Source organism: Agelaius tricolor, unplaced genomic scaffold (genome assembly GCF_023055355.1).
Source record: "Agelaius tricolor isolate 1412-34295 unplaced genomic scaffold, bAgeTri1.0.p SCAF_1, whole genome shotgun sequence".
NCBI classification, from domain to species: domain Eukaryota; kingdom Metazoa; phylum Chordata; class Aves; order Passeriformes; family Icteridae; genus Agelaius; species Agelaius tricolor.
The window spans coordinates 15549265-15663512 of record NW_027269261.1 but is presented as its reverse complement, the minus strand read 5'-3'; the positions used below and the strand labels follow the sequence as shown (position 1 = coordinate 15663512).

General features: G+C 43.5%; 3 protein-coding genes and 1 long non-coding RNA gene across 11 annotated transcripts in view; 2 read left to right on the top strand and 2 right to left on the bottom strand.

The window, feature by feature from the left end:
- Positions 1-17765: 17765 nt before the first annotated feature.
- On the bottom strand, positions 17766-60377 carry AFTPH (aftiphilin). 5 transcript variants are annotated; one of them, XM_071424717.1, is made up of 9 exons: positions 60161-60376; positions 49545-51324; positions 39667-39818; positions 39036-39162; positions 38664-38720; positions 36957-37079; positions 30466-30526; positions 24695-24818; positions 17766-18974 (listed from the first exon to the last, which is right to left on the bottom strand). In XM_071424717.1, the coding sequence occupies exons 2-9, from the start codon at positions 51291-51293 to the stop codon at positions 18830-18832; spliced, it is 2538 nt and encodes an 845-aa protein (XP_071280818.1). In that variant the 5' UTR covers positions 51294-51324; positions 60161-60376; the 3' UTR covers positions 17766-18829. The 5 variants fall into 5 exon arrangements, 3 of the variants coding, with proteins under 3 accessions (XP_071280818.1, XP_071280809.1, XP_071280826.1); XM_071424708.1 differs by lacking the exon at positions 60161-60376 and adding an exon at positions 28739-28822 and having other exon boundaries at positions 49545-51314; XR_011678856.1 differs by lacking the exon at positions 17766-18974 and adding an exon at positions 28739-28910 and having other exon boundaries at positions 24754-24818; positions 60161-60377.
- A 2499-nt stretch (positions 60378-62876) lies between these two features.
- On the top strand, positions 62877-78705 carry LOC139588438 (uncharacterized). 4 transcript variants are annotated; one of them, XR_011678693.1, is made up of 5 exons: positions 63541-63577; positions 66635-66850; positions 67077-67166; positions 67266-67376; positions 78374-78705. It is a non-coding gene; the product is annotated as an uncharacterized lncRNA (long non-coding RNA). The 4 variants fall into 4 exon arrangements; XR_011678701.1 differs by lacking the exons at positions 63541-63577; positions 66635-66850 and adding an exon at positions 62877-62982; XR_011678680.1 differs by lacking the exon at positions 63541-63577 and having other exon boundaries at positions 66292-66850.
- Positions 78706-80009: 1304 nt separating this feature from the next.
- LGALSL (galectin like) lies at positions 80010-90270 on the bottom strand. Its single transcript, XM_071424696.1, has 5 exons — positions 89539-90270; positions 89339-89410; positions 89082-89170; positions 88437-88614; positions 80010-85728 (listed from the first exon to the last, which is right to left on the bottom strand). Exons 1-5 carry the CDS (start codon positions 89569-89571, stop codon positions 85585-85587), a joined length of 516 nt encoding a protein of 171 aa, XP_071280797.1. The 5' UTR covers positions 89572-90270; the 3' UTR covers positions 80010-85584.
- A 21516-nt stretch (positions 90271-111786) lies between these two features.
- Positions 111787-114248, top strand: part of LOC139588897 (uncharacterized) — a 12389-nt gene continuing 9927 nt past the window's right edge. The window contains exons 1-2 of the mRNA XM_071424682.1: positions 111787-111938; positions 113639-113713. The gene's annotated coding sequence lies outside the window, so the exon portion shown is untranslated. The remainder of the gene's footprint in view (positions 111939-113638; positions 113714-114248) is intronic.

The following is a 114248-nucleotide window of genomic DNA, read 5'->3' as shown; positions in this document are numbered from 1 at the left end:
CCTCCCCGGCACAGAGTGGTGCCCGTGGTGGCCGTTCCTGGCCTGCGTGTGCCGAGGGATGCTCGGGGCTGGGGCGGCTTCCCAGGGAGCGGGACTTGCCCGCTGCCAATGCACGGAATGCCCCGTCCTTCAGGCCATCAAATCCCAGCAGGAAACATCTGATACCTTAATCCGCCGCTTCGTTTATCAGTGCCCTCCTCCCCTCCCCACTCCTCCAGGTGCCTGGTGTTTGCTTTCAGGGCCAGCCGGGAGGGAGATCTCGCCCCTGCCTTTGGCTCCCTCCAGCCTCTTGCGGCCCCGGAGCGCCCTGGGCTGGCCCCGGCAGCGGGCTCAGCTCATGAGTCACCCCCTGCGCACGCCTCGCCCGCCTCCCACACCCGCGGGAGCACGCCTGCTCCATTTTGGATTTCCAGAGACCCGAGAGCCAGCGGGAGGAGCAGCGAGCTGTGCCCGTCCCGCCCGCAGCATCGCGGCTGCGAGGAGCTGGCTCGGATTACGGCGCAGCGCCCCGGGCCCGGCACCCGCTGCCGCCCGGGGACAATGGCTGCGGGGACACGGGGCGCAAAGAAAGGAGAAGTGGAAGAATTAAAGCCGGCCCCGGGGCTGGATTTCTGTCTGCTCAGCAAGCGCTGCTCTCGCTTGTGAAGCGCAGCCGGCGCGAACCCTTCCCCGGGGGCTCGGCTCCAGTACGGGCACGGCCGGGTCCTGGTGCGCTGATCCGGGGCAGGGCCGGCGGAGATGCCGCTGTTGCACTCGTGAAGCCCCCCCGGTTTTGTTGCCACCTACCTTTTGAGAGTTTTTTCCCTCACTTGTGACTTGCCAGTGAGAGCTGCCTCCAGCGCAGAACACCGGGCTGCGCACAGGGCCCTTCTTCCCCCTCCTGAGGTGGGCAGCTTCCCACCCACTCCAACCCTCCAACTTCCCACCTCAGCGAGGGCAGACCATTGCTCTGGGCTTTCAAGCTGCATCTCCCCGCAGTGTCTGCCCCGACCCGAGGGCAGCTCCAGGCATCTGCCCACAGGCAGCCCTTGCTCCGAGCCGCCGTGCGGGCAGCAGAAGGAAGGGGCACCAGGCTGGAGTTCGGCACAGGCTGCATGAGGCTCGGGTCCGAGGTATCTCACACCAACACCACAGTGGAGGGGTGAGGCAATCACCTTGTTTCTCGAGGTGACAGGGTTCTGTCACCTGGGAACCGAAGGACACTCCCTCCCTCCCTCGGGAGGTGCCACTGTGCCCCAGGAGTGGCATTTCCACAGCACAGGGCAGTGGCTCGTTTCAGCAGCACTGACCCAGGTCTGCATCCAGCTCTGCAGATGCTCAGTATCACGAGTGAGGGCAGTGGCTCCGTGGCTATCGAGAGCCACACCAAGCTCCTCTCTGGGCCCGAGTGGAAGATCAGAGAGCTGAGGCCACCAGCTTTCAGGGACCTCGCTCAAGTATACGCTGTGTGGGCAGAAAGACACCCAAACACTGAGGCAAGGAGGGGATGCAAAAGCGCCCTTGTACACCACGCTGCAGGTGGCCTCAGCCAGGAGGGGTAACGCTCCCTGCCTCCAACCTGCACATCCATGTGGGACACGTGTTCCTCCAGCACTGGCATTAGCAGCCAGCCCTGCTCATGCAGCACAGCCAGCTTCCCTGGACCACACGCATCTCGTACTCACCAGAGGAAACCCAGCAGGGAAAAATCGTTGGAGAATGAAATCCCCTCCTGCCACAGGCAGCGCTCCATAGAGCTGCTGTGAACCACAGCAAACTCATCAGCTGAGACAGGTCTGCTGGCTCCATGGCTGAGCTGTGCAAGGAGCTGCTTCTCCTGGCTCCCCCTGCCCCTTTCCACCTCACCCCTCTCCTCTGGGCTCCTTGCCCCCAGCTCCCATTTGTCTTCATCACCGGTGGCTCCAGGCTCCTCTCTGCCTGGTCCTTGCATGCATCATCTGCCTCCTCTCCAGGCAGCTCCCTCCTTCCACAGCTCCCCTCCCTTTTGAAGAAACTGCCTTAGCAACTGGCAGCAGGCCAGCAAGATCATGGGTTTTCCCTCCCACCCTTCCTTCTCTTCCAAAGAACAAGGTGGCCAGGGAGGGGGAAGGAGCCATGAGGCCTCATGTGCAGCAGCCACAGGGGTTCTGCGTGCGGCAGGGGGCTGGGCACACCCACATCCTCATCCTCCAGCACTCCAGGTGTGCCAGGTGCTCTGGGGTCAGCAGCAGGGAAGGTTCCTTTTAGTCCTCTGTCTCTGTTCCTTTTTCAACCAACATGTTTTCCCCAAAAACCAGCTGATTCCCCCACAACCATCTCCAGATCTAGAGATCTGCCAGGGGAAGGCACAGAAGGAGCAGCTTCCAAATAGCCCATTTCTGCCAGGATTTCCTTCCATTCTTTAGGCCCTGCCTTCCCCACCTCATGCTACTCTCCCTGGACGATTTCCTCTCCTGTTTCCTCTCCTTTTCCCCCTGTTCACTGGGCTTCCTTCCCCTTACCCTGTTCCTCCCTTTGCTTTCTCTCCTTCACACAGTTTGGCCTTCAGTACTTGCCCCTTTCCTGATGTGAGCAGGGATGTCATGGATTGTGTGCTTGTGCCAAGTTCTGCATTTACTAGAGAAGGTGAGGAAAAAGAGAAAAGAAAACGCCTCAAACCCCTGGAAGCTTGCTAGAAGACAATACTCAGGTAGGGTAACACTGCTCTTGCTTTCCTCGCACTCTGCTTTACTGTTTGCATGGAGAAAGGATTATTTGGGCTCCTCCAAAGGGACTTTACTGCCTAGCTGGCAGTAAACCCTAACCCTAACCCTTTGGCACAGCTAATCTGGCCAGCCTGCTCCTTCCTGGGGTGGGGGGGGTCTGCTGGGGCAGGAGGCACAGAGGGATAAACCCACCTCCCCCCAGCCCTGATGGCAGAAAAAAGCAGCTGCCACCACCCTTTCCCTGCCTGCCAGGGGTTAATATCGTGGCAGCCAAAGTGGCACCTTAGTTCAGCCAAAGGTTTCCACCTAAATCCTTCAAAAGTGTCACATGAAGTGGTCTGCATTGCTTGCCCTCCCTGCTGTTTGGTGGGAAAACCTGGTGAAGCACATCTGCCTAGTATAACCTTAATTAAGGGACGTGAGGGAGAAAGGAGACCCCACTGGGAAAATCCAGAGGCACCACAAACCCAGGGGCTGTAGATGAGGGGGGCTTTGAGTGTTGACTGGTTTAGCAGCAGCATTTCCATGTCATGCCTGGCAGCTGGCTCAGGACACAAATGGAAGGGGGGCTCCATTTCCAGCCAGTTTAAAGCCCAGCCCTCTGCTCCTGCACCTCTTTCTCCAGCCAGAAGTGCAAAGAAGCTGCTTCTGCCACCCTGAATGGGACTGAGGGTCACCTCAGCCACTGTCTTCTCTAGCCTCAAGCTAACACTCCAGTTCCAGGGATGAGGAACACCTCTTCTCAGTTTGGAGAACATCCCTCCTGAATGTAACTCCATTTTTGAAGCACCAGAGCATCCTGCCTCCCTTTGGTGGCTGTGGGGACACAGCTTCAGGCTACACCACGGTTTGAGGAGGGTCTGGTGAGCTGAGCTGCCAGACTTTGGCTTTCACTGGATGAAAGCAAGAGCAGGGTCTGGGCCCAGATCATGTTCCCCAGGAGGAAATGTGTACAATTGGAAGCAGCAGTGATGCTCAAAAACCACATGGGCTGGCCAGTGCAGCCCAGAGGCAATCCAGCTCCAGCAGCAGGACTTGGTCCCAGCTGTGGAGCTTACATCCAAGGAAAGGCTGGGGGGGGTCAGGAGAGGAGTAGCTCAGCTCCAGGGTGAGAAAAGCCTTTCAGGGCTACCTGTGGATCCACATGGCCTCTGCAGACAGCAGCTGCTCTGTCTCCAACCCTTGGATGCTGTGACACAGGGGCACCAGGGGCACAGCCCCGAGCTGGCTGTGTTCCAACAGTGTCACCTCACATTCCTTGGAGCAGCCCCTCTCACTGAGGACCCTTGGAGCACTCAGATAGGGAGGGAGAACTGCACTGTGCTGCTCTGGGAACCAGGCTGCTCGTGCCTTGGAAAGGAAAAGAATTCAGGGAAACAACAGGGCAGGGGGGCTGGGGAAGAGCTGAGCTTGCAGTTTGCTCTTTTTGCCCTCTCAGATGCAGCTCTGCCAGATCAGCAAAGCCACCCCCATTTGGGTGACAGCCCTGTTTGGATGATACCCCAAAGACACACAGCAACAGCAACAAACAGAGCAGAATTTCTAAGCAGAGTTCAGGACACCCCCTCCATCCCTCTCCTGCTACAGATGACCCCAAACATGGTGTGGCCTCACCGGTCTCATGGCTTATTACTGACTACAAACTGAATTCTGGATGGCTTCCTTTATCCAGCCCAAGTGAAGAACTCCGATGCAACAACAACAACAACAAAAAAAATAAATCACCTCATCACCTCTACCACCTAATTTGGGTTATTAAAAAGCCTTGACTTAGTGGGTTAGGGATCACCAGCATACCCAGAATCACTTGCAGAGAGGAGCACAACCATGATTTGTACACACATGGTGTGTCACAGGGGCTCTGGGGATGGCAGCGATGCAGACGGCAGCCACAGCACGGCCCCAAAACCAGACACTGCAGCAGCAAAGCAAGGGCCCAAAGGTGCCTGGTGAACCATCCACTAGGAATTGGTTCAACCAGTCTGGAGTCCCACACATGAAAGCAAGGACAACCCAGGACTGTGTCATCCCAGGCAAAGCCGTGGGGGAAAAAGGGAGAGAAACATGCTGGGCAGGAGGGATGACTCTTCGATGTGGCCCTGGGGATGAGCTTGGAAAGGTGGCAAGTCCCAGCTTGTTCCCTCCTGCCAGAAACTCCTATTCCTGCCTGCCCTCCCACGCCCTGTGCTCCTGATGTGACCTTCCTCCCAGCTCAGCCACCGCGCAGCCGCTCCCAGGCAGTTGCCCGTGGGGAGCAGAGGGGCAGGGGATGGATGAGGTGAGCAAGGCTGGGGAAGGAGAAGGGCTCCAGGGGCTCAGGACTTGCCAAACAGAAGCATCCCTTAGAAGGGATGGGAGGAAAACCAACCTTCCCACAGTTGATGGGCTGCTCCTGGGGGACAGCAAATCCACATGGCTCTGACTTCATTTCACACCCGGACCTGGGGCAGGGGAAGTGCTCTCCAAAGTTATGGATGAAAAAAATGTAATTTAAAAACAAAGCGTAGTCCTCTCCAAGGCATCCTAGCCTGGCTGGTGCTCGCCAGGCTCAGAGCAGGCACGGTGTCTCCAGCCTGCCCAGCACCCCTGCCCAGGCAAGTCCAGCTTTGGCACCAGCTCTGGGTGCCAGAACGTGCCCAGCTGGCTGGGAAGGGCTCCCTGGGACAGTGGCACCGAGGGAAAACTGCAGCCTCAGGAACACACACACACTGAGCCTGCTCTCTTGTGCTGCTCTAAATGCTTCACTGCTTCAAGGGAGAGGCATCAAGATTTAAGCCTAAATTAAGATTTAAGATAAACAGCAGGGACAAACCCATTTGGCCCGGCTCCTTCCTCTCCAGCAGACCTGCAATCTGTACCAGGTGAGCAGGGCCCAACCATTTCTGGTTATGGTGCCTGTTCTAAAGCAACTGATCTAAACCTCGGTGAAACAGGCAAATTTGGCTCTGCTGTTCCAGAACACCCTGTGCTATCTGCAGATGATTCTTTACTCAGAGAGAATGTGCCCTGATGAACAGAGTTAAACAACCCAATAGCTTAGTGTAATATATAATTTATCACCCAGAGTAACCGTAAGAAAAGCACATTTTAAATGTGGGGTTTGACTGTGGTTAACCCTGAAATTAGGGACTTTTCTTGATTACTGCACTCCTCTTTTTGAAGCACAGCTACCCCCCAAAGCCAAGCTCAACTCTGCTGCTTTAAACCCAGCTCCTAACCCCTGCTCCTCACACAGCCTTTAGCAGGAAACAGGTCCTGCAGCAGTACCTTTGGGCCAGCAAAGGCAACACCTGCCATGGAGAAGAAGAGTTAAAAACACTTTGTAAAATTCTGCCTCCTTGTTAAGCCAAGGGAGCAAATCCAGGCACTCCTGGTTTAGTGTCTCACAGCACCCCGAGCAGCAGAATAATTTACCAACATATGAACGGAGGGCTTAGGGGCAGCTGCACCACATAAACAGTCACGGTGGGGCTCTGAAGTTTCTGTCAGGATATGGGATATAAAGCTGGGTGAATAACTGATTTTTCGGTTCACTGGCAACCCTGAAAAAAGTTTCAAAAGAAAAAAAAAATTCATTTGGGGTCGACTGAAACAAATGTTTTGCTTTGACTTTTCAGCCCCTTTAACAAAAGTTAGCTCCAAAGATCATTCCAAATGAAAAGTTGCTTCAAATAGGAAAATCTCAACGCCTTTTACTCAGAAAAGGCTGAAACAAAATAGGTTTGTTTCTTTTCTAGCTAGGAAAAAAAAAATGTGGCAAATCAAAACAACTCATTTTCATTTTGCCAAAATTTGCCTTTTTTGCTCAAGATTTTACCCAGCTCCAGCACAACCAATTTACACATGCAATAACTTAGAGACACTACTAATCCTGATGGAATACAAGTTTGGTTTGTTTAAAAAAAAAAAAAAAACAAACAAACAACAACACTGCACAAATGTCCTGAAACTGAAACCCAACAGAAAGTAAGCTCAAAACCACTAAGCTTTTCTTGGCTCGGCTAGAGAATCTTATTAAGTCTCTGAATCATAGAGCCACAGATTTGGGATGTTGTGAAAATTAAATTAGTCTTACTTATTATTAGCAAGGCAAGAAAGGAACCAGGAGATTAGGATGCAGCAAGTGGCATTGTGAGCCAACTTTTCCGCGTGTCCCTGCCTTTCTCCTGCAAACCCACAATTAGCTCCGTGGTGGTTTTAATCTCGGGCTGCAGGTTCCTGACTCTCCCCTCAACCTAATGCAAATCCAGGATTTAATGCCACGCCACAGTGAGATTCTCATTTCACTCCCTGCCTTGTTTCATTTGGAGCCTCTGCTTGTCTGTGCTCTGTAGGTGCATCCTGCCCCACGGCTGCAAACATTTAAAATCCAGGGAAAGCAGGAGTTAAAGCCTTGGGATAGAGGAGGAAAGGCACCCATCCATATGGACTTCCAGAGAGCACAAGTGGGATGACCTCACCCCTCTCCTGTTTGGCCTTTTTCATTGGGAGTTAAATATTGGAGTTTGCTGGCTGCTGGATGGCTCTGATGCCTTGGGGGACAGAGGCTGGCCAGCTGGGACAGGAACACTATGGGACCAGAAACAGAGATGGGATTTATCCAGATTTATTCATGCTTTCATTCAGGATTCAATTGCTTCACGTGCCAGGGAAGAAGTGGGAGCAAGGCACTTTGTTTTTCTAACTGCTGTACTTTTAAATTAAGGCAGGCCATAGCACAGCTCGCCTTCGTAATTCACAGCTTCCAGACATCCCACCACACTCCTCAGTGGAAAGAAAGCAAAGAGCAGATATTCCAAATGCCTCACCCAAGCCTGGGTTTTAAACAGTAGGAAAAAAAAATAAACCTGGTTTTCATATGTCATAAAGAGACAAAGACAGGCAGTGACAGTTTGCTGGAAATTGTTTTAACAGATCACAACTCAAAGTGGCTTTAAACCCACAGAAATCCTTGGAAGGTAAAAAAACCCATCCAAAGAAGAATGTGGACCGTCTCAAATCACCACTACAGTATGAAACCATAGCCTTCCTGCTTTGGCAAACACCAAAGCAATATTTAATGAGCCAATACTTCCATTTATCATGAGCTCATTTGAATACCAGAGTCCCTACATAATAAATCAGACCTGCCTGCAGTTTATTATTATTGTTTTGTTTTAACAGCCCCTTTAATCCCCAAACAGCTGGCTATCAGCACAGCAGGGCTGGGGGTGAGCAGCTGGGCAGCACAGCACCTCTGGTCCCTCAGGCCAGGGGCTTGCAGCAGGTGAGGTGGGAAGGGCTGTCCTGCTTTCCCAGCCTCAGCTCTCCCAGGACACAGTACTCACACCAGAGAGGAACCAGACATCTCCAACCCTGCTCAGAGCAAAAAGGAGCTGAAAGCCCTCCTGGCTGGAGGTGGGTTTTAGCCCTGCACACTGGGAGTGGGAGCCCAGGGAGTTCCAGCACTGACTGCACAGCTCCAGCCACCACTTCTGTCCTTCAGCCAAGGACAGCAGCTCCTCATCCCTTCCCTCTCCAGGGCACAGCACCCCACAAAACAGGCAGGCTTTGCACAGGGGCTTCCCAGCCTGACTTAAAGAATAAGCAAGGTTGGTTCTGTGCAGAAGAGCATGGAAAGCTGGAGTTCCTGCAGCCTCTGCAGTCCTAGGCCACACCTCTGGAAGAGACAAGCTGCAGGGAACTCCCAGCACACACATTCCTGTCCCTTGCACTTACTCCTGGTTTCACATCTCCTCTGGTGTGCCAGGTGAACAGAAGGATGAACCAGATTTGCTCCAAATCTCCCCTCAGAGCCTTTTGGGAGAGAGCTTTTCCCTTGTCAGAGGTCTCCAGCCCAAGGTGAGCAGATGCAGCCTGCCAAGATGGAGCAGAGCCCAGAGACTCACTCATTCCTTGGAAAACTGCAGGCCCTCAGAGCACCAGGGACCCAATACCACCAGGTGAAGCCTACAGGAGATGGGATGTGGTGCCACTTCCAGCAGAGAACAAGGAGCTGGGGCTCTGTAAGCACCCTGATCACTGCTGCAGCACTGAAGATGAGCAGCTCCCATGTGCACTGTGCTCATGAGACACAGCTGGATCAGCCCAAACAACACCCAGCACCTCTCAGGATAATTCCAACTGCAGGAAAGGCCTCCCTGTATCAATCATGTGTGTGTATAATCATATATAACTGTGTACGGTAATTATCCAAAATCAGCTCCTCACAGCAAACTCTAGACAGGGAAAATGGTCTGGGCTGCATAAATGACACAAAAAAGCAAATGTAAATCCCTATTATGTGACACTTGAGTTGAAGTGTTTGGCTAGAGAGTGCAGCCTTGAGTTCATCAGCCCCTCCTGTGAGCAGCTCCAAACAGGCAGCAAACATCACATTGAGACTTGCAGCATCTTTCCTGACCCTGGCATCTCCCTCTGCAGGGAAAAGACACCTCTAACTCTGGGGCTGCACTTCTGCAGCTACAACAGCAACTGCAGCCTTAAAATTCACTTTTGTGAGTTACTTCCTTTCCCACGTGCCAGTTTGTTTTGCAGGAGAAGAGCAAGGCCTCCCTCTGTCTCGCTTTCCTCTTTTCCAGGGGCAGCTCTGTTTTTGGGGAGCTCAGGGCAGCAGTGGGGGCTGCAGTGCTCTGTCAGGCAGGAGGGAGAGCCAAGCCCTGTTGAACGTGGAGCAGGATCTCCCTTGTGGTCCTGCCAGCGTTCCCTGCCCGCCTCCACCTGTTTGGGTTGCCGAGAAGAAACCAGAGTCGATTATCAGGCCGGCTGCTTTGTCAGGTGCTGCTTTGATGTAAACTCAGCCACGATCAGATGTGCTGATGGCAGCAAACAGCCAAAGAGAACCGAACTGCCCTGCACAGTGACCTGCAGAGATTAGAGCCAGCGGGGCTGTGGACAAATCACGGAGATTAAACGTGAACGAGCTGAGAAGTCTTGGGAGAAGCACCCAGGGAGGCAAAAATAAGCAATGCAGAGAGAAAGCAGGAAAACGAGGTAGACCAAGGATTGACTAGACCCTACTAATGCATAAATCAAAGCCCTTCCCCACCCCTTGATACTTCAGCCTTGTCCAAATGCTCCTGCTCCCCTTGCTGCAGGCTAGCTGGCTGACAGAAACCCTGAGTGCACCTTTGGTGCATTCTGCCTGTCACAGGCATCACTGCAGAAACAACTCAGCCCTCACAGGGGGGAAAAAACAGGCTTCCCCCACCCACCCCTTTCTTTTATCCTTTTTTCCTTTTTCAAAAATTTGTGGAGAGCTGGTGACCTTTTGCCAGGGTAGAGGACAAGGCCAGAAAGTCCCATGCCCACATCTAAGGTGAAGCAATGCAGCTTCCCTTCCTGCAAATCTGTCCCTGCCTGCAGCTCAGCTGCATTTTGCAAGGTTTCTTTAAAATTTGTAGAGTAGGACTCTGCTTTTGAAGGTGGAAACATTTAATTTGGGGCAGTATAGCACATCATTGCATTAAATATTTTTTTTTCATTTTTTATCTGTTGCTCGTGGCGATGTTCTGCCACTGCAAGCTCTCAGATTTGAGGACCATTTCCCATTTAGAGACCACTCAGCAATGTGTCAGATGGCAGATATGGGTATTGAGACACCCAAATTCATGGGGAAAACCAGAGAGCACCAAAGAAAAGCATTTTTTTCACTGATCAACCTTTCTGCAGCTAAATGAGGCCTGATGCCTTATTACAGGCACATCTACCCTTGGAATCCAAGTTGCAGACAGCAATCTCTGTGTCCATCAAAAAGGGAATTTCTCCAGCAACAGCAGCAGAACTGTAAAATTCCTCCTGCAAACACACTGAAATTCCCCTTGCCACTGCACACCATGGCTCTTCTCACCACCACGTGCAAACCAGGGCAGCCACATGGTGCTTACACTTGCAAACACGAGGGGGAATTTTCAGCCCTGCTGGCCAGAAGTGGCAGAGTAAGAGCAAGATGTCATGGAGGCAGATTTCTGCACACCAGGCCTATTATTTGCTAATGAGATTTCAGCTGTGATCCTCCCAACTCAAAGCAAACCCCAGGGATCAGTAGAGTCAGGAATTTGTTGTCAGCATGTCCTGGACTCTCTCCCCTCATGCTGTGGTGCCAGGCTGGCCTGGGCAGTGCTGCCCTCACCAGGGATCTCTCTCTACCTGCTCCCAGCCTCACGGGAAAGTGGCTTTCAGGAAGAGATGGAAATTGAAATGCACACACTGCAACATTCCAGCAGTGTCCTGAGACAGCTTCACCTCCACAGTGCCAGCCTGGTCCTCCAGTGCACTGCACAAACACAGGGAATGAACAGGAGCCTGTGCCAGCTGCAATGGTCCCACAAGCTGGGAAGGACCAAACTCCCCACCTCCTCAGCCATGGACTCAGGAGAATTGGCTCAGGCTGCCTCCTGAATGAAAGAACAGCTTTCCTAAGGACTCAGCTCACACTGCCAGCCTGCTAAGGAGCTGCACTGACTGGAAACCTAAAGGACAGCTGTTTGTTCCTCCCTTTCCACCCTGCTTCCTCCTCCCCAGCCAAAGGAGGGGGAAAGTTGCCAGAAGAGACTTCATCTAGGTGCCATGGATAGAGAGAAAGAGATAGGACACCCCTTCAAACTGGAAAAGGGGAGAAAATGTTCCTGTAGGAGCACAAAGCAGCCACACAACTGCTCCTTTTGCCATTGTCAGAGGGAGGCAGCTCAGTCCAAGGGAGAGCGGAGTAACCTGCAAGAGTCTGAACAGCTGCAGAACACCCCACCAGCTGCACTTGGATTCTTAACTCGCTTCACCATCAACTCAGTGACAAAAGGCTTTAGTGCTCCTAATGAAAATACAGTCCCTGCACCAGTAAAATCACACAGCCCTGAAAAAAAGCCCTTTTGGTAGTAGAATTCATGTGCAAACAGGTTTCAGGTCCAAGTTGCTGAGACTGGGACAAAATGTTTGATACCTGGGGCTGGAGACAGAGAGGAAAGGGAGGATTTGAAGGTGTTTGGGGGACACTTCATGACTGCTTTTGATTTGTTTCCAAAATATCCATGTTTTCTACTTGTGCTAATGCTCCCTGTAGTTTAAAAGGCAAAATGTGATCCAAAAATGCCTTATGGGTCCTGAGCCAGCCTTTGCATTTTTGAAAGTGCCTGTCAGGTACTTTCTGCTCTGAATTCCTGTGGAAGGTGGCCCCACATCCTTCTCCAAGACTGTTGTGAGCAACTGAAGTGCTTTAGGAAGAGATTCAGCAAATCTTGTTGCTTTGTCTTCTGTAAACTTCTTGGACTGGTGAGCATAAAGGAGTAAAAAAAACCCCAAACCAGTGGTCCAGCTACTCATGGAGTGTCTGCACACAGCTGCCAGTGTTGACTTGCTCTTTCCAGTCAGTCTCCTCACACACTTCTTTTCCTCAGCTGAAGAAGACATGAAAAACCAGCTCCAACCACAGCAAAAATTACAATTCAGACAGTATCACAGCCCTGCAGACATGAGTGACAGCCCAGAGGACACTAGAACATTGAGCATTAGACAGAGAACATAGAACACAGAACTAGAACATTAGACAGAGACAGTTCTGCCATGACCACACACATGCCTTCTGCACATCCCACTGTACCTCAATCTGCTCCTCTGATCACAGAGCTGTCCACCGGCTTTGGAAAGACATGTTGGGATAAAGTTGTGTGGCACGAGCAGCAGGACTGCCCTCCTTTCCCCTGTGTTGCTGTGGCCAAGACTAGTTGCTCCCTCAAGAAATAGGGGAGACCCTTACTAGGGGTTCTTTGGGCTACTTACACCAACAGACTGCAGCTGACAATTAGCAATGTGGATCTAGCATGGGAGAGGCCAATTTGTCTGCCCATTTATCACTGGAGCTGGAGTCTGTAACAGACAAACCCCCCAGTGGGGCACAAGGCGCTGTATCCATGCCAGCAAACGTGCTTGGGGTGGGATGGGCTCTTCCCCCCAAGGGACAAGTCCAGAGGGTTCAGTCCTGTGCAGAGCCAGGCCAGCCCAGTGTGGGTCATGAGGACGGAGCTGAACACCACTGAGGTCTTTGGGGTTGGAACTGCAGCAAGGTTTGGGGTGCCCACAGACCATGGCATGGGACCCCAGCTCCCCTGACAGCTGCTTTTCCTACAAGGTGTCCTGCTCAGCAGCTGGAAGCCAGCCAACACTGTGAGGTCTGATCCGAAGAACTTGCTTTTCTCCCCTTGTGCAGTGCCTCCTGAAGACCAGCTCAGATAAGGCAACACTTTCTGCTGTTTGTAAGATAAAGACAGTCTTGAAAACCATACCTGGCCTCAGTAAACTGCCTTCACTGCAATTCTGTGCTGAGGGAAACAAACACCGAGTGTTTAATCACTTAAAGAGTCTAAAACCAACTGAGACACGTTTCACTGGAAAAGCAAAACTGAAAGCACACATGTGGCTGCTGAGCTGAGCCTGCCCCTTGGCTTCCCCTCCCTCTCCAGGTAACTTCATTGCTTTAAATATGGAAGGTGAGGCTCACACCATGGCCGCAATCCCAGCAGGGAACCTTCTCCTATTTTGGGGGTTTGCTTGCTGGAGCTGGTGTGAACCATGCAAACACCACGACCTTCCCATGCACCAGCACTAAGAAACCCTGATGAGCAAAGTGAGCAAAGATCACTCACAGCAGCTCCATGACAGTAGGTGGAGCAAATGCCACCTGGGCACACAACCAGTGAGGGCACAGGTGACAGCCCAGCAGAATCCCTCAGGGAACACAGCCCAACCTGATGCCTCAGATCAGCATATTGCACACACAGGGTACGTATTCTAAACATACAAAACTATGCCAAAAGGATCATTAAGCATATGGAAAGAAAGCCAGAAGAATCATTAAGGATGTTTAGACAAACATTAAAAATATGTACAATACCCTAGTTTGACTCTCCTTTGAATTATTTTGTTTCCCACGGGACCTCAGTGTCTTTTATTTCAAGGAGAAATATTTTTTTGCCCCTTCATATTCTAGAAGTAGTCCCAAGCCTTACTTGAGGTCCACAATCCAATTACTATATGGGGCACAGCACAAGGAACCTCTGCAGGTATGTGCCAGGTCAGCAGGGTCCTGACAGAATCACTGGACCTGCAGAGGAAGACTCAGAGACCCTAAACTAGGAAAAATACTTTTCCTTGGTGAGAATATAGTGAATCCAGACATGAGACAGTCAGAATCCCCCTCTGCCTTTGAGATGTGAGACCTGTGCCAGCTGAGTCCTTCTCAGGTATTGCTGACAGAGTTGCTCTTTGTAACCTGTCTGTAACACAGGGTTAACAATATAGATTACATTTTAAAGTACAGGTTGACAAGGTGAAAACAAGAGCTCCATCAGTTTTGGATGCATCACATGTGAACCTGACTCCCAGTGCCACAGAGCCATGACTGAGTATCAAACAAGCAAAGCTCCTAACTGCTTCAATACATCCCAGAGAAATTAGCATTTCTGCACATTCCAGTCAGGCAACCCATACTGGGTACCAAATGACAGAAGTGCACAAGTGACCTCCTGCAAAAAAAGCTGGCATGGCCAGCTGCTTCCAGCCAGGAGAGCATCACACTCCACTGTGCCTTCTCTGCAATTTCCACCCAGGCCACCCCTTCCCTTCAGCCACAGGAAGCAGGGGCCCTTCAGTGAAGTTTCACTGCACCCTGCTGATTCAATCTGCACAGGGCACAAGGCAAGGATCAGGTGAGGACAGGAGGATAAGTAAGCAACAACTGTCACATTGCAGACACATGACAGGACTGAAGCTGCAGCTGCAAATCCACAGCAGAGTTTTGCTTTGGAGGATTTGATTTTATACCTACAATGAGGAACTATAATGTACCTCCTTATCTAAAAATAACTTTTGAAAAAGGTCTTCTCACATCTGGACTTGTATCAATGCTACGACAGGCACCAGCAGCTGCATTTACACCCTCAGTCTGCAGTCCAGCTCTCTACCAACAATAACTGACAGCAACGGGGGGGCTGTGGCAATGCAGCTCCCACGCACCCCATGGCTGTGACACATTTCTTCTGCAGAACAGGAACTCAGACCCTTGCAGCTCCAAGGCTCACTTCCAGATTTTGGAGGAAAGCAGCCAGTGGGCACAGTGTGTGCACCTGTAATCCAGCCCAGGCATTCCCTTCTCTCCAAATGCTCCTGCTCTCCTCATGCTTGTATCCCACTTTCTCCACCATCTGCTCTTCCTACAGCTATCCCAGCTGCCTATACTCTAGTACTGCTTCACCTTCCTATTTCTTCTTCTGCTGAGCTCTTGCTTTGTGTTTTCTTCCAGCTCCTTCTCCAACTGTTTGTAGGCCTCTGAATTTAAATGTGTTTCTTCCCATCTCCTTTCACATTCCAGGCTCTCTGGAAGGAGCAGACCAGGCTGCTGCTGCCTTTAATGGCTATGCTCTTTGGTAGAGGCCAGAAGACAAAAAACTTCTCCGATTTTGTAGCAGACACTTCTAGCAGGTACTATGCAATTATTAGATGACCTATGCTTTTATAAATTATATTCAAGTGTATTTTGCAACTATCCTGTATTTTCAAAATGCTCTGAAATTTACAAGATAAATATGCAGAGTTGCAGAACTGGCACAAAATGTAAATGGCTGGACCAAGTGTGATTCATCTCACATGCACTGAGCTACATCTCCCTCACATCCTAAAAGGCCACCAGATATTCAGCTCAAGGGCAGCAGTCCAACAACCCAACTTTACACATGATGATTTCATTACCAGGTAAAATTCTGTACAACAACTCAATGTGATAAGAGTTAACTTCAGTACACACTCACTGCATTTGAGGACACATACACATGCTTATTTGCAAGCTTTACTTTTGGCATCTCAAAATGAATTTGCTGAGCTAATGATATTCTGAGAAGGTGTCTACATTCCGGGTGCTGTGGGCAGTCCAGCACTGCCAGCACCTGCAGCAGGTGGTGGTGCTCTGGGTAAGGCAGAGCTGAACCCCCAGGTGTCACAGCACAGGCTTTCAGATAACACTGAGCAGAGCCCAGCCCTTCTTAGCAGTCATTCAGGAGCCTGCAGCTCACTTCACAGTGGGATCTTTGGACTTTGCTTCCTGGCCATGTGCCAACATAGGGAATTGCATCTGAACCAGGTGTCCTCCGCTGCTTGGGCTGGATTGGCACATAGGCACCTGCTCCTCAGTGACACCAGTTCTGGGCTCAAAGTGATGCACCCTGACATGTCTGGTGACAATGCACAGCAACACAAATGTGCACAAAGCATCGACTGCCATCCTGCCCATGAGGCTGCTGTCAGGATTAAACCAGACCCTGCATGTTGTGTCAATGGGAACAGCATGGAAGGACGGCCCCGATGCAGCTGAATCTGTTAGCCAAAACTTTCTGCATATGAACAAAGCTGCCTGTACAAGACAGAGGAGATAAGCAAGAGGATGCTGTCCATCCCACAATCAATAACAAAAAAGGAAGCTTGAGCTAGGAGACAAAAAGCAGTCCTACATCTTAAGGCAGGCAGCATCTACCGCAAAAGGCTGAATTTGGATGTAAACTTTACATCTTTCAGCAGCGTGAAGGTCTGTGGGACGCAGAAAGAACATAAAAACCCCATAAACACATTCTGGATAGTACCAGGTTTCACAAAGTTTCAGATTGGTACATCAGTCACAATAGAAATCTCCTTTTTCCCCTCCCCCATCCACGGCACGCCACCAGAACTGCACTCAGAGACTGGAAGACAAATGGGCAGCTGCCTCTGGAGGCAATTGTGAGGAGACTAAAGATCAACTTGCAGCTGGCACTTCCACCCCCACCTCTCCTTAATACTTCAGTCCACTCGCTGCCAGACAAGGATCATGAGTCAGCTCCTAAACATATTCTCCTTGGAACAATAGCTATAGCTCTGTGCTGCAGCTATCCCACTGCTCCAGCTCCCAGGGACATGCCACAGTCACGGAAACAAAGGCACCAATTTTAACCTAGGGCAGCCCAAGACCAGAACTGAAGGATACAAAAAGCATGCACTAAAGAATACTGTGCTAAACCTGGGAGATTAGCAAAGCTCATTTTGACATGTAACGGGCATGAAGTCAGTGCTGCAATGAAAATCTGCAGAAACAGCAAACAGAAGTGGGTTTGGGGCTACATGGTAAAGCAGATGGCTTTTGCTTAAACCTTTTCTGCTACATCAGGGTGCAGTTTGATACCACATCATTGTATACTGCAGTACTAATTAGAGGGCAAAGGAGACAATTTAGCCTTTACAAACTAACTTTACCATAACCACAGGAGCAGAATCTCCTGCACTCACAAAGATGGAACCCCAGCACTGGTCTCTCAAGGAGAGTAAAAAGCTTCCTTTTGCAAGGACAACCTTTCAGCTTACCCAGCTGATGACATCAAACTCAGGCTTTTCTGACCCAAGTGCTGTCAGACAATAAAGAATTCAAATAGATAAAAAAAAACACACTAGAGATTTCTCAGAACAAGATGTTAGGTGATGAACTGGTGGTGACTACTGAGCACTTAAAGAGTTGTGCACATAATAAAGACATGGAAGAGTTTATGTCCATGCACTATCAAGAAACAGCAGCACCCAGAACATGCCTTACCTGCAGCAGTAGAGACCCTGAGAGCTCCCAGCCTTACCTCCACTGAGACCCTCTGATGAGATGTTTACACAGGTACAGTGCAAGCTAACATGAGAGGAGAAATCTGTGACTGCTGTGTTTCTGGTTTTCTCTAGCTAAGAAATCAGCAAACCCAGTTGTCCTTTCTCACCTCACCATAGCTGGTGTTTCTTACAGCTGAATCTTGTCAATTGCTTTGAAGAAGTCTCTAACCCTAAATATCATGAGCCACATTGCCCTATAAGCCATAAGGGAAATTGGAGACAGAAGTAAAAGACTGACTCCCAACACGATAAAGAGATGGGAGAATTGAAGGAAAATCTGCAGGACCCTGCCAGGTGTGGTTTGTGGGACTGAGCAGCACAAATCAGAAGGTCCTACAGCACATCAATTTTACCACAAACAGAAAAGTGAGCAATGCACACATTCTGTAAAAAAAGACAGCAAGCTGTATACATATGTATCTTTTAAATTATTTTATTTTGTGTAAGCTAAAAGGAAATTTACACACTTAAATCTCAAAAGACCTTGGGCATGCATATTGACCTTTTTAGAGGTTCTTCGACATAGCTCTCTTTTTTCCATAGGAATTTCCCCAGACATTTACAACCCATAGTTTTTTACTGTATATACAGCCTAAAACCATAGCAATCTATGATTATGTCATTTTACACTGTGCAAAATCAAACAGGAATAGTGGTACAATAGAACATAAAAATTTTTAACAGGTAAATTTCATTGTAAGACATTCATATTGTTTTGGTCCTTCATTTCCAAATCAAACTGATTAAGAGCAGACAACCTTCTAATGACCAAAAAAAAAATAAATCAAGTGTTTAGACAGTAATCCATAACTGGAACAAGAAATTACTGACAGCATACCTTTCAAAAGGCTATATAGTGACAGAGCCATACTACTGAAGTTCAAGAACATAAAAACTGATCAGCCAACCAATCAACAGGGGATGGGGGAAAAGAAAAGGAAGAACACATCTTAAGCTTGTTAAAACACAAAAGAAAGTACTGGGTTTTAAAGAAACGATAACTGAAAAACCCACAAAAGGGACAACATTACCTTTTGATTTTTTTTTTCCAGCAAGAAGTATTTTAATATATGCAGGAAAGAAAAAGTTGCTCAATACAATCTGAAAGTCTTAAGGGGCAACTTCACAGATCGTGAAGATTGAAGTTTTCATTATGTGTTTATAGGATTTTTTTAAACTTTTAGAAGTTTTTTAAGAAGGACACCACCAGTGTATTTCACAAAGACATAAATGTATACAGCCCAGCACAACAAAAAGAATAGATCTTCAAAAAGATTTACCCCCAATTATTTACATTTTTCTCTAATATAAATTTAGGACTCCAGTATGTAAATAAATATACATTACTATGTATACCTTTCTAGTGCTGCTTACCAACAAATCATCTGAACTTGATATTTTTTTAATTAAAGCAAGATTGCTTTTTACGACCCGCAGAGGGAAGAAAAAAAATCAATAGAAAACGTCCAATTCACATCACTTTAGTCTACCTTTTCTTGGCAGCTTGTTGAAGGTGTTAATGTGGCTGGGAACATCAACACCTTGGCATGCATGAAAGTTAAGTCAGGAAGGCTAGAAATCACCTTGGCAGCCTCTTCACTAAGATGTTCTTCCTTTTTAGGCTTCCTGTTGGGAAGAAGAGAACAAAGTGCATTAATCCAGTACCTAATATCCCTGGGATCACTGAAACAATCACTGATTGAAGCAATGTTCTGTCAGCTTGTCTCCCACTGACAGGCACTTCTGCAAGCTACTTGAAGGTAGTCTAATGTTATAATACCTACCTGCCTACCAATAATGTGTTAACAGAGAGAGTCAGCAAAATGTTCCTGTGTATATTGTTGCAATAAGGAAAAAATGTCTTATTCAAATGATAATTTTTACAGATTTTTTTTTTTTAGCAGCTTCAAGAGTCAAGGGACTCAGTTGAAGAGATAACCATGCCCATATTCTAGAGATAAAACAGTTGGAGCATTAGTTCTAAACTACCTAAATTTGGTACAATTCTTCAAAAATACAAAAGATCTTAAAACGACATTAAGAAACGTCTAAGTTACTTCTCAGTAATTTTAAAATAAAAAAAGCACTTATGCTGTGTTTTCAACATGACTGTTCTCACACTGCCCATCATGCCACTCTACACTGTGATTCCAAAACCTTTTTTCCCCTCAGGATTCAGCAGCAGCAGAAGGTGCCTCACAAATAAGTGTATCTACTTGCTTTGAAGTACAGGAGTATGAGCAGCCATGATGCATACAGCAGTTTGGGAATCACTAGGGTTTACTTTGCCTTTTGCATTATTCACAAGAATTACTGAGCACAAATGAATAAAGAAGTCTGAATCCCATGTCACTTGATTCTCACTATTATGCAAAAAATTCACACTTCCCAAGTAAAATGAAGCCTGGCTCAGACTGCTATAGACCCCCCTCCTTTGCCCAAACATCCATACTTTACACATATCTGGCTTATCTTTGAAGAACACTGCCTACCACTAGAAATACTCAGTTTTCCATCAAACATTATTCCAGTTTCAAAAAGGCACCTGCTAAATCCTGTAATGATGTAAGAAATTGCAACTGCATAAGCTCCCTCACCTTCATGGGAAAAAAAGCTGAGACAAAATGCTTGAACCAAAGAAACTGCTTTCCCTAGAGCACTTCAGAAATCTCCTTTCTCTATCTGGTCTTATTTATAAGCTGTAAACCAATCCCATGAGAGGGCAATGTCCACTCCAATCATGAAGCAGCATGTACTTTTTGTCAGCCCCCACGAGGATTGTTTCCTCAGCTGAGCAGAGACCAGTGGAAAGCAAGGGGCCACATGTTTGCTTCCACAGAAGCTCAGAATTCCTTAGCTAGAAGAAAAAAAGAGCTGGAGTCAAATGCATCCTTGACATCTGATGATTGTGGTGACCATCACCACTGATCATGGTGCTGACACTGAACTATCACTTCTGTTTGCCACTGAAATCCCCACTCGATGAAAGTTCTCCAGATGAGGCAGCCTAAACAATAAATCTGACTTACCTTCACAGAACAGCAATATTTTTTTTTTCTCTGCTACAGTGGAATTTCACGAGCTACTGACTAGGCAGATTACCAAATTCTGGAGGATAAACAAAGCTGTGTGCTGGTTTTACTGAAGGAAGAAGCAGAGAGCCAATATGTGCCTCCTCTAACAACTTCACAGTCAGCTCTGTTTGCACTCAAAGGACTATCTCTGAGCTGTTGAAATGTGGTTCCCACCCACCCTGTGTTATCAGTATCTGGTGCCGCTATTAATAATCACTTACCACAAGCCCCTTAAAGGTACCAACTCCTGATGATCAAGGACTTAGAGCTAACAAAGGAGTGTTTGGCAGAGGAAGCCAAGGGAAGAGGGCTGCATTGGAGATGTTCCTGTAATTGTTCATCAGGCTAGATGGAGCTCACACACTCCTTGCTATTTATATTCCTCTTCCTCCTCTGCTCAACTGCAGCATGCTAAGAAATGGCACTGCTGGGTCCCAGAGGCAGCGCTGCCTTTCACTCCGTGGTCACATGCAGCACCTTTGTCACAGGACAGTGCCATCACTCCTGCTTTGCAGAACAGGCACACCAGTGAGGGGTCAATCCCACCCAGTTACCCACTGCTCCCCTACTGGCTGGAATATTCCCCTTTGCAATACTTTATCTACTCCAATGCAATGTAAAAAGTATTTCTAAAGCAGGAGAAGCTAATGCACTAACACAGCAACCACTGCTTAACTGTGACCAAGACAGAACTATAGATACAATCACCAGGTAATGAGACTCAAACCCTTTTCTGAAATCATCTCAGTGCAGAAAGGGATGAGATGGCCAAAATTCTCCATTCCTCAGTGGAGAGAGGCAGGTTCCTCTGCAATACAACAAAACTGGACACTACAAGTACTCTTTCTGGGTAACAACCACCACTTCTGGTAGCATATATCACCAGGACAACCCTAAAGAGTTACTCATTAACTCTAATTTTAAAAGACAAAGTAGCATCATCACTGCAGACAGGTTTTACCTTTTAAAGGTAGCAAACTGCCCACTAACTGTGATGTCCATTAATAGAGGCAAGAGAAGTGACTGTGCATTAACTTCAGGCACCACTTTTGCTGAAGATTTGCCATTGCCAAGAGATTCTTTTGCTGAGCCCTGATCAGTGGAGAGGAGTCTTGCAGAGCTTTTCCTGCTCAAGCACTCCTCATTTCTAGGTGCCATGGCTTAAAGAACAGATGCCTGAGTGAGTGGACTGTCAGTGGCAGCTGTCCTATTTCTGTCTGCTTTGGAATCAGAACTTTTGATTACAAAACCATGAAAGGACCCATCCCTGGATCAAAACAAAGTCTCTGCCTCATTGAGGTTTCAAAATAATCCTCTACAGCACACTTTGCCCCTACCCATCTCTTTTCTTACACTAGGTTATATTCCCTCCCAAGAAGGACAGGAAGGATATACCCCTACCCAAGCATTTGTACCAGCCCCTCTGTCTGTAGGCACTAAATTTCCTTTTCAAAGGCATGTTAACACTAAGCCACAAGAAATGAACCAGACTTACAGGCAGGAAAGTTGCTGGAAGAAAATCAGGCAAGAAAGAGGGAATGCTTTGTCCATCCATCACTTGCATGTCACTGTTCTGTTTTGCATTCCAACCCCTTCCTGCAGCATTCAAGTCTTTCAGGGCTTCAGTCACCTCTCATGTTTGCAAAGGGTTTTTAGGATAGCACCAGCAAGGCCAGGCTTTATCAGCAACAATGAGCTGATTAGAGAAATGCACTTTAAAAACACTCTGTAATTAAGAGTTAGCCTGCTCCATCCAACACCATCCCCAAGGAGTATTTCCAGTTTAAATGAAGGTTTTGGCCATTTCTTGGAAAGGTATCAGTGCTCTGCTTTCCTTCAAAAAGACAGCAGATAAACTTTTGATCTCTGCCAATTCTATGGAACTAGGCAAGGCTGGAGACTCTGTGGAATGCTGCTCTGGATCCCTGACCTTCAACACTTATTGCTGCTGTCAAAGTTTCAGGCTCAAGCTGAGGACAAAGTTTCCCTCCTCTCCCAATACTTTCCTGCTGAGAAACAGACTTTCTGGTTCAAGAGATGGCTTTGCAACAAAAGACAGGGCTACTTTAGACAAAGACAACTCTTCACACGGCATCCCACAGCTGAACAGTGTTTTTTTCACTCTAAACTTTACCCTAAAGATCCTGAGTTCAGCCAACAAACATGGGATAGCCTCAGCACTACTGAAGTTGCCATCAAAGTGATCCTAAATCCACTGATTTTGTCTTCCTCAGTCAGTTATCACTGATGTCTAATAGTTAACATTTCCAGGCTGGTGCATGAACCTCATTCTCACTGACCTGGCTGTACCCAGCCACTCCTATTTTAAAGACTCCAGTTCATTACAAAAGAATTTATAAAACTGAAAAGAAAAACAAATTTATTACAAAAAGCTAACATTGTACCACACTAGTTGGCATACTACTGAGGCTATACCTTCTTATTTTTCAGAAGGCTTCTGGCCTGAAAAAACATACTGCTTTTCTTTTGGGGAGCATGAAATCAAGAAGAAAAAGCACATGAATTTTTTTTTTTTAACTCAGAGTTGATAAGAACATACAAAATGTATTAAACCATGAAAACAGCAAATCCTTGTGTGTGTCTGAACTTAGCCTCCAAGTCTGAGGTCCCAGCCTGGTACAATGCTACATCACAGATCTAGAACCAGTTCCTGCTGGTAAGCAATGCTCTCCAGAACAGGGGAAGAGCTCTGACATCTGGATAAAGAGCTTTAAGAGCACAGGTAAGAGCTTTCAAGTGCATTGTGGAAGCACTCAGGAAAAAACCAAACCCGTCATATCAAAAAAAAACAGCACAGAAAAATGAGGGTCAACACTTACTTAAGCAAAGTTCCTTTGTAAACAAAAAGCTAAGACATCTTAAAGCAAGGTACAAATCTAAGAGTGCAGATATAACAAAGATACATTTAGAGCTTGCATGTCCTGCTGTGGTTACTTTTAAATTAAGCTTAGAATATAATACAAAAGTATTTCAACTGTAACTATGTTTTCTAATTCCTGAAAGCCAAACTTCCACTACAGTATCTCCAGGAAGAGCATGTGCACTCCATGGATAGAAAAAGAAGCAATCCAGAAGACCCAAAAATCAGCATCGAAGTGGGGAGTTCCCTCTACTGGCTCTCCCTTGAAATTTCATGGCTTGTTGATTTCATGCTCACTTTCAAAATTATCACTGCAGGAAAACTGGGAAGATAGTTTTCTTAGTAAAAGAGCATGTTTGACAAGAACTCTTGAAAATTACAAATCAGTCATTTTAAGCAAGCCAGCTCCACCCCACCATTACTGTGCCTCCTCCTAAGGGCTGTTGCATGAAAACACATCTACTTTAAGAGTGCTGAATAAACCCTAAGGCTCACTTGGGAGTGAAGATATGTTATCATGCACTTGTTGCATGTTGAGGCACACATTTCCAAAAAACCAATGTTTTACTTGGTAAAGATTCCTCAGCATTTCTTTTGAAGGGCACAAACATTAATTATATGTTAAGACAGTCTAGGATCCTACTGCTAAGACACATATAAATAAATAAACCCAAAGAATACAAGCTTATAAATGGAGAGATGATTCTGGACCAAATCCAAGCCCAGACTTCAAGCAAGTCATTTGATGTCTAAAGCCTTTCTACAGATGCTGCCTATAAAAAAAAAGCACAAAACTACTTTATATGTGCTCCACTGAGGCAGAAGTGACATCCTAAACCAACTACACATTCAATTCTTAACGTGCAACAGCAAAATTAAACTGATTTTTGCTCACTGAAGTTTTGACAGGTGTTAGGAATATTTGTCAAGGGACAAATATAGTCATAATTATTAGTCTGTTATCATTTTACTTGTGCAACATTCTGTATTTATAAATTACACAGAGACAAAGGAGAGTCTCCTGCCTCAGCCCTAGGTCACTGAGCTGATTCAGTTTACCCTGCCACTGTCAGGAGCCACTGTCAGGAGCCACTCTCAGCCCTGATGTTCAGAAAGTTGCTTCCTACAGTTCAGTCATTGGCTCTACCTTTTCAGCATAAGTCCTGGTGATCTTTTTCCTTCAGCTCATAAACTCTTACCCATCTCATTTTAGACTTCTGAGATAATTTGAAATAAGAACTACAGTACAATGAACTTCAGATTTAAAATCTAAAGCCTTTTGATCATTCAAGAACTTCTGCCCTAAAACTGCACACAAATTCACACCTCACATTTCACACCACCCTTACAGAAGGGAAACAGAAGAATAATGTGCAATGAAGAGCATTTACCTTGTGGACGTGCTTGCCTTCTCCACTGTGGACATGAGCCTTGCAAAAGCATCAGTCACTCTGCTGCTTGCATTGGAAGTTTCCAGTTTTGAGGTTGTCAATTCATACAACTCAGGATCCACACCTTATAGTATAAAACAATAATCAGTGATGGTTGGAGGCAAGTAAAGTCATAATTAGTCACAGACCAACTTGCTAGAAACTGCTTTCTGTAAACATCTGAATCATTTATAATTTGAAGATACATGAAAAGAACATGACAGAACATGTTTGTGTTTCTGAAGCATCATCCTCTCTCCCCATCATTTTTCAGCAGCTTTTTTAGCTGTAGTAGAAAACACATGCCTTGGATCAAGTCTGGCATACAAGGTCTTAGTCTGTGAGTAAAAATAAAACACAGTCTGATTGACTTTTCAGAGTGAAACCTCTATAAAAATGTCAGCTGTGTCAAAAATGGATTGTTTCAATTATTTCAACTCAACTGCCTGTATTAAAAGAACACTGAATGTTAACAGGGACCAACTCTTCACCTAGAGATTACAAACAACACTGGCATGCAATAGAGTGCATTTAGTATCTGGCTTTTCACTAGGGGTTGTGTTAAAATGTTAAGTGAGGAAAAGAAGCTTTTATGAAACAGAAGTGGAATGGCATTAAAAAAAAGTTACATACTAATATGCACAGAACCACCAAAAATTTTAGTCTATGCTCCCTTTTCAACTTTCAAGTATTCATAAGTATTTCTAATGGCATTAAGAATCTGAATGTTTCAGCCTTGAATTTCTAGCTTCAGTTATCTGAGGTCAGATGCTGAATTTTGATATCACTTTTGTTGAAAATGGATTTCAAATTTTAGCAGCAGAGGTCATTCTGAAAACACTGCAAACAATGGAAAGCTATATGCAAAAAATACATATGTATGAGCTAAATTTATCTGTTTAGTGTCAAGCATCACATCTCAGTAGGAAGCAGCTCTATGATTTTTAAATATTACATACTGTTTCTTAAAAAAACTTCTAGGAATTAGAATTACCAAAATAAATCAAGAGGAAAGAGTGTTACAGCAAGTTTTGTTACATTTGAAACTGCTGATACTTCCCTAGCTACAGTTTCAGATATTTTATGCTTCACAGGTTTCATGAAGCGTACATATGTGCCATTCACAAGGTGTTTTCAAAGGCAGCACAGAATTTTTGTTCATAAGCACTGTGTTTATTCAGAGACACCTCTGAGCTAAACAGGTGTCACACTTGTGCCTGTTGATGTGGACAACACAAAAGCATTTCATCCTACTGCAGAACAAACACTGCAAATACTGGGACCTGCTGCTCCCATGCAGCTCCCCGATACAAAACCAGCATTTACTAATGTTTGCTGATGATTGTATCCAGTTTACTTCTCAGGATCAAGATGCTTTTAGAAGTATTCCTGAAACACCAAAAGATTACCAGAAATAAATGCCAGTGCCTACTGTCCTGCCTTTACCAGCAGTAACTGCAGCACTGTGTGTGCTAAGAGATGATGTTAATCATCCCCAAACTTGCTTTGCATGAGCTCTCTACAAGCAGTGTCTTGACCATTTATCCTTTTGGGACATGGTAATTCTTCTTTTATTGTGAGGAAACTTGGCTGACCAAAATGTGAAATAAAGAAAATCATCTGGTTAAGTTGCAGGACGTGGAAGATTTGTTCCACATAGTATGAGTTGATTAGAAATTAATCAGCTGTCCTTTTAACATACATGTTTTTTAAGTCTGGATTTTCGCAATTGATTTGATCCAGTTCCATGCAAAATATCAAAATATGTACTGTCCTGAGACCGGTATACCAAGACTTCTAGAAATGTCAGATGTTTACAGAACGTAGAAACAGGAAAAAGCCTGAATATTCCATAAAATATCCACTTTCAATCAGGAAGAGGAAGCCTTGAAGAAATACACTTTGACTTGCAGAAGCCTGCGAGATCCCATTAAGGTACAAATTGGAAAGCTAATTGAAGGAAGGAGCCCTTTGACATGCAACTCTGCAACAAACATTAAATGCAACCTTGTAAGTTACATCATTTAGATATTCCCATTTACAGTCCTGTCTTGGGATGTCACTGCTCAATTTACTGCTCTTTAGGCACCTCTTACTCAGCTGCATTTATATTAAACTATTAACATGAAAAATAGAACAATACACTAAATCTGTGGGAAAATAAGAGAAATGAGTAACTCCCTATTCATAACTTGGAATGAAAATTTTTATTAAAAAGTTATTTTGAGTACTGATGAAATCAGACTGAGAAGAATTCCACGTCAATCTATAGCAAGTAAAACTAAATCTCCAAAGAAAGAATAAACTTCTACTGAAAAAAGTATCTTCCTTAAGCAAAAAAAAAAAAAAAATCTAGCAATTTGTCTTTCAATTATTTTATGTATTTTTTAAGAGTTGCATATTCTCCATTTTATTCAGATGATGAGAGAGTATTTAAGGAAACCACTGCAAAACCTTAATGAGATATTGAAGGAAAGTTAGCCAACCAAACCCCACACAAAGCTCCTAAACACACACACAAACACACGAGCTGCAAGCCATGAAACAAATGACTTTCCCAGAAACAAGTCAGTAAGAAAAAAAACCCAAAGCCAAACCAAAAGAAATGAAGGGAACAAAAAAAAAAAAAAAGGCACTATAGGGCATACCATAGAAGGTGATACCTGTAACTTGATGAAACAACAACATAAAAAATAAAATGCAATAAAAGACTAACAGAGTATTCCTCCAGTAACACCTTCCAGTGTGCACTCCTTCTGCACAAGCAATAATGCATGTACCCAACTACACAAGCAATAATAGGTGCAATGGGCACTGGTGACTTGTGTCAATGGACTTGGAACACACTTACAAAAGAATCTGTAGGACTCAAGCACCTTGCCTTTGCTAGCTGTCACTTCCATGACAAATCTGCCCTCTTTCATCTGATAATGGTATTTCTCAAGGGTGGAATAAAAAGTCATTTAGATTGCCATGCCATAAAATTGCTTCCAGTGATTAGATTTTAAAACTAAAAAAGTGTGTTTCTAAAAAGAAAAAATAACATAATAATTATAATAATTTGTTTGAAATATGGGAGGACCCCAAACATCTTATGAATGGGTTCTAAAAATTAAAATCACTAAGAGGAAAAATATCTTTCCTGTGAAGAAATTGATTATCATGGCTTCAGGCATTGTATTGAAGGAGTACTTGCATTATCAATTTAACCTATGCACTGGAACAAATCCCCAAAGTGTTCCCTGAAATTCCTGCAGGAATTTATTCAAAGTGTAGGTTTTCACAAGCTAGTGCAAAATACTCAGAGCATGTAAAAACCACGTGAAAAATGAATTAAATTACTTTCACACGTTATTCATGGAGAGAGTGGTGTTTTCATCTCCTTTTTAAGGGAGTAAATTGCAGTTAAAATGCTTTGGGTTCAAAATTAACATTCATGAACTTCTAATACCCCACAAACATGCAACTATCCTTCTTTTCTATTACAAAGGCTGTTAAAACACCTTTTTCACTGTATTATTGGTAGTAGCCCATGACCTCCTGAGCTGTCATGTATCAAGGTTGATAAATTTATATTCATACATGGCTTCCAAACATCGTCATAATCCTGTAATTTAGAGGCACTCAGAGAAGAGAGCAAGCCTCATCTTTTAGGAATTGCCACATCAACACCATTTTTCAAATTTCCTTAAGTGCTTAGAAGAGTTAACTTCTGGAATTTCTCATTTGAAACAAGTGTTTTAACATCTTATTTGCAAGAGCATAAAAGCCATTCATTCCTTCAGCAGGTGACAAATACAGAGCTGACAGTACCTTTTAAATACTTGTACTCGATACAAAACATCAGAAAACAGAACACAGATTAAAGGAAAAACGCAGTAGAGAGACATTTTAGAGAAATGCAATGTAAAACTTCTCCTTGTTTGTAGGAAAGTCAAGTGATGTGCTCATGCTTTTAGTAAGTCGTTATATTCGTAACAGTTGTGGTTTGAACACTCTGCTGACCTGGGATTGTGGTGGTGCTGCTAGAGCTACTGTCATCCACGGGCCCAAAGAAATCAAGGTTCAGAAGAGTGGAACCTCCACTAGCTTGAAATTCAGTGACCGTGTTGGTAGGCAGCCATATAGAAGGTAAGCCAAGGGAGGGGTTTATGTGTAAAAAGGGGTAAGACACACACTTGAACATGCAAGTTATAATTAGTACTCAGTACGCAATTTAAAAATCGACATGAAAACAATGCTTACAGTATTAGTTTGTACCTTCTAAAATGTTAACAACTTAATTCAATGCACATTTCCTCATGTACAATGCAGCAAGGAAATCAACACTAGTAACTTTAAAATAGAATATTTATTTCAATCTAAAAATGAAAGAGAACCAGCACGACCCAAAGAGAGAGATGTGACCAGTTAAAGGGAAACAATATATAAGTCAATTGACAGTTCAAATATAATGGGCTTTTTCTCCCCTCACTGAAATTGAAAGCCATTCTTTCATCAGGAAAACTTAGCAGCTCCTCAAATAGCAAAGAACAAAAAGAAAAAAAAATTCAAAATTTTATTTAGCGGCTTTAAGCTATTAATTATCATTATCTTAAAGCAGTGTGACCACTGGGTAACAAAGGCCGCTCTTATGTCCAGTTCCTCACTGGCAAATTATACTGTTCCCCTTTAGCACTAAAACAGAAATCAAACCAAGATACATTTTAAAGTTGTTTGTTAAAAGAAAGCATGATGATTGACTGAAGTAGTAAGACACCAGACAACAGCAAAAGGGTCCATCCAGGCTTTCCTTCAGCACCATGATATTGCTATCCAAACTCTTACACACCACACATTCTGCAACAACACAGTGTGGCAACACCAGTGCAGTAAGAGATGCACTTTATCTGAGCCTGCCTTTGAACTTGTGTGTAATCAATCAGTTGCTGTCAGAAGGCTCCTTGTAAAGGAGTTTCTTAATAGGTTTCTATTCTGTCAGTAAAACAAGTTTCTAGAACTTGTTTTATTTCCTTTGCATGCACTTACATTTCTGACACTAGAGGCAGTGGCACAACTCACTTTGCTATTAAAATAGACACAGGTGAAGGGTTTTTTAGGTGATAACTATATACATTTACAGCTATTAATAAGTTCGTCGCTACCTCTTTAATATAATAGCTATAATCAGCTCTTTAGTGTAAGCAAAAGTGATAATGAATGAAGTCACATTTTTGAAATACAAAATTATCTTTAAATCTGAAAACTTTCAGCTCAGGAAGTGTATATTTTGCAAACAGTTTGTGGTTAAAATATTGTGCTTTGAAGTAGCCACTTTACAGAAGTTTGTCATTCAGAGGATGTCTAAAGAGATAGCTGACTGGTGAAAAATACTTTTAGGAAGTAAAACTCATCAACCTAAAATGCTCATTTGTTCAGAGTTTCATTATAATCTGCAGTTATACGTAATGAAGTGTTAATATTGCCACTGTGTCACTAGCATATGGCAGGAATCTAAAATAATACTTAACTTGTATTTTTCAAGCTATGTAATACTTCACATAGGGGAACTGTAAATCAGAAAGAAAGCCTGAATTTCCAAAGTTAGGAGTAAGAAATAAGTATTATATATATTTTTATATATGTGTGTGTGTATATATCTTAAAAAAATAATCAGCAGATAGATGTTTGTCTGAACTTTGTAGCTTTCTTATCTCTAGCTCTGGTGCTAGAGGCTCTACGGAGAGACGTACCATCTAAAGGGTTAGTAAGGCCACTGCTACTCCAGTCAAACTGGACAGGTGGTAGAGATTCCTAGAGTTGAAAAGTCAGAAATCAGATTTTATAGTCAGTTCAGGTTACAACAATGCAAAGCAGTTCAAACAACAGATTCTTTAGCGTCTAAACACTAAAAAAGACAACTAAATGATCAAGCCCCAACTTTTGGGAGGTGTGTCTTTTCATAATATGCACTAGAGATTCAAAGTAGATTTCTTCTACCACAGGAAGTCCATCAAATTCTGATCAGCACAGATTAGGTAACTTCTAACTCAAACAGGATTTGCAAATTAACTAAAACATGAATTGAATAACAAACCTTAAGGCATCATTGAAAATTAAACTATTACATTCATGGAAGATGAGGCACTTAGCATAAATAGTTATGTATACACAATTACAGGGCAAATTCAGAACAGTGAAAGCTGTCTGTGCATCCATTCTTTGTCTTGATCATATATATTATTTATCATCAAACAACCAATCATTCTTTTGGTTTGTTTTGCTCTTAAGAAACACAATCTCCACACATGAGGGACAAAGTATCAACACCCTTTCCACTCCACCCCCTTTAAAAATTAAAGTCCTGTGAGTTATTATCCTTTCACAGTTAATTCATCCTGATCTATATACAAACCATTGGCAGCAATGCTTGAACAAGAGGAGTATGGAAACACTGACTCCTCCTGGGAGTCCATCCTTGCCTTTTGATTTCCTCTTGTTAAGCCTTTTGGACACAAGCAAGCAGCAGGGGCCATGCTCTACAGGGGCAGTGTGAGTTGCAAGCACTGTCTTCCTGCACTCCCAGGACACAAACTGATGGGACAGTAGCAGAAATGTCTGAAAGAAGCTGAACCTTTCTACTTCTGTGCATTACACTCTGCTCTCTCCCCAGTGAAGTCAACTGTCATGAGGCACTGGGAAAGGATGTGCCCTCAACTTCTAAAGAAACAATCACAGTATGGAAGAAAAACAATGGATTTTCTCAGCAATATTCTTTAAAACACATCAGTACTTGTTAAGCTTCCAGTGGCTGAGCCATACCTTCTCTTTGCTTTTGTAGAAAATCAGCTTTCATTTTTAATTTTAAAGATTCCAACCATCTGACACTGAAGAAAAATGCAATTCACTAATCAAGACTGTAGCAACCTGAGATAGCTTTGTAGCACAATTAAGCTCACTGCAAATTTCCTCAGTGCTAGATGTTTGCAGGAAGCAAAACAAAGGGAGCTGGAGACTTCTGTATTTATTTATAGGAAAGATCTTTCTAAGCAAGACATTTACTTTCTAATGTCTTAAAAATACTTTCAGTACTGAGCACAGCTTGAACAGTATTCTCTCCATGGAGTTTAATAAACTGATTCTTCACTTTTAACTTTGCCTTGGGAATGGTATTACTGAAATGATTTGCATGTAGATATAATGGCAGCAGTGTGGAAGCTCCACCTGATGAAGTAATGATCACCATTATCAGTAGCTTGTTTAAACTTTGTCACATGTAAAAATATATTAACATTAAAAGGAGTTTGTAGGAAAAGAGAAGGGTAGTGAGTATAACAATTTAGCAGCTTTCTGCCCTGAGCAAAATGAACTCAAATTGAAATAAAGTGGCTTCCTACCAACTCTTGCTGAGGAAAACACCCAGTAGATTTTGTGTCAAAGGCCTGAGTTAGGACTAATGACTGACAGAGCTGCATGGAAAAAGTGGCAGCAATGGTTTGCCAAGTGTTTGCCTTTAATGATGGCCTGACTCTCAGATTTGACAAGGAAAGGACACAGGATGTGATGAATTCTTCCTAAAATGGGAAAAAATGAGTCTGACTCCAAATCAATAAGAATACACCAAATATATTAGTCTGCTCTGTGGGATGAGGCCACCCTGCTGACTTCAAGTACTTTGCAAAAGAGAGGGTAAGTAAAGCAGCCCTCACCTATACAGATGCTGGCAAGTACCAGTCTATACAGTAGCAAACCAAGTGAAAGGAAAAGGCAGAGGAAAAAGCAAAATTAAACAGAAAGTTTCCTGTTTCTTGCTACCTCAGCCCTAAGAAACACCTGAACACAGGCACTGAAACCTCAGCCAGTGGGAACATACCCAGCAAATGGGAATATAATGTTCAGCCTTTCTGAAACTGTGAGGTTGTTAGGTTACTGCAATTATTATTTTAGTAACATGCTTTAAGGAAAAGTGCCTAATCTATGAGAATATTGAGAAATGGAGCACATTGCTTTCACTCCTCAAGGCCTCCATCTTAGATTACAGGACACAGTACAGAAATGAAAAAGTATACTCAGCTGTCAGAATACTACTCTGAATGTTAAGGAAGTAAGAAAGAGGAAATTAAAATGCCTGCCTGTTTTACTGCATCATATTTCACTTTGATGCAAGTGAGAGATGTTTTCACACAGTAATTTTAGAATGTATTATGTAAGAGCTCTCATAATCCAAAAGAGTAAAATGTAAATGTTTGTGTCTGTGCCAATAATTACTCAAGGAAAATTAAACAAAATAAATAAAAAAGAAGCATTTTTCTGTCTTAAAGTTGGGCAAAAAGAATAAAAGGACTTGTAATACAAATATAATGTCAATATTCAGATGGATCCCAAAAATGAGCATCATACACATTCCAGAAAAAGCTTTACATGCAAGTAATTCATACATTTCATTGTGTGTATTCATTGGCAAAATTTTATCAGTTCTGAAAACTGCTCTTTTCAGACAACCCCTTTACACAGCTGTCACATCTGAGAGAACACCAAGTTCTGTAGCATCTCTTACCTGCAAATCTTTCTTCCTTACTCTGTGAACAAAGCCACACACACTCTCACACTCTTGGATCTTTCTCACACATATAACTGGAGAGTAGTTCCTGATGGAGCCTTTGGATGGTGGCCAATAATATGGTAGTTTGCATCTGTCATTGTTAGAAGTCCTGATGGTCTCTTATGTAATTAAAAGTGTTTTTAGAGACTGTCACCCCATGGGGTTTAATTAAGGTTCAGTCCCTAATAGCCACCAAGTGTAAGATGTATATTTCTGTTATAACCTGATCCCTAATTCAGTGGCTTACATGCAAGCAGATGTGCTGTAATGGGCACCTGCAGAAAATAAGCACTGGTAATTTTCTTCTACAAAGGTCTGGGTCACTGCAGATTTTTATTCCAATATAAAACTTACTAAGTAAAACTTGACAGGTAACCCTACAAAAGAAACATAGTCCCAAACGGAGAGAAGAGAATGCTTTGAAGCAATAGCAGAAGAGCAGAAATATCTGGACAACTTTCTTCAAAATATCCAAAGAGAAGCAGATAAATAAACTTTAAAACAACATTAACCAGAAAACAGTATCAAACCAAGAGAAAGCAGTCATCATTAAGTCCAGACAGCAACCCTTTAGACAAACACTGGAATGTAATTTGCATGCACTGCCTGAAGACTTGGCTGCAATTTAGAAGCCCACTAGAGCTGCACAAAAAAGAAGAGAAAGGCACCTGTCTTGGGTCTCACAATCAAAGGGTGCCTATTTCACCAGTCACTCCTTACACCTGATGTCCCTTGACAAAGCCTTTTACTTCAGCCTTGTGAAGTCTTTGAGACACCATGCTTAGATCAAGGCAACAGTAATCAGGGGATTATTTCATATTCTGTTTACTGCCTTACAGTTATGAGCACAGAGGAACAGAGAAATAAACCCCTCAATTGTCAAGATAAACAACAGATCAAAGAAGAATTTAGATTCTACCTTCAAATATAAAAGAGAATGACTCTACAAAAATAATCTTTATACAATAAACTAATGCGATAATCCAGTGACTTGCTTGAGAACTCAATTTCAAAACCCTTGTCCTTATAGCTTAAATGGCTCAGATGGAAATTTGTCCACCCTATTTCCTCAGCCTAACTCAGTGAGACCCACTGGAAGGAATGAAGGCAAAACATTCAGAGTTTATGTCATAACTAGGAAGAAACACTGCAGCTCATTTGCTGTTTTTTACCTCATTCTATTAGTTCTAAAGTTCTCCATTTTAAATCTCTGCATGGTTTTGTCTGTTTGCCTACAACAAAACCATTTAGAAGGCATTCCTGTGTTTCTACAAGTGTTCTTTCCAGTATTACTTTCACCTCATCAGTCTTCCAAAGTCTTATTCCCTTAGCAGGAAGTCATATGCACAGACACTGATCTGTATACAAGTGCCATAAATGCCAGCCCTCAGAGGAGAACTTTTCCCTGAGCAAAGAACATGAATCTATCAACCAGAGCCTCTCCTTCCAAAGACAATGTCAATATTCTGAAGTTTGTGAAAATACGGATAAATCTTCATTCTGAAAATGGAGGAATTTAGAAGTTTAACTAAATAATTACACATTAACCAGGTACACTAAAGAGATACTTGAATTGCTGCACCTAAATAACTTGCACTTAGAATAAGAAGTTTCAGACTAAGAATAATTTTAGAATAAGAAGTTTCAGAGTCCACTAAAACTGCCTGTATTTCTACTGAATAGTTTAACAATGTTTCTAGCATAGGTCCTAATGAAATGTTCGGGCACATCATCTTATCACCACAACAATCTGGAATATTCTGAAAGAGCCATTTGTACAATGTGATGTGAAACTGGATTTTCCCCAAAGCAAACAGAAGCCATCAATCATTGACAGAAGATGAGACCAAGAAAGAAAGGCGGTCTCTGAGGTGGAGAATTGATTGTTCATGCCCTGAAACTTTCAGAATATCATCTTACTGTAGCCTCCTAGAATTCTGAATGGTTACAATCTCTAACCCATTTCTTCCCCAAAAGCTTATTTTAGTGTTTGTCTTTTTGAAAAAGCTAGCCTAATGCCAACAGTGCAGACAGACAGCACACAAGCTTCTCAGATGTATTCTTGGACCACAACTATTGAACAGAGAGAGCCTTATCAGAAAAAGCTGTAGGTCAAGATTATCACACTGTGACAAGTAATGGGATATTCTGTAGCAGGAATTCATAATTACAGAAAAAGAGAGACTTTGGTAAGTAGAGGTTCTTATTTTCAGCACTATGACTGTCAAGCAACTGAGAAAATGGCACTTGTCAAAGATGCTGTTACTTCAGACTCTCACAGCTCTCTACACTGTTTAGTGTATGGCTTAATTTATGTTTCCTCCTCTGTAAAAAAGGGTACTTTGAATGCTGCAAAAAGACTGTGAAATGTTCCTACTTTCTTACCACACAGTAGATTTCTTCAGATCAGACTGCTTGCAGTAATCACTGTTGTTACCTTTTCTTATATCCACTTCAGCTCCACTGCATATGAGGAGCAGCACAGGAAGCACCAAATGTGTATTGCTGTATAAAACAACGTGAGCTCTGAGCCCACTGACAAACTGCTGCTCAATAATGAAAAAGAATTCTCCTCTGCTACAAGCATGTCGCACTTAGAGCTCTGCAATGTGGCAGAACAAGGACTGCAAGAACATCACTATAGTCACAAGTACCTAGTGTTAAGGTTAAGTGTAGCCCAAGAATAATCCTTTCTGGAATGCCTTCAATCAGAAGTCATGAGCATAGCAGGTAACTGAAGATGTTAGGTGGATTAAACAAGATCTGCACTAAGGAGGGACACAGCTGAGTCCCTGAATATGTACTGAGCATCACTGTAATGACACTGAAAATGAAATATCTCTGCATATCCCATTAGCTTGTTGACAACCACACACATTGAAACACGCATAGCATTCAAGTGCTCTTCTAATATCCTTACATCAAAACAACAGCAACAAAGAACTCAGGAAATTCAAAAGCTCACTCCTAAACTCCTCTGAATTCATTTTGTATCAGGCTTTAAAGACAGAGAAGCCAGCAAAGCAACTGTGTGTAACAGATAATTCAATAAATCTGGCACAAAGGGCCAAGAGAATTCATACAATCAAAAAGTCAGACATGTATGCTTGTAATGACCACACCAACAATCTCTCTTGAGGCAGCTGGGCTGCTTTGCATGACACCCTGAAGAAGTAAGAAAGGGCAAAAGGAAATAAACATGAACAGTATAAATGTAAATAGGATCATTCAGAAAACTGAGTGCTAACCAACATGTAGAACAACCTCCAACAATGAGCTCCAGAATAAGCAAAGATGAAGAGCCCTAGCCAGAGGTCGGATGAGCCTAACATTACATATAAAATCTGTCTACCTGCCCACTGCCTTTGAGAGCAAACTGCTGTGTAACAGTAAGGATCATCAGGACTCTGAAATGGTGGCCACCAACTGCTACAGCCTCATCACAGGGACTCCCAGTCACACATGAAAAGCAGATCCAAGAGCAGGACTTCAATCTGACACAACCAACACCTGCCTTTTACATATAGGTGTCTTTGAATACACCATCCAGATATTTTAAACATAAAGAAAGAGACAATGCATCCCATTATTTCCCTCATTCTTTCTTTGTGTCTCCTCTCCCTTCTCTCCCTATTTTTTTACCTGGAACTGATCAGATGCACATGTGCTCATCTCTGGTGATACAGGAGGTGTCTGTCCTATTGAAGCTATTTTTTCTGCTGCAGATATTGGTTTCAATGGTTCCTTGGTAGGTTCTAACATGCCCTGAATAAACAAACAAGAAACAAATAAATAAATAATCTGATTTTTAAAAATGACTTGCACACACACAGACACACACATTTACAGACACTTCAAGAACTGCAGATGCCAAAAACTAGAACACACTACTAGGTAGTACTACCCTCAGCTAAGGGCTTGGGGGTAACCATGTATCTCTGGGACACTTTCACTGTGTTGAGAGGGGCGGGAGTAAATGGAGCAGGGGAAAATCATCATGGGTCCTTAGGCCTAAGAAATATTTTAGAGCTAGTAACAAAAACCCAAATGTTAAGCTGGAGCTTGCTTTTAACTTTCAGTAAGGTAATTTAAGCTGGAGAAAACAGTTACTTGATAAGGTCATGTCTTCTCCTCCCAATTGTGTGTAGACTATTCCAGAAATATCAAATGACCCATCACAAAAGTACAACTGCATTCATTCCATTTCAACAATTAAGTCATCCAAAAGAAACAAACTAAATTATCAATTTTCAGAATGATACCAAGAACGATAATTACTGAGATGGCAATAAATGCATTAAGAACCATTAAGAAAATAAACACATATTTTAATTTTAAGCAAACATTTAAAATATGGATAGTATTATGAAAAATGTCTGAAATCTGATCTTGAAAAAAATGTAGGGTGAGAAGATCTACAGAAAGCCCAAAGTTTGCACTGAGACATGCCAACCACCCGAGAACAATGAGGAGCCCCCAAATAAAAGCACAGGATTTGCAACTACAGCATTTTAAACAATTTTCAGGAAGTCACTTGCCAAGATCAACTGTCCCACAAATGTTTCTACACCTTATCAGGGGAGCTTTGAATCTACCCACCAGTTCAATAATTTCTTTTGGACAGCTGAGAAACACAGAAAGCAACATGGAAACAGAAAGCAACAAGCCACTTTACTCCTACTCCTGCTGCTATCCAGCTTATTGTATTCAAAAGTATATAAAAAATTTAGGAGACAATTATCAGCAACAACAATCTGCTGCAAAAAATAACTGCATGTGTAGCAAACATAGTCCCGCTCACAAACAGGAAGAAAAAAGCAGTATCTCAGAATTGTTTTAACTACCTGTATCAGAATACCATGTTAACATCCAAAGAAGTACACAAGCTGACCTTGATGCACCAGAAAACTGTAGAAGTCACTCTATAAAATTAACCTATGTAATTAGATCAGCCTAATATAAACCAAAGAAAAGTATTTTTTTACTGTTCCATTTGTGGATGATCATATGAAAATATAGGTGTGTTTGCCTGTGTGTATACATATACATGCACTGTTTTTTTGAGAAAAAAAGAACATTTATTCTGCTCAGACCAGCAAAAATCACAACCCTTATCTTCTCCTTGTTTTTACTGAATACTTCTTTCACTTAAAATCAAGTATTTGCTCGCACACATAATGAAAATTATTTTTTTGGTAATTCTTTTCTAGCATTTCTACTGATGCCTAAGCCATAACTGTACTCACAAAAATATCTTTCAGCACACTTGGTGTTTAATGTCATTTAATATATTTCATTATATGATGTTGCCAGAATTATAACAAAAAAATAATACTAAAAAAAGCTTACCAGTCCTGCTGCATACATGGGTACTATAACAGGCTGCTTCTTGTTGCCTGTAAAGAGCTGATAAAACAACAAAGAATTTACTTAAGAGTTTCTTCTATGTCAGTGATGGAAATGTTTTTCAATGCTACATAACTTGAATAAGGTTAGTATCACAGAATAAATGCTATGTTAATTATAACACAATGGTTAAAAACTAATGCAACTTTTTACATTCATAGGGCTTGTAAAAGGTTGCCAGGTGGTCTGTCATGAACAACCATGTTCTGTGCAACTATGCAATTAGGAGAAGGCATTCACACAGAACACCTCCACCTGATTCTACATATAAAGCAGATTCCTTATTTAAAAAGCCAGTTTTACTGGCAGACTCACAATATTTCTTGTGTCAATTCCCAGGGAGCACAGAAGCTTTTTGTTGCTGTGGGAGCCACCCCACTGGTATCTCAGTCCATATGCATCGTGGATGTCCTGCAGCTCTGTCCACACGTCCATCAGTTCCCTGCACAACCCATCATAAATCAAGTTATCATTCAGAAATACAGCTTAGTAGCCTTGAATATTTATTCTGTTTTTTAATGCAAGTGACTTATTATACATTCCAATTAAATTTATGCCCAAGCACAATACCCAGGGGAACTAAAACTGCAGTGTTCTCAGAACAATTATAGTTCAGACTTCTTACTGGAAAATGATGTCCATGGCAGGCAGGACAAAGCCTGCTTAGACTTCATCATTACATGAATAAATACAGTAATTTATAGCAAGTGTAACTAATAAGACATATTTGGTCAATTCAGAGACAAAATTGAAAAGAAGATGATAGGCTGCTGAGTTGCTAAGTGAAGTACTCCTGGTGTATGTAGTCACTGAAAACAAGAATTCTGATAGATAGCTGATTTTCACTCGATGGCTTCTCAAAATACTTGAAGCAAACACCTCATTTTAAATTACTGCCATATGTGTTTCAAGTTCATCTTATATTTGTTGCACTGTGGTTTCTTACCCAGTACTTCCTAAGGTCTCCTCAGTTGTTATCTGCTTTTCACCTGCTTCCAGCAAATGATTCAAGGAACTTATTTCTTCTTCAATTTCAGCAACAGGAATGGAAGGAAAACAGACTTCAAATATTCGTTCCAGACGACTTAGCAATGTTGTCTATACCAAAGAGAAAATATTTATGTCAAGTTTTGCTAACTGCTACAAAGACAAGTCCAATATCACAGCAAGATGGACAACAACTTATAGCTAACACAAGATTTCACTCACCACAAAATATTAACTGCCAGAGGACCACAAGACTCTTTAAACACCAAATACAGGCTAGGATCCTGTATACAGGATCCTTACTGTAAACAGTAAGGATCTTGCCCCCTGCAAAGTGAGTTGTAACAGAAGTGTCCAAAGTCACTCTGGTAGAAATTACCAGAAAATGCACACAACAAGATTTAGGCTATATAAGGATAATATCTCAGCAATATAAACAGCATATATTGGAACTAATGGTTTCCAGACATTTTAATTCCAAAGCATGCACTGGGCCTTGGCAGATGGATCTAACATGAAAAACAAAACAAAAGTCAAACAACCTCCTGCCCTCACAAAAACAAAAAAAATCCCCCCCGTTTTTTCTGATAAGCAGAGTATGCTTTCTTCTTTTCAAGTTCTTCCCTTACATTTCTCTTTTCTCTTTAGTATTTCCATATAGACAGGATTTCAACTTCTTGTACCTATGTTAACTGGTCTTGGACATCAGATGTACTAATGATATGGAATTTTTTTCAACCCATTAAAAACAGGTAAACATCAAGCTTTTATTATTTATTATAATACCAATTTCAATGGTATTTTTTAAAGATATGCTTGTAAAAATGAAAATAAAGCCTTTTTTAATGTACTCATTTTTGCCAGAAACACCTGAATCTCTTTTCTTGCTAAGGAAAGGAGGCACAAGCCTGGCATTCAGTGGAGTGTTTCCATCTTTCTAGTTTAGTGCTCCTCAACAACCACTTTCCCAGTGCTCTGCTGCAACACACACAGGGCAGCATCCAGCAGCTTCAGCACCTGCTTTTCTACTGGGGAAATGGAAAAGAAACAGAGTAGGCGGAAATCCCAGGAGCATCCCACAGCATGTGCTGTTTTAGCTGTGCCAGCAGAGCCCTCCTGTGGAGATGCAGCATATTCCAGCAACAATGTTGAATTTACACACATAAGCCTCAAAACAGAGGGGTTTTGTTACAACTGAGATGATTTACAGTTCAAAAAAGCAAGGCTGTAGGAGGAAGTTACCTATTTTAGTTAGGCCAATCGATACAACTGGGACAAACCTTCATGCAGCAAAATATCTGCTTCACAATTCCAACAATTATCTGCAACATTTCTTATTTGAACTTTTAGCTGAAAATTTGCCTTGTGTCTCATCTCAGCTAAGTAACTCACTGACCATGTACATCAGCAAACGTAACAGAGGTAAACATGTTATCAGAATATCTGGATCCTGTATTGGAGTTGGGATGATGAGTCAGGAACTGGGATGGAGTCTGTCCAGACTATTCTTTCTGTTCAGCCTCTAACTGTAAAAAATAGGAAAATGAATTGGCTTAGAGCATCAGCTCTTCAGTTTTACTGCCTGTGAAAGAAATGCCTGAGAGGGACAGCCACCAGGTACAGCCACTTGCAAACCATAATGTATAAATGTGCAAAGATCTGAATTCAGAGCATACCTGACTCATCCCCCCCATTTTTTTTTTTCTTTCCTTTTCTTCTTCATTATCTCTCTGGTAAATTCTGACCATATTTCTGACCATAATGAGTCATGTTCTACAGTAAATAATTCTTCTTTTAATCATCTCTCAATGCTCAGTCATTCCGGCCATACACTAAGTTGCAATACTTGTAGGCTGTTTCCTGTTTGTTAACCAGAACTAAGACACTACCTTACATTTTTAGGAAGTAAAACTAAACACTATTCCAGATTCTAGCCTAATGCTTTAACACACCAAAGCATACTCTGCTTCAATTTTAAACCTTAACTTTGCCTACAATATATCACTTCCCCTTATCTTACATTAACAGGTGATGCTTACTTCATTTCTGTAATAGAGCAAGAGTACAAATCGCCAGGGAAAAGCAAGAGGCAGATGAATGGCATTGGATCACAGAAACAGCAAGGCATCACATTTCTTGAAAAGGATCAACATTTGAGAACATGCTAGTGACTAAAAATATGCTTGCTTAGGTAATGAAAGAACTAACAGAACATCTCTAAGAATCAAGCAGAATCTCAGTCAGTGTCACATTTCAAATTTGAGTTTAAGAATTGTGCCAAAATTTCAGGAACAGTTTAACTATAGCATTCTTTACACTTCCTGTCATCTTTTCTAAATTCCCAGCGATGCTTAGCCCTTATTTCTATATGATAAAGAATGGTTTCCATAGCAAACCAGAATAATTAATTCTGTATGTGCAAATGGACAAAGGGATGAGTGCACAAACACACATCTCGACACAGTGGCAATGGAAGCAGCTGAGCTTGTTTTTGTAATGAAATTACAAATTAACTGAACTTGTTTTGGTGATGAAATCCTGCGGTCACAGCTTCCAGGTATTAAGGGCATCACCAAGATTTTAATGCTGGTGTAAGTGTCCACCTCCTACAAACTCTAATCTATTGTTGCATAAATCAGACTGCAAGAAAATACTGTGCATGACCAGAAGTAATGTCATGTCTGTTTTTCTGGAAAAAAAAAAGGCAGAAACCAATAATTTTTATCCACTTCTCATGTCACTAAAAGTATCTGATACTTTTAGTGACATGAGAAGTGGATAAAAATTTTACTTTTAGTATCTGATACTTTATATGATTGCTCTGCATGGCCATTCAAGAGGAATAATTCTTGAAGGCACTTACAGAAGATGTGAAAAGGCTATAGCTGCCATTAAACATTAGCTGTGATTCTCCAAACAGTTGATAAATAGATAAATACATTTATTTATTAATAAATTTAAAGACTCATAGTTTCTCTAAATGCATTTTGGCAGACACTTAAGACATGGTAATCACCACCAGAACCAAAGTATCAGAGATGCTTTTTTAAAATAAGCATAACCACAGGATTAGAATTTATCTATGTGGCAATTAAACAGGGGTCAAGATCCATCCCTCAGAGCTGAAAGCCCGAAGTACTTGGTTTACACAATTTGGTTTTTTTTTTTTTTTCTCCACCACAAGGTCATAGAATCCAAGAACTCCTTCAACACAGCAATTCTTCACTGACCACTCAGCAAATCCTCCCCAGGTGCCCCCACATGAACCCAACAGTGACAGGTCACTGCCTTTCTTCAGAGCTATGAAAAGAGGAGATAATAAAATTTGCCATAAAAACAACACACTTGAGCCCCACAACAGAAACAGTGGACACAAATGGCAGTTTTCACCATGTAACTGCTGAAATGCTTCTGTGGGTAAAGTTTTGGGGAACTCTGTGTGCAAGAGTGGAAAAAACCCAGTCTTGCTTCTCTCCATGGCTCTGGTCCCATATAACCTGTGGAGCAGACACAAGAACTCATCCAAGTGAGCTCCCTTTCAAAGAGTGGAGTGGCTCTTTGTCCTTCCATCCTCTCCCCTTTCCACTGGAGGGCACAGCCCCAATTTTTAACACAAGCCCATATCTTCCCTTAGGAAATCTCTTCTATCCCACAGCATCTCTGCTCTGGCAGCCTCCAGAGGTGCTTTAAGAAGGGGAGAGTCAAAAACAGAGGCATGCCTTCAACCCTCCTCATCCTGCTGCCAAGAAAAGAGGCCACAGAGGAAGCAACACAAACTCTGGGCTCTTTGCCTCTACCAAACACAAAACTGGAAGATCTAAGAATAAATAAAACCAGTGTAATAGTTAAATTGTTGAGCATGTTTAGATATTCAAGCTTATGTGAAAAGTAATAAAAGAAGAAACATATTAAAGGGGATGGAAAAGAACCTATGAAAGATCCAAAATGCTAAACATATAAAGTAGGAAAGGAATAAAGTCCACGTGGACATGACTGGCTTCTGATTGGAACTCAAAAGCTGAATGAAAGCTCTCAAAAAATGACAGAACAAAGCTCAGGGGCCAAGAAAAGAAAATTATTAACCACTGAGATTTTATTTAACTGAAATCATGAATTCACTGTTCTGCAGAGTGCCTAGCACAGCTTTTTATGACTATTTTAATAATAAAGGTTAAATGAGAAGCTCCCTTTGCTGGGTTTTTTAACAACCAAACCACATTTTCCAGCAACACGTTTGCCTGTAAAAAGCTAAGTAGCCATTTACTCTTCTACCTTCACCATGTGTGTGCATGGGATGGGTGTATTTGGGGTTTTTGTTTGAACAGCTTTATTGATGTTCTTGGAGTATTTTGTGGGGGTGGGTTTGGGGATTTTTTAAGAGCTAAACTTCATGACCATATAGACAACACAAGGGAGCGAAGAACCAGTTTCAATGGATGTAACTCACCATGGGGAACACATCAATCGACTTCCTCAAAATTTTCTGGACTCAAGCATTAAAGCTAAATGGTCAACTAAAACCCCACAAGCAAACGAACAAATCCCTAAGTTCTCAATTGAATGGGGACAGTTTTTTCTTTGAAACAGCTTATGGACTGTTTAAACTATGAATCCATTTCCTTTTCACATAGCAACAATTTGTTTCTTTGTCTGAAGCACAGGCAACACCTCCTCAAAAGCAAAAGGAGAACAGCTGCAGGCAGAAAAACTGAGTAAAGAAGACAAGCAAAGCTTACAAAGAAAACTAGTTTAACTTCTCATGTTTCAAATGTGATGGCTTGTCTCCATCCCCACTTTAAAAGCAGATTAATATAACGTAGTGCCATATATTTCTTAAATGTAAAAAACTGAATTGAAATGGGTGTTTTTATTTACATGGGAAATTTATAATGGAAACACTCATCCTAAACTGAGATTTGCAAATCAGAAAGAGGATGCTACAAGAGCTAAAAAAACCTTCATCAACATAAAATGAGGAATCAGATTTTTTTTTTACCAATAATTTAAAGAAGTAAAGAAGGCAACGTTAGTCCTAAACATCCCAAATCCATTTTAAAAGAGTAACTATAAAAGTTTTGAGTTCAGCTGCAAAGCAAATCTGAAAATGTAGTGGCTTAAGGGGAAAAAAAAAGGTTAAGACTTCTTTGCTCTTTTTACTGCTTGATCTGAGAGAGTTAGAAACTGCAGGGAAGTTCAGGCTAGAAATATGAAGCTGTCTCTATCCTTCGTGCTGGAAGCTTCACCATTTATTCTCCCTCAGCTGAAGAATGCATCAAATATTGCATCTTCCATGCAAGCAAAGTCCAGTTTAACAGTTATTTATTGTGACTACATAAAACTCACTGACCATTCTAGTTTGTCACGTTGTTGATATCTACTGGTGTTATACTAACTTTTCAGTCAGACTCCGAGAGGAAATACAGCAGATGACACTTACATGTACAAAACGGAAAATAATTTTGTCCATAAATAGTAATGCTAAAACAACCCCCTCTCAAACGATTTTCTTTTGCAAGATTCCCCCCTCAGCCAGGGTGTTCTGAAAACCAGCAATTACTGGCTACTTTTAATAGTATGATTTTTACTGTTATACAGCTGCAAATACTTCAGAACTGTGTTGTGGCCTTAAAACCCCCAAACCATTCCAGAAGGGTATATTTATGTAAGTAGCCAGTACTATTTTAATTTACCTTACTGAACTGAGGGGCTGAAGTCTTTATGGTTATAATTACTTTTCTCCAAAAGGATGCTCATTGTCCAAGACAGAGTACACTCCAAATGACAGCGATCCAGGGTTTTCTTTGTCTGGGTGCCTATTCATGGCTCAGTAACTGTGCCTCGCCCACACTGATTAATCTGAAGAGGCAGAGCGTGCACAGGCTCTCTAATAAGTGGAGAACCTCAAAACCCACTTGGACGACTGTTCACCTTTTCCTTCATCCCTCGCCAGGATTTGTTAAGTCTCAGGTAAGATCTGGCCTTCCAGCCAAGCCCTTCTTTAGCTCCTATTGCTCTGGAGATGCCCATGCTCCTTGCACACAGGCAGGCACAGCCATATTCCCCACCCACACGATTACCATGGATTATTACTGCTCTTGTGCCTCACTGCTGAATCCTATATATATATATATATACACATGTATATTCTTAATGCAGCAGAGTAACCCCCTCAGCTGACTAATGTTCAGCATTATCTCATGGAAAAAGCTGCACTACAAGCCTTATATTCATCACAAACAAAACTTGGTAGTGTGCAATGAGATTTCATAGAAAGGACTAATGCTTGTGCAGATTTGCTCAAGACTCATTGGATCAACCATTTCACCCACAACTACATCCTAAATCTGTTACTGAACACAAAGGCACATCTCAAATGCAAAGTGCAGCCATACTGAAACCAAGCATTAGATCTTTTCAGCTGCAGACAAACTAAATGGATTAGGGTATATGTAGCATTAATACGGGTTCAGATGGTAGTCTGTGTGCACACCATGCCCTTCCTCCTCTCCCTTCCACACAGAACTACTGAACAGAACAGGTCAGCATGTTACAAATCCTGCACTGCAAATTGTGGGCAGAGTTCAGAGAGCCTGAGACCAAAGGCAAGGAAGAAAAGACCATGATCTTTTTGCCACTACATGTGACTATATAAGGTAATTTTTGTGAACTTCCCACCTCTTAGTTTCATCCTTTATATTGTATATTTTCTAATAAAAACTGGATTAAGTAGTTGAATTGAAGCAAAGCCTATTTTTAATTAAAGATTATACCAAATCCACAGTCTTTAAACAGTTTGCCCATCATACATACATCATGCAATCAAGACTGCATTCAGAAAGCACAATATTTTACTGCCATCTCCACACTCAGAATCTACAAACTAAGAAACAAAGGAAATAACACAGAGACTTTTTCAATGGAAACTTGAGCTACTGATAAATAACTTTGCTTTCACGCTGCATTCTGATGGATGAAAATTGCTATATACATTATTTCCACATTTAAACAGCAGTGCTGCTGGCTAAGTATCCTTTTCAATTTTCTGCTTTTGCAAAGAATTCCATTAGGATCATTCTGTTTATAAACCATTCAGGATTCTTTCATCACTACATTACAGTGACTCTCCCAGCCTCACCATCACTGATCAAGTGTATTCAGTATCTTGTAAACGATCCCAGCTCACCTTTAGCCTAAGCTGAGATCTCAATTTTCCCATCTATCTCAAGTGTCAAACACATGCACTATTTGTACACAGCCTGCTCCCTTTGGGTTGCTACAGCAAATCCTTTTTAGATCTGCCAGCAATACATTGATGCAAGTAATCCCCTCCTCCCTATCATTCTTTAGGCTGGGTAATAAAAAAACTTTGTTCTCTTCCCTCTCACCAGATTTATCTTGCCTGCCAGTATTTCTGCTCTAGCATCAAACAGCTGCAGAATCAAGTTTAATACCTGCAAAACAGAAGATTGGCAACTACTTTAAAATGCCATATTTTGTGTTTTGACCTCAGTGACAACCTCTTAAAAGACAGCAAGGACGCTGATCAAAATCTGAGTTTGATTTTACTAAGATTCTGCACTCAGAGTACCAGGGCTGTCTGCTGGCTCATGCTGACTCATTAGTTAACCTCTGTCTCTAACAGCAATTTAGCAAACTGTGGCTCAATGGATTATAAACAGAATTACTATTTAATTTTAAAACAAGGATTTTTTAACATAAAAAAGTTTTAGTGGATCCCTCCGAAACTTCAAGCACTTACAAAATAACTACTGCTTTTAAGAGTTAACTGAAAAAAAATGTAGCAATTGACATTGCAAGGCTAAGGAAACTATTGCAACAGAGAAAACATGTCCAGCTCAAACTTCCTCTTCAGTTTATTTGTGTAAAACATTCTCTCAGCTGTACTTCCTCACTGGCAGAGGAAGGAGAACATCACTTTAGATCCAAACAGTCACAACAGACTGTAGCATAAAGAAAAGGAACGAAAAAACTTGAAGTCTTAAAATTTGCTTTACAATTAGACTTCATGGTAGACTTTAAGTAAGGAACTTCCAATTTACTTGACCTTTATCTTTTGTTAAGGCAGGCTTGGGGAGGGAAAACTTAATTACAGAGCTTCTGATGGTTCTGTATTTATAAAAATCTGCATACGGAAGTGTTTTCTATTGAAAACCTATAATACAATCACAGAAAACTTTAAGTGAAAATAAATATTCGAAACCTTCAGGCTATCCCTTAATATTAATTACAAGAAAAAAGGGATGATTTTCTAGAATCATCTCCCCACCCCATTTCTTTCTCAGATTCTGGACAGTCTTTCAAGTGGCAAGAGAAACAACTGAGATTAATTGCAATAATCTTAGTATTCTCCAATTTTATGGGTGAATAGGTAACAATAGATTTGTGCTTTCAACTTAAGAAATGGACCAACACATTCAGGTGATAAGCAAGGTCTTACACAGACACAAAAATCTGCCTGCAGGTTTACTCAGGAGCCTTTTTTTTTTGCTTGTGAAATCTCTTTGAGGTTTGGAGTGCTAGTCATTGCACGGAACAGCAAGCAGGAAGAGCAAGGACCTGAGGCTCACAGCTTTTAACGTGACAAGAAATCAGTGCTAAGTCCCAAAAGCTCCATTCCATTTGCTGATGCTGGCAGAGCTCCAGCTGGCACAACCTTCTGAAAAGCCATTTCACCTGTCACTGGTAGGAAATGGGAAGAGGCAGGGCTGTCACCGAGCAAGGTCCTGAAAGAAAGAACTTACCTCATTTCCTTTTATTGCCAGAGAAGATCCAAACCTTGCAGACACATATTACCACTAACATCCTTTACTACTGGTCCTGCTGCACTCTTCAAAAAGGCAGGGCATACTCTAAACTACTCACATGGAATGACATGAATAAAAAGAAGCTTTGAAGAAAATTCTAAACTGAAATTCTTGTTCTGAATTTTGTAAAAGTATTATTAAATGCTTAACAAAAAAAAGTCTTTGTATGAATAGCCACAGATCTCAAAATGACTGTTAAAAAGGCTTAGGAAGTAACTAATTACAAATGAATGAATATTTAGCAATGAAAGCAGAAAACATAGGAGAGGTAGTAAGAAATAAACCTATTTACTTCCCTCTCCTGGAAGCTTCTAATTATAAATAGCAGCAGCTTTAACAAATCACCAGTCCTCTGTGATGTTGCTATAATGTGCAGCTTCCTACAATTAATACCTAACAGAGACTTATTTTTAAAGAACTTTTAAAGAGTTAACTTCCCAGGAGTTTGAATACCCAAGACAGAATTCCACAGCTTGTGTTTTATCATGCTGTCTGCTCTAAGTGAATTAGTGCAGCTATTTACAAATCAAATAATTATTTTTAATCAGGTTTTGAAAACATTGATAGAGAATGGTGATGGAAAATTTTGGGAACCAGTAATCCCAGCTTCCGGTCACACCACTATTTTACAAAAAGGCAACAAGAGTGCATCCCCAAAAGGCAGTAAACAATGAAGCAAAAGGAAAAACTATCACAGGCTCTGAAATGTTCATGTTGGCTTATTCCTTTGATCAATTTATGTAAATGATCACATGTAATCATCAAAACACATTCCTCTAAGTTCCAGCACACCCTGCTCATTTGTCTGTGGGAAGTAACAGTGCTGCAAAGATCTGCACGATCCAAACACAGCATAATGTTTCATACCAGCCCGTCTCACAGAGCACATTAAATCTCTCCTGAAAGGCAAACAAGGACTATTCAAATATTTGTTGTACGCAGAAGCAGGAACCAGGAAGTACTGTATGCATAAGAGCAGAACAAGACTGAGGAAAACAAAGCAAACTCTTACCTGAACTGAAGGTGATAGCTCTTGCTTACTGATAGTCCCTTGGAAAGATGCTAGAGCAACACTGTCAGTCTTGTGTAACACTGGGCCATCGCTCCTGGCAGACACATCTGTCCTATGTGACTGCCACGTCTCTTTTCTGTGATGAGATTCACCAGCCTGCTCATCTCCAAAGGCAGCCCAAGAACAGCTGTCTTTTTGTTCATCTTCAAAAGCATTCCAGTCTGTAGCCTGGTTACAGCCTGCTGAACTGAAGTCCGCAAAGTCATCCGAGTCCTGGAAAGCAACACTCTCATCTTGAGGTTTTGGCACTGAATCAAAGTCTCCAAATTCAGTATCGTCACCATTTTCTACCTCAGTAGTATGCTGGAAGCCTACCCCAGAAGTTTTACTGGTAGTATCACATTCTAAAGTGTCAGCAGCCTGATTTAGTTCAGCTTGGTCCAAACTTGCTGGCTGCTGACAAACAGTACTCGTGTCCCTGAATTCACCAAATTCCTCGTTAGGTTCGCTAATGTGTGCGGGCTGCTCAGAAGTTCTTTCTGAATCAAGAGCGTTTATTGAGTCTTCAGCATTCCTGAAGGTGGGAGACACACTGCTGACTGAACCAAAGTCACCAAACACATCATCATGTTTGTCACTGCAAACTAAAACTTCAGTGCTACTTCCACCATTCTTGAGATCTTCATCACCACCCAGTTTGTCTCCTGCAGGATCACAGCTGAGGCTTTGGATCTTATCAGCCTTGATGTCTGCTGCTTTTGAAGAATCCTCAGACCTACTAAAATCTTTGCCATTCTCTATGTGATGTTGTCTTCTCCTCCCACTGTGCTCTCCATTCTCTGTAGTGCATATTGAACTTCCAGTTGTTTGAGACGTACTAGAAATTGCAAATTCCAGTGCTGAGGGACCCTGTTCACAACTAATTTCTGAAATGCAAAGCTCTTCTTCACTATGAGTTACTCTGTTTATTCTGTTATTCTCCTGAATGCTCACTGAGTCTCTTTCATTAAGAACACTGCATATTGTAGGCTCTGTTCCCTCTAAATGGATTGGGGTTTTGTTTGAGAAGGCAGCAAAATCTGCAACATCTGCACCTGAGCTAGGCATTGAGTTCAAATTTTGCTCAGTACTATGGGTGCTAACAGTTTTCAGTCCCTTTGAGTCACCAATACTGTCTAGATCTTCTGTTCCCTGAGGATTTACAGGGTCTGATGCTGCAAATCCATTTGTTAGAATCTCTAGACACGGAAGTTTCTCACCATTACAAGCATCTATTTGCTCATCCTGCCTCTCAACTGTTACACCAGTTCTAACCACACGAGAAGAAAAACCCTCTGATTTTCCAGTGTTGTCTCTTTGTTCCCCCCTTCTGTTTACATCTTCTAAAGCGGTACCTGAAGTTCTAAACTTAGATTTTTCTTTGATAGTACTAGTAGCTGACATATCAGAAAGCTCCTTAGTATGAGTAGGAAGCTCTGCAATGCAGTCTTTATCTTTACCATTTTTAACAGATGTGAAAGTTGCAATGCTAGCTACATTGTCAGAATAATCATGGAGTGGGATGAAATGATTTGTGGGTATAAACTCTTCCTTTGGATGACTGTAGTCCGCTGTATCAAAATCAGCAAAAGCTACATCAGCAGTGCTCACACCAGAAAATCCTCCAAACTCATCTTCATCATCATCATCAGCTCCATTGTCAAGTGGTGGAGGGGATGAGGAGTACATTCGAATAATGTCTGGTTCCATTGTTCAGTTCTGCTTCAACATTAATATATTTCTGTATGAGGGAAAAACAGAGCTATGTTAGAACTTGGCTAGCTTTCATCTTCTTACATATTTCATTTTTACAGTTTCATGCCTCATTTTTAAAGTGTGTATATAGGTCAATATCTGTATTAGATATCAGAAAGAAACACTCCCCAAACCCATGTGTTTTACAGATCACAAAGAATCTATTGGGACAGTTCAAGTCTCTTCTAAACTATTACATGATCAAATTGTCAGCAGACAGTGCTGAAATTATCACCTTGCGCTGTTGTGCAACACACACTGGCACAACTAAATTCAGTTTTAAGCCATCAATTCTCTACCTCCCATCACCAGCAGTTCACAGAAGTGTCAGTGACCCTGGTCCATGTTCTGCCACTCCTTGTGTGCTCAGGTGTGTGACAGGCATTAAGCCACTCCATGGGCAATGCCACAAGAGCCATACACGTAAGGGACCTCCATCACTGTCAAAGACTTCAAAAAGTGCTTCCAGAAGCTCTGAAATTGTGAAGGAGTGGAGGAAGGAGCTGCTGTTAGAACCACTAGCTATGATCTGCTGCCCTGCTCTCTACCAGTCCATGGGTTTCAGTTTGGTTGCCCTGTTCTCTGGATTTCCTACCCACAAGCCAACACACTGCCTCCACTGCTGCTGCCACCAGCCTGCTTCTGTCTTAGGAACCAGCTGAGAAATGCCATCATCATGCCACCAGTAAAGCCTAGAGCCAAACACACTTCATCAAAACTTATTCTCAAAAAGAGAGCTGAGCATGATTATTCATAAAATATTTAACCACAAATCACTAAACCACAGGGGGAAAAGAAAAAAGAAGAAAGTATTCCCATGGCCTAGATAGAAACAGATGAAGGACTTTCTCTGTCTTAACATTGCAAACCATTGCAGGAACAAGCCAGGTATGGATGGAAAATTTTCTTTCCTAAAGAATGATCTTGACTTTTTCAATGCTGTGTGCAATTAATGAAATAATAACTACTAGTATGTATAAATTCACAGTTGTACACATCACTGAACTAGTCCATACCTTAAAACCCTTCAAAGAAGAGCTCACACCAATCTCTCTCCATTTCAAATGACACTTGACATGAATGAACCGTAATAACACTCAGCCTCACCTACAGAAAAAGAGTGGAAACAACCTATACATGCTGGCAAATATTTGAACTTCTAACCACCAGAATAAGTGCAAACTTTACAACACTAGTTATGCAACACAGATAAAACACGACCCTTATATCTAGTGCCTCTAGCAAACAACTTTGTAAAAGCACCTTAAGAGCAGCATACAAAGGGTAAAAAAGCAACAAATGGAGCTCTGCAGTTCTTCTCAAGCACAACATACCAAGCACTTGATATCTGCCAGGAAACTGGGATCCTTGAGGTGACTAACATAAAATTTCTTTTTGAAAGGGTAGTTTGCAGTTACAAAAGTACATCATGCTTATCAGATGAAAGCATGAAGTAATTTGTAACATAACATGCAAACTGAAGAGAACTGCAAAGGGATTTTGTTTAGAATAAAGCCTAAGTTGTCAACAAGCTCCCACATAGGCTTACTCAGCACCAGCTGCTTAACAAGGTATTTGAGAGAAGAGCTTCACTCACTCTAAACTTCTGAACTTTCCCATTAAAAGAAAAATTTGTCTGTATGGTTCATCAAAAACCATGTGTTTTAAGTCTTTTCAGATTTAGAGGTTGGTTTTCACCAGAGTAATTTGAAATATCACATTCAGGTCTGTGTTACTAACTACACCACTTTACATTAGCGGATCTCATTTTGGCAAGACATGCCAAGAAAAATTCATATACTATCCATCATAACAACTCTACCCATTTTTTGGTTGACCATTTACTGTATGACTATTTTAACCTCAGCCAAAAATAAATCCCAATAGAGTTGAGAACATCCTTGGAGGCAAGGATGATCTAAAATAACCCAAATATGCAGTTTCAGAAAACAAACTGAATAATGTGAGAGGAGCAAGCATCACAATCACAGGGAATTTACCCACAAGACTCCTTTTCTTTCCAGTTAACATTAAAAAGGGGAGACAAGGAACAAGAATAGTAAGGATAAGCACAGGACAAAGATAACTGCATAGGAGCTGAAGCAAACAGCCAAAACCCAATTGAACATGTAGGATGACATCTGACCATTTAAAAATTTTCTTTCCTGCAACTTCTGACATAGAGCAGAAGAAACTTCCTTCAATTTTACATTTCAAAGAACTTTTAAAACATCACAGGGACCATTTACAAAGCAGCAGTCCAGCAGCACAATGCTCCAGCTACATTTCAATAACAGTTGCCAAAACAGGATCTGCAAGGAACATTAACTGTACATTTAAAAATTTGATCACAGGTTTGATAGTCTACTATGTGTTTAATCCACAAGAACCCACTGCATAACCGACTGTATGGGTTTCTGTATAATTATTTTTTAAATGTCAGGTATTTCCAGTTATGCTACTGCTGCATTTTAAAAGCCAAACACTGAGGGCTCCAAAATGTATGAATCTGCTTATGAGTGTAAGGTTACAACTCAAACAATTTAATTGTTGTTGACAGAACTCAAACTGTAAGAAAAGGAAAAAAGTCATAATAGTATTCCCCCTCCTCCTGACTAATCAGTGATAAATTTTTAAACTGGGCATAATCCCAATTCTCCTCACAATATAAAACAGCATGGGTATTTTATAGTCTTAATGTAGTTTTCTTCAGAAAGAACTTCATTATGGTCCTCTTTCGTGACTTCCAAAAGTGTTCTATCTGCCAACTAGAAATCAAATTAGTTATTGTCCATTGAAACCTTTGGTGAAAACCCACAGGTCTGACAGAACAACTACTTTGTTCCTTATTTCACCTAGTTAATCCCCGCTTTGTCTGGCATTTCAAATACAGCTGGAACTATGGCTTCATCTTTTGAAGTCTTTTTACCCAGCTCAGACATATTCTTCATCAAGACATTCTGCTAGATTATTTTGTAAACCTGGTATTTGAGTGATGTTTACAATGTGATTTAACCCAAAGTAGAATTTGAACAAGTTCTATGACCAATAATATGGATTATTCATCATCTTGTTTTTGAGCCAATTGGTGACCAAATTTAAAAGTCTAGTATAAAGTTAACTCTGTTCACTTATAGATTCTTTAAACATATACTACTTAAACCACCAATTTTTCAGTACACTATATAATAAGGATTGCGATTTGAAGGAAATTATAACAGCCTTTACTTGTGTAACAGAGCATAACTTGCCTAACTTCTGTGATTTGTAATAAGTAACAACCCAGGTTTCTGGCATCAGACCTTACACCCCGAGGTGAGGAATCTGACACAGTTAAAGTGTTCATGTTTAGTGGATTGCTTTAGTCACAAACACAGATTTATGCTGACAAATGCCAGTAACTTCTGCAGATCTCAACAGTTTAAGATTAGACTGAAGACAGATTTCTATCAATTGCTCATGGCATGTGGTTGTAGCAAGGTTTTCTAGGAAAAATAAAGAATTGTATTCTCTCTCAGATGCCATTTTCTGTATTTCTTTCTTTTACCTGTTTGCTTGTTGGGTTCTTATTAACTGGAAATGCTAGTTCTTAGTTCAACGTGCTTCTTTATATTCAAATTCTAAAGTTCAACATCAAGGGATTTCTCAAAAAATTTCAGTACCACAAACAGGAGACCACTGGGTAAGTCATACTATATATGCAATTCACCAATACACTCACAAAACATATTGACATTGTATTCTAAAGAAAAAAAAAGCTGATTAATTAAGATTCAAGGTTCAAATCTTTTTTCTCAAGTCACATGCATTTAAGAATGCAATTCAAGTTAATTAGAAACATTAAAAGAAGAGAAAACAAATCAGTAATGCTAGAAAAATTTTGATAGGCAAGGAACTGGAAAGAGAAAATGCAAATCCTCTAATTCTGATCACTAACTAGGTTTTCAAAACATTTACAACAAAACCAGGCTATCTGCTTATTTGTTTGCAGTAAATAGGGAACAATATGTGCTTTCCTCACACACAGATCACATCCTTGTTCACTACCTTTTTGTAGAGTAATAGCAACAGCTTAACAAAGACCAGGCAGCATAGAGAACAATGCAATTACACTACACAAAAGCAGGTATAAATAGTTCCTTCTCTGTGTATCTTCTAAGGCAAGACTTGAAACAGCATGTTTGGCTCTTACATAACACCTAAAAAATCAGGAGGTCTCAAAGAGTATCTCTAAAGAAACACTTGAGGCATGGAAATTCAAAAGAAACCCCTAGTAAAGCAGAATGTTTCCTTTAACTTGAGAGGAAGCAAAGCAATGAATAACCTCTCAGCTGTGGATTATTCTGAAGAAAAGCTGAGTTAAGCAAACCACCTCCTGAAAGCATACAGGCAACACAATAATCAGAAATGGCACAATCAAGATCTCCATGACAGAAATTACAATGTTACTGAAACACCTTACAGTAAAAGCCTTGCAATAGCAAGGAGATGGATTCAAGTCATTAGCTGCTAGCATCTGATCTTTCCAAGAACATTTAACTCTTACTGCAAGGGAATTCCTCTAGCAAATGCCAAAAATATCACAGTAAGGACCAGATTTAGACTTCTTATTACAGCACAGTGTTGGCTTCCAGTAGGAAAAGCTATCCTCTTCCATTATCTCTTTGCCTTTTCTTTGGCTTATGAACAATGGAAATGAGATTCCCAGTCTTTCTGCACCTGAGAACCTATTCCTAGAATGGTAGTTGTAGATGAGGAGAGCCTGTCTGTTAGAACAGCATTTCTGCAACCCAAATCCACTCTAGAGAGAGTCTGTCCAGGCTGAAGTCAATATGTTCTTAAATTGGTTTAATAAGCTTACTTTTATTTTTGGAAATAGTTACCAGCAAACAAAATACACCAAGAAAATGTTTACTTCATAAAGCCTCCAAGAAATCAATGTTTTCAATTTTGAACTTAATGCTGTTACAGCCAGAAGGCCCATTACCCAAAGAAGGAGTTCCAAAGCACCTTTTCTTGGCCATGTATGAGTTGAGGAAAACAATATTCTCCAGTTCCAGTAAGGCAAACATATCTAAGCCTTATTTCTTGCTACTAAGCATTTGGAATTAATCAATTCCACCGTGCATTACTGTGGTTTCAAACACTAAATTTGCTGGACACTTTCTATTACGAAGTGTTGTATGTATAATGAACCCTTAAGTAACAGAACTCAGGACAGCTTCACCAAGAATCTGGCACTAATCTCAGGCAGCTCATTCTTCCTGTTCTCCTGTGCTCCCCAGGCTGGCATTAAACACCAGGCACCCCTAGACAATCCAGCCTATTCCATATTCAAACCTCTTTGACAGTGCTGCCCTCCCTCTCATCATTGACAATGCAGGAAGACCAAGTTAGGTGGCACACATGAGAAATTTAAACAGATCTTCGATATAAGCACTTTCATTTTAAATGCTGTTAAACTATATAAAGAAGCAAACATGTATTTTCAGTAGTTGTGCTGCTTCACTTCTCCCTGTTTCATTTTGGCTTAGCTGTAGAATCAGAGGAGCTGTTGGAAAATATGAATCTAAATGTTCTGTTGTTTCATTAAACTCCTTCTTAAACCAAGAACAGCATTACTCCCCAAACCTAAAAGACCAGGTTGTCCTCAAAGTTACTAAAAGCAAAAAAATGTTTCAACTCAAAGTCTACTGATACACTTTAACAGCTGCAGATGAAGATGCTGCCTGTACATAAATCTGTAAACAGAAAGTGGGGAAAATGTTGTAAGAACAAGCACATCTTAAATTCATATGGGCAAACACAAGTGGCTGGGACAGTCAATCAGGTTACAGTCTGGCTCTGTGGAATGCAGCATTTGTGTCCAACATACAGCACACAGCCACACAATGTGTAAAGATGGATGTTACAAGTAACACATAACTCAGATGTTTTCATTCTTATGATTTCTTAAATTCCTTTAAAAACAGTGCTTAACTCAGCGAGAAATCTATTTCTGGCTGTTACCCTCAAACATACTAGCTGGGAATGTGTTCTAAATTAGGATAAAAAGATGCTAGATTAGAAAGTATTAGAACTAGATTACCTAGGGTCAAGTGTTCTCAGAGACTTCCTCACAGAGCAGTATGATCTCCATCACATATAAACCCTTCAAACTTCACACAGGCTGCAGCACAGAGTGGATCAGAACTGCCCAGGGCTGCACACTATGTGACAGCTTCTCCCACAGCCTGGCAGAGGAAATACAGCTGCACAAGGAAAACAGCCATGGGTCTGCTTCCCATTACTGCAAATGTACTTATTGCTTGTTTTCCAGTGAGCAGGCTTACTTATTCACCATTTATCCCACCTACAGACATTACTTCATATTAAAAACACAATACAGGAGGGACACCTAATACTCCAAAGAATAAAATCTATTTTCCATTGCTTATCAACAGACATATGAACTTGAGGTGTCACGTTTCCTTCACCCTACTTCCAAACATACTGAAGTGAAGAGAGGATTTGCCCTTCCCTGTGGTTCTCCCAACACAGGACTCTGATTTGAAAAACTCAAATTACTTGCTTTACAGCAGATTTCTTAGATCACCTTGCAAGTGGCATCAATACAGAAATATTCCTTGCAATTGAAAATTTTAATTGCCAAAAACATTAGCATGAAATAAAGTCTACAGAAAATGAGAATGTCAGTTTTCAAACAAGGCATTTCAAGGCTTTTTTCTCTGTGTGTGTGTGTGTGTGCAATAGCAGCAGCTTACTCAGTGTGGTTTTTTGCACAAAGGAGAAAATCTAACAGACAAAATTTCTAACACCTAGGAATGAGTAGGATCTAAGGCACTTCTCTGACTATCCAGAAAAATTGTAAGTATTTTGAATCCCCATGAAAGGGTGAGCATGTCATTGCACTGAAATGTTCACAAAGAAGCAGTTTAAGTTGTCAAACAGCACAATAGCACAGAGAGGAATGAACATTCTGTCGAGATAGATAATGGTATCTGCAAGAAAATTATGCTGCTGAGTGTAGTGAAAACAACTCCATCGAGCATCAGTTTCTTTACCACTGGATTTCCAACTGATACCAGCACAGCTCTGCAAGGACAGCTCAATGAATATTTCAAGAGGAAACGGCAGAATTGACTGAGGTCCATCTAAGGTGCTCTATTATTTCCACTGTGAAAGACAAGTCTTTTCAAAGTACTGAAAGTTTCAGAATATTACTTTGGGTAATTAAGGTGTTAGAAGGCTTGTGTTAGCTTAGTAAGCTACTGGTGGAGTTTTTATGCAGAAATGTAGAGATCACATAGAGCCCTCATCACCAGCAATATGTAACACAAGTATGATTCACTGTGTGAACTCCAGATTTCATAGTCTATTAAATCCTTTGCTAAACAAAAACACAATCTGAGCAAAAACAAAGTACAATAAAAAAAACAAATGAGGCCGAGATCCTTCAACTGCTTACTTATAAACAAATTAAGGAAATAAAACCAAGAGGTCATACTTTCACATGACCTTAAAAGGTCATACAATGTGTACTTTATGCAACTATCAGTGCAGAATGAAAACACCAGAGCTCCATTAGTTTTTCTACATATTTTTAAGTCTCATTCTCACATTCATGCTATTTAATCTTACTGACATGACTGTTTAAAATAAACAAAACAAACCCTCAGTAGCCACAGGTACTCCAACTCTTCCCCAGGCTCCCACAATTAATGTCACATTCCTCCAGGTACAGCTCCAACTTCAGGAGGAGGAACTGGTACCTGTGCATTGCATGAGCAACCCTCTCTGCCTGTGCTGACAATACAACAGACCATTTTTATTTTTAAAGTAGGCTAATTGCCTTTCCAAGTCTAGTTCATATGTCCAGAGAATAAAACAAGGAGGAAATACTTTTAATTTTGTTCAACCTCCAAGGACCAATCCAGCTAAAAAGCAGCATCCATCAAACTCACTTTACCATGGGCTCAACAGCTGAAAAATGAGTTCTAATGAAGCATGTTGGGCTCTAAATCATGCATGGAAACAAAACTTGTAAAACTAACCCAGCAGAGCTCCTGTCAGCAATGTTTCTCTACTCACTCCAGTCATTTATGAACAGATGTTTGCTTAAGGAGCATTAAACTGCCGGTTTCCATTTCTGTGCTGAAAATGGAAGGAAGGGCTGTCACTATTAAGAGGCCAATTTACTGACACTTTGAAAGAATCCCAAGGTTTAACCATTGTTTTTAAGGCACTGTCTTCTCTAAAGAAAAAATTCTATTTTGGTTCATCAAGTAGACACTTCTCATAACAAACTGAAGTGTCAGGACCTAACAGCATTTGAGCAATTTCGCCTCATTTCAGAATGAAATTACCTCTTCTACAAAAAGAAAAATACCACACTTAAATTATCGTAACTTTGTTCAGTCTGTCATGTCCAGATGCATTTAGCAACAGACACGCTCTACGCCCCTCGAAAGAGAAAGCTTGTCAGGAAAAGCCAAACACACAGGACAGCTGAACTTCTTGCACCACATCCTTGCGCCCTCTCCCAGCTGCGGCGCCGCTGAACCCCAGGAAACCGCGGGCCCCGCCGCAGGACAAAGCCGAGCCCCCCGCTCCGGCAGGACGAGCCCGGGGAGCCGCGGGGCTCCCCCTGCCCTGCCCCGCCCGGGCCCCGCCGCCCTCCCCCGCGGGCCCACGGCAAGGACGGCGCTGCCCCGACAGGCCCCGGCCGCCACCGCCGCGCTCCGGGGGCAGCGCCCAGGGGTCCCCGGCGCCCTTCCGCGGCCAGGCCCGGCGGGAACGAGCCGCCCCCCGCCGTCTCTTACCTGCGGGCTGCGCGGGGGGCGGCGGGGCCCGGGCGGGCATGGCGGCGGGCGGGGAGGGGGAGGGAAGGAGGGAGGAAGGGGAGAGGGGCCGCGGCCGGTTATCTGCGGCCTCCCGCGGCAACCGCCATGGAGGGGAGCCCCTGTGGGCGACAGGAACCGCGTCGCTGCGGCCCGGCCCCCTCCGGCCGCCGCCTCCCGCCCGCCACCGCCCACCGCGCTCCCGGCACGCACCGCGCCGCCGCCCCCGCCCGCGTCACGTCCGGCCCGGCCCGCGCCCCGCCGCGAGCAGCGCTGCGGAGAAAGCGCTGAGGGAGCGGGTGCAGCGCTCCTGGGTGTCCTGCTGTGCTGTGCCGGCGGCACTCAGGGCCCTAGAGCCGCTTGGGGCTGGAAGGGACCCTAAACGTCAGCTGGTTCCAAGCCCCAGCGAGCGTGTGTTAACATTGTAAAGAATAACGTTTAAAAGAGTAGCATTTAAGTAGCGTGCAAAGCCTGCCGTTCGTCCTGGGGCCGTGGTTAACTGAGCTCCGTACAGCGGTCACATCGCGGCCCGAATTGCGTTAATAAAATAGCGAGCGAAGTGTAACATTAGAGCTTTGTTACGGAATCACGGAATGAATTCAGTTGGGAAAGACCTCTGAGGTCACCGGGCCCAGCCTGTGACCCGGCACCGCGGTGTCAGCCGGACACGGCACCGAGAGCCACCTCCAGGGACCGTGACTCCACCGCCTCCCGGGCAGCCCATTCCGAGGCTTAATCACCTTTTCTGTGAAGAAATTCCTCCCAGTGTCCAACCTAAACCTCTTGCTTACAACTATGGCCTCTTGTCCTGTCACTGGTGGCCTGGAGGAGAGGCCGACCCCATCTGTAGGAGCAATAAGGTCACCCCAGAGCCTGTGCTCCCCCAGAGGCTCTAGATACATACACACCATGTTTAAACACGCAGTAGTTTGGATGAGAAAGGCTTAAAACATAGAACATTTCATGTTTCAGATAGGTTAGTGGAATAAAAATACCTCAAATGCATTTAAGGGTAATTATAATTAATCTGGTAATTTAATCAGCAATAGAAGGTTTCAGTGAAGCAGGGAGGAATTATATCGTTAATGCAACGTTTCTGTGACGGTCTGAATCCTGTTAAAATAGCTGAAGATAATAATGGATGACTATTAATGAGTCTATGTGACTATTAATGAGGCTCTATTACTTCGCCTCCTGGTGGCTGCTCTCTTTTTACAGCTTAGTGTCAGAAGCGCAGAGTGAAGCTTGTGCTGACCCGGCAGGACAGAAGGAGAAGCCTGAGAGAACAGGAAATAGGATAATTTAGCGTTCAGCGACCTTCACCCTGTGTACAACAATGTGATTTCCAAATCGTAAGGGTATAGAGAAGATCGTGTAAAAAACAGTGAAATACTTTGCTGTAAAGCAACAGAGAAACGAGATCTTCCCCGCCGCCCCCCCCCCCCCAATACCTGGCAGTAGCCATGAAGTTCCAGGGGCCCGAAGCATCCCTTACGGTATGGTGCTACTTCGTGAAGATTCATTTTCCATTCCAGCTGTGTTTAATTGGTGGTCATTGGCTATGACTGTTAATCTTCCTGTTGTGAATAATACAATTGGACAAGGTAAAAGAATAATTACCTTCTCTTTTACATCTTCCTTACCAATTTATTTCAATGATACATGAAATAAACGTGCTGCCTGTAAACTCTGCAGACAGCAACATAAGTCCCAGTGTTGTCCAAAAGAATCAGATTTTTTACCCAGTGCAACAAGCCATTAATTACACACTCAAGAGAGACTTTGGTTATTTATCTTGGAGTTGCACAAGCTTGGATCCTCTGTGGTATTCCACAAATCAAGCACACCGACTATAAAAACTTTTTACTATTTATACATTTTAGCAAACAAAGGAATTAGTGTTCATTAGCTACAAGTTACAGAGTTCTCTTTCTAATTGGTATTCTCTCCTCTATTGTTTAATGACTCTCTCACTTCTCATGCTGATTAGTCTGCATGCCCAGGCTTTCTCTTGCTCTGAGGTGGGCTCTCAGCTGGTGGTTGTGATCTGTCCCTGCTGGAATTACCTTTTACCCAGGCAGAGCTGATTCAGCATGGTCACCGAGTTGTCTTTATTGGTTTCTGCTTTATCTTGGGAATTCTGCTAAATGTCCTTGGGGCCCATAAATTCTGCATTCTTTGTGTCCACTATCATTGGTACATCCTTCTTCCCAAGCCTGGTTAACCTCCCCCTGAGTCTGAGATCATTGAAGCAAGTCCAGTCCTAAACCTTAAGAAGGCAATTCTACCCACAAGTAATTTGTTTTTCTAACACCTGTATGTCAGAGCTTGTTAGCTGCTCTCTGTTTAAATCTCCCTTCTTGTTGATTTGGCTTGAAAGTATATAAAGACTAAGCATTAAAGAACATCCTTTCTTTAGAAAATTTTACATATTACACATTTTGCAACACTGGCACCCTAAAGAAAAACAAAATAGTTAAGCCCTTCTTGTGCAAAAGCCCACCGTTGCAGAACAATCATGCATCTCAGAAGAAAATCCAGGAAGATAAATGGTATCAGGAATCAGGTTCTAGATGAGAAGGAAATTTGTTAAGTAAAATTTCAGATGCTTTGAAGTGACTCATATCCTAAGCTATAAAGAAAGGCAAAAAATTCCTCCAAATAGTCCCTGCCAGTCTAGTGTGGTGAAAATTTCCTTCTCTTTCTTGGTGGCATTCAGAAGTTTCCAGGACCAGAAGTGTTAATCAATCTGCAGTTGTGAGTCCATAAAATTCACTTAACTTGAATGCAAGATCAGATGGGAGGTAAGCATGTCACACAAAAAAATGAAGTTAATATTCACTTAGGCATAGTGTGAATGATTGACAAGATGTGTGGGATTTCTTCAGTCATTTCTGCATAAGCTTTGCTGGCTGAAGGAGATTGCATTTGCTTGTGAAGACAGACTGACTCTTTATAATCGCATTAGCCATATCATGTATTAGCTCTGTGAACTGGAATTCATGGGTTACAACAGTAATTTCAAGGTTATATTTTTAACATATGAAAGTTTCCTTTACAGAATTGCATGGATTGTAAACACTGTATCTTATTTGGAGATGTTTCTAGCACAGTGTTCTATCCATTTTCGAATAAATGGTGAGGTGTTTTTAAAGCAAATACTTTCAAACAATTTGTTTTCCTAAAGCATGGTAATAAAATTTGTAATTTTGATATATCCATCTCAATGTGAATCCCTTCTGCAGTAGAGATTTTAAGTCGAGCTGGTCTGGTCTTGGTAGGTCTGAGGCTGAGCCTTGACTTGTTGACTGCAGCAAAGTGGCTTTATCAGTCACTGCTACCGAGTCCTGAACTGTCAGGAGAGGGCGCAGCCTTCCCAGAAGTCTCAGATGGAAAAAGGTACTCTGGTGTGTCAGAATGATTCAGAAAGGTTCTCCCAAAACCTGTGTGGTCTGGGAGACACAGACACTCCTCCTGGTTTGGGAATTGAGGACTGCGGAAAGAACCTGCTGTGGTCTGCATGCGTGTCCTTCATAAAACTGAGTCATTCATAGTTCTCAAAAAATGGAGTATGTAGTATTTACAGAGAAGAAATTTAGGGTTTATTTATCATTTTGAAGACTACAACATGGCTCCTGAATTTTAATTTAGTAAATTTTAGTTTTATATAAGCTGTACCATATATTGTGTAGTGTGATGCAGAAAATCTTCTGAAAGATCTTGTACTGCTGGTAGTGGATAGTGCAGCTCTTTTTTTCTCTTTAATTTCAAAATTACATACAGTGCAACATGGCTCATGCCAGTGCAAACTTTTTTTGCTTCCCCACTAAGTGAGGAAGAAATTTGCTATAATCAAAGGCTAGATAAGTCTCCAAAATTCAGGCAATGTGCTTCCCTCTCTGCTGTGTCTGGCAATGCTGCTGATCAGAAACTAGTCAGTGTCCTGAGAAATTATAATCCTTGATTTTCCTTATTATTTTTTTTTTAATTCACATTCCAATCAGACATTTAAAGATTTTATATTATCCATAGAATGAATTTTAAATGGTCTTTTAAGACACCAAATAGTTTAATTTCATTAATGCCTTATGCTTTCAATTCTGCTATTGGCTCCATTCTTGGCCAAGTGCTCTTCAACACCTATTTTAACACCTTGGGTGCAGGACTCAAAGGAATACTAAGTTTGCTGCTGTCACTAAATTGAGATGAACTGTTGACTCCCTTAAGGCCAGAGATGCCCTGCAGAGACACCTTGAGGAACTAGAAAGCTGGGCAGTCACCAACCATATGAAGTTTAACAAGGGCAAGTGGCAAATTCTGCACCTGGGATGGGGCAGCCCTGGATGTACAGACTGGGGAATGAGAGGGTGGAGAGCAGTGCCATGGAAAGGGACCTGGGGATCCTGGTCCATGGCAAGTTGAACATGAGCCAGCAGTGCCCTGGCAGCCAGGAGGGCGACCTGTGTCCTGGGGGACATCAGGGACAGCATCCCCAGCCAGGCAAGGGAGGGGATTGTCCTGCTCTGCTCTGCACTGGGGCAGCCTCACCTCAAGTGCTTGGGGCAGCTTTGGGTGCTATGATATAAAAAAGACATTAAGGTATTAGAGAGTGTCCAAGGGAGGCCACAGGGATGGTGAAGGGTCTGGAGGGGGAGATGTGAGGAGTGGCTGAGATCCCTTGGTCTGTCCAGCCTGGAGAAGAGGAGACTGAGGGGAAAGCTCAGTGGGGTTTTTGACATCCTCAGTGGGGGAAGCATGAATCTCTGCTAATGACCAGTGATAAGAGTTGAGGAAACAGCCTGAAGCTGAATTGGGGGAGGTTTAGGTTGGATATTAGGAAAAGGTTCTTCACCCAGAGAATGGTTGGGCACTGGAACAGCTCCCCAGGAAAGTGGTCACAGCACCAAGACTGGCAGAGTTCAAGACAGATTTGAACAAGACTCTCAGGCACATTGTGTGATTGTTGGGATGTCATGTGCAGGGCCAGGAGCTGGAACTCAACCATCCTGATGTGTCCCTTCCAACTCAGCATATTCTGTGATTCTAATATTCTGTGAAATCATTGCAATTCATCTTCCCAGAGTGTTTTGACTTTTTCTCATTCTGACATGAAACTGAATTGGCACATTTATCTGAAATGTTTTAAATTCAGTAAAACTGCATTTATTTTAGACCCTTATAGCTGAAATAACCCTACAACTGCATTATCAAGCAGAAAGGTCTTTTCTGACTGAATTCACCAATCAGCCTCAAAAGCTTTATATTTAAGTTTTTTGTGGCTGTGGTTTCATGAGGTGGGCATTATGAAAGCTAGTTGAATGAATAATATGTGCTTTCTGCTGGCTTCTAAATGGGCATCAGTCAATAAAAGAAAAATTCTGCAGTCACTGCTAGCTGAGTTAAACAAAGCTGCAGCTGAGCAGAGAATGAACTGTTGCTAAAGCAGCCTGTTGCTGAACCGCACTGTCCTTTGGCATGGAAAGGTGATAAAACAGATTTATGAGTGGTGGATACTTGTTTCTTTGGGGAGTGGTTGGTGCTTTGAGCTCCACCCCGAATCAGTGCACACTGCCTGGCTCCTCCCCAGGGCAGCGCTGGGCTCTCAGCTGTGTTAGAGTTGAGGGAGCCAAGAGTGCCTGTCTTGGCCCCAGGGCACCACCCAGCCACATCAGAGACCCCTTGTGAAGAGCCCATCTGGGTCTGCAAACTTCCCCACCTCTTCTGCATCACTGCTACTCCCTTTAGCACTGACCTCTGGGCTTACAGAATGACCAGGCACTGGTTTCTCTGGTTTTGGGGATCCAGTAAAGGTGCTTTAGCTTTTCCCAGCTCCCCAAGCAAGGGACTGTTTCCATTCTGTTCCAGTTGCAATGGCATAAAATATAAAACATTGTTCCATATGTTTCAGATGCAACATGTAAGTATTCTGTTTGATGCAGTGCAAGTTTGTTACAACTTTTCACAAGTCTCCCTGGATATTTTTGCTGGAGTCCTAATACAAAAGTGAGAAGGCATTGCTATGTCAGCAGCTCATTCTCTTGTGATTAACAAGCCATTAAAATTTTCAGAGTTGTCCCTAAACAGGCCTGAATGTATTAACTACAAAGAACACAGTGTAGTTACAGAGAACAGAAATAACAGTTATTTTAGAAGTCTCTTACATCTGAATGTAGGTTCTGTGGGGTTTGGCTCAGGCTTATTTGGGCAAGAATACGATTGTTGACACTCAACAGTGTTAGGAGGCTTGAGAGTTTTGGGGTGGGGGGGTTTGTGAGGTGGTGCTTTTTTTTTTTGTGTGTGTGTGTGTGTGTGTGTGTGTGTGTGTGTGTGTGTGTGTTTGTGTGTGTTTTGTTTTGGACTGGCTCTTTGGTTTGCTGGTATGTTTCTTTTGCTGGCTTGGTTTGCTGGTATGTTTCTTTTAAAGAGGTTCTTTCTGAGTCTTGACCATGTTTGCAGCTGATTTGGAGCATCTAATGAAGATGAAGACTCACATTCTTGCCATATGAGGGCTTACCCAGTAGATTAACCAGATCATGAATGTCTAAAGAGCCCCATTTTACCTGCTGTGGCCTAGACCACATCCTCCAAGTGGCACAAGTTAATGACTTCAGTGTGGCAATGCTACGTGTGCACCTGGCCTCAACATACTTGCATACATAACTCATCAGCAAGGTGTGCAAAGTGTATTTTAGTGTATGTACGTATTAATGGTGATGAGTGAGGCTTGTCAGCAGAGTCTGTAACCAAACCCAGGTCTGACAATACTTCCTTCTCCGAGAAGATGGTATTGAGTACCTCAGCTGTCAGCAGGAAAGCAAGATTTCTCATGCCCACAGCAGCAAAACATTCCAGTGCAACTAATTGTTTTGGTTTGGTTCTTTTTGTTTTTTGTTTTAAGGTTTTTTTTAGTGCAGGGTCTAAATGCAGAAAGCCCATAAGAAAAGAAATCAAAACAATTCATTTCTTGACAGTCCCTTGCCTTTAAGAGGTATGGCTTGTGAGCTTTTTACATTTAAGATGAAAAGTGCTTAAAAGAGGTAAAGACAATTATTCTGTTTTAATGGTCTCATTCATTTATTGGGCAAAGGTGAGCTGATTTCCAAAGTCATCCTCCTCCCTGCTGCGTCAGTTCCTTTCTGTGAGGGCGGAGTCAAGAGCCTCCAACACCCTTGAAGATCAGCTGATAGGAAATTCCAAGGTACAAACTATTCACTCTATGTGTGTAATAAATATGTGTGTAATAGGCACTATGACAGCAGTCACTTGCATACCAACCTGTGCAGGGTAGTAGTATACATTCCTGTATTCTCCATTAACGTCCATTTGAAGACATTTTCATTTCTAAGACATTTTGGGGTTTGGGGATATTTTGTTTGGTTGGGTCTTTTTGAGGTTTAGGATACCTGAAACTTACCTCTACCACTGTTTTTTTTTTCCCCCAAATATTTAAGAAGACCTGCAATATCCTGTTTTAACCACACAAGTTCATTTCACTTCTGTGTGTCAACACAGTCACTGAAATTCCGGTGTCAGGTTCAGATGTTTTGATTAAGTTTTCCTAATAAACTAATGTTGTGTGACTGGCAGTGATTCTTATCAATAAAAATAATTTGAGATTTTTTTTGCAAAGGTCATATTCTTTCTTTTCTACAGTGAATGACAAAATGTCCATTAAACACATAGTAGCATTCAGTTCCAGGTTTAAAAATGGAAATGGCAGAGGTTTTTCTGGGTTAATGACAACTTATGTCTCAAATGCAACTGCTGTGCAAGGAAAGTGCTTTCTTTCATAGGTATTTGTCAAAATCCTTCTCATTGTCTTTTAGACTCATATCTGTTGCCTTGTTTATTTGTCAAAATCCTTCTCGTCTTTCAGGCTCATATCTGATGCCTTGTTTCAGAGCCATATGTTCCAATTTTATCCTCTCTCATATTTTTCTGTAATAGGTTTGCTTTCTTGATCTACATTCATTGAGATGCAAAGCATCTGGGATGTAGGCACAGGAGAAGGCTAAATCTCAGAAAAAAGAGCATTTCTTCCTTGAAAACTCTTACACAAGAAATGTGTGAGATTGGCTGTACCTGACCCTAAACTACCTGACAAGGCTGTTGTCATAAACAAGAAGACAGAATCAGAGGAAATGCCATGCTCCAAGTAGATAAAATGTGTTTGAATGCTAACAGAATGTCAGCCCTAGCTGCCAGAATCCTGCATGCAACAACCTTTGGCTGCACCAGCAGTCAGGATGAGACCTTCAGATGGAGGAATCTGTTGGTCTCTGTGTCATCCCATTGTTGTCTCACAAGCAGAAAGAAGAGAGAGTGAACACCTGACATTTGTATCAAGAACAGGCTGAGTGGGAGAAGGAGCAGGCAGAGAGGGGTGTGGAGAACAGGGAGGGAAACAGCAGAGGGCCAAAGACAAGCACAGAAAGTGGGGCAGATGAGGAGATGAAAAGTCCAACCTCCACCCTTTCTATATCCAGGATCAGTCAGAGATCTCTGGAGAGCAGCTGAACCAGCTCTGTTTCCATGAAAAGAGCTAGGAAAGATGAGATTAGGTAAATCCAAGTACCTGAGCAATCTGTTTAAGGTCATTAGGCTCCTCTTTCTAAATCGTGGCTAACTGGGTTTCAGCAGTGGGAAAAGGAAGCTGTCTCTGAGTCAGCTTCTTGGTTCTGGGAAGCAAATGTAATCTCATCAAGCTTACTTGGAGTCACTGATGTGGTCTGCAGGAGCCCTTGCCTTGTCTCCTCACCATTTTCTGCATCTTTGCACCAAACATGCAATCTAAGGGCAGCCTGTGGCACTTCAAGGGAGCAGTGAGCTGCAGTCCCCCCATCTCTAAAGTTAATGAACTCAAGGGATGTGCATCAGCAGTGAATTTGGCTCACGGTTTTCAGTTTTTAACTACTGAGCTGAAAAAAAGTGTAATACACATAATAAATCTTTTAATTTATAGGGTTTGGTGCTTCTTGCAAGGAGCCTTGATTCCCAGCACAGGCTGATCACCAAGCTGATATTCTGAAGGAGACTCTTTTGTCTCGATTTCCCTGCATTTATCGAATTGTTTATAATGTAGGCCACAGGATCTTTTCTGTCTGTTTGGTCTGATGTAGGTCAGCAGTTCAGTGGATTCAAATGAATGACTGATAGCAACCTCCAATTGGTTGCCATGGAAATGGCATTGGGCCAATTGCCCAGTTGTGGAATGTTGTTGCAAAGGAGACATAATTATTTCCAAATTTGGCCACAATCCATATTATATCCATATTTATCCATATTTTGCTGCAAATGGCCTTGTCTTCTTTGGCAAGATATCCCGTGGGCAGAGAACATATCCTTAGTAACTCACTGTTCTTATACTGGGTATATACCATGTTCCATGTTCCATGTTCCATGCTGGGTGGAGTTTCCAACAAGTTCTCCTCTGTGGAGAGGCCAAGACTCACGACCCTTGCTAGGCATGCAGCTGTGGCCCAGAATCAGGCCTCTGGCTCCCTGTCAGCCTGTCTCTAATGCTGCTCTTTATGGGATCACTTACAGACCTTTGAGCAGCAATTTAATCTTGGTACAAAACCTGTATTAAGGTTTTTTGAGGAGCAAAGGCTCCTGTGCATATCCTCATGTGAAGCAGGAAAGAGTTTCAGGAGCACTGCAGAGTTCTCCCACCTGTCAAATGCTTGTTCCTCTTACTCAAAGAGGTCACCACCTCTTTGAATATGAACCAGCTTTTGTTTTAAAACGTCAGCATTTTAGCACATGACAGCCCCCAACATATCCTCTTGTACCTTCTGGGATCATTTTGTCTGAATTGTGCTGATGGAACCCAGTTGCTATCAGATGGCCCTTTGCAGAGTTGCTTCAGGGGTGAGGGAGATGTGGACTGAATGTGCTGGGGTAGCTGTCACAAACTGGCCTATTCTTCTCATGCTTGTGGCCAGCCAGTCAGGGATGGTTGGTATATCCACTTCATGGCTGCTGAGCCATGAGTCTTTGATCTTTTTTCTGTATAAATGTCTTCAGATGCAATTTGACAGCAGGTTGCACTCAGAAGATTTTTCCACTCTGTAGTTCTACGCTATCAAGACATGCTTAAATTATCCTAGAGGCCATGCCTTCAGAGAGGCCTGGGTTAGTTACACATCTCTGGTTTTGATTGACAATTTAAACACCCTCCCTAGCTAGGCCACTTCTCTGGAGAGTCCCTGTTTCTTGATCTGACAGAGATGCAGGCAGACAGAGCTACAACCCTGCACTATATAGAACAAAACCAGGGTGATAACCCCTACAAAACATGACAGAGTCACTGCATGCTTGGGTTTGCCTTGGAGCTGGTTTGCTTTTACAGAGCTAGACCAGATCCTTCTGAGTCAGATCCTGTTATATGCACACTATTGTAGTGCCTTTAATTCATTTTAAGAGTGGTACAGATAGGTTTCTTCCCCTTTCACAATTATTACCTTGTTATGTCTTTGCTTTCTAAAGTGTTCTGGTTGCATCTCACAGCTGCAAGCATGCCCCAGGGCCTGGTGCAGTGAAGTGTCTGCGTGTGTTTTGCTCTCTTGGTTGTATGGAAGGAGTCATCACTGCATTATAAACTCATCTCTATAGTTTTCAAAGCTCATTTTGGCCTATGGAAAAGCTTCATTGTGTGAAAAGTGTCAGGTTCCTTGTGGGATGGGGTGGACTGTTACACCCCGAGCTGCATCTTGCCATTTCTTTTTCTGCACTAGAATTGGGAAGAGGGAGCAGATAGGAGAAAGTCAGAGCTGTATTGGACCCCAGTCTAATGCTGGGCCTGGGTAAGCCTCTGCAGCAGTCTCCAAGTTTCTCTTGGAAGTCAAAAATTATAATATTGAATGAGTAAGTTTCATGAAAAACAGGAAATAATCTGCAGTTGTGGCAGGCAGCGTGTGGGAAACATGCAGCATTTGTGTGAACTGTTGAGTACCAGTTGTATTCCTGTGAATTCTCTTAGGCTGATCTAGGTTGAATTCAACCATCTCACCTCCCAGGAAGCAAGCATGACCACCACAGGACTTTCACTGGTGCACAAAGGCGCTCATTGTGCTTTCCATTGCACTGGTATTGTGAAGATTGTTTACTCTGAGGCTTTGATGCATGATCTTTTATAGCTACTGGGCTGCTCCCATGTAAGATTCTTCCAAAGGATACTGCAGAGCAGCCAGCTGCAATTAAAACTGAGAAGACAGTGTCCAAGTCCTTTGACTTCCAATTCTTTGACTTCCATTATCTTTAAATTACATCTTTAGTGCTGCCTGTCCTACTGTCAGAGTAGGATCACTCTTGCCCATGGTTTACTACAGTCCTAACCTGATTAGAAATCTGAGGGTTTTCTCCTCATTTCACTAGGGAGTATTAAAACAAATTATCCTGATATGGAGACTATAAAATAGGTAAAAAAATTAAATAAAATAAATTCAAGCACTGATTCTCTGTGTGCCAAAGACCTCATCATCCAGAGCTCCATTAGCAATAAAAAAATGTTTGAAGAGGCAAAATGTTGCATGTCTGAAGTCTTCAGGTTTAATGAAATGTCATTGTCCTTTTGTTGAGAGTCCAGTCCCAAATCTTTTCTTAGTCTTTACTAGGATGAAGTAGACAAGGAACTTAGAGTGGGTTAGAACACATCAAGACTCCTGAGTCTAGCGAAGACTGCATATAAAAATAATATTGTCTTAGAAAGTAAAAAGACTGTGTCCTGCATTTGCTGAGCAAGGGTTTCAATCCAATGGGTTTTTTCAGTGTGCTGGCAGGTTCACAAAATAGGATGCATTCTGACTATAGCTAAACAAACAGCTGGAGGGGTGTTGTCTCTGCAGAGCCACAGGCCTGTCCCTTTCTGTTTGCAGGCACTCTGCCCATTCCCTGTCCTTTGTAAAGGCTCCAGCCTTACAGGGGGGTGAGCACGCTCACACACAACATTGGTGTGACCTGAAACTGAGCCCAACAAGTGCTTTCTGTCCCACTCCCCCAGAGCTGGTCACTTAATCTCTGACATATGTATATTCTGGCACAGCACTCTGAAACACCCATCAGGCTGCATCAGGCTTTGTGTGGGTAGTGATCATTCACCCATCCCTGGCATTCAGCTCTTTTGGAATCAAGGGAGGGGATTGTTCAGCTCTGCCCTGCACTGGTGTGGCCTCACCTCAAGCCCTGCGTGCGGTTTGGGGCACCACAATATAAAAAAGACATTAATCTATTACAGTGTGTCCAAAGGACAGCTGTGAAGGTGATGAAGGGCCTGGAGGGGAAGCCATATGAGGAATGGCTGAGGTCACTTGGTCTGTTCAGCCTGGAGAAGAGGAGACTGAGGGGAGACCCTACTGGGGTCTTCCACATCCTCACAAGGGGAAGTGGAAAGGCAAGCACTGATCTCTTCACTCTTGTGATCAGTGACTTGAGGAAAAGGCATGAAGCTGGATTTAGAGTGGTTTAGGTTGGATATCAGGGAAAAGGTTCTTCCAGAGAGTGGTTGGGAACTGAGCAGGCTCCCCAGGGCAGTGTCATAGCACCAAACCTGACAGAGTTCAAGAAGTATTTGTACAATGCTCTCAAGCACAGGATATGACTCTTGGGATGACCTGTCCAGGGCCAGGAGTTGGACTTGATGATCCAGACGTGTCCCTTCTAACTCAGCAGATTCTATGATTCTATGGTTCTATGAAAAAATGGTGAGCAACACACAAAATTGGCTACCCAAAGCAGCTCAGCTCAGATTTGTTTGCTGCTGTAACCTCCTCAATATCTGTGGAGCAGCAGCATTGTTTCTTCTACATTCAAGTGTAGGAGAACACCAAGGAATGAAGGCTCAATACTGAGACATTTGTCATTTCTGGTGCTGTTTGTAAATAAACTCCTCAGCCAAGAGCTATTGCATATTTTGAGAAGAAGGCAAGAAGGCAATGTTCTGTGTCTTCCTACACGTGCCAGTGCTGAACAGTTCAAAAAGGACAGAGAAAAAAAATTACCCTGTTAGGTCTAAGAAAAGTGATAAATCTATTCTCTTGAAACACAGTTCTGTTTTATCTGGCTTTACTTTCAGTGGAAGGGGACACACACAGTGCTTTCCTATTGCCACCTGTTTCTGGCAACGCAGGCCCTGCTTGTAAGCCATTCAAAGTTCCCATAATCTGCTCTCAGAATATGGAAAAGAATTGAAAGTAAATAAAGGTCACATGTTTACAGAGCCCTTCCCACGTCATTAGCATTTCTAATTGATAGAGGGTATTGTTTCTTACTCCTGTGTGTAGAAGATGCTTGCACTGCCTGTGGAATGTTGTGCAGGCCCTCCCTAAGTGCCTTGGCTTCTTCAAGAGCCTTTTATTCAGAACTTTTTCCAAGTCTGGCAGGAGAGGTGAACCTCTGTGGAAGCAAAATTGCAAGTGTCTTCTTTATTTTGTTATTTATGCATAACCTTCCCTCTGCCTTCAGCACTGAAAGGTTTTGCTGGTTTTCACTTTCTTAGGGTTGTGGTTTCTTTCTTAATAGAAGAAAGAACTTAAGGAAACACCTGGAGTCACCTATCTCTGGTCTACTGTTTCCATATCTGGTTTATTTATTTTTTTAACTTCAGACACAGGATGTGCATGTGTGTGAAAAGGAGATCAGGCATCTACATTTAGATGTTTGGTAGGAAGTGAGTGTCTTCCAGGTTATTTTATAATCACTGGAGCTAAGGCCTCTAGAAAACTATTCAGGACATCAAAATCATCCCTGCTAAATCATCCTCTGGAGAAGCATCTCTCTTTCCACTGCCAGTATTGGGAACCCACAGAGAGGAGACTGAATTACCACAGCTGAAATAAGATGCTGCAGAAGGTGGCATAAATACCCCTGCAGTTTGAGCTACTATTCACCCACTGAAAGGCTTGAAAGGCTTCCATTTTTCCCATTAATGTAGTCACTCTGCTCACCTAAGCAAAAAATTTTGTAAAAGTGCATCTTTGCAGAAAATTGTGTATTAAGCACCAGTCTTTATTGCACCTAACAGCACTTTTAAATCCTCTCCCCAGGAAGCTGTTGACACATGTTGGGTTGGAGTCACTCTACCACCTTCTCCCAAGAAATGCGTCTATAATTGTATTTGTTTGGTTACACGTTGCTGTGGAGGTGTTGGCATGCTGATCCAGACCCGCAAGCCAACCAGCACAGCAGGTGGCTTCATGGCCCTATATGGCATTTCACCTGTGAAGGTAACCAGGATCTCCCTCTGAATCTCTTTGAGGTCTAAACTAAGCAGCCTAGAAGATGTCAAATGGAGCTGCTCCATGCCTGAGATGGGTGGCAGTCTCTGGCAGTGAAAGCTGTGACCTCCTGTTTGAAACCTGGCTCACATTACCCCAAATGTTGTGAAGGATGGTTCTTCTTGCCATGCCCTCTACAGAACAAGATGTTGTCTGTGGAGCAGTATGCTCTGAAAGGCCAGGTCTGGCTGCTCCCTTCCAGCACTGCAGGTAGAAGAAGATGGCTTTAACATAAAGGAAGACACAAAAATTATCTGGAGGCTGGCCAGAGGCAGGTGGGAACAGGCTGAGAAGGTGGAGGTCTGTTTGGTCTGGTGACACAGCTATGTAGATTCACTGTCTAAAATCCCTTGTGGGGAGAGAAAGACATGGAAGGAGTCATTGGCTGCAGTTAGTTTGGGGTGGAGGGAGTTTTCTTAAGGCCAGGCGTAGGAAAGTTTGAAAGCACACATTTCAGCATAATTAGAGGCTTTTCTGACATGAAGATAAAACTTGATATGCAAAGTCTGTACATTTGGATTTCATGTTGCGCTACACCCCCAGATTTGGCCTTTATCTTACCTTTACATCAGGATGTTAGGCAATTCACCACCACTTGCAATTTACTTTGACTCTGGTGACTGTTAATTCTTACTGTGTGGATTGAAGACTTCTTTTAGAAAAGTTTCCAGTTTGTTATTTTGTCATTAAGTTGAAAAAGTCTGTGCACCTTTAAAAAGGTGATAATAAACATGATGAAAGTGTAAAGAAAGCTAAGTGATACTAAGAAGTTAGGTTATGGTCTTCTCTTTATTCATCCACCTATTAGAGGATGAAAGAGCATATAATGAGACAGAAGAGTGGGACATCGAAAGCAGACAGGGATTTTCTTTGCATGTGGTATGTTGCCATTCCTGAGCAATATCCACATGCATAAATGTAACAGGATCCAGCAAAATGTCAGGCATTAAATAGCCTCCAACACCAATTGCAATAGCAGTGATAAGAATATAAATTTCAAGATTATTAAATGGGCTTCTGAGGTCAGCTATGCTGTAGCTGTCTGTCACAGCATTCCATGTCCTGTCCTCCAAAACACGTTCCAGTTAACACACCCAAAGCCTGGGAGCTATTTGCTCTGCCCGTTTTATCAAATGTAATAGTCACCATGCTCCTGGGATGGCCTGTGACCATCACTTTATTTGTACTGGATACAATAACAGTCTGCTGGGATTCTGGCATTCTGACACTACCTGAGTGACTGCTGAATGCTTTAAGTGTACTTCAGTTATTTCTTCCACAAGTGAACTCATATTCTGCTCTACTTACAGATACTTGTGTTGGCTCTTAGTGGAAAGTTTCAGACCTCTTCTGGTCCTGTACAAGTCCTGTCTAAACTAACACAATGGCAGGACTGTTAACCTGGCTGATATAATTCCCAGAGAGTCTGGAACAGTTTCTCTTACATGAGATATATAAATGCTTTATGAGACCTAGAAGTTGCTGACAGATGCTGCTACACTTTGGCCCTGCACAGGCAGCTCCTGCTTGCCTCACAACCAGCTTTGCTTAGAGTCAACTTGGCCCTCCCAGCTGTCTGCCCACATCTGTTTTCTTCCTAGGAATAAGCCTTGAACTTTTGCAGTCCTGGTGAGGTTTAGAGAGCCAGGGACCTCTGCACCATGCTTGGCTGTGCAGCATGGGCACCCCAAACACTGCCCATTGGTAGCTGAGACCCAGGACTGAGCACTTGAAGGATGCGTAGGGATGGCCATCAGTTCTCTCCACTGGAACAGAGATAATTTCATGTATGATGGGATCAGGTAAGACAGGAGACATATAGGCCCTCTGACCTCAAATCCTTTCATCCTAGAAAGGAAAGGGAAAAGATTCAGCCTTTTCACAGCTTCCCTCAGAGGACACTCTCAGACGTAAAACCCCTATGCTTGCAGTTGTTGAATTTCTGAGCTGTGCATTCTCGCCCTTTCCTTCTACCCCAAGCAGTGAAATGTTTGTTGGTACTGTCCAGGAATTCATCTGTTGGTATTTTAATATGCATGTGTATGATCACCCAGTTGCTACAATTACACTGTGGGAATCTTGTTTCTAAAAATACACCAATCTCTGCTGCTCTCCAACACAAGCATGAGATAATGGATCATGTTCCCCAGTTGCCAGTCACACACAGGAAGAAGGAAATCAATACAGCTGGCAATACAGAAAGACTACAAAAATTGTAATTAGAACTAATTTCCCTTTCACTTAAAAACATCATCTTCTAGCCTGCATTATCACAGCTTCAGCTTTACAGTGCATTAAAACAATAATGGGCTTCCCTTTGCTAGATAAAATCCTGTTATTCTGCTTGAGAGCATCTTTGGAGGAGCTCAAAGTGGTGAGGTTTATTATGAGAACCTTAAACCAGCTCCTACTCCAGCAGGTAGTCTGTTGCTATCAGTGTACTTCCACCAAAACTGGGAGAGATTTTGCATCACTCAGGTTGTGATTGCTGTATTTTGTCTAGGGAAACACGTGTGCAAACCAGCTTTTAGATTTGAGGTGCAGAAAACTCCCTGATCTTGTTCTATCTCCTCTTCTGCATTATTTAAATGGCAGTTGAAAGCACTCTGAGTCAGTGGAGGCTGCAGAAAAAATTGACGGAATGCCATTCATTTTACTATTATAAAAAGCTGTATTTTGGAATGATTTTGCATTACAAATAGTGCCTCTGATTCCAGAGGAGCTACTTAGTGTATAGCCTTACTCAACCTTACCATTGTATATTTTGTCCAAATAATGTCTGCCTGGTGAGCAAAGGAGGGGGCATGGGAGCCTGAACTTCAATGTTGTAGCCAAAAGTCATGGTGATGAGACATTGTATGGAAATCAGTGTATTCCAAATTACAGCACTGACTTCTGAGTATGGCTGCTGCATCTCTGTTTTTCCCTCTCCCTGCCCATAGAATAAGAGCAATAATGTTAGAAATGGCAAGGGGCATTAATGAATTAATGCTAATTTTAGATTTTGTCAGTGCTTTGAAGTTTTTCAGTGAGCTACATAAAGTGTAGCTCACTGAACAACTGTGCTACATAAAGTACACCTTGGTCAGTGTCTGCTAGAAGACACATAAAGGTCTGAAGCCACAGAAGAATTCTTCTGGCAGTGGGGTTTCCAGCCATGGTTCTCCTGCAGGGAGAGGAGTGGCCATCCTTGAGAAAAGGCAATGGAAATAGAGGGGAATGCATGTGGAAGCTGTGTTCTGCATTCACACAGTAATCCAAAGCTGCTCCCAGTTTTGCCCCTCAGAGTCTGTTTAATAACCACTGTAGCTCATTGTATCTTTCTTCCAAAAGTTGGGTGTAAAAGGAACCCCTCTATCCTTGCTACAGGCTTTTTACTTTTAAATTAAAATACTTTGTTTTCCCCTAGATGCTGTAGTCTGGTTGTAATCTGTTACTTTCCCAAGAGTGTTTTTTTCTACCTAGAGCCATATTCTGTCCTTAGTTCTGGTCTCTCTTAGATCTCTCTTAGACAGCATTATCTTTCCCACTGAACAGAAAACTTCTTAGAGAGCAGCCAGGAAAGAATCCTCTCTGCCTCTTGGAGCATGCAGTGCCGGAGCTGCTACTGGAGCTGGTCATACATTACAACACTGTCAGCACTGGCTTTTTGCCCATCAAAGGGGTTTTTGGAGCCAGGCGAAGGCAGAGCCACTGAGCACTGTCAGAAACCTCCAGCATCTCCATCCATGCTTGGCAAGAGACTGCTCCACAAGAATGGAGCTTTACTTCTCTGCTCCATTGAAACAACACCTGCCCGTGGCTCTGCTGTTAGTATCAGATTGCTTAGTCCTGAAATCCTGCTTTTCTCTGCTGCTTAGATCTGCTGTTCATCTTCAGTGGAGTTTTTCTGATTAACCAGGCTTTTGTTCCTGCCTTTCAGAGTCACAAGGAAGCCCTGCTCTGCCAACCAGGAGTTAGCGCAGCTCTGGTTTGCTGTCATTTCTTACCCCTGAGAGAGCAGCCTTCTGCCTGCTGGGAGGAGAGCTGCTGAAAGACACCTCTTTCTTGGGGTCTTTCACAGAATGACCCCTCCTAGCATCACAGCCCTGGTCTAGCAAGGCACCAGTGAGGAAACTGAAGCCTCAAAACTTCAACAGGATAAGAAATGTGTAACTTCTGAAGCATGCTGGAGCCAATGTGGTGTTTCAGAGCCAGCCTCTATTCTTAGAAAAATGGTGAAAGTCATAATTTAAAAATAAAATCAAGTGCAGTGCTAGCAAAGAGTCGTATTGGTGGTATTCCTGTGAGTAAATCCCTCAACATGAATTGGCTTCACTTGAAGTTCAGCAGCGCTCCACCAAAATAAGGCCCAGCTGTGAGGTGTCTGTAATATGGATCTGAACAGGACAGAAGTACAGATGGCTCTTGCCACATCAGGTGTCCTCCTCGCCCCTTCTCTTCCCCCCAAAACATGCCTGTAGTTCACTTTAGTATTACTGGTCAAACCAGAGCTTTCCAAGGGTCTCTGAAGGAGTTAGCCCATGCAAGTGGTGAAATTTAATGTACATCCCTCTAGGCACCTCTGCAGGTGCTGTGCTTCTGCTGTCTGGTGGGGACTAGATGATGCTTTTGTACCATTCACAGCCATTTCTGGTTTGCATTGAGGTTACCAAATACTGTACTTTATCTCAGAATCTCCTGATGTCAACATATTCCTTCTTAGGGTTGTGTGCAGTAAGCAAAGGGCCAGTCTCTGTCTGGCTTTGAGCAGGGATGGCCACAGATTAATACTTATAGCTTAGAGCTAGGATGAACTTCCTGTGCAGCATCTGAATCAGTCATTTTATTGGCAGAAAAACCACACAACTGGCTGTATGCAAATCCTGTTCATCTGCTGCTTTAGTACTGTTTGAATTCTGAGGTTTCCTTCAGAAAAGCTCCCCTGTGTTTTACAGCCACAAAAGGCTGTAGGCATAACCCTTTACCCACTTGGGTCATGCAGAATTTTTCCAATAACTTTAACTGAGAGAAGCTGAAACCTAAAAGTTTCCTCTTGCACTCAGTCAGGCCAATGTGAACATTACTTAAGGAGACGCCAAAAAGTGAAACACTGGATCTCATAATACAGTGCCTCTGTGATCTGGTGGTTTTACTCACCCTGTAACCTTCACCCATGAACCCAGCCCCACCAGGGTGAGATGAAACACGTGTGAGTTACACTGCTGTTTCACCCTGTGCAGAAGTGATCAGTGAGCTCTGCCTCTGGCTCTGAGTTGTGCCTGTTAACTCCTGAGGCTTACACTGCCCAGTGATGTCACCAGGAGTCTTGCAAGAGTCAGCAAGCTTTTTTTTCCCTCTAATGAAGTTATTTGATTATTCTGCATGGTGCATTTAAACTGTAAAGGAATTTTGCACAAGCTACCAAAGATGCACATCTCATTCTAAAGTTCCACACTACAGTCTAACGAGGAGAAGAGTCTGAAAAACAGTCAGGAGATAAAAAAGCCAGAAGTTAAAGAAGTCAAGAGGGTATGTAATGAGCATTGATAGTTCAGATAAAAGACAGAACAAACTAGTGAAGATTTCATGTTTTATTGTTATTAAAAGTTCATTATGAAATCAGCACAACACATAAAAATAGATCTGTGGTGAATGATACATATTACTGTTATTGCCCGGTCATTTTGTGCACACTCTCACTTTTTAAAATCAGAAGGTAATGAATACAAGACATTTCACCAGTGAACTGTGAAACCCGTGTTCCTGCAGCAGAGAGAGGCTGTGCTTCCTGTTGACTCTATCCAATGTATAATGCAGTCAGAAATAGTCCTCTATTCACACTTAAAAATAAACTCAGTTTTAGAGTGTGCCCCAGCTGAAAATAACTGGAGAGTGAGAGCTAGAAATAACTCTTTTCTTAGGGACCTATTTCCATGAAAGTCAAAGGGATTTTTGACATGGATTTTAAAAGCAGAAGGACATAGCTATTTGTTGACAGACAGATTGAGAGGCCTAGCAACAGGAGCTAGGGAGGACCTGTGGCAAATAGGAGTTTATTATTTTGATCTTGCACATGCTGCTGAATCTCCTTGTTGTAATAATTGTCTATGTTCATTGCAGCAGTGATTGCTGGGAGGAGCTGAGAGGGTGTATCAAAGCCAGATAGGGCGTCTGCAGCTCATTTTTTTTCTCCCTGTTTGGGTTGGCCATGGTTCTAACCCTGCACACTATTCATTGCAAAGCGACTTTCACCTGGGTGCTTTCTGATCCATGTGAGAAAATCAGAACAATACCATGATTACAAAACCCCTCAGCAGGTCACTTACTGTTCCTACGCTGGTGTAAGCTTTTCTTCCTTGCTTCTGTGCTTTTCACAGCAGACATTTGAGGCTGCCTTCAGTCCCTGACTCTTGTTCCTTACATTGTCACATCAACTCCAGGGCTGCTGGGAGGTTGCTAACTGGCTCAGCAAAATTGTTGTTCTGCAGTTTTCTGCATGGAAAGGTCTCTGTGCAGACTCAGTGCAGAAAGCAGTGCTGGAGTTCTCTATGTGGAGCATTTCCTGTGGATAGGAGGCCAAATAAGCCCCACATCAGATATCCTGCTTGCATGTCTGTGGGGAAAAGAATACCTTAGTGGTGTGGCTACTCCTACATTCTCCTGTTATTTATTTGGGAGCTTCTTTTACATCAGGCGAGTAGGAACATGAACCAATCCATGCTGTCCAAGCTTGTAAGCTATGCTGGGTTTTTTGCCACAAGTCCTGGTAGGGAGCTACAGAAGGTGGCAGCTAAAAATGTGGGAAAAGCCCATCCCTGGGAAGATGCCCTGCATCTCCATAGCCTGTGCCCTTGTCTGGCCCTGAAGTGCCCTCTAACATCCTCTGAACTCCTGCTCCCTTAGGACTACAGCACATCTACACATGCTACCCCAGCCTCACTACCAAGCTGATGGGTGCTGTGGCCACTCTGGCCTTGTTTCCTCCACAGTGAACAGTTTCAAAGCTGAAGATAAAAATCTCAGTGCTGTTCCCTGTGTGGAAAATCTCCGGGCTTCAGTCTCAGCCTCACAGCAGGAGAGTGACAAGGGTGGAAAGCTGTCACAGCAGAGTGGTGATTAAGGCTCTCCCTTTGGTTTTCAGGCTGTTTACTCAAAACAGCCCTTGAGAAAGATGCTAGGCCTCAAGCACATGTCACATTCAACCGGTTTAGCAATATTACGCCCGTTTCTGCTCAAACTAGCCAGGGAGGGGAGGGACAGTATAATATGTTAGTGCAGGTTCTCATAGACAATATATTAATATTTAGTACAAAATGTTCTTTCAAGGTGGGGCAAACATTTCTAATTGTGACACAAAAAGAAGGTATTTTGTAACAGTTTTAACAAGTTGCCTGTGAAAAAGCGTTTGTGTGAAATATGTTTAGACAGACTACCTCACATGACACTGAAATATTTCAAGGCTCTTTCTGAGCAGACAATAACCTAGTTTTGTTTTTTGTAAATCAAATCAGCTTTATCACAGCCAATCCCAAACATAATTAAATAATTTGGCTGTGATTTTTTTGGTTAGTTGTATTTTTTTTTCCTCTTTGGAAAAATAAAGCTATGCTGAGTGTTTCCACTCCACATGGGTTTTACCCATTCAAGACTTCTTTCATTGCAGAATCAACTTCCTCATTCAGAGGAAACCACAGAAATATTCAGCTAATAAATTTAGCAAAAGATTTCAAAGGCTGGTTCATTCACTCCTGAAGTCCTGAAGAATTGCAACTTCCAAGAGGCTCACAGACTACTTCTCCCTACTGAAAAGCATTTTATAAACCTGGCCTAATTTGGAAACAGTAGTTATTTCATATCTTTTAGGGCTTACATCCAAAACCAAGATGTGAATAATCCCTAAATTGTGCAGAGTGAAAAATTCAGGCATAAATTTTGCAGTGCAGTCTCCCATTTGAAATGTTTGGATTTGACCCAAAGTCCAACTAAGTAGAAACAATTAAGGCCTCAGTTTTCTCTGACTTACACAGCATGTGCAAGTGTTCTGCAGTTGCATTTTAACATGATCAGCCAGTGTAAGTCAAGCACGAATGGAACAGCCCTTGGTTACACAGATATCATCCTTTTTTCGCCTGCCATTGCCTGGTAGTGCCAAGAGCAAAAAAAAAAAAAGAAGAGGCTTCCAATCAGGTGATAGACAGATAGATGTGTAAGCTTTCTTTAACTGTGATTTGCTTGCCCTTTCTTGAGCTCTCAGCCAAGCCGTAACCCATCAGAAGAGGATTCACAGTCGTTCTTGCCTCGAAGCCTGGCTCAGAAACCACAACAGGGCAGGATCAGGTGGTGGAGTTATGCAAAGGCAAAATCAGAATCAGGGTCAAAAGAGCATTTTCCCCAGAGAGCAAACTCCTGGAGCAGGAACAAATGGGAGTGCCCAGCAGAGCAGGTGGGAACAGGAGCAAGGCAGGAACACGAGGCCCTGGCTCCTACCAGAGATGCCCCTGACACTGCACTGAGCTCACCTTGGCATCCCTGGTGTAGGCACTGTGCTGCACCAGGCCCCCTGGGAGAGCGAATCCATGGGGGCTGTGAAAATCCAAGGCAGCCAAAATGCTTTTTCCAGGATACAGTAAAGGCATGGAGGGGGAATCTCTACTGGTGGGCTGTCAGGGAGATTCCCTTTGGGTTTGTGCTACTGTAGGGTCATGGTGCCACTCACACTTCCCACTGGCCCAGCGGGCCAGGCCCAAGCACCAGCCCTGCATCAGCAAACCTGGCTTTGGATGGCCAGCTGGAGAAAGCACTAGGCACAAAGGGTGCTAAATTTCTCTCCAAACAGAATTCATCTCCTGCCTGCATCAGCTTTGGAACCATAGGGAATTTCCAAGCTGGAGAAAAATCCAAAATACCTCATGTAGAAGCACCTTTCCCTTGGATTTTTATTATAATAATTTTTAAGAATATATTTTGTATCGAAACACTGTCAGCATTCTTTATACAATGGAAAATTACACAGTCATTATGTATCATGTAAAAGAGTAAAAACAGAGCAAGATAGGAACATTTCAGTTCATTCTGGAGTACAAATAGAATCTGATGTACAGCTTAAAAGCTACAGACCAGAGTGTGTGTTCACTGGAACACAAAATGTTCATCTGGAAAACAGCAGGTTCTTTTATCTTGGAAGTAGGAAGAAAAGCCAGGGAACGTCAAATGTTAAGGCTAAAAATTAAAATTTTAACATGTATTTTACAGGTGATAGCCTGATTCTTAATTCATCTGCAGTAGCAGCAACAATCCCCCTGCTTTACAAACAGATTTGCACTTGCAAGAAATAAGAATCAGGCTTCTATGCTTGGAGGACTCTGATTGACCTCAACAGGCTTTGGACAAGAGCCACAGTTGGAATTTCAGCTTGCAAGTCTAAGGCTTCTTAACTGCAGGCCAAATTAGCACAAAATGAGGCTTTGCATTGGCATTCTACCCTTAACTTTGAATATTCCAGTTCTGGTTGCTTTAAACCACACTTTTATTGCAGGTTTAACATAGTTCTGTTTGTGAGATACTTTTTTTTTCTTAAATACTGTGCTACAGAGAATGTTTTTATAGTCTGTTTTTTAGTCCCTATATTATGTGTTTTCAAAATTGCCTAAATGTATGTTTATATCATGATTACAACTACTCAGAAAGACCCACTGAAGTCCACTGTGAGCAGCCAAGGAAAAAAGTGTATTTAGTTCTAAAGAAGTCAAGAAAAGTGGCTGTGTTCATTTATAGTGTAGCACAATGACTGTGTTTATACAGCTATACCTACTATTTAAAAAACTACTTGAAAGTTACTATTCATGTGCTGTAGCTGATTTTCAAGCATTAATAACTTGGCTGTCTAGACAAGTTTTAATTGTCATATCAAAGGCCAAATATGTTCTCAAACAAGTGTTTGAGAACATATCTCCCTTGGAAAGAGGCTGGTTCTCTTTCTGAATGAAGAGATTGCCAAACTTAACTTTTTCTCAGCACAGTAAAACCCACAAATTTGCCGTTTAAGTTTTTAAAATGGATCAACTTCAACTCAAACCTATCCTGCACAGCAAAGTTAGTAAGCCCTGAAAAACAGATCCTAGTGAATATGCAGAGTTCCCCCCCACCAACTACCATGCCCACATTTTCCCAGGGCCTAGAGGGCTCCATTAAAATGTAACTAAATGTGCGATAGGAAACATGGTTTTTCAAGAACGATATGTAAAGTTTACCCGAAGAACCTAAGACATTTTGTACATTCAAAATGTTTACACTTTGCTGTTCTTAATCTTAAGATTGTTCATTTTTACTAATAATACATACAATGAGTATAAATAAATAAACTACAGATAAGTTTTAAAAATTGTATTAACAATACATTGTGCAAAAACTCATAACAATCTACATTCTATGCAAATACCCTGACTAAAATACACAGGCTGTGTCCACACACCCTCAGTCAGTTTTTGCACAGTCCATGGGCCAAACCAGTGGCTGAGGGCAATCAGCAAAATTCCATTACGAGCTATGGAAGTAATGCTGATTTACACCAGCAGAAGGGCAGGCCCCAAGGTTTGTGCAAAAATGCCATAGAAATCAGTGGGAATTGTGCTTGACTAAGGACTAGACAGTTTGATTGTACCCCATTAAAGTGAGTGGGAGTTTTGCCATTGATTTCCATGGAACCAGGCTCAGGCCCTGGGTAAGGACATCAGCACATGGCCCTATGTTGTGCTACACTACTCCATTTCAGTGCAGAAACAATATTTGCAAAAGAAAAACTTGGTTTTGTCGTCACTACTGTTCAGTAACCGGTTTTAGCGCTGCATTTCAGAGATTGCCTTTTCTGTGAGATTTGAAACAAGACTGCAAGTCTTTCTGAATCCATTCCAATTTGATTATCCAGCACAGGTGGGCTATTTTGATCCAAGAAAAACAGCTCAATGTCTATAAACCAACAGTGCTCTTCGTTAGGATAAAACACAGCCCGGTTCATCGGCACAGGAGTGAAGAACTGCATGCGGAAAAGGAAGAGGGCAGCCTTCCTACCATAGCTGTGTCCAGAGCCGGCTGTCACTGCTCCCAACGGACAATGGCACCTGAGCTGGTTTGGAATCTGCAGTCCTAACAAGCTCAGCCCAGTTTTGTAAGCTGAAGATCTCCATTTATCTTTATTGTGTCAATTGCTGACAGTGTTTCAATACGGTGGTAAAAATCAAAGAGCTGATGTCCATCCACAAATATTCTAAAACGGGGATGCTCGCAAAGTATCTCAACCTGCAAAAGATAAAATGTTGAAGCACGTTGTTCACAGTGTAACTGGGAAGTTGTTTCACAGCACACAAAGAGCCTTTGTGCAGCTGTACACTGACATTGTGCTACTTATGTGCCACGAAAGAGACAAAAGTGAGACCAGTTTGCCCCCTTGACACCAGTTACACTATGATGGATCTGCTCTTACTGCACAAGGAAATTAATCCAATCTCAAATCTCATGTCCTAGCAGTAAGCATGCTGCAACCCAGTCCACTGGCTACTGGGATGTTTTGTGCCTTGGAATTATGCCAGAAACAGACTCAAACTGCTAATCACAGTAGGAGGAAATTTAACCTCCAACCCAAACCTTGCATTCCTTGTGTGATGGTTTCAGTTTGAACTGGGCAGAAAAGACTACAGAGTTGTTGGTTTTGGTGGTGGTTTGTAGGGTTTTTTTTTTCCTGCATAAGGAGGCAGCTCCCTCTGCAATGCTTTCCACACTACTTTTAATTTACTGGAAGGGAGTAAACAAGGAAAGGGGATATAACTTTGTTCTCCCCTCCCACACATACACAGCTGCTGCAGAACTAAAACCCTTTCACTCCTGTGGCTTCAGACAGTCCCTGTCAGACTAGACTCCATCCTGGGGCTGCAGTGAAGGAAATGCAGTGCAGGATTGCTGGGAATTCAGCTAGACAGTTCTCAGGAGGCACAAACAGGATCAGGGAGAGACACAGCTCATCCCTCTTCCTGAGAGACCTGCAGAAATGCTCTGGAAAAGCAACAAACCTTGAGCTGAACAAGCTTGGACACGTTGGGAGATTCCTGATATTTGGGGTGGCTTGAGAGGGTGCCCTGTTGTTAAGCTTTGCTTGGAACTGCCCCAGGAGGAAGCTGGGACATGAGGGCACAAAATGTGCACTTTTACAGGCTCTTGGAGACCTCCAGGTCTGAACACTCTAAGGAGAAAATCTTCAGGGAAGCCACATGTAAATCCTGGGTCATTTCCAGAAGCTGGAAGTCCAGAGTGAAGTGCTGCTACCAAACACTTGACTCTGCTGCTATTACAGTGCATAAAAATGGGAACAGGGCCCATGACAGACTGACTGTGCCAAAGCCCAAGTGACTTAGAGCACGTTGCACCAGGAGAAGTGGCAGCAGGCAGTCCAGGAGAGCTGGAACCCCTGGATCCCTGGTAGTGCACCAGGTACCAAGAAGAGGCTGTGCTGCCGGGGAGCTCCTGTGTCACTGCAGCAGTGCCTGCCTGAGGCCTTGTTATGTAAAAGATATGGTTAACACTGCTCACGGTCCGCTTTTCACATCACCTGCGGCCACGCCACAGTGCTAATTGGACTGGATCACAAGTAATTGGCAAGAACACTTAATAGTCTTAATTTATTCACTGAGATGGAGACCATCAAAGGTACAAAGTCACTTGGGAGCCTCAATTCTGTTTAGGCATTTGGAAAAAAAGGCAAAATAACTCCCCTTGTACAGTCTTCCATGCTAGATGTGCAATTTTGCTCTCCTGTAACATCATCTCTCATTAGTGGGACATGCACAAAACTTGCTCTGGGTAATTTGTCTGGCTCGTCTGAGGGCCCAGTCACCACCCAGTGCAGAAGGCAGTGTAACGCTTTCAGATGGAGCAGGACCCAGCCTCCAAGCCTTTTCAAGTACATTTCCCACACCACCAAAGGGTGTTCCCAGTTCTGATGGGAGGGTGATTTTGTAGAAACAAGTAGAGCGCAACCAATTTGCAGCAAAAGCAGTGGTATAAACACCCTCTTAACACCAAGCATCTGGGGAGATGGTGAGCCTTTGGGGTTGGGGGAGATTATCTTGGGGGCAAGAAGGATTAAGAGAGTTTGGCAGCTGGTCATAGCACTGGCATTTAGCAGAGGGGCCAGTGAGGTTTTGTAAGAGGGAAGGGGAGGAGGAGGGGTTTTCTGGGTCAGCTGCATGGAAAAGGCATGCAGCCTTTTTTCCTCAATGTAGTGAGAGGGAAGCAGCCCTCTGCAGCCGCATACTTTGTTAGTCCTGATTTGCAAAGACATCTTCACATAACCATAAACACTACAGATGGGATTCTGCTTCTAGGTCAACCCAGTCCATCCACAGCACCACAGCACTTCCATGTACACTGTTGTCAAGTGACTACAGATTTAAATTTGACAGAAGGTTTAATCCCAGGGTTCAGAAAAGAATACCACTATTGCTTAGCTGTTTAATCTGCTAACATGAAGAGCTACGGTCAACCTTAACGTAACATCCCTGGGGACAAAGGATGAACGTGATCCTTATTAGCTGCACTAAATTGCGAACAGTACGTCCATTAAAAAAACCATCAATATATACAGCAGCCCCACTGAATATTAACATTCTCCAGTAATAACTTGTAATGCACTAATAACATAGAGGTACCTCTTAATTTATGGTTATAAAACTAAGCTCAGGAAGTTGCGCTTCATCACACAGTATTACAACCTCTGACTTGTCATAGCGCCCAGGTGAGGTGTTCACAGCCCCATCCGAACTGCCTGCAGCTGCACGTAGCAGTGAGATCTCCATGCAACTCGATGGATACAAACAAACCAGCAACTGGTGTCTCAACTCAAGCAGTGTGGGCTGCACTGTGATTTCATGAAAGGCACGTCAGGTTCTGCTGCAACTCATATCAAATGACACTTTATCAGACATGGTGTAAGCCACTGCCATCCTGGTACTCACCCTAAAAGGCTGGTCCGGTATAAATGGAAAGTAAGGAATAGACGACTGCTCTTCCCCCCATTCTCCGGCTACACAAGAGTTTCTGACAAACTGTCTCTCTGTAAACACAGCTTTCAGTTCTATGGCTACATCCGCAGGAGGATCTTCTGACTCCCCACAAGTCAGACTGATGCCAAAGCTGCAACACAAACAGAACAGCTCTCATTCAGCCAGAAAAAAAAGCAAATAAGCCCCAAATGCCGTCAGTCTTATTTCTCAGCTTATTAAAGCCATATACTGGCACAGGCTGGAAGATAGCTCAGCTCGTTCAGAGCTCTCTGACAGCTCAACAGGGACAACAACATGGTTATGGAATACATATGTGTGTGTGCGCATGGCGTTGGGCATATATCTGTACATATACACAGATATATATGCTTGATATGCTCCTTGACTCCCAAGTGAAAACGGAATCCCTTGAAGAAATGCCCCCTCTATGGGTCAAAGGAGAAATCAGCATGCTATATTTAAAATTATAAAAATAATCCTTTCCAGAAAGGAGGGATCCGTGCGGATATGTGTGTGTGTACGTGCGGGTGGCCGTCCCCCTTCGCCCCCTCCCCGGGCCCGGCGTCCGCGGCACGGGCAGCCCTGTCCAGGTGTTACCTCTCGGGGTTGAGGTCCACTATGCCCATGACTAAGATCTTCTTTCCCGGCCTCATTCCTCCTTTGATGTGCCCACAGAAGGGGACGATCTGGAAAGGACAGGGGGAAGGTGGCGAGGGTCAGCTCGGCATCAGCAGCGGCCGCCCTTGTGCAGCCCGAGATGAGCGGGGGCGGGGGACAGTAGAGGGGTTAACAAAATAAAATACACCACCACCCCCACCAGAAAAAAAAAAACCCAATAAACAAAGGTGATTTACCAGGCGAGGGAAGTACACATCAGCTTGCACCGGAGATCCCAGGGAGTTGTTTAAATGCCCGTCTTCTATTTTCTGCAGGTAAAAGGGAGAGCGCTGAGGCAGGGCCAGGCGGAGCCCCCCAGCCCGCCCCGCTCCGCAGGTGCCCTGCTCGGACCCCAGGCCCGTCCCGGTGCCGTCCCGGTGCCCACAGCCGCACTCACCAGCGCGTCCCGCTCGGCCACGGTCCCCGCCATCTTGTGGAAGCGGTGGCGGCGGCGCTGGGGACAGGGCGGGGGAGAGGGAGGGAGGGAGGGATGGAGGGAGGGAGGGGGGTCTGTGGCAGCCAGGCGGCGGAGGGGTAGCGGCGGAGCCGGAGCGGAGCCGGTGCAGAAGTAGGAAGGCGAGGAGGAGGAGGCGGAGGAGGAAGAGCAGGAGGGGAGGTGGCCGGCTGGCACTGCCTCGCCCGGCGGGGAGCCCAGCCCTTGGCCCGAGGGGGAGCCGGGCAGGGCGGGGCGGGGGCTGCTGCCGCTTGCTCCGCTCCGCAGCCCCGCGGCGGGGCCGTCCCTCGGCGAGCGGGGACAGCGCGGCTCCGCTGAGCTGGAGGGACGGCGGTGGGCCCGGGCCCCTCACCTGGCGCCTGCAGGTGATGGGTGCCTGGGGAGAGGCCGCAGCAGCCCCGCGCCCATCATGTCAGGGATCACCTTTATGTCCGAGCTTGGACACCTCGGCGAAGGGAATGTGCCGAGCCGGGCGTCCTGGGTGACTCCCTCCCTCCAGAGGTGGGGACACTGCTCGGCCCCTCCGAAATGAACCTCCACCCCTCTCCCCTCCGTGCCCCGTGGCGAGCACCCTCAGGGGGCTAAGGCCCCGAGCAGGGTCGGTGGGCAGAGGTCCGAGGGTGAGGGCGGTCTCTCGGCCGAGTGCGGCTCAGCTGCCCCCGGCCCGCCGTCCCTGCAGCCTCCGGCGAGGCGCGGTAATTGCATAAGCCGGCCGTGCCCGTGAGCTCCCATTGACATGCAGTGGCCGTGGTTACGCAACGCGGCGGTGGCTGCGGTGTCCCGCTCTGCGGGAGCGCGGCGACCCCCGGCCGCGGCCACCGGCGCTGCTCGTGCCGCGCCAGGATTCCCTCGCCTGTACCACAGCAGGAGTGACCCGACCCGCCAAACGTGCTGTCATGGCCCTTTTGATGAGTTCAGGGTCTTGGGTGTGGGGAATTGAGAAAGGCTTTCTTGTCGCTTCTTCACCACTGGGATTTGATGGCATGAGCATCCCTTTAGGAACGTGACACAGCAACTGGATTTGGCCTGTGCTGTGCAGGACCTCACACAGGGGCCTTGGCTTTTCATGCCTCTTGCTTACGCACTGGGCTGGGTTGGTGAATGTCCCTGTCCTTCCTCCTCCGAGGCACTGTGAGGATTAATTATATTGAGTAAAGTGGAGTGGGAGAAGCAAAGTCACTGCAATATTTAGGGTTTCAGTATGATGGTGTTGGGAAACACCTACAATCAGTAGGTGATGCCATTTGAGAAATCAAGAGGTACTGAGTGTAAGAACAGATTGTGCAAGTGTTTAGACGCTTGGCTATTTTTTCAGTAGTGCCCACTAATTTGGGCATGTTTTCCCCTCTGGATGCCCAGTTGGAGATGGCTCATAGAAGCTCATGTTTGGAAGTCACGTACTGGAGTCATGGCTTCTTCAGGGTGTACCAGCACAGCTGGGCACAGAGGCAGTGAGCATCCCTGTGGCCCAGGTCTCGGAATGGGAAAACCACTGGACTGTTTTCTTCTTGCCAAAACACTGAATGTCTCATCAGCACATGGGAAAGCATCTTGCTGGAGACTGAATTTGTAAATAGTGCAGTAACACGAACCCATCACACATCAGAAACAGCTGGCTTTACAGCGGTCAGGTGAGTGCATTCACAAGTTTACCACAAAGTGGAACTGGAATTAGCTTGATGTGTTTCACCTCCTGTATGCTGCTCACCTCACCATGATGATGATGCCAACTGCATTATGTTTTCTTTTTCTGTTGGCCTAAGAGAGAATAGAAATCATCCTAAGGTTTTGGTTTTTTTAAAATTTAGTTGTATGGTGTTACACATTGTCCAAAGAGCTCTTTTCAGAACCCTTTGTCTTCTCTGCTGTACAGAGACACACTTTGTTGGATAAAATTAAATTCATTGGACATAAATCAGGCCAGACAGTTGTTTATGCCAAAGCATGATGTTTTATGAAGGGAGAGGCCATCATTATGTATCTGTTTTGTAGCTGGTTTTAAATGAACTTTTTCATTTCAAAATAATTAAATAACAAGACTTGTCCATTTGGCTAGCTGCTTTGCTTTGTGCTTGTCTTTTTGGCATGTTTTCCCCAAACTAGAACAAATGCAGCATTTGTTTTGTTGGCCATGGATTGACTGGAACAACCTGCACTCTGAAATTTTTACGGAAAAGGACGTTCATGAGTTTTTAAAGCTCTAGTGGCCTGTGTCTGTCTGTTTCTGTGCCATGTTATCCTCTTAGCCTGTAACAGGCCAGGAGGACACTGAAATCCTCTGTATACCATGAACAATGTGAGGCAGCCAGAAAGGAGCCCTGCCTCAGTGTGCCCCTGTCCTGCCTGAGTGATGGTCACTCTCGTAGTTTCTCCGAGGGAGGTGCTCTCCAGCAGAAGATTACCTGCATTGCCCAGCAGTCCATGGAGCAGGATTCCATGTCTGAGCAGCACCATGCCTCTCACCCATGGCGAGGCTTCCTTGGGAACCAGCTTTCCAGAAGGTTCCCCTCTGCAAAGAGCTGCAGGGTGAGTGCTGCACCGAAGCTCCTCTACTTGTTCTTCTGAAAAAGGAGAGGTCTGAGCCAAATCTGTTCCCTCACCCATGTAGTCCTTGTTAAATCATGTGTACAAAATAGGCCCCATTCAGTATTTTTAACAGCTTTCTTGGCAAGGAAGCTCTTGAGTTATCATACTTGAGGGCCTGAGCTTGCAAGTCTTGTCATAGTAGCAGGAGCAACATGATAAATATTTGTGCACCGCTGCAATGGTGCTGAAGTACAAGCTACCAAACTTGTCTGGTTGACCAAGTGCACAAAACCTTGTGGATAGGTGTTGTCTTCTATTTCTGGGTTTGTACTGCCTTCAGCTCAGTAGGAGCCTGGGACTCTTGAAATGCAGAGAATCATATAAAGATTAGAAAGAAGTGGCATGGCGTGAACACCATTTGGGAGCAGTTAATGACATGCCCAGCCCAGCCACCAAAGCCATTGCTGAGAACTGGCAAACCCAGAACTTCATCTTAATCCCAGCAGCTTGTATCTTGCAGCCACTCCCTTTGATGATTTAAAAAGGTGTATCTAATTCTTAGCTGGCCTTCACCAGCAAGGAATGCAGCACAATTGCAAATTTGGTGTGGTATAATTACCCTGCCTTTCTTGCCCCATTACCACTGACATTACTCTCCTCATGCCTGGGTTTATGGGCTGACTTGTAGAACCTCTTTGGTTTGTTTTGCTTTTTTAATGACAATGTTGAGAGGATGGGAGGTGTTTGCTGGTTTCATGGAAGCTTCCTTTGGTTTCTGGGTGGCAAGGCACCCCATTCCTGGTTTTTGTAAGACTTGGAAAAAGCTGAGTAATACAATAAAGGAGAATGTCTGGGAAGGAATGTGATTCCTTCCCAGAAGGCCCTTGGCTCCCAGTGGTTGGAGCCAAGTGTTTAATACTTCAGAGGAAATGCTCCTTTTCAGGATTACACCTGAATGACAGTGCTGATAAACAATTATTTGGGTTCTGTAGTGGATTTTTTTACCTTTATAGCTTTGCCACTGCAAATCTTCAGTTAGAGGGGTTTATTCAGGCATAAATTTACCCTGGACAGGGTGTCCAAGGCAGGACTTGGGAGAGGATGGTACTGACAATTACAGGGTTTGAAAGGGACAGGGGGCTGGAGAGCAGAGCAGGAGATGTTGTACATGCCCTCTTGCTGTGTGGCTTCAAAGCATTCTGAGGACAGGTTCCTCTGGCACTGTGCACCGAGGCCAGGCCACGGGGTGCTGTGTTCTGGTGGGGATGTCCCTGAGCCTGCCCTCCCACGCTCACCCGTGGGAAGGACAAGTGACAGTTATCAGTACGGACAGCGTGGAGGGAGTGTTCAGCAGCCCGTGTGCTTTCACAGGCTTGTGCTGTCACATCCCCGTGGATGGAGGAAGAAACCCAGGGCCAGGAGCAGCACCCCCCTCTTGACATTTATTTCATGTGGCTTCACTGCTTCTTGTTGCCCCCTGAATTATTGCAGTCAAGGGTTTTGCCCTTAGGGTTTGAGCTCTGGCTGTACGTGAACCCCCTGGAAAAGTTCGTTTTCTGGGGCTCCCAGTAATAGACTCTGTAAACTGGTGTTTAAGGGGATGGTCCTGGTGGTTGAGTTGGTTGGTCACACACAGACCTGGTGCACATCTGGTGCAGAACATGTGTGTATCAGAAATATCTGTCTTGAAGACTGTTTACTGAAGTTTGCCCCAGGATCTGAGGGCATGTACATAAATGCATGTCAGATACAGTGGAAACCACCTCCAGCTCACTGCTTGCCTCTCCTTGTAGCAAACAGAGCACCAAACTGCACCCACGGCTCCCTCTGTCCCCTGGACCAGCTGTGGGTGCTGGGTGGGAGGAACGAGCTGGGTGGGGAAGAAGAGCAGGGAGGTCACCATGAAGACATGACATTGTTACCTGCCTCTTTCCCACTGGCTCCTGCATTGCCAATTTCAGGTGAGTCCTGGTCCCCACATCCAAGAGGCAGAGGAGAGGTTCCCAACTGTGCCCATGCCACACAGAGGGCAGAGGGAGGGGCAGAGCTTGGATAGCACCTCTGTTCTGCCACTGTGCCCTTCCCCATGAGTGCAAAGGCCCATCTCTGATCTCCTGCTGGGGTCAGCAGGGCCTGAGTCTGTTTCTGCTCTGTTTCTGCAGCAGAAAGAGCTGTGGGTGGACACACTGCTGCGGTAAGCTGGGGGATGCTCCAGACACAGCTGGGTAGGGGAACACAGCTCCCCAGCTGGGGAGAGGTGTCCCCCTGGCTGCAGCAGGAGCTGCCTGACAAGAGAGAAGAGATGGATTGGAGATCAGCTCGCTCCAGGTCCATTCCTGCTGCACAGGACACCACAAGGAGCCAAGAGAGCCTGGGTGACCCACCTGGAGCTGAGCTGCCTCCACATCACTGAGTCTCTCTGCTCTGGGCTCAGTCACTGAGTGCTGGTGCTCCAAGCAGTAGAGACATCACTGCACACCTTCTCCTGTTCCTCTCTTTCCCAGTGGAGTCCAGCCAGTGCTGGGAGCCTGGAGGAACTGGTGGAGGCCAGCAGAGATGACAGCGGGAGACTTTCAGCTGCCTCTGGCTGTGCTGTGGTGCAGGGATGGGCAGCCAGTGGAGTGAGCTTGTGTGGGAAGGAGGGAAGGGGAGTCCCATGGTGCCAGGCAGGGAGATGGAGAGGTGTGGGGAGCCACCAGCAGCACTGGTATGTGCTTGCTGGCAGTACTGGGAGAAAACCTGTCACGCAGGACAGGGAGCCTGGGAGCACAGAAGGTCCTGGCTCTGCCATGCTCAGTCTGCTGGTGCCAGGTGACAACTCACCACTGCCATTTCTGCTGAGGGGCTGCTCTCCCAAAGGAAGCAAAATCCTGCCTCTGCCTTCTGGTTTTCTCAGAGTTCTGTGACTCTGTTGCTGATTTGTGTTCATCAGCTGGAGCACTGTGACTCCTGCCCCCCCCAGCTGATGCCCATAATAAAATGGTCTTTTCTCTCTTCTGACTGTGTTGCCACAGGATTTTCTGGAGTGGGGAGCTGATGTTTGGGGATGAATCCTGAGGGAGGAATGAGTTTAGGATCATCCCTTGTCCCAGCATCCTTCCTAACAGGCAGCTGGTCTGAGTTGAGGTGCTTTAGGAGAGAAATCAAAACAGAGTATCCCACCCAAGTGTGGAGGGTGAGGGATCTGTGGAAGTCTTCTGGTCCAACATCTGCCCCAGCAGGATTCCCTAGAGAAGAATGGTCAGGACCATGTCCTGGTGAATTTAGGAAATCTCCTTGGGGCAGGGCCATGTGGTCAGAGTGGGGGTGGGACATAGACAGGGCATGGTGCCAGGAAAGACTGTTATGGATTAGAGAACCTGGGTGTTGGAAACCTAATAAATTAAGTGGTGAATGAGTGAAATGACATGTTGCATTCCTATGCACAGAAGGGATTGAGCCTTTATTTGCCAGGGTTTTGTTTGCTTTCCTAATGGGCTCATGAAATACAGTTGAATTTATGAAGTACCTTGTACTGTGGAGATGAAGTATCCAAACGTACCATGGCACTGCTCAGTCCAGAAGAGGCTTCCTGTAGCTTTTCACTGTCTGCAGGACAGGGTGGGGGCTGTTCACTATTTTGAAAACCTCTGCAGGGAATATTCTTCACCTGTAATTTAAAAAACCTGCCTTAATATTCTTGCTTTTAAAGTACTTTCTGCAAATGAAATGTTGAACATGGGAATCTCATGGTGGCCCCAGCAGTCCTAGTTATATGCAGAGCACATTCTACACTTAGTCATGTGTGGGCAGTGCAGTCCCTGCTGGATTTCCTGGACACCACTGGTTTGTCCAAAGTGGTTTGCTGGTTTTGGTGCATTAGGAGCAGAGCCAGCATCTGACTGAGTCCCGAGCAGATACAGGTACAGTGTGAGACTCACAACTTCTCTTTATCATCCAACAGTGCCTTCAGAAGACCCCGTTCAGTCAGCATATCTGCCCAGGCTGGGAACCAGGCCATTCCTGTGAGGAAAAGGAGAGCTAGGAGCTGCACTGAGTGACTGATCCAGCCAGGTTTCCCAGCCTGTGCACATGGGTTTCAGGTGCTGCATTCCCACTCAGCACTTGTTGCAGTCTGAACTCCTCTTCCTGTCTGGGTCATGTGAGGTACCCTCCGTGAGCAGCACTTTGCTCTTACAGGCATCCTGCTGAGCATTGCAGCAGTTCAGAGCTAAATAATTTATCTGGGGAGAATGTTTTCTACATGACTTAGAAGATGGAAGAGAAGAGGAATATTGCAATAGCAAACTGCAGGGTGGACAAATACATTCTGCCTCTCAGTTTCTGAGCATTGCACTTTGCCACTTTTGTTTGAAAATTGCTTTCTCTCCCATAATTATCTTCAAAGGAGAAAGCTGATCCAAAATGTTTCCTTTTATATATATATATATATTAGGGTGGTTCATTGATTTCCATTTTTAATAATAGAAGTGAACAAACAGAAAAAAAAAAGCCCCACAGCAATATATTACCTAGTATTTAAAATAGAGAGAATGCTCATATGTGCCGCAGCACACTTCATTTGTGGGCATCAAAGTGTCTCATAGAGGTCGTAATCCTCATTTCAAAGATGAGGAAACAGAGGTGCTGAGAGAGAAAGTGGCTTAGCAGGTCAGTGACAAAGCAGAACAAGAGTCCCCTGAGCCTGTACTGCAGGCAGAGGTGAGGGAGCAGAGGAGAACAAACCTGTCCTCACCTAATCAGGACAGCTGAGTCCCAAATGCAGTGAAGGCAAAGTGACACTGCAGGGAGAGCACCAAATCATGCCACAAGCCATAGAGCCAGCAAAGCCTGGTTTCTTCCAGTTTTGTGTCTAGTCCAGTAGTTCAGGGTTGTCTGCCGTTGGCCTTTGATGTCACAATAATGGGGTTCCACTTGTCTTTCTCCCACCAAGGGTGCTGGGGGAGTCTGGCTTCTCAGCTTTGTTGTCTGTTTTCACAAAACTTTGGGGTACTTGAGAATTTTTGAGCCTTCCTGTTGTCTGTGATCACTGAGGCAGTGGAGTCATTAGGAACTCATCCTTGCATGTACACACAGGCATGTTTGTCTCAGCATTGCAGTTGGGGGTTGCCTTATCCTGTGGAACTACTCAATCAGTCAGCACTTTAATGCTACTGGTCTGAGGCTTTGAACATTTTCTATTCTGTAACAGAGTTCTGGAAGTGGATAAAGGGTGGCACAGCAAGGATGTTCACAATGTTGGTTCAGTAACCACTTATGGGAAAATGTTTCCCAAGGGGAGAGACAAAATTGGACTTTCAGCTCTGTAGCTTCCACTTCGTTGAGACCTGAGAGGCTCACAGCAAAGTAAGACTCATTCATGTTATTCATTTGATGAATAACTTGAGAAGGCTTCTTCATGCCTGCATGAAGAGGACCATCCCTTGGGTGATGGTCCTCTCACATCTTGTTACCCAGAGAGGGAGAGGTTCAGTGGGAATTTTGATAGGAAGATCTAACATAGCAAGTTGTAAGCTGTCTTGATTTGTAAACTCTGGAAATACTCTGGGGGGCTGTTCAGCCTCCTTTATGGTAAATTGAAACCTGCTGATGAGAGGTTGGTTTTCTTAATTTTAAAAGACCTGTTAAAGGTAAGCCATGGGTGCCACAGGTCTTCTGGCCATAAACTGAAGGCACTTGCTCTAAAGAACCCCCCTTGTTCTGGTTCCCCATATTCATAAATATGCTCCTTGGACTAGTAAGGCTTTACTGGCTGTTGTTCAAAAACAATTATTTGGACAGCATACATGAATGGTGGTCAGGGAGGGATACCTGAAGATCCCTCTTCTTCACACCTTACCAGAAAAATATTCTTTTTACTGGGCTAGGTGGTCTTGATCCTTCATCTCTTCTGTGTCATGAACCTAGCATTCCTCACTGGTGGCCCAGTGGTCTGATGTCAAGATGAGCCAAGATATCTTTCCTCCCCTCCAGCCAGTGTGGGTGCTTTGACAGGATGTGCTGGACTGACCTCAGACTGAAGGTGACATTTCTGTGTCTGCCTTGCCTTTGATTTATGTCACAGTGTCCTTGGTTGATGCACCAAATCTGGGCATGACAACATGATAGGCAAAGCAAGGAACAATCCTTCTTTGTTCCCATGTACCAGTGGGATTCAAAATCCAGCTGGAGGAGGAAGGAGGTGCATTTTCTTAGTATTTTGTGTTGGCCACTTCAGTTGTTAATTACAATTACCCAGCAATTATGGCACCTCATATTGGAGGTGAGTAGCTGGGGTTTGGGTATTTCCCTGCTGTATCCAAGCACACAGAAAGGAGGTGTGGGAGTTTCTGTCACCACACCTAAACCCTTTGTCAGTCTTGGGCCAGAGCGCCCAGGGTGATTAATTGTTAATGATGGAGGAGCTGCATTGTTTGTCCACTGAATAAATAAAGCATATTTTCCAGCTGTTTCCTCCTCCAAGTCTCTCCCAGCTCCTTCCAACTTCCCCACATCATTCCCTTTTCCTAATCTTCCCATCTTTTCTGTGACTTTCTTCTGCTGTTTCAGCTCTGGTGGGCAATTCCCTCTGGTGACAGAGGGCTTTCCAAGGGCAACCTGAATGTCCCAAATGTCCCCATACACCCCCTTCCCAAAATCATCTGTGTCAAAAAGTGATGGTTTTGCCTTTTTGCAATGATTACATTTAATTATTAGTTAAATATTGAGGTCAGCAGCCACTCTTATCCCCAAAGAAGCGCTATGCCTTTTAAACAAGCAGAGCTGGAGGGCAAGGGCATTCAATGATCAAACCATCTGCAGAACAATTGACCTTTCCATTTGTCCTTCAAAGCCAAAGTTTCCATATTTTCCCAGAACCCGTGACCTATATAGCAAGTTGGTGTCCTCTTAGGGTGGCTGGCCCTAAGGTGCCCATGTTTGCTGCCACCTGTTTCAGAATCTGCCATAGTTTCAGCATCCTTGTATAAAAAAATTCCATCATTCCATCCGGTCTTTCCAAAAGCAGGAATGCAGCATGATGGGACACACCAAAACCCATTCTGAAAGTAGTGCACCAGTTAAATGGACAGACCCGGAGGACACTCTGAATCAATATGTAATAACAGTGGTGCTGTATGAAGCTTCCATTCCGTCAGAGCAGCTCTGTGACATTGATTTGCGCCAGAGAATAACTAGGAAGCTTTCCTCTCTGTAAATCCACTTCCTAACCTGGCAGACTTTTACAGCATGGAAGTGTCTGTGTGATATTAGTTCTAGTTTCTTCTGTGTGTTCTGACAGGGATATGTATCTAGTCCTCTTTGCTGAGAGTACATGTCCTTTAGAAATGTTTTGATTTTTTTTTTCCGGAAGGGTTTTACTTGGAAAAAAAAATTAGTTACAGTTTTATGATGTTCAAATATTGGAGTCTTTTCTTAGCAAAGGTACATATCTTTTTTCTAGCATAAAAATGCATGTGTGTGCAGGGTTCTGGGAATCAGTGGAATTTATGTTAGCTAGAACATGGGTTTTGTTCATATGTTGGGAAAGCCAGTGCTGCCATTGAATTTAACTCTAAACAAGACAAGCTGGTTATTGTTTTTAATTCACAGGCCACCCAGTTGAGAAATGTTCTCACTATATCAACAAGGACAGCTGTGAGAAGTCAAGTGCATTGGAGTCAGACTCATCTCACCATCTTCAGGTGTCCAACTTCAGCACCATCAACTTGACACTGAGGCTCTCTGTATAAAGGAATTCAGGATGGAATGATCCATCATGGTTCCTGTGGAAACATGAGGTCTAAAATTGCCTATTTCTATCCAGAGGGTTTTAAGGGAGCCCAGAACTGCCAGTTACAGTGTAAATACCCATTATCAGCCTAGATACTGGGTATTGACCCCTGAGGTTCTCAGTAGGTCTCCAGACTCCCAGTCTTACCTCCCACTCACCTGGGTACAGTGCACACCTTATATATACTGCACCAGTCCCTGCTCAGCCTGTCTTAATTAATAACAGCTTTATTATCTGATAGGGACCAACAGAATATAACCTGTGACACAGAAGGCTCCTCCCCTGAGGATGGTTCCCTGCAGACAGATGGCAAGCAGAAAATATGCCAGAAATGCTCTGCCTCAGAAGGTTCCCTTTCAGGCATTGCTGGCTGGTGTGGGTGCCAGTTACAGAGGAGTTCTTCAAGGCTAAGGCAGTATGGAAAACCTGCAAGAGAAAAACATGAAACCAAACAAGGGAAGAAGACCCAAGCAATTAGTATTCTCCAGTGAGGGTTTTATTTCAGCCTGTCGCTCTCCCTCTCTGCTTAGCACTGTAGATATACACCTCGTGGGAGAGCAGCTCTGCCCAGGGAGATGCAGCATCCACGCAGGCAGGAGAAGGGGTGGGAGACAGCACGTACCCAGCCTAATTTCACAGACTGGGAGCAGATTTCAGCAGCTGACGTCATGACCGGTGTGAGGTTGGTGGGGACGTTGGTGGCAGAGGCAGTAATTAAACCCCTGGCATTCTGGCCGGAGGCACAGTCATGTCCTGCTTCATCTGAAGCAGAGTTGGTCTGACACAGCAGAAGCCTTTACGTAACCAGGCTAGATTTTCACTTTTGGAGCAACAGTTTCAGAAGAACTACAGAAACTACAGACAGGATTTGTCGTTACTTATGAGCAGGGGGGTGAGAGCACTTCTCTCGCCTCCTGTCTCGCACCTCACTGGGTGACAAGTATGTCAGGGAGTGAGAGCTGGTCCTGCAGCTGACTACCAGGCTTCTGTTTTTACTCCCATATCCTCTGTGCTTTCTGTTGGGATAGCAGAGGTTTGCACTGGCATGTGAGACATTTTCTTATTGCTCTCTAGAACCGCAGTCACATTTCAGAAGCTTTTTGGCATGTTGCCCTGCTGGCAGCCCACAATCGCAGTAGCAGCTTCTCAGGCTGAAATGTTTTTGTTGCAATGCATTTAGCCCATCTCTATTATTGCACAGGCTTTTCTTTTCTCCCTCATCTGCTCTGGCTGTGTCAGGAGGTATGAACCTTTCTCAGGGAATCTTTCATATTTTTCAGCATTTGGAGTGAACCTGAATAAACACTTGTTAGGTAAAAAAGCTTAATTGGAAAGCCTTAGTGTGTTTCTTGGCTTGTTGTTCTGGCTGACACCATGTCTTGCAGACACAGTATTACAACAGCAGTAGTGCAGCAATACACTTAGGATGGCTTGGTGCACGTAAACACGGTTGTTTGAAGGCTGAAGAATCATACTGACATGCCTTCGACTCCTGATGGTCATTGCCTATCCCATGAACGTGCTTTCCTTGTAGACACACTCACTCAGTGGTTTGCTGGAAAACAGAGGCTTAAAACTGATAGGCATTTTCTAATAACATTTAAAGCTGTGGGATAATTAAAGTGAAATGCTTTAATTCATTGGGTCCCTTTTCAAGTAAAACCATTCAACCAGAGTAAGAACAATAGATGACTCCCTGTGAGTTCATCAGCTGTAAATCCAGGGTATAAAGTAAAACAAACACATCATAAAATTTCTGCCCTGTTTTTTTTTCCCCACCTGTTCTTTAGACAATTCATCTCTTTTGGAAAGCTTATTAGTTGATGACTTTAAAATCATGAGCTCTACATGGGGAGCAAGGATGATATGCAGGCAGAGGACACTGAGGTTTTGGTTTGAAGCAGGGGTGGGAAATGTTGGCATCTTTGTTGAGGAATGAAGTGAGCCAGAGAGTGGTAGGCTGAGGGGCATGTGTGCTTTGGGGATCCCTGCCTAAGCTCAAAGCACTTATGCAGACACTTACCTGCAATAATGTGTTTAAACACAGACCTGAAGATCTTAAAAACATGCACAAGCCTAAAACTCTAAACCTGTCACCTCAACATGTGTCTGTGTGCTTTCCTGAGTCAAAGCCTGCACAATGAGGTGGGTTTGGCGAGAGCGTGGCTGGGATACAGGCTCACAGTGACTGGGACCGGCAGGGCAGAGCTGGAGTCTTTTGTAGGAACTCAGCTTCCACTGTCAGAGTCTGTAGAAGCCACGGTCTCCAATTAGCATCTTTAATCTTATTATCTCAAGCCTTTTATCTTCACATTTTCTTGTCTGTTTGTTTGTTTTCTTTAAATTTGTTTACATATACTGAACTGAAAGTTTTTCTGGAAATGCTGGTATGACTTTTAACTGCAAGAGTGATTCACAGAGAATAATTAATTCAAAGATCTTGGCATTTCTTTTCCTTGTAAAAAAAGGTGGTGGATATTCTGTGATTTTCTTGAAAGATTTTCCCTCTAAATGTGCATGTTTACACTCACACCCACACAGACTCACACACATTTGCAAATGCAGACACTTCCCTCTTCTTCTGGAGCTTTCAAGTTCTGGAGCAGCACATCTGACCTGTACAATTAACACTTTCTGCTATGTATCTCCTTTATTTATGTCTAAAAGCAAGACAGAGCTTTTGAGGTTGGTGGGGCTCATCCTATAGGTTTTTGTCCACACCTTAAACCTCCTGAGCTTCCTGCACTGAGCAGGCACATGCAAACAGCAAGGAAGATGTGTGCCCTGTGTTAACTCCTGCAGGAGTGGTAATTTCAGGCTCCATCTGGGAGGCTGCTGCTTGGCCTGGGTCAAACCAGGCATTTTTCTAAGGAATTAAACAGCACTGATCATCTCCCAGTGCCCAGGATTGTTCCTCAGTGCTGTTTAATTTATTAAATATTGATGTTGATATAAAGGTTATAGCTTACTCTCAATTTACTATCTATTAGCAGCAAAAGGAGTGAGTTCTACCTCAGACTTTGTAAGCCCTCAGGAGTATTCTTAGGTAATAAATTAAGACTGGACCTTGCAAGTCTGGAAAACAAGCTCATACAGAGTATAAGGGGTAGGATTTCCCCACTGGCACCATAAATGAAGTCTCTCATGAAACCTGGAGTGGTTCCTCACTGTAAACATCAACCATACTTAAACTATTTGCTTATTAGAGCTCACAATTTCACTTGAAATTTGGGCACCTAAAGAAAAAAAGAAGTTACTAAACACCTTTGAAGAGTAAGATCTCATCTTTTCCCTTGTTCTGAAAAAAGGTCATTTATGCAATGACAAAATTCCTGTAGCTTACTACTTTGCAATATTATTTCAGAAGTTAAAAGCTATGATGCTGCTTTTTAATCACCATCACAGCATGACAAAAGTCCTACTTACTTTGCAGTGATGGTTATATCGTTGCAATACTGACAGCTCCCTTGGGACCTGTGCAAGGTAACAAGAAGACTAGAGGCAAGCTGGGTTCAGCTAAATGAAAAAGGAGCCAAATAAACAAGGAGCCCACAGTAGAATACAAAGTCACTCTGTAATTATACTCCATTTTTTTTCTGCCTTGTCTATGAAGCAGAGTCACTGGAATAGGAGAGCTTTTAAAAATCAGGGAGGGCCAAGATTATTATAACTAACTATAACAACTCTTGGCTCTTTGAGGGCATTTATTCAAATGCCTCTAAGCCCTTGCTCTTTACAAAGAGAGATAAATGTAATTATCACAGTTCTAAAGTGAGGAAAGATGAGGCTTAATTAACTACTTGTGGATATACAGCAAATGAGTAGCAGAGATGGGAACAGAAACCAGTTTTCCTGACTTCCTCTGGCACCTGAATCCCAGTGCCACCTCTGTCAGGTACACACCACAGTGAGATAAGCAAGGCAAGATACCACTGGGTAAAAGCTGAGACCACAGACAGTCCCAAGCCCAGCTGAAGTGTCTCTGGATGCACCTATTGCCTGTGGTCTGGCATTTGGTGAGCACAGCCTGGCATGAACAACCTGCATCTTGTATGTGTGAGAACAGTTTGATTGTCATAGTGTTGTCCTCCCAACAATCCTAAAGTTTACCTGTGGGAAAGAGTTACCTACTGAGGCATCACCCACCTGGCTGCTCTCTGCTGCTCCACCACTCCAGCTGTGCTAACCAGGGACTCCTGGCTTTATCCATGTCAGTGGTTTGGGATGCAGCCACAGTGGTACACACCCTACACCATCCACTGAGGGTTCTTGGTATCCAACCTCTGTTGCTTTTGTTCCAGTGGCAGGAATGCTCATGCAGGCTCAGACAGGACCTGTGGACACTGAGCCATGCACTGAGAGACTCCTTGTTCCAGAGAGCTGAGCCACATGCCTGGAAGAAGAGACTGTACTAGGAGGTGCAGAGATGAGATAAGCCAGTCACTGATTCCTCAAAGCCAGCATTTAGCCTTTGTTTTCCCAAAAGGCTGATGGCAGAGAAGGATAGCTTTAAAGTGTTTTGTTCTGAATAAACAGTGCCAAAGCAGAGGAAGGGACCTCTCTTTCACCCCTCTTGCTGACTTTGGGGCAGGAATATTCAAACTCTTTTTCCTCAGTGCCTGCACAGCCTGGAAGCTGTGTCTTCCTTGGGCACCGCCAGCTGTCATAACAGCTCTGGAAGTCAAGGTGCTCACGGCATCTCCACAGGCTCTCTGGAGGTTCATCCACCTGTTTGTCTCAGGGTTTTCTTTTCCTATGGTTGTGATAGAAGTTGTCTCAGCAAATGGGGGGAATTCATTGCTACACAATTGAGATCACTTTCCTGTTTGGGTTAAAATGTAACCTAAAGCTTTCAAATTCCACTCACTGTGGCTTCCTGAGCACACTGCTGTGTGTCTACAGCCATCTACACAACTCCAGGAGGCAAATCAAGTTAAAATGCTCAGAACAAGTTTTTTTCTGGTTTTTACTCATGACTTACTATGTTGCAGCAGTGAGGCTTTTAAGACAAAAAGGTATTTTTACTCCAGGCTGAAATAACAGGCATTAGCACAGCCAGCAGGTGTCTTGCTGCTCACAGCCTGGGCAATACCAGCTTTTGCTGAGAGTGGAAGTAGCTACAACTGTGGCAAGGGGTGACTTTGGTGGCAGAGGGAAACCTGTAAATGGAATCATAGCTTTTACTTCCAGCCACAATCAGAAGACCTATTTAGCATTTGCTCAACTTCCTGCAGGACAATGTTATTTTTATCCCACTGAAGCTTAAGGGCAAGCAAAGAAACCTTTGAAAACTTGCTGTCTTCACTAGGCTGAGTCAAAGTGACCACTGGATGCTACATGCAAATGCATGCATGTACATGTATGCATCTTCGATTGAAGGTTCTCCAGTGTGACTTTATATTCAGGGCTTTCAGGTCAGATGACACTTAAAGATACTCAAGTGTTTGAAGAGAGAAGTGGAGACTCTGACTCAGTGTTTGGGTGGCAGCCTGATCCATCACCAAGATACTTTCTTCCAAGGAGAAATTTCAAAACAGATGTCATTGAAGTGCTCATTTGTGAGAAACAACCTGAAGACTGAAGGCAAGGAGGAGGGAGGGACAAAGGAGCAGCAGCAGCCATCACTGAAGGTGCTGTGGGTAGAGATGCTGCTGCAGCTCTCCTGCATCCCTTTCCACTGAGCAGATGTCAACAGCTGTAAGAGGGCCCCAGGATGTAGCTTAGATTTTGCTGTCATTGCTGATTCCAGAAGCTATTCTGGAATGCCACCTGCTGGCATTTTCCCTGTTAACTACCCTAGAGATGAACTGTTGTGTGGTCACAAGCCTGGAAGCAAAGAGACAAAGTTGACCTTTTCAGTCCTTTTCAGTGAATGTCCTTGTTTTCTTGGAGAGAGGCTGCCCTGATGCCCTGTGAAAAGTCCAATTATGTAAGGGGGGGACTTGTTATGTGGGACTGGGAAAGGGGATGCTGGTGCCAAAAGAAGTGATGAGAATGGACGTGGGTGGAAGAAAAAAGGAAAAAAGTAAAATGAGAGAAAAAAGTCTTCATGACTAGTGAGGGACAAATGAGGTGTTCCATCAAGCACCAGTTTAGATGGCCCTCAAAGAGGAGCATTTAAGTCCGTGATTTTGCTTTTTTCATCAAAGTTTATATGACAGTGATTAAAAAAAACCTTTTTAGTTTCTAGCTGAAACACTTTAAATTGGAAAGGAAGAGGAGGCACAGCTTCTGGCTGCTCTGCTTGTTGGCACCGACACAAAAATCTGCAGTGCTGATGTTCATAATCCCTGACAGTCCTGACAGCCAGACCAAAGCAAAGAACAAAGGCCCGTAGTGGTCAGTCACCCTCGTTCACACAGCAGGCAGAGCTCTGCATGCTGCTGCTGCATGCAATGGGAATAAACCTCCCAGCTGCCACTCTCCTCATGGACACACCATCCTGCTGCTCCTCCAGCTTCCTGGCTGTGACCTGCTGCAGCTTTGAGGTTCCAGTGAAAAACCCCCAACAAATTCCCAAAGCACCCAGAGAGTCCCAAGTGCTCTGAGCAGCCTCAGTGGGGACCTCCACCCAACCCTCTACCCAGCAGCTTTATTTGAAGCCAGCCCTGGGCTGCCTCCTAGGTGGGTTGGTCTCTGGTTTTGCTGTCAGGATGGGCCCTTGAGGGGATGTCCTGTAGCTTCTCTCCAGCCCCCTTCAATGACTGCACCCACAGGTGACCCCTGGGCTTGGCCACCCCTTTGCTGTGTCTGGAAGCTGCTACCAGCACCCAGCTGTGCTCAGGGATTGTGTATATATATATATATATATATATATATATATATATATATATATATATATATATATATATATATATATCAGTGCTGTCAATGCAATGAATTCTCTGAAAATCACTGTGTTGAATGATGGTGAAATCCTACTGTCTGTGACTGCCATGAATGAGTAGTTTTGAGCAGTCAACCTCTAGCCTTATCCAAGACACAAAGATCCCCAGATAGTCTGGCTGGGAGACCTTGGCTTCACACTCATCCTTGTGGAATGGTCTGAACTCTTTTCCAAGCTTTTATTTTAAGAGACCTTCTGGGCATAAATCTGATTCTCAGTGGCGGCTGGGAGGGCACAAATGTAACTGAACAGGACTGTTCTGCTGCTGTGCATCCAATGGTCTGAGTAATCCATCCATACCTGAAGAGATCCTGCTGGCATCTCTGAAAAGCCTCCTGCTCATGGTCAGGAAGGGGAGGCTACTGGGACTTTGAGGGGTTTTGTTTGGTTTTACATACTTATTTCCTTATATGTTGCATGTAGAAGTTGATGTATAAAAGGTGTATTTAGCATGTGGAGCAGCCTTTGGAAGTGGAGCTTCTTCAGTATGGTGTACTTAGGGTATGAGTACAGCATAATGGTTTTTAATATTTGGAGTTTTATGAAGTGATCATTATGCTTCTTTCCCCAGTAAAGCTGAAATTCTCTTCTTTCAGACACTTTGACTTTCTGTAGTACGGCATGTTGTAGAAAAAGGCTTTCACTTCTGCACCATATCACCCAGGGCTCTCCTTTTGGGTGAACACTGCCAAGTGACAGATGTGTTCCTGCAGAACACTCACATGCCTTGAGAGCACATCTCTGGCTCAGCAGCCTTCTCTGATTGGGAAAGTGCCCTTTTTGTGGGGAGTAAAACACAAGGAGATTTATGGCCTTCACTGATATAATGTGATCCAGCCATGACAGTCCTTTCATCATTATGAGTGATGGATCTTGTTGTTATTACTCTGATTTACCACTGTAACAGGTAGGTTTGATCTACACTTGCCACAAAGAATGAATGTGTTATGAAGGATAACACTGGAGCTGTTGTGGTTCAAACCCACTCAAGAAAAACTGCCCTGCATTCAAGGTATGGATGGTTCTATGTTGGTGGGAAAAAGCCAAAAGAAAAACCCCAAGCCTTTGTTGTTTGAGATTGCTCTTTTCAGTGTGTATCTCCTAATTTTTGAAAGTGAAATTCCTGAGTTCTGCTTCTCACTTTGTTGGTGAGTTCTGTGTGGAAGTATCTGTGCTCAGAGCAAGTCTTTAAGAAATTGCCACCAGCCCTGATTCTCCTTGATTTGCAGCAGGTGAGTTTTTTAAAGTGGGTCTTAGGTCTGCTGGTGTTTTAGCACAGGAGCTTTGCAGGGCCAAGCGGCACACAGGCAGATTACGTAGCCTATACATAACCTCTTTTGCAGTAATAACCAGTGGCTTAAAAAAAATACACTTGGTGAGAATGATCCTATGTTTATCTGTAGGACTTGACTCTGTCACTTCTACAAACTTTCAAACAAAATGATCCATGATATGCCTCAACTTGTGTCTGAGCTTCTAAAGCTGATGAGAAAGGGGTGGGGACTGACTGGCCAGTCTTCTGTGTCTTGCATGGCCCACTTTAGGTGCCAGTAAGGTGCCTTAGTCTGTGAGTCTGCCAAAGCCCTGTGCTGATGGCACTTTCACACATTTGAAAGTTGTAATGCAGGAGAAAAAGCTGTCGTCCTATTATCCAGAGAGCTGATAGTTCAGCTGGCTTCCTGGGCATGACAGCAAGCTCACAGTGATGGCACTACTGAGGCTTTGTGGATTCTGATTGTAGGCAAGCCTCAACAGAATAACCAGATCAAAACTGCTAACACCATAAGTTTTGCTTAAAAATTAATTAGTAGGAAGGAGGAAAAGGAGGAAGGGCAGACACTGCTTTGATGATTGAATTGCAAAAAGTAGCACCATGGTAACTCTGAGGGGTGTTTGGGCTAGGACAACGTAAGGTTTGGAAATATGTGGAAAATACATTAAGAGGCACCTCTCCAATGTGCACAGGGTCTGGACTCTTACTGGCTTTTTCTGACACTCGTGGGAGCTCAGTCCTCATCAATCTGCTGCTAATCATTTTTGAAAGAGGGGGCTGATCATGCTTCTGACCTTTCTGGATGCTTCTGGTATTCTGAGGTTTAGATTGGATATTAGGAAAATTTCTTCACTGAAAGCATTGCCCAGCCCTGGCATAGCCTGCTCAGAGAAGTGGTGGAGTCACCATCCCTGGATGTATTTAAAAGATGTGTAGATGTAGCACTTGGAAACATGTTTAGTGCTGGCCTAACATTTGGACTCAATGATCTTAGAAGTCTTTTCCAGCCTAAACAATTCTAATATTCTACATTGCCCAAGAAAAGGATTCTAGTCCCTCCAAAGAACAAGCCAAAGGACAAGATAGGGCATCTCAGGTCCAAAACACAGGTAGCCCAAATCACCAGCTGCATTGGGGGTGCACTGGGTCCTCATCTGTATATGCAGGAGCAGGCAGGCCTCCAGTGGTGGGTGGCAGGGCCTGGGAGCTTTTGTGTGTTGAAAAAAGCTTCTGTGAGAAACTGCATTTCACCTTCTTGAGGTGTAAAGACCTTGAGTTCAGCTGGCTTTCCATGGACATACCTGGTCTCCAGCATGAAGGAATAAAACCACCACCTGCATGACTCTGGAGAGGCTGAAAAGTGAGGAACTGGATATATGGATGTGCGTGCACATCTTCAGTAACATATGCATTTACTGTAGGCAAAAATTACACCACTGTTTGCAGTTATGGCTTCCTTATTCTTCCTGCTAGAGCTCCCTTTATTCCCTTCTGACTTCTCCAAAATTCCTACTTTGGCTGTAGTTTTCCCTTGTTGCTGCAATTTTCCATTGTTTCTTTCTTGCCTCAGGCTTGGTTTGTTTCTTCAAAGTTACAGTACAAGAGGTCTCCATGGTTTTGACTAAGTTTAGAAGGGAACTGATGTTTTGTCTTAAATTTCTGTCTGAAATAATTTTTTTCATAATTTGAACACTTCCATGTTCTGAAAGGCAGCCTGGAAATTTGTCTGGAAGATGAACATGGAGTAAAGGGTGTGCTTTTTTGCCTTCAGGAAGTACCCAAATAATTCTGTTTAGTTATAGGTCTGAAAATACTTTTGCACATCCTTGTGGGAGAGGAGAGAGTAGACATTGGCAAAAACCAGCCTTTGGAAGTGGTATTTCCTCTAAGGGAAAGGGGATGGGAGCAATTGTATGGAATACTGAGAATGAGACAGATGAGCGGACAGAGAAGCAAGGATAAGGATGTGGGAAGGGGGGTGAAAGAAGCTTGTGTGGTAACATATTAACAAGAGAATCACTTAAAGGGACTGCTGCCTAAAATTTGCCACAACACATAGACATTTTCAACCTCTGCATTCCTGTATGGCCAGCCAGAAGCTGTGTAATTTGTTGCCAAAGTTGTTCCCTGCCCTGGTTCACAGGAAGTTAACAGCTTCCAAATTGTGCCAGGATCTCACGTGGGTAAGACATGCTTGATGTGGAGGTTTTGTAGCAGAAATACCAATACTGATGTGAGTGGAAATGCTTGCCTGAAGACACCAGAAAAACAGCAGATGAAGGGTTAAAGGAGTGGCATGTATTAATTGCTGCAGAACCACACCATGTGTTTCATGCAAATAAATAACCAGAGGACAAAACCCAAACTGGAGCTTTAGAGATAAGGTGACCAGATGATGACCCACAGCAGAAAAACTGTGAAATGCCTAGATAAGGGTAACAAAACCCTCAGTTTTGCCTGAGACTCTTGAAGGGTGAGACACAAGATCATCATACCCACTGCTGAAAGGTATAAAAGGTGCATACAAAACTGAAGAAGAGCCCATCCCAGAGATGCAGTGGAGCGGTGGTGTTATCCTTTGTGCTTCCTGCTGTACTTGGCTGATCCTGAGAGACTGATGCATACAGTCCTGTGCATGTGAGTATGTTGATGGGAGAATAGGAGTGGGTAGGACCAACTTACTGGAATCTTTTTAATAAAAAATTAATTTCCCTACCTCTAAGGTCTTGCAATGAGTTTTGTTCCACAAATTTCCCACAGTAATGATACTAAATGTTCTAATTCTGCTAATACTTCATGTAGGAGGTGATATATATCCATGTACATTTAATATAAACCCCGTTGCCTTTAAAAAATACCTAGATAATTCGATTGCAAAGTTGCTACGTTAAAGGAGTATTCCTACTAAACTGAGGCACTCAGTTGCTGTGAATGGAAGTCATCTGTTTAATCTTCATGCTGCCCTCCTGTAGGAAAGCTGCTGCCATCCAAATGTTTCTCATTTTCTAAATGCTCAGCTTGAGAGGTGCATTGAATGCTGCCAATTATAGGTGACACTACTGCTCTGAGGCATATAAAGTGCCACAAAAAAAGCACCATAAAGAAAATCAGGCCACCCAAGTTACCTCTCAAGCAGGCTTTCTGCATGAGAGGTTCTGGCTGACCTGGATGCTGCAGCTATAAATGAAGGCAGGTCTCTCTCTGCTCCCACAGAAGTGAGAAAAACTTGTGCTCTGACCACGGTCCAGGTGCTTTTCCTCCCTTCCTATCTGTCTTTGTTCATGGCCATGCTGGTGGCCATGTGAGCTCTGCAAAACAGCCACCTGTACCCAGTGAGGGCTTAGAGACAGTGCAAGGGGCTGGCTTTTGCTTTCCTCATGGAATTGTGGAGAGAGAAACAATTAAATGCTTGTGAAGCATTCCTGGGTGACAGGGATGAGGTGTCCAGGAGAATAATGTGTCTGTGTTCTTAAAATCAAGAAGGATAGAGAAGTGACACTGAGCAAACAGGGTGCTGAATTAATGTTCTTGGTTTTGTCATTCCTTCAGTGGTGGAGGAGGACATGGGAGTGTCCTGTGAGCAACAGCAATGCCATGGGATTGAATAAAATAACCTTTATGCAATTAAGAAGTTTATAAATTGAAGATTTCCAGCCATATAAATGTGTCTTTGTTCATTGCTGCTCAGTTCTGCTGTTCTCCTCATCTCTTCCCAGCCATCCTGTTTGAAGGGGTGGGTTGTGCAGCTGAGTTTCTGGTTCCTTGTGCCCTCCTGGTGCTGTGCTCCTGGGCTGATGCTGTGGATGCTGTCTGGCAGACACTGGACACTGCTGCAGGCAGACTCTTGGGCTGTCTTTGAAGAAGGCAAACTCACCAATCCCTAACCAGTAAGTGAGAACATCTGGGGATAATATTTTTTATTACTTCTTAGAAGTTCAGTTTAGAGAAAAAAGTGCATTGTCTTTTACCCTCTTTCTCTCACAAGAGTTGGCAGGGCTTAGTTTGAGTTACATAAATGTTTGCAATAATGTCCTTAATCTAGAGTTCAATGAAAAGATTTGGAGATGAGTCAATGATTTTAACATGACAGCTTAAAGTCAAGTTGAAAATACGAGGGTAGTGAGTTCCTTACTCTTCTTGCTCCTTCAAACATAGGGATATTTCCCTGCTGCCAAAGGGTGGATCTGTTCTGCTCTCCAACAATAAAAAGCAGATGATTTTCTTTCTTAAAATACCCAAAGGGGATTGCTAACACAGATCCTCTTCTCTGTGTGCCCATCCTCATGTGCAGAGCCAAATCCCATCCCTTCTAGCAGCAAGGAAAAGCAAATCCCTGGCATTGAGGGCACCCAGATTAACCCACTGCAGGATTAGGATGCTTGAGCTGTTGTTAGAAGATTAGTATATTTGGTTGTCAACACTTGCTGAACTTGGCCTGAAAATGATTTCCAAAGAGGTCACTGACTCATGGGTGCTAGTTTGCCCAGCACATTGGGAAAGCCCTGGAGTTAAAGCAAGTGGCTGTAAGGATTAAACTGGAGCTCTGAGTGTGCAGAATAATTTTAGGATTTAAACCTGTCATTGCTGGTGGTGGGGACAGAAGGCTCTGGCAGACTGATCATAATATCTGAGCTCCTGCCTTGCTGGGGAGGTGTTTCTGGGGCTTTGCTTTCTGGAGTTTCCTGCTGATGGCAGTGTGTGCCATTAGGTGGGTGAGCTGCCCACAGATGAACTTTTCACAGTTTTTGCGCAGTGCAAAATGAGTTTATTTTGAGGACAGGGCCTCCACAGGGGCATTTCTAGGTAGAAAGCAATTGGCTTCCACTTTCTGTTCTGGGACTCAAACTGTCTGTGCTCATAATGTTTTATTTCAGCTACTAGCAGGAGGATTCATGTTGAGGGTTTTTTAAAATATAGGATCTTCCTCTTGTCAGCAAGGCATTAATACCAGCACAAAGTCTGCTCATGCTAGCTCATCACCTTGTAAATGCTTACATGGCTTTCCAGTCCATGGGGGAGTGACGGTGGAGCTCTGGTCCCAGTGCAAGCAGTCCTGCTCTGCTGTATGTGCTGGTGGCTGAGCTGCTGCTGGAGCACTCTTGGTGCTGCAGAGAGTGTGCATGGGAGGGATGGGCATGGTAGATCTCTTCTTCTTGAAAAGCAGCTTTTTTTAATATTTATTTTCTTCTTCTCTTAAAACAAATGAGGGCTGTAAAGAGTCTAGAGATAGACCCTTTAAAGATTTTTGGTAATACAGGAAGAGCCTGAATTTTCCTCTGTTTATCAGTGGAAAACTGCCCTGACGGTAAAATAACTGTTAGTTGGAAACTGTTTTACTCTATCATGAGCCAGATGAATACAAACTTATACTTGATTCAAAGCAACTTGTCTTGAAAAGTACCAACCACTGTCTGTGTCATGGAATTGGTTCCAGTGATTTCATTCAGTGGCATTATCTGGATTTCAAGACACATCCTGTTGTAAAAATGGATTTTATCATGCTTCTCTTTGTGCAGCCATTTCTTGTCTGAAATTAATATAACTGCATTTGCCACTCCTGTGACAATATAATTTTATTTCCTCCCAGGCCAGCAAAGATATTCAAACCCATGTGGAAGAAATAAGCCTGAAAGTTCTTTCAGAGAAGATACACTATAGAAAGGTAGGGCCTTTCCATAAAAGCTTACTTTGAGTTTAACTCTGGTATCTTAAAGCTATAGCTGTCCTGAGCATTCCCACTTTTGGGAATGCTGTGCAGCCTAGTGAAGCAAAAGACATTCAATTTTAATAACTTTATAAGCACTAAGTACATTGCTCTGTGTTTTACGAACGTACCTGGGGGATTTTTGTAGAGCTGCATGATAAAATAATTTTGAATATTTTATCCAAGGCCTGTGTTGTGATTTATTCTGAAAAACCACAAAATCTTCTGAAACCCAGAATGTGGGCTTTAAGTTTCTGCCTGGATTACGGAGTGTGGCCACAGGACACTGTGGTGGCCTGGCTTCCACTGGTCTCAGTGCAACAAGAGATGCATTCTGGAATAACCAGCAAGAACATGGGGCAGCAAGGTGGGCGGGTGGGGGACGTGGGTGAATTTTGTTCTTGCACTTGTCCAGTGTTTCCTGCATGCAGAACTTTCCCTAGATTTAGGTCAGCAGGGACCTGGCTGACCAGCTGTGCCTAACAGGCACATG

Bases quoted from the DNA above. Each gene is read 5' to 3' on its own strand.
- AFTPH (XM_071424708.1), bottom strand. From the start codon at position 51,293: ATGGAACCAGACATTATTCGAATGTACTCCTCATCCCCTCCACCACTT. The intron at 39,819-49,544 runs GTAAGAGTTTGC...TCTTTGGTATAG, and splicing joins AGCTATCACCTTCAGTTCAG to ACAACATTGCTAAGTCGTCT. The intron at 38,721-39,035 runs GTGAGTCTGCCA...TTGTTTTATCAG, and splicing joins GAATTGACACAAGAAATATT to CTCTTTACAGGCAACAAGAA.
- LGALSL (XM_071424696.1), bottom strand. From the start codon at position 89,571: ATGGCGGGGACCGTGGCCGAGCGGGACGCGCTG. The intron at 89,411-89,538 runs GTGAGTGCGGCT...TTTTACCTGCAG, and splicing joins TGGCCGAGCGGGACGCGCTG to AAAATAGAAGACGGGCATTT. The intron at 89,171-89,338 runs GTAAATCACCTT...TGTCCTTTCCAG, and splicing joins ATGTGTACTTCCCTCGCCTG to ATCGTCCCCTTCTGTGGGCA.